Source organism: Diadema setosum, chromosome 8 (genome assembly GCF_964275005.1).
Source record: "Diadema setosum chromosome 8, eeDiaSeto1, whole genome shotgun sequence".
Taxonomy (NCBI): Eukaryota; Metazoa; Echinodermata; class Echinoidea; order Diadematoida; family Diadematidae; genus Diadema; species Diadema setosum.
Genome location: NC_092692.1, coordinates 13,159,285 through 13,284,885, shown reverse-complemented (window position 1 = coordinate 13,284,885; position 125,601 = coordinate 13,159,285). Strand labels below are relative to the sequence as shown.

General features: G+C 38.4%; 4 protein-coding genes and 1 long non-coding RNA gene across 6 annotated transcripts in view; 3 read left to right on the top strand and 2 right to left on the bottom strand.

Moving 5' to 3' along the window:
* The first annotated feature begins 7,212 nt into the window (after positions 1-7,212).
* On the top strand, positions 7,213-79,571 carry LOC140232278 (cytohesin-1-like). The gene is made up of 13 exons (XM_072312409.1): positions 7,213-7,499; positions 19,590-19,663; positions 25,898-25,962; positions 26,680-26,743; positions 38,736-38,854; positions 46,727-46,807; positions 48,684-48,796; positions 49,396-49,544; positions 55,815-55,926; positions 70,426-70,502; positions 71,853-71,924; positions 72,275-72,423; positions 79,451-79,571. Exons 1-13 carry the CDS (start codon positions 7,379-7,381, stop codon positions 79,527-79,529), a joined length of 1,275 nt encoding a protein of 424 aa, XP_072168510.1. The 5' UTR covers positions 7,213-7,378; the 3' UTR covers positions 79,530-79,571.
* Positions 79,572-86,518: 6,947 nt separating this feature from the next.
* Positions 86,519-95,988, bottom strand: LOC140231473 (5-demethoxyubiquinone hydroxylase, mitochondrial-like). The gene is made up of 6 exons (XM_072311603.1): positions 95,955-95,988; positions 94,714-94,973; positions 93,969-94,083; positions 93,165-93,249; positions 92,345-92,468; positions 86,519-89,529 (listed from the first exon to the last, which is right to left on the bottom strand). The coding sequence occupies exons 2-6, from the start codon at positions 94,951-94,953 to the stop codon at positions 89,452-89,454; spliced, it is 642 nt and encodes a 213-aa protein (XP_072167704.1). The 5' UTR covers positions 94,954-94,973; positions 95,955-95,988; the 3' UTR covers positions 86,519-89,451.
* A 4,497-nt stretch (positions 95,989-100,485) lies between these two features.
* On the top strand, positions 100,486-103,156 carry LOC140231474 (uncharacterized). Of its 2 annotated transcripts, none has more exons than XM_072311605.1 (2): positions 100,486-100,877; positions 101,534-103,156. In XM_072311605.1, exons 1-2 carry the CDS (start codon positions 100,801-100,803, stop codon positions 101,928-101,930), a joined length of 474 nt encoding a protein of 157 aa, XP_072167706.1. In that variant the 5' UTR covers positions 100,486-100,800; the 3' UTR covers positions 101,931-103,156. The 2 variants fall into 2 exon arrangements, with proteins under 2 accessions (XP_072167706.1, XP_072167705.1); XM_072311604.1 differs by having other exon boundaries at positions 101,516-103,156.
* A 4,713-nt stretch (positions 103,157-107,869) lies between these two features.
* Positions 107,870-111,855, bottom strand: LOC140232329 (histone H3.3A). Its single transcript, XM_072312459.1, has 3 exons — positions 111,700-111,855; positions 109,691-109,982; positions 107,870-109,168 (listed from the first exon to the last, which is right to left on the bottom strand). Exons 2-3 carry the CDS (start codon positions 109,970-109,972, stop codon positions 109,040-109,042), a joined length of 411 nt encoding a protein of 136 aa, XP_072168560.1. The 5' UTR covers positions 109,973-109,982; positions 111,700-111,855; the 3' UTR covers positions 107,870-109,039.
* A 13,652-nt stretch (positions 111,856-125,507) lies between these two features.
* Positions 125,508-125,601, top strand: part of LOC140232409 (uncharacterized) — a 6,469-nt gene continuing 6,375 nt past the window's right edge. Inside the window, exon 1 of the long non-coding RNA XR_011901485.1 lies at positions 125,508-125,601. This exon is cut by the window's right edge and continues 190 nt beyond it. This is a non-coding gene — a long non-coding RNA (uncharacterized lncRNA).

Genomic DNA, 125,601 nt, shown 5'->3' with positions numbered 1-125,601 from the left:
TTTAATCCCACTTTGTGGGCATCTTGTTTTTTACGTCCGCTTTGTTGTAATGCTCCGGTACGGTCGTCGTCATTTTCAGTCATAGCATTTTTAAAAAGAAAAACAAAATCCACCGCCAGTTTTGCACTAAGAATAAAATCTTTTGGATATGAATGCTACGAGTATTCAAAGTGCAGAGAGCAACTCGATTTGGTTTAGCGATTTCTCCCCCTGAAAAATATCAGTTTGAGATAGTTTGCTTTGCATGATATGATTCGATTGTGCGAAACTGCAAGAATATGACGTTCGCAGCTGCACAGCTGTTGTGGTTGCATGTTCATTTGGGATGCACTTCCGTTTCAAACTATAAACTGATTTCATAGTTTATTGACGTTATGCAAAAGCAGGTGTCACGTTGTATTCCTCACACTCGTCTGATGACCAGGGAGGTGGAACCACCTCCCTGATGTGACAGTGTCTGACGGAGAATTGCTAAATTCTTTTATACTAAACACTGTCATTTAACCTATATTCGGAGACCAATCATTAAAATAAAAAATAAAAAAGAAACGAAATTTAGTTTCTGAACCTTTCCTCTGAGATGATAATAATGGTAAAATTTTCGGGAGGGAAGATTACGCAAATCTTGAATATTCATTTCAACTGTTCAATGATATGAAAAGATTAGTAGCAAAAATTCTTGTTATCTGAGATATTTGCAACTAAAACTGCTAAAAACAAAGAAAATGGTAAGAAAATATGAGACGTTGTTTTTGATAATAACTTCAAGAATATTCCTTGTTATTTTACAAATGAGGTATCACTAGAAAGGTATTATTCTGTCCTATACCTGCTCATGTTTGTTTGTTTGTTTGTTTTTTGGGGGGTTTTTAATGGCGCTTAGCCCATTTTGGAATCAAAAATTTTCGTATGAAATTATCAACGTTGTTTCTGGAGTAGCAAAAACTGTTTTTTATTTCTTTCTAACGCTAGGTTGACCTCAGATGCAAGATGTTTTGTATATTACTATACATGCACCCGATGATGGCAAAGGCGACGTCCGACCAGCGGGGAGCAGATCTGGGAGGGTTTAGATGGTTTCTCCTTTCATCTTTTCATTCTGTTCATTCTTCTATTATTAATTCTTCTTTCTTTTTCTTTTTTTTTCTTTTTTTTTTTTTTGGGGGGGGGGGGGTTCGTTTTGACCGAAAGATGGTGTAGAAACAGTCATTGTCTTGTGTCTACTCCGCTGGATTCTCCGAAATCGTTGGCAACGTCAGGTTAGTGTAACAACAACACCAAAATAAAAACAAAAACAAAATAAAACAACACCGTAGAGAACCTGTTCGCCATTCAGTCAAAAGTATTATAGTACAGTGGCGGATCCAAGGGGAGCTCACCAGGCGTACGCCCCCCCCCCCTTCATTTTTTTTTTTGGTTAAAACAAAAGAAATAAAAAGAAAAGAATGGGGCGCGTGCGCCCCCCCCCCTTAAATTTTGTAAAACCGCCCCTCTTTACGGAATTCCTGGATCCGCCCCTACACGTGGCAGCACTTTATGGCTCTGTTCCCTCGTTTTCATTTGATTGCGACACTAGATTGATATACTACACATTATGCATCATCGCCTCACTCTACCTCCTGGTCATTCCAGATGATCAGTTTTGTGTCTTTTTATTTTTTGATATATCAGAATTAATAATCGAATAATACGATTTATATTCTCTCCTCATTTGTGTATCTTAGATAAATGTTGTTGTTGTTGTTGTTGTTGTTGTTGTTGTTGCATAGTTCGCGCTGCGGGTCGCTGCTATGAGTGCAAAAGACGCATTTTGAGCTAAGGTGGGGATACAATAGAAGAAATTACTTTGAATAAGCCATAGAGGGACACACACACACACACACACACACACATCTCGTTCTTAAAAATTTGACGGATATTCGGGAATAGATTTTTTTACTGTGTTCCAGAAACCTTAATTACATCATGAAGATGATGTATCAAGTTAAGTATAAATTAATGGAATAAAGCTTAATTGAATTGAATTGAATTGAATCAAATTGAATTGAATTGAATTGAACTGAACTGAATTGAAATGAAAGAATACACAAGAAGCAACTTCCCGGTGTCACTCGTCTATATACATAGATGTTTCTTTGAATTGAATTGAATTGAATTGAATTGAATTGAATTGAATTGAATTGAATTGAATTGAATTGAATTGAATTGAATTGAATTGAATTGAATTGAATTGAATTGAATTGAATTGAATTGAATTGAATTGAATTGAAAAAAAAAAAGAATACTGAAGGAGCAACTTCCCGGTGTCACTCGTCTATACATCGTTTCTTTGCTATAATTTATTATTACTCCCGTGTGTTTTCAACTTGTAAACGTAAAGTTTAGTCATGCAATCTGGCGCTTAACTGTATTAAGCACGGCTGTAATCTGACAAAACTGCACGTGTCTCAAAAGCATATTATAGAGATTATGTAGTTTTGCCAGATCATTGTGCTGGTGATTATGCCTGCATTGATTTGGCAAAACTACGCATCTTAAAAAAAAGTAAAACATCTCTAAATATCAGGTGCATGAGTTCGTATTTCGAGTGACATAAGACATTTAAGTTTCCTTTTTGTTATAGTACACAATTCCAATTTCCAAGTTATGTAAATCACTCTATGAAAATCGGGAAGCATTTAAACGTTAGGCCTAAACGTGAATATCTCGACATCGCCACAAACGAGGTTATCAGTTTTGCCAGATCACGGCCAAGCAACTCACTGTCTTGTTAAAGTTGTTAAAGTATATCAGTTCAATTCAATTCAAATTATTTTATTTCCATATAAGGTAATACAAAGCAATATGCATAATGCTTACATGAGTACATAATATTTCAAGGAACTTTGAATCACATAAGTTTCAACAAAACAGGTATACAATATTATGATAATATCAACTTTCGTTTTTTAGATAAATAAACAAGTAAGCAACACAATCTTATTTTGTAATTCTATATGGAAAAGAGGAACTCACAACGTTATCAACGTAACCCCCTACAACATAACATAACATAAAATAACATAATAACATAACATATACAGCAAAGCATAGCATAACAACAAAACATAACATTGTAACAGACCAGAACATGATAATAAAAAGTCATAAACATGGCATTATAACACTCTCAAAACACACAGGCCCACAAAACAATCTCCTGCAGATATCCAGTGATACGTCCGGAGCGCAAAAACAAAAACAGAACAAAATAAAAGACACAAATAGGCAAACACAGCTGGTTTAACTTTTTGTTTCATTTTGAACTGCACTTCACTGATAGACGGCAATGCTTTCGCTTTTTGTCACTGTCGATATAGGTGATTAGCGCCGAAGGTAATGCACAGACGCCCTCTTTCGGTGTAAACAAGAAAGGAAACAGATACTAGTAGAGTACTCGCAGTGCAGGGAAAGACAGCTCTATGTGCAGGGCTCACACCTGTGTAAAATAGATATAAGAAAAAAATTAATTAAAAATCAGAAATGCAGTTTGGTAAAAAAAAAAAAAAAAAAACTGAATAGCTGCAGTTATTGAGTACGAATTCCTCTACAAACTGCAGTTTGTTTGGAAGATTGAAGCTTTTCTCATGGAATTTGAGGGACTATTATTGATTGGGTGCATGTAGCAGAAAATAGGCGATTTTTTTTTTTTTTAGTGAAAAAAAAAACTTGTTGTCTGGCTTTGCAAACCCTTGGACAGGGTTTAAGCTAGAGAACCCCCTTGAAAATTTGATGGATGGAAGGGTATATCTCAATTTTTCAGGTTAGTGAAGATGAAACACCTCATTTCTCCCAGCTATTTTACAGAATTTTTTGAAATTTGAATTTCAACACACGTCTATGAGGAAATATTTACCCGTGTGAGCCCTACTTTGTAGCACATCATCTCTACCAACGTACAGTCATTATTAATTTTGATCCACACATTCTGCTGCTACAATGTATTATCGTTTCAACAGTAACAATGAAACTTTCAATAGTGACTCAGAATTAGTGGCTCATCATCGGCAGTTGAAAAAGAGCTAGGACAATAGTAAAATGTCAGAGTAATTTATGGAGCAGTATTACCTGAATGAAGAAACTTTTGGGGATAAACAAACTTAATAGCAATTGACTAAAAGTTTGCATGAAATTCTACAAATAAACAAACAAACAAACAAACAAACAAAAAGTAAACAATTGCATGTTACCTTTTTTAGTCAGCATAAAATTTGATTAAAAAAAAAACTCAGGTCATTTTAATCTGTCAGAATAATAGAACTTATATTGTTGATAACAATATCAGTTATAACTGTGATTGATGCAGCTGTGCCTCAGAATTAGCAATGATGATTCTCCCTGTGCTTTACATAGTTACCATAATCGTGATACCAAAATCATACCAATTATTATTTTGAATGGACTTTGTAAATGTAAAGAAAAAGGAAATTCAACAAAACTTATTTTTGTAATGAAAAGTAAACATACCCTTAACTTGTAACTGACATACATCTGTACATGAAAAGGCAATATTATCGGGTGCACGTCACGAGACCGACACCCACGAGTCATACAGCCCACAAGTTATACAGCTCACAAGTCATACAGCCCACGAGTCATACAGCTCACAAGTCATACAGCCCACCAGATATACAGCCCACGAGTTCGACACTGAGTAAATACAGCCCACGAGTTCGACATCAAGTAAAATAAGCCCAGGGCCCCGTTGCTAGAAACTTTGCGTTTAAACGCAACTTGCAACTGATTGTCACTGGCCAATCAAAATCATTGTTGCATGCATGTCTTCTTGATAGGGCAGACCCTGAGCCAATCAGAATGGTCAGTGACAATCAGTTGCAAGTTGCGTTTAAACGCAAAGTTTCTAGCAACGGGGCCCAGGAGTTATACGGCTCACGAGACCGACACTACGCACAAAAGGCTCATGAGACCGACAGTAGAAAGCAAACAAAGCCCACGAGACCGACATTACACTTTAGGTCCACGAGACCGACGCTACGCATACAAGGCTCACGAGACCGACGCTACGCATATAAGGCTCACGAGACCGACATTACGCAAAAGAGGTTCACCAGACCGACACTAAGCAAAGAAGGCCCACGAGACTGACAGGATGAACAGCGCCACCTATAGACCAATAAGTTATATAGGGTGTCCTGATAATAGCATAGGAAGATATGAGAGATGGAAAAGAAGAGTTGCCATCTCCGGCAGGGTGTTACCCCATCAGTTGCCCCCCCCCCCCCCCTGAAATGATTAGGATCTTTAATTGTGTTTGCATGGGTGTGTGTTTGTGAAAAAAATAAACAAAGTACAGTAAAAGTGTGTAACAGATCTTTCTACAATAAACCAGCGAGGGTGTTGATTTAGTATTAATAAAAAATAAAAAATAACGTAATCGTCTATTAAGGTAGCGTTAGGGATTCAGAAAAAACCAGATGCATCCATAAAAACAGCTATTGTATTTCACGATAAAATGTAATGTTCGGAGGAGAATAACACAAGCCACAATATTGAGGTGAATCCCTGCGATATAAAACGTTTTAATAAGTAGAATTACATTATTAAAATTTATATCTTGTCCATCTTCTAGCTAAATCAAAACTGGGAAAGCCTGTTAAAAATAACACGATGGCATTATCAAAGCTCTAAAATTAATCCATACATCGTTATTGTCCTCTTTTAAATTCATTTGTGTTTTTTGTCTCTTTTTATTTGGGAGGATGAAGAATACTAATTCTTTTATTTTTTTTTTTGGGGGGGGGGGCGGGGGCATGAAGAATACAATTCAATTTTTCTACTTGATAACAATGTCGCTCCCTGACACACTTGCCCCCCCCCCCCTCCCCAGAAGTATGTAGAAATACATATTTGATGACGTTCATAATTATGTAGATGGTCACCATCTTTCAATTGATAGTGTTACGAAATTACACCCGCCAGTATGTTATTTTTCCGTTCATGGAACACCCTGTACATGTGATTGACATGTAGATGGCGCTGTTTGTCCTGTCGGTCTCGTGGGCCTTCTTTGCCTACTGTCGGTCTCGTGGGCTTTCTTTGCTTAATGTCGGTCTCGTGAGCCTTTTTAGCTTAGTGTCGGTCTCGTGGGCCTATTTTGCCTACTGCCGGTCTCTTGGGCTTTCTTTGCTTAGTGTCGGTCTCATGAGCCTTTATTGCTTAGTGTCGGTCTCGTGGGCTATGTTCGCTTAGTGTCGGTCTCATGAGCCTTTTGTGCGTAGTGTCGAACTCATGGGCTGTATGACTCCTGAGCCGTATAACTCGTGGGCTGTATGACTCATGAACCTATTATTGATGTCGGTCTCGTGGACCGTATGACTCGTGGGTGTCGGTCTCGTGGGATGCCCCCATATTATCTCCCCTGTTTTCTGAAAGAGACAAGTGCTCTTTCTTTATGGTAAAAAGTAAAAATACAATATGTTGAATTTTCATTGTACTTTCTTTATATTGTTCTTCCCTTTATACGTGGTGTCACAATCTGTTTTGTACTCTTCTCATCGGCTGCACAGAAAACATAAACATTCATAACTTCTAAAATCTTCAAACTTTTACTTATGTGTTCTACTATTAAACTTGCTGCATTCACTCAGACTCAGTCCACGCGAATATTTTGCCGTCATTTTCCTTTTATCAAGACGGTGGTCATGACTTGATGTCTGAATAAACCAGCAATATTGTAGTTCATTTTTGACTTGATGACTTCTGAACAAATAATTGTAGTACCTAATTTTATTTTATCAGCTTAAGCTTTGTGCCCAAAGTGTGTATGATGACGAACATTTGATCATTCATACTCATCATGAATCTTATATTATTATCACAATCAACCTCACTATATCAGTCACGAAATATTGATGCTCATTAAATTTTTCGTATCCGGTCATTGATCACTTACAAAATTGTATTTGATAGGGCGCCATCTGGTGATGGCTTCATCATGCCACCGGCATTTTTTCATTTTTCTTCAATCTTCCCACTCGAGTGTGCAGTGTGCGGCGTGGGTATGGGGCAGGTATAACGAGCAGCTCAATATGTTCGGTACGGTACGCGACGGTGTACACAAACCACGCACACGTCCACACGTACGTACGTACGTACGTACGTAACCGATTTCCATTCAGGAACTTCCGTGTTATCGGCTTCGGAGCGAGGTGATGCACTGCATTGTGTGGTGGGGCGATTGAATTGTTGACTTTGCTCATTAAATCAGAGTGATTTCTACTAATTTGCCGGAGCCCTGATATTTCTTACTTCTCGTATGATCAGCACAGGGTAGTGACAGAAACGCTTGTCAACATTCTTTGGATATTTATCGCCGAAAATGATGACGGAAAGCCCGGTCAACTTGCCGGTCGCGATGCCTCCAGTTGCGGTCGGAGTTGGATATCCCGCCGGTATACCCGATCCGGAGTATGCCTCAATAGACGCCCAGCTTCACCCCGGTAGGTTTCATGCTCAATGCCGCTGAGAGTCCCTACTACTCCAACTAGGCTACACCCCTGTAGTGTACTCATGATAATGAACTCGCACGCACGCATGCTGCTGCAAATGGTCAAACATACACAATATGCTTGTCTAAAGGGGCATGCATGGGTAATAATATTTCTCTCTGGTGTTTTCATGTGAATTTTGAATTTGTTATGAATTGTTATCATTATTGACATTATTGTTGTATAAAATCTTCTCTGACTGTTCGTGTTTCGATGATGATACTGATTGATACTGATAGACCTTGGTCCTTGCTTGGTCTCTCTCTGTTCATCATGTGAGTTCACTGTGCCTGTGCAGTGGCTGTGCTGTGGAATATCAACAGTCGATCAATGAGGGCTGGAAGAGCTGTTTCCACAAATACATTGTACTTGACGATACAAAATACACGCACCAATAATGCCCATGCAGAGACTCCAACCCCTTACGAAGCACATTCTGATGTGGAGATTCTCCCGCCTGAAACCCCTAGCAAACAAACGAAACGGGAGACTCCAACTTGATGTGCGCGAAGTGCATATCACGAGCGCGAAGTTGATTGCGGCTGGGGTCCAGGGTCCGCTTGGGCCATGGAAGCTCTAATAATTGGGGTTCTTGATGCTCTCTTGTGCTATCTAAGGCTTATTTTTCAACATACGAAGACACAAAGTAAAACATCATTTCAAGTGGGAGACACAGAGCCAGGGTGGGAGAAATTAAATCTCAAGCGGGAGAACGGGAGATATTGCAAAAGTGGGCTTTCGGCGGGAGATCTCCCGTCGAAAGCGGGAGAGTTGGAGTCTCTGCCCATGTCATTGACAACTGAAGTTGATCCTGACTTGAAAAAGATATGTGACTGTACACGTACAGTACTATACCTGTGATACGTACATGAACGGTAGAAACCCTGTCTGTAATTCATTTCCTCTGATGATCAGACATAATGAGATAAAATCCTCTGTGAAAAGTTTATAGATGTTGGTACTTTGTGAAACAATACTTTCTGACTGCATTAAGAGGTGCAATTATTGGAATGATGGATGCAATGCTCACACTATTATTGAATAAGAATAGACCATCTAGTGAGAAACTAAGTACAATGCATGTAAAAAGTCTCTTTAATACTAAAATAGTCGTGCATGGCCTATCTTCTTTGTAGTCTTGTTATGATCTATAATGTTGTCTGTTCATATAAATTTTGTAATGGTTTTGCGTAATATGTAACTTTGTATACCAAGGTACACTCAAGATATGGACCTCCAAATTCATTAAAAAAAATAGTCATACACATGTACTTGTATGTGCATGTATTACCAGTATCCAAATTTTCAAGTACCAGTACCTGGGACTTCTTTTTTCTTGACTTGTGCTTAAAAACCTGTGGTTTACATTTGAAATACTGTAGAAGTTATTCATATACTTGTATGAGTGTTTTATTTATTTATTTATTTATTTATTTATTTATTTATTCATTACACTTGATGATTTATAAATATGCATGAGTACCTCTGTAGGAGATACTAGTAAACATACAGTTGTATTTGTATTTAATGTGACTGAAAAAAGAAAAACCACACCCAGTCGCCCGTGGCCTTGTCAATATGATACACACTTTTGACGTAAAACATTGTTGGCATTATCGCGAAATAGTCCACCACTCCTGTCACCGCCATTCATTTTGTCATAGCCGGGGACTTCTTTCAACCTCCATAGACTTTGCACATAGTGGAGATGCACATGCAGAACGAGAGAGGACCGATATCACGATTTGGCCACATTGTTTGTGCAGTTTCATTTTATTCAGTGAAGATGAAGTGGCAATATTAACCTCAGCTGGGCGTGTATGCACACTCAGTACAGGTAGATGTAGTACAATGATACACCTGGAAGGACTGTACTGAATAGGTAGAAGACGACGAAGAAGAAAAACCTCCAGACTTTTTCACAAATGTAAACATTTAATCAGAGTGCCAAATTTATACAGTTCATTTCCAGTGTCCTTTAGATGGGATGATTATTTTGGTTTGAGATACAAAATTGTTGTAGGAATGTAGGAATTGTACACGTGTAATTCTGTAGGGCACGCAGTGTTCATGACTCACGCAATAGTAAAAAAAAAATGTGAAATGACTTGCTTTTTATTCAAAACAAACCAAAATATTGATGTAGCATACTGGTAATTGTCACATGTGTAAAGAGCAATACTTACTGTTTTCCTGAAAGTTACTGAAAGATAAAAAGTCAGAGAAAATACAGTGCATTCCATCCAGCAAAACAAGAATAACTTCAAATGACAAATGAATCTAGACATTGAGGCAATACATACAACTGTACATGTAGATGTAATTCCTGTCTAATTGCTAAAGACAATGTATCATGTACATTGTAGCATTATGTCTTGTGTTGTAGCTTCAGCTTGCTTGCCAAACCATTGTGCCCATTAAATGTCAATGTAACACTGCGTATGAGCTGTGATTCGTGATCTGATGGGTTGTAATTCGTGATGAGTAAAATTAGATTTGGAGAGAGGGCTTTGTGAGTCATCTCCGTACTTCCTACTCTTCCCGATGCGGCGTTGAGCTTAGACCGCCTCCCGACTCGATGAGTTTCCTTACGCATACAAAATAAGAGAAGAGATCAAGATATGATAGATGACAACACATACAGAATGTCAGTATCCAGCATAGGAGGTCACAGTCTTCATAATACCATTGATTGTCAGCACAGGGAGGTGTTAAGAGATGGAGTGGCAACTCTTCGTAATTCATGCAAACGCATGTGTGGGTTCAAGGCGTTACAATGGGATGTCTAGCATTCCATTACGCTTTGAAGTCATGCTCGGCACCGCTCTAGTTGCAAGACGAAGTTCGGAGACGAAGAACGCATTTCACCTTTCGTTGAATTACAAGCTTTATTTCACCGCAAAATTTTATATGAAATACTTGAATTGATTTAGAATAGTTTAGGAAAGAATTCAATATTATTAACATGTATTTCTAGTTTCTTCGTAATTCGCGAATCGAAAGGAAATGAAAATTAGGCCCTAAAACCTAATTTTTTCTATAATGCGCACATTTCAGCATGTTAATTTTCTATCTTTTAATAAGGGATATTTTGATCTTTCAAATAAAGTACTCCGTTAAAGCGTGTTCCAGCGTGTTTTGAAACTATTTGCTGTTAAAATTGTGAGTTTTACACTGCATTTTGATTCGCTGCTCCAATTCAAGGTACACAAATTCATTGTTGCCATCACATTGAAGGAGAGAGCGAATTGCAGTAGGAGCAAATATTTCTTGATGTAAAAGCGCTAGTCCCGATTATTGATGCTCTCTTTTGTCAAAGCACATGGGTTAACACCTGTAGTTGAACGCATAACTTCTCGGCGGTGTCGCGCATGACTTCAAAGGAGAGCTTTAGTTGCCTCTCCTTCTCTAGCACCTCCCTGGTCAGCACATAGTATTACTGTGCAAATAAATGTACAGTGTATTGTAAAGTGACCTCCTGATGTTGGTAAATGTTTATGGTGACCAAGAAGATAAAAAAACAGAATGCATGTGTACAAGTATTTCCCAAATCATCGTCATTACAACTTCTGTTTTGAAATATTGTTGATGTTGATATATTTGTGTCTGACATAAACTGATATACTTCAGCGATGTATACCATGCTTTAAAATGCTTGTCAATGACCAAACAACATATGTAAGATGGACAGTACATTGTTTTTTGTTCTTGTTTTTCCTGCTCTGGGAATCAGACAGCTTAGCATCTCAGGACACCAAATTATTATAGTTTTTTTTAAACCATGTATTTTTTGTTTTGTTTTGTTTTGTTTTGTTTTTTAAATCAGGGGCCTGAGCAACTCAAAATTAGCAATGGACAACCGAAATTCACAATCTAACTTCTACTAGGATGAGCTGTCTTTTAGTGTGTGTGGTTGCTTTTTTGTATGGTGGTTGGGCTGCCAGATTTTGTGTAGAGCTCAATTTAGGTGCATGAGAAGGCAACCCAAAATAGGTTCATGGCATGCATCATTACTGTACAACCCTGTGCTGTACCTGGTGTGAACATTCTCCCGCAGTGACTGTTGTCCATAAATACAGATGTTCCAGTTGGCAAGTATATGTTACTGTCGTTCATACATGAAACCATGGCGCACATGAAACTCTGTGTCAGAGAGAGCTAGGAACCAAGTGATCCATGCCTCCTTGTGAAACTAGAAGCTGTCACTCTCATAATGCCATACAATACTTGAACTTTGAAGTTCTTTGGAATTTGCCGCACCGTGTGTGCAATCACACGCAGACATTCAACCCCCCCCCCCTTCTTTATTTTTTTTTTTTCAGTGACGCTAGCTCATTGCAGGCTTTCAGTCTGACTGAGGGTATAATATATTATGACTAGCTGGTTGAAGCAGAATGTGACAATGTTTGCTCTGGCTGTTGTGTTGTATGGAAGCTTGATATTATATGGATGCTAGGAGTCTGTAGGGAGGAGAAAGGGGGGGGGGGGGTAGTGTCATGCAGTGCTTCAAAGCACCCTTGCAGTTAGTAGAATTATGTTGCATGGTAGCATTTCATCTGATACAAAGGACAAGCTTCAGAAGGAGCTACATATTGTATACCCCCTACCATCCTCTTCCCTCCCTCATTACCGGTAATGACATACTTGGGGTACCCCCAAACCCCCTCTAAAGCTGGCTCGCTGGCTTTGATCTCCTCCGACGACTGAGCAGTCATGAGTTGAAATAATGAGGGCATTTGTTTGGGAGGGCCTAACCCCTATCAATGGGTGGCAGGCTGGAACAATAGCCATCCCTGTACTGCTAGCAGAGAGAGGCCCGACCCCATTGCTGAAGTTTTGCTGGTGATCTTTTATAGCCACGGGCTGCCCCAACTTTGACTGAGCCTATTTGTCAGAAGAACTTGGGGAATTGTGTCTTCAAGAGCTGTCAGTGTTGCTATTTGATTCACCTCTGGGGTGATAGCCAGTATTCCTGTGGGGCTTTGAACTTCTGCCAGTCAGGAGTAAGCCTGCAGATCAGAACGGCATTGCACATGGCTTTACTGACCTGGCAAGGAAAAGATTTCGGTATCAAGTGCCTTTGTAGGGAATCTCCACATGGAATATTTCGCATCCTTTTCACATTCAAATCCTGCTTCTGTTGTTGTTGTGCTTGAAAAGATTTAGAAAAGCATCTTAATATGATTCAAGACTCACAGTTTATACTTGAAGTTAAAGCCACAAAAATAAATGATATAAATGGATATGTTTGTAATGTCATGACTAAAATGGATAATTTGACTTTGTTTAGAAATTGATTTCTTCTCTACTAGTGAAACCAGTTCTAAAGTTGTACACTGTGCACATGGGTAAATGTTGTTACTAAATGCAGTGCACTCGATACTCCTGTCATAACGAACACGGTTATAACGAAATGTCGGATACAACCAAGTAGAATTCAGGGTCCGAAATCATCTAGATCTTTTAATATACTTTATTTGTTGGGATATAATAGTAGATTAAATGAATATAAATTTTGATAACGAAAGAAAATTGTCCCGAGGACTTTGTTATATAAATGGGAGTTGCTTGTTTGGCTGGCATACACTGTATAAATGCATTTTGTACATTATATGAGTGTCCATGATTGTCATTTACAAAAGATATGCTTTTTTAAATTCACAGTTATCTTTTGTTTCATAGTATGATTTTGTTGTGACTTTTGCTGGATCTTGAAATGCAAGATTCAGGCATATACATATTTAAACAATATGTTCATGTTGTGCCTTGCCATTTAAAGGTACAATTGAACATAAGTCATGGACATTTTGCACACTGCAGCATGCAATAATTTTCATGAAAAGCTATATTGATTGTTTTTCCAGACTCTTACCAATGTGCACTCCACTGTCATCAGGATTGTCAAAACAGACCTGGTGATTCCTTGCTTTTGAAGCAACGATAAAATTCAACAGGATGAGAATCTAAACTGGAAAAATTGTGAAAGGCTGTGGGGGGGGGGGGGGGAGGATAGGGAGAGAGAGAGCTGGAGAGATTGAGAGAAAGCTGTAGTTTCCCAGTGACAAGTTGGCCATTTTATTTTTTTATTCTCCCGGCAGGTTTCCGCCACTTCCTTCCTGGGTAGAGCCACACATACATTTTTACTGCCCACTCGAAGGCCTGTATTATACGTGGACATAGGCACAAGTGCGTAGGACAGTTACATGTACCAAGCATCTGCAATGTGTAGGACTCATTTCGCTATCACAGCACCTAAACAGTGTATCCCACGGTGTGTATGACAGCGTAGATCGATCGATGCGTGGCACAAGATTAACATCAGCGAGATGATCATTGGGACTGGGCACCAAAAGTGAAAGTCTTCCCTTTGGATGGGGTGATTAATAGTTATGAATCATTCAGAAGAGGGACTTTGGGTTGTGAAGGGACATTCTGATGAGGCCCCCCATGCATGGTAAGCACAACAACAACAACAGCAGCAGCAAACATATAGAGGCTTATTGTATGTTGTGTATGTGTTATTCCTGTTCTGCATTGATGATATCAAGGACTGGAATGTGTCATGTGGTAGTATTAGCATTTGATCGGTGCAGGGCAAGTCCATTTGGCTTGAAGTCAAGAATTCAGTTTGGACATGAATGACACGGTTGTAACATTCTGTCGTTTATTGGACTCATGTTGGAAATGATTTTCCGATTCAGATTCTATTAGCAATTTCAGCTGATGAACAATATCTCAAATAGTCTTTTGTACACTTCTATTGAAAAAAAAAAGAACACAAACTGCTACACAAAAGATATTTTGTGTAGTGGTGGTATAAAAAAATGCATTTAGCTAATTGCGATGCGATACCAGGGAAATTATTCCCACCTAATGAACACGTCAGTTTGCCCTTCTCTTGAGATGCATGCATAATAGATTCTCAGTCACGTGAGCTCTATTGCACATTGCACAGTCATCCCTATCATATATTCAAAAAAGTGTCTTGAATACAGAATGTGCTGACTAAAAAGTGCCTGTATCTGTACATGTACCTGCTCCTACATGTACATTGCACTTGCATTGAAAGGTATGAAAGTATTGCAAGAGAGAGTGAGGTATTGATGAAAAAAAAAAAAAGAGAAAAGAAAAGTGAGGTACTGGTATTGATGATATTGTGCTTGGGAACCAAACACACTAGAGATCATACCGTAGCTGGCTCTATTCCCTTCAAATGTATGATAAGTAGAAAGCTGCAGTTTGCTCAAATTATGAGATTAATGTCTTCAGTGTCCTTCATGCAAGTATACCATTGGACATTTAATTTTGTAAAAAGGATCATCCACTGTCTTGCTATTACAAGTGTTTGTCGGGCTCGTACAATTAGTCTCACAGCTACAGTACATTACAAATTTTGTATCTGCCAGCTTCAGGCTTACATGTTGTATTTTAATATGTACTTGTGTTACAGTAGGCCCTACTGTGTGGGGCATATGATACCACAATTCTCCATCATGCGTGAGGTTGGTTCTCTCATACCTCCTTGGTTTTCCCAAGGGGCTTCAAGCTCCTTGATTTTCCCACCAGGACAAATACTTTTATCATTGAATTTGTATAATTTGAATCACAGACATCAGGCTCTTGTAGATGCTTCAGGTACTTGTATATGACAAAGTACCGGTAGAGCTCATCTGAATGCATCAGGCACAGAAGGCAATCAAATTTCACTTTCTATCATGTGAGTCATGTGAAACTAGGGTCCCCAACTAAACTTGAAATGACCTAAATTAAGGATTCAGTTGCATATTCAAGCATATATTCTGTTACTCTCCCTTTCTTTTTCTTTCATTATGGGGATATACTTTTGCCCTGTAATTATGTCACCCATGCCAACAGTTTATACTGTCTGGACAGGTCTGTGGGAAACTGCAAGTCAGTAATACTGTATAACTACTTAAGTTTCCAGAGGCATTGTTAATTCATTATTTGTTTTCAGTATGAGAGAGGGAAGGAGATGTGGGGGGGGGGGGGGGAGGGGGAGGGGGAGGAATGGGGAGGGGGGTAGAGAAAGAAGGAAACGGTAATGCAGTTCTTCAGAACTGAATTGGGAGGACTAGTATACATGTGTGATGCGAATGTTTTGATGTGATAGATAATAGCCTATCTAAAAATTCAAGCTATTTGTGATGCACAATGTAGATGTCATTCATCAGAGGTCTCCCAGCCAGCTTCATGGATTAGACGGAAACGTGTCACGGCCTATATTATGTCATGTATTCCTCTGCTGCCGATGGAAAACAAAATGCTTGTACCGGACAAACTTCGGCTGATAACGAGTGGTCGCATTAAAATACCACCGAGATTCCAGACGCAGGGAGCCAAAGATGAACTGCTGTGCCCCTGTAATGTCTGGGATTAACCCTCCCGCTGCCGGAGATAGCTATAAGAGCATGCAATACCCATTGTAGGTTCCCATATTCCCTGAGTCCCTGGTGGTATTAATGTCATTTTAAGAATGATCATGAGTTTCTCTCAGGTACTCATGTGTGGCACCAATTGTCCGCTAGTAGTACATTTGCTTGGATCGTGTATGCTCGGTTTCTCTTGTTAAGTGGTGGTGAGTGACAGCTTTCAAAGGTACGTTTTATTTCTGCTAGAAGAGGGGATTGGTCTGTATACAATGTAAACTGTATAACATTCTATGTGCATAGCCATTTGCGTACAATATAGTATTTGCATACAATGTACATATTCACTTGCTCTAGAAACCAGCGAACATGAAGATTAATTGTCCATCTTAATTGATATTGGATTGGCAGGCAGGAGTGAATTGGCATGATTAAAGCATGGTAATGAACACATCATCATCCAGCATAGAATTGGAACACTGTCTTCATGGGTACAGAAGTCTGTTGGATGCTTTAAAAAGTTTTGACTGGTTTTTTGCAATGCTTGTACCACTGATACCATATGAAGTACATACATGTAGTACATCAATTTACAATGCTCATTCTGGCCTTGTTGCATTCTTGGAGACATTTTTCAGTTTTGTGATGTCTATATGGAAATCATGTGGAGATGAGAGTTATATTGTTGGATCATGGACAGGTCTTTGTATTGTATTACCCACGACAGTTTGGGACAATAATTTCAGGCAGTTGATAGGTGAAAGCTTTAAAAGTCAATGAATTTTTTAACCACAGAGAAACAGAAAAGTGAGGAGAAAGTGGTGACCACTTGAAAGTAGGTCCTTCTTCTCAATGCGATTTGTGCAACTAAAAGTAGATCTGTGAGGATATGACTAAAACCAGTCTTGACTATCGCAAGCTACCAAATTGTGTTAAATGACTACAAATGCTTTATTCTTGACACTCAATCGGTTCAGCGTCTGTTGCTGAAGGTCTGAATTTTGTTCAACTCTTTTAATAGAGTGGATCTGTTTCATTCTGTCAAGGAAATTGAACCACCTCCTTGTGGTACATTCACTTTGTATGCCTTCCCGTATGTGTACTTAACTCAATTTCTGTGAGATTCTCAGATTCCCACAACTTTGTACAGGTCTCACTAGGTTTCCACAGTCAGTGAGTTAAATGCAGTATTGTACAATGCATCACAGCAGCTGCATTTACATAGGGCTTATGTAGGAGTTATCGGTTTTTTGCATCATTGAGTAAAAAAATTAATTTTATTTGCACCTGTTCACACACGGGATAAAACAAAACATAACAAAATGAAACAAAAATCACTCAGCTGCAAATTGAGAGTTTTTATCTCTACACTATGCATGATGTGTAGGCCTATTTGACTGCACTGTGACTTCGGGCACCCGAGTGTGCGGACCTACATTGTAGTATGGCGAGTTGCATTATGGGATTTAAGATCATAATTGATGGTTTCTTTGTGTGTCATTCATACACACCACATAGGGCAAATCATCTTTAGAGCCCTTCCCCCCCCCCCCCCCCCCCTTCCCCCCAAAAGAACTAATGCAGGACAGTTATTCTTATTGTAAATGCATGTAGTAAGCGTTACCAAGCTTGTATGTTTTTGTGTTTTTCCACACACAATTAACTGAATGGCTTTGCATTGCACTGCAAAAAATCAGTTGTCAACAAATTATAACTTCAGACCATCCTGTGTGTATGAACGGGACTTCTGTGTTTTATACAAAGGGTTAGGATGACTTGCAGTGGTTTTTGAGCTTGAGAGAAAAGTAGTGGGAAGTGTCAATCAGCAGGTATTGTTTTGCCGGGTGATGACTGTCTCTTTATCTCAGATACAACTGTCAACAAAGTTCCAATCTGTGAGAACGCTCCTCCTAGCAGTGGCGTGCTTTGTTAGGAGGGTATCTAGACAGGTATAGAATACATAATGTAGGCCTACATGTCACAACTCCTTGCTCCAGTACCTATATGGATGGTTGCTCATCCAGGAGAACAAATATTGCACCGTAACCTTGCAAATACACCCCATTCAAGACCCTTTTTTTTCTTCTTCTTCTTCTTTTTGGTCAGGGTCTATCCCTTATTACTGATGGTAAACTTTGGGAAGTGAAAAGTTAGACTGTGTACACAGGAATCAAAAGTGAAGTTCAGCACACAACGCTGTTGCTTTGCAGATTAGTGGTGTTTTTCTTTTTCTACCACACCAGTAACTACACACGCTTAAGAGTGACTGCGCTGCCGAAAGTGAAAGTGAAGGAGTTATTGTTCTACTTCATATTGTTTTAGTTGTTTGCTTCGTGAAATTTTACAGAGTTTCTCACGACCAAGTATAGGGTGTTCTTTGTGTTTTGATGAGGTTTTAGGAGTGCTGCAGGATCCTAGATGGTTGCATTCATTGTGTGTGCATCAGTGAGGTAGCACCATTGTGAATGCCTGTTGGTAGGGTATGGACAGTTTGCGAAGTTAACAATAAACAAGCTGTGATTAATCGACTGCACACCCATGTGTGTGGAGGAGATTCCTGACGTTTAGAGCTCCTGTCAGAAGTTAAGAAAAGAGCGATGACAATGATCGTGAAAAGGCCGTGGCTTTTCTTGGATCGTCTTGAATAGGAACCTATCTGCTTGCATCACCTGCTCCTTGTGTTGGTTGGGGTAGGGCCTCTGAGGTATACAGCAAGCCCAATGGAGCCGAGAGAATTTATTTGGATTGCCTGCCCAAGCATTCCCTTGTAATCACAGGAGCTTCCAAACTGAGGCTGTCAGATGCTGGTAATGATGTCAAACGCATTGTGATGGGGCATCTAGTCCCCGGTTTTTTCTTTTCTATTTTATTCCCTGTTTGGCAACTGCAGTGTGCTTTTTATATACCAGTATACAATTGTATGCTCCGTACATTTTGTAACACATTGTCATTACTACTACTGGTGTGTATTCGCAGCTGCTATTATTGGTACAATTGTATTACATATGTTCGCTGTTTTATGTTGCAGAAACCTTATCAACAGTATATCATTCAATGCATTAAAACAAATTAGCATACAATGTAAATTGCTGAAGTGGTGGAAAACAGAGTTTCCTGTACTTACAAGTACATTATGCACCATACAGATCAATGAAATGTAAGAAAATTTTGTGTAAAGCAAACTGCTCAAAAACATGAACATCTGCAACTGCCGTTTCAGATATGTACACTGTATGACATTGAGTAGAGGGCTTTGTATAATGTGTGAGATGTTTACAGTGTTGGCAGCAATCATAATTTGTAATATTCCCAGGTTGGCTTCCTCACCTTTTATTCCATGGATCTAAGTCAGAACTCCCAAGGTTTATGCTCATGTACACAGTTGTAAATGTATGATAACCATGAATAATACATGTGAGGCATTTTAACCCCTTGAGGACAAGTCCCAAGTATACTTGGGCAGGTGTCTATGGGAAATGCATGTTGTAGCAAAATCGGTACGTCCTCAACGGGTTAACATTTCCTGAATGTGATTGAAATGATTTGCTGTGCTGTGATGTTGATGATGTTGTACATGTATTTACCTCAGTCTCGTCCATGTGATGCGTTCGCACTAATCAAATCACAACCTTTTTGTGAACAATCCATCTTTCAGATCTGACGGAGACGGAGCTGAAACTGCTGCAGGACATTAGCAGAGCCAAGCAGCAACTCCTCAAGGAGATAAGGGTATGTAATGTAGTTCAGATCGAAAACAGCCCTGAATCTTGAATATCAAAATGAATCAGTAATATAATTCACAATACTTGTAAATACAATGTTGAAAATGGGTGTAAAAAGATACTGCAGATTCAGACATCAGTAAGTCATTTGATATGGCATCTGAATTGATTGTTTTTCCTGAAATGTGATGCAGCATGCCTACGTTTATAAATTCCCTATTATTCTAGACCAAAGCATTTCACGGCTTCAGACACTCTTACATACTTGTTTACAAAGTAGTTCCTTGACTTCAGTGTTGCTTTATCAAAATAAAATGGAGAAAGATTTGTGTACAGAACTCATACAAAGCGTACAATGATAGTTTTTACTGATATTCAATTGTGTATATATGGATTTTTTTTAATTTTTTTTTTTTATTTAAGAGCATATTCTTCACTATTACATGGTTCAGTTGTAGCTTTATTAATTATATCAAGTGTACTTGCCCATTCTACTTGACACAGGAGTTTTTTCCTTGCATAAGTTGAGTAAAAGCTCTGCAACATTCTCTTGAAAGTGTAGTGTTGTATGCAGAAGGCATCAGGATCATGTGACCAGGTCAATTACTTTGAGACCTCCCTAGGATGTTTGCATTAGCCCATTTTAATGCTGACAAATAAATCATCCTGTAATTGTATGGACACATGAAGGCAGCTGCATAATCAATGACCAACAATAAAGGCCACATGCCTAATGAAAGAAGCATATAACATGTTAAAGTCTTCTTCTTCGCTCGCTCGCTGTGAAAACTTTCTGCCTGGTTCGTAGTATGAGAGCATGTGCAACCTTTAATGATTACAGTCGCGCTAATTGTAGACACAAGACATACACACTACCATTCAAAGTGACCTATAACTATGTTACGCCATTCTGCCCCTTCCCCCCTCTATGCACCCCTGACACAAAGAAATAAGAAATCATACATCACTAAAATCCTTGCCTTACATACCATTGTTAACATTGTTTTAAAAGGGCAAGGGTCATTAAAATTTTCTATGACAGCTTGCATGTTCGGTATCAAAAGTAGAGAAAGCTTGTGTAAAAAGTCTGTAAAATAGTTCCCAGCTTATGTGTAGAAGCCTTTACCACCAATGATTAGAGGAAATTGGCTCATAAGGCCCAGTCACACACATTCAGATAAAGACCTGATTGAAATAAAGAAAACTTAAAAAAACTCATTTGAATAAAAAAGAAAAGAAACAAAGCACAGACCCAAAGCTAAGCCACCTCATCCCCAAATGAATATTTCTGAATAACCGTCTCCCCTCCCCAGAAAAAAAAAAAAAACACCAGAAAGCAGAAAAATGAAATAGAAAAAAAAAAGTTTAACCTTTGAAACAGCATTGTTTAAAATGCACCACCATTCAGTCAATTTTCTCTTTTTTTTACTACTTAGAATGAAGAAAAAAAACCCACCCATTGATATTGAAAAAAAAAATTAAGAAAACTCCACTCCAGGGAGCAGGCAGTCAAAGATCAATAACTTTACAGTATGAATGTTTGAAGTAAAAAGGGATCACTCTGGGTGTGACTGCCGGAAAACGGAAGCAAGTGTTGAAATAATCATACTCCGAGGGGAGCAATCTTTCTGTGTTGTCAATACAGTATCACCTCTCCCAAATCATCCATCAAAATGGCTGCAATACCTGTGAGAGTGATCATACCAACAATGGCTTTGACATTTACAAACCCTTTTGTCTATTAAAGGCATAATTTGCCATTTACAGATGAAACCAAAACCCAGCATTAGTGCTTTGAAACGGTTCTAAAATGTGATTGAGGGATAGAAACAACCACTGTAATAAATTGTATCGATAAAATCGATGTTAATTATTGTTAAATATACAAAATGTGAACAGTAGTTATAGTTACAATAAGAATGTTTCCAGACTAAAAAAAAAAAAACCCAAACCATCTACAGTTACGGTTTATTGAGAAAAATACAGATATCTCCTTATATTTTAGGCCTTATCGCAAAAAAATTTATATTATAGGATGTTATGTGGTGCAACAGACCTACACAAATGCATTAAATGTCATATCTTGAAAATTTTTTAAATCACTGTTTCCAAAGGTAAACAGGACCTTTAAGATGTGTGCTGTAGAGGGGGTTTGCAGGGGGTCACAATGCTGATTGTAACTCTGCTGTAGGATACTCGCACATATAAACTTGTAGGAAATGTGTGATCTTTTCTGCAAGTTTTTGCAAGATTGGCTGTAAAACCAGGAACATTCGCTGCATGAAACTTTCACTGGTTGGAGCCGACAGCCTTTTTCACGGCATGAAATTTCCGCAAATGGCCAGTGCTGGCATTCGATGCATTGTGCAGGCAAAACTTTCGTGTGCATTTCACTTCCCAAATCTTGGCTCCTCATGGAATCTGCATAATTTTCATGCATGCAAAAACGTCTGGTTTCACTGTATGGATTACTTTTGGAGGAATACCACTTTCTTCTCCTGTAGATATTGCAGAAATTGTCCAAATATTTTCCACTTTTCTTGCATAGGTGCCCAAAGAGAAGATTGGAATGACATTGACAAAGCATTATATTATAAAGAAGATAGAAAAGGGGAGAAAAGTGAAGGGGAAAAAAAAAAAAACATGAAGGGTGGGGAAAAGGAAAAGGACCAAAGGTTGAATAGGGAGGAAGAGGATTACCGGTTGGAGGAGGAGTAGCACATATATATGTAATGTAATAGTCCAACAAATCCTACGTCACTGTCGTTTATTGATGTGATTGAAATGTCAAGTCATCCCTGAGGCTGTGACAGCTACCACTGAAAATATTGCAGTGGATAGGGCGACATGAAAAAGATGAACCAGCAAACTCTCCCTTGATCTTCTAATAGAATCTTCACTCTGATATTTTGTAGGATACTGAGCCTTGGAGAATGTCACAGTCTGCAGCCAATTTCGTGTGTTCCTTACCGATCGAAATTGGAGGTATTCCCAGATCCCAGTACCTCCTCGTTATGTTGGTTGAAAAAAAAAAATGCAGACTGAGGTTAGAGAATAAGAAATTGAGAGAAGGAGGGTTGGAAAGGGATCCATGCAATGGAGTAGAGCATGCGGTAGAATGCAGTTTAGTGTGACGTGAATTCTATGCATAATGTTGTCTGCTAGATTTCCAGTCAGCAGTGAGCAACTTGCACTGTGTGCAGGGTGGGTGGATAGTCAAAAGGCTATTCAGAAAAAACAATAACAGCAACAAAACCTGCAATATTATGTGTAACCTGTACTGCCTTTTCTGGAATACATGTAAATCATTAGCCTCAAATAATTTCACAAGACTTAAATAGAGACATTTACAGCATGGATGTCTTACATGTAAGTGACATCGCATTATTCATGAGTTAGCTCAATCTTCCAGCCCCTGTGATGTCCTTCATATACACCTGTATATTCACCACACACGGAATGTTTAATGAATATTTTTCTTTAATAAATCTCACACACGTCATCGCATTTTACACAAATGTGAATCTGTAAAGAAGATTAGCCTGGCACAATATGATTTAATATCATGGCTGATGTGACACACACAAGGAACTTTACGTGTTGGTGGCTATTCACCAGACACAGCAATAACCCTACTGTTGCACAAACTGCGGATATCAAATGTATAAAAGTCCTGCATATTAATGAGACAGCCCTTGCTCCTGCTTCTCCTCTTTCTCTTCCTCCTCCTTCTCTTCTTCTTCTTCTTCTTCTTCTTCTTCTTCATTTTCGACTCACTCAGGGAGAAATGAAATTTGTAATTGCTCATGCCTCAATGCACCTGGGGAAACCAAAGCACTTTGGCAATGCCGTGACATTCAAGTTGTGCATGTTTCTTGACAGTAAGCAGCTGCTGTATAGAAAATTTGGTGCTTTCCTTTGTTGTTACACAGACTGTATGTATGTATTGAGTTTTAGCTAGGGAGCTGAGCAAAGTAAATACAGTCCATCTCGAGTCTCAGAGCTTTGTTGCTCAAAAGGTGCATATCCTCATGTACAATTTCAAATGAGTGTAGTTATGCTCATGGATTGTTGACTTCCTTATACAGAATTCCTTAGATTTACCGGAAATGGTTATCGGTAATTTTTCTTTAGTGCATTTTCTTCAATACACTATAAAATCTTATGCCAGTGATTACAACTGGCTGTCATTTTACACACCAGGGCACACAATGCTCTTTCCTTGTGCTTTCATTCTTGGAAAAATGAAGGCTGGATATTATCAGTTATCTCTGCTCGGATATTAGCGTGGTCAGTTAATACCCTAAAACAATGGAAACCTTTTGATCGCTCGGGTGAATCGATGTTAGCTTTACGTGTTTGTTTTGCCGAGGTGTCGGTCAAACAGTGTCCATGGCTCACTGTACTGCGTATTATTGTGATTGTATTACATTTACCGTTGGGTCAATGACATTTAATTGCATGTCCTTACCTTACAAGTTCAGTTTTATCATTTATTCTTTTCACACCTTTTTTACAGATAAGCTACACTGTATTCCTATGCATAATGTATACATTTGCAAACAACTTTACAGTCCCATATCCACATTGGCATTGGTTTTGATAAAATTCGTAAGTTGGGCAGAGTTTCACTTCTCCCACAAGCTATTAAAACACATACAAATGTTGCAGCATTCTGCGCATTCATGTGATTATGTTGGCAGGGTGACTCAATTGTTTGCTTTTGTTTCATTCAGAATTTATTTTGTTTTCATTATCATTCAATAAAAAGTTATCAGCGTAACAATGGACTGGGCAGAGCACTGGATGATTTAAAGTGTGTGGTCTTTGCTGCTAGTTATCAGGGCATGTTTGCTTTAACAATACAATTTAAAGCTTTATCTAACAGGAGATAACAGGTACCACATACACGTACAGTATAGACCAGGTTTTAGCTGGGGAGCAGACAAGCTCCATGTTTGTGGAAGAGTAGTTGGAGGCTAAAAAAGGCTGACAGGGTTTTACAAGATATTTTCTGTGTGTGATGGCATCATGGAAGACTGTTCAGTGCTACTGTATGGGAAGTTATGATTCTATGTCAGTGATTTGCAAGTTCTTTGTAAAGAATACTTACGGCACGCCATGTGATGTGTTGCTTCCCTTTCCATTGGATTTTCAAATGTGATTTTAGGATTTAGGATACTTCTACAAGTCCAATTTCTTATCTTTAATCAGATAGGAATAGCTGACAAAACTTTGATGATATAAAAGTTGGTATAGTTAAATTGTCTTGAGTTTGATTTAAATATTTACTGTACAGATGTATTTCAATACCTTTTTTTTTTTGTGGGGGGGGGGGGTGGGGTTGTGTGAAACGAAGCAAGGCTGCATGCATCTGTCCATGGACCTCTGTCCGTTGGACTAGTGTTTCATCAGGAATCGTTAATCTCATCAACAGATGACCATTAAATTAGAGGAAAGTCGCCTCTTCCTGAAATCTTGCTCTTTTTGCCCCTCCCCCCCCCTTTTTTTTTGGGGGGGGGGGGGAGTGGGAGGGGGGAATCTCCTCAATCATCCCCTGACCTCCGGACCAGATGTTAGACTCATCCTGGCCGACGCCCAATCAGGGGTGATAGGAACCAGCCAGGCTTCAATTGCCTCGCCTCATTGAGACCCTGTGATGCTCCACTGGCAAAAATTTGCCATCCGTGCAAAGTTTTCCGTGGGCGAAAATTCGCGATGACGATTTTCGAGATGACGAGAGAAAAATTGCCTGTCCCTGCACATGATGATGGCCTTGTTTGCTCCAACATCTTGTCTTTAATTGGGGCCAGATGAGCATTTTCCAGAGGCATGATGAAAGAATATGTTACATACTATGTATTTTTATTTCCCCAGTGGTTCTGAACAGGAACATCAAATTTCTCCTTCCCCTCCCCCCCCCCCCCATATGAAAAGAAGTACACTGCCCTTGCTAATGTTGTTCCCCATATGTCATTCATGGATAAAAGTTGGAGAGAAAGTTTGAAAATGCCTGCCACTTGCTACAGAAGAATACATCTATTTCCTTTCAATAATGTTGGTAAATAAAAATGCAGAAAACAGTTATTAATTTCAAATGATTTACCATCTTTTCTTGCTTGGCGTACAGTGATTAGACACAACATACTTTGAATAAAAGAAAGAAGTTGTAGATATTCATGATAACTAAAATGGCTACCATTCTTTAAAGCAGTTTTTGTTGGTGTCTGTTTTCACACAGGAATTGGAAGAGGAGATTGCCAATGTCAATGCAGATCTGGAGAGTATGGACTATGATGACAGCAGGTGAGCTGAATTGCTTACAATGTCTCCTATTGTATGTTCCTCTCCATCCAGTACCCCATCCCTGTCTTCAATCCCCAACTGTACCCCTTTCCCAACCCCACCCCTTCCCCAACTCTACCCCTTTCCCAACCCCACCCCTCCCCAACTCTATCCCTTCCCTACCCCACACCTTCCCCAACTCTACCTCCTCATCTCAGCCACTACAGATTTTGGGAAAATGTGTGATTTTAATACGATATGATAGAATACTTTTTGTTTCCAATACAAACAAACAATACTAAGAGAGTAACTTTGCCGTCATGACGATGTGACTGAAATGAACAGTTTTGACATACTCTGGGAGGATGAAAACAAACCCACATGAACACCTGCTTTCATTCTGATAAATGAATGTGAATTTTCCTTCAAAGATGATAATCAGCTGCTGAAGTAATTCATGTTAAAAGTAAACAGTAAATCTCTGATCTCTGATAAGTTTGCACTTTCATCTTATATTTGTAACTTGTGATTCTGGTGCTAAATACAAATTGCTTGTTTTGGTGGTACTAGTGTTCAGTTATAATAACTTGCAGCAAAAACAGCAACACCCCCCCCCCCCCAAAAAAAAAAAAAAAAAAAAAGAAAGAAAGAGAAGAAGAAGAAGAAAGGACACTACCCGCGAAGAACATGTGTATCTCACAAATTGCCTCTGTCATCCACCTCTTGATTTGTCCGCAGAACTGATGCAAAGACCAGACAGATGAACACGGGAAGAACCAGGTTCAATATGGATCCCAAAAAGGTATGGCTGGTACAGCTGTGAATATCATACATTGATTGTCATTGACCCAGTCAGTGGTAGAGGGAACCCCATGTCAAGGTCCAGAACTTGGAGTTGTACCCTCTTGTTTGTGGAGAGTACATTTTAGTTTGGTGGACAAATTTGACCTGTGAATCAACTTGTTATGCCTCAGTGCCCCCCCCCCCCCCCCCGACTGCTGGACGCTTTGGCCCGAATTCACGAAGGTGGTACAAATGAAACCATGGTTTAAACCATGGACAAAATCTATGGAGCGCCAAGTGTCGCATGGAATATTTCGTTACGAAATCTGCCATTTCGTCAATGAAATGATTATTTTGTAACGAAATGACAACGTTTGGTAACTAAATGAACACTTCGTCCACGAAATGGTAATTTCGTTAACGAAATGGTAATTTTGTCGACGAAATGACCAATTTCGTAACAAAATATTCCGTGCGACACTTGGCACTCCACAGTTTTTGTCCATGGTTTAAACCATGGTTTCATTTGTACCACCTTCGTGAATTCGGGCCTTTATGTTTTTGGGTTGTTCATCTCTTTGTCTGTGTTCTCAGAGATACGGGAGTTACTCTGAAGGTTTCCAATACATGCAAGGTTTTTATGTTTATAAACCTTGCAAACGTCACACTTTCTGACAGCAAAGTTTCTGTTTAAATATCAACCAGTAATGAATATCATTGACCAGTGGAAGAAATTTTTCATGTGCTGTTTTTGATTTAGCCAGATGTTATTGTGATTGACATCAAATTCAGTCATTCTTGTTTTTTAAAAGCAAGCAAACAAACACCACAACATACACTACGGAGACAGCAGTCAACTGTATTCTGGTTAGGAAAATCAGATTAACTGGCGATAAACACCTGTAATTTGAAGACTTACAATGTTACAAACTATTTAACTAAAACATTTGCTCTGATTGCAGTTAGGTCTCATTTCATTAAAGCTGTTGGAAATTCCTATGAGTATGGCAACTGCAACAGCCAATCAGAAAGCAGCATTCTTGTTGTTACCATGGCGCTTGCCAATGCAGCAAGAGTTGCTATCATTTTGCAACTTTTTTTTTTTATGGAATGGAACCCCAGAATATTAAATTCAGCAGTATGGAATGCCAAAGAGCCAAAAGTCAACATTTTGAAGTATCAGAGAACATATGGCACAGTCAGTTGCTCTACTATCTATTGTCTTTGGGTTCCTGTGTTTTGACTCATTGAAGGATAAACAATAAACAGAGGTGACTTAGGTTAATTTCGATAGCGCTGGGTGTGTTTTCACAAAGTGGTGGGGAAAAAGTCAGAGTCACAAATGCCCTGCTTTGCATCTGGCATTAACCCTTTCACGATCACAATCTCAAAATGCTATTGAGATAGTGCGCAAACCAGTTGCTGGTGGTACGGAGAGTGAAGTGAAAATATTGGTCTAAGTTGCAATGTGACAGACAGGAGTAGAGCTAGGCCATTCAAAGATTCACAAAATGCAATATTTTGGCTGCCTGCCATTTTTTTTGAAAGTCAAATGTCAAGTTTCTGCAGAAAGCAAAACCATATTTCTAGCCATTACATATCATAAGTGATAAGTATTTTAATATTCACATTTGAAGTTGAGCCTTAGGGTTCCTGCTCTCCAGTTTTTCATTGACACTGTTTGGTTGGTGCTACTTGCCCTGGAACAAGAGACATGTTCCAATTCCAAACACTAATGTTCTATTTAAAACCCACTTACCAGCTTGCATGGGGCAACTGAAAGTCATTATTGGGCAAGTAATATGAAAGGGCTTTTGTCTATGAACAGTTTGCACCCTTGCCTGACCCATGTGGGCAAGTCTTTTGTGTTGCTGTGAAATAAATCCAAAACAGTCTTGAACTGCAACGTTGTCCTGCTGACGTCAATTTTACATCACCAGGCTTACACAGGCCACAGGGCAACACTAACTGTTTGTGTAGCTTTCCTGGACATCTACATAATTATGTAGTGAAAAACAGTCGCCCCACTGGACGGCCGAATGAAAGAAGGTAGCAGTAATGGAGAACTGCGCCAAGGCAAGCCAGGAGATGCGCATACAGTATACATACTGTAAAACGAATATTCGCGTGCAGTTTAATTTCGCGAATTTCGCGAGCGCCAAGATTCGTGAAATTAAAATGCACGCGAAATTTCTTATCTACACTATATGCATTGAACGCCAGTGGCAATTCGCGAAAATTTCGTGCCGCGAATATATCATGTTTTACAGTACATAGTTGACTCTGTATGGGCAGTTGCTTATTACCATCACGGTAAAATTATGAGTTCACTGAAACTGTGTTACGTGTGAGTTTGCGGCTTTGCTTTGCAGGCCACAGTGTATGGAGGACTAAACTGCAGCTACTAAGAGCTGTATCAACAAATAAACATGTGGTCAGGGTTAATGTGGTCTCCAGCTCAGGGCACCACCACAAATGTGGACCCCACCAAGGCAAACACCACCCATTTATCAGTGGATCAACATCTATAAAACAAATAATGCACACTGTAGGGTTAGATCCTTCTGTTGGGATATAGTTTGTGATTCAAGATACCAGGCAATGGAATACCCAGTTCTGCATACATCAGCACGATACCCCTGCTTTTGCAGTATCAAATTTTGTTGTATTCATCTTTAAAAAAAATAAATAAAAAATGAACACAACAAGCCAAAAGAGAAATGGAGAGTATTCTGCTAATTGAAGCCACAAAGAAGGTGATATCATTCCCCAGAAGTATTTCACCAAAATCCTTGAAATGGATTGCAAAAATTATTTGATATCCTGTATTTTTTCAGTATTATACATTTATGCAGGTACATACTGCAGGTAGTCTTCCTTCTACCTTTCGGCAATCTATAGATTTATATGTGCTGCATGACCTTCTTCTGGTCAATATGGGAGTATCTCACTGAGCTGCGAATGTTTGCGAGCGTAGCGAATTCTAGGGAATTCCAGGGTTCGTTAACAGTTGTGTTCAAATTTGCAAACAATTGCAATCAAATTCCCAAACAGTTTTCATCGACGTAAACAGTTTTTCTTGTTGCAAAAAAGAAATTTCAACATGTTCAAAATTTCTTTGCGACAATAAATTGTTTACAAAATTGACTACAACTGTTAACAAACCCTAGTGAAACATAAAATTTCCTGGAATTCGCTATGTTCGCAAACATTCGCCGCTCAGTGAGATACCCCCTTATGGAGGCAAGCACTTGGTCATAAAAATGCTTTGCATGGATGAAGAAGTAATGGCAACATCTGAGCTCACTTCCTCTGTCTGTTGAGTGAGTTGCAGGCTTGTAAACTTGGGGTGTCGAAATGGAACACCCCCCCCCCCAATCAAATCAAAATGATATGATAATTTGAAAGCGGCAAGACGGGCTGGGGATGGACAACGATCAAGCTGCAGGCAATTCATGTGTGGGCAGTGGAGGGCACTGCCCATCTGTTTCCTGTGGCCTTGGGTCAGTAAAGTGGTCACTCATCCACTTTTCAAGGAACCCAGTCCATGTTTGGATAATTACTTGGTCAATATTTTGACAGGGATCCTGCATTTGGCCTGTTCGGGTCCCATCCCAACAGTTGAGGCAAGCTCGCAGGTACCCTCCTAAATAACATAATATTTGGTACATGGGCTTACCTGAAATGCAGGTACAATATATTGTGCACAGCTCATCAGTGTACTTTACTACTGTGGTTTACACATATTTCATCCTTAATGGATACTTTATATTAACATCTAAGTAGTTTCTATGCCTCTGTTTTTCTTTTCTCTTTATTTGTTTTGATAGTTTTTTTTTGGGGGGGGGGGGATTAGGGGGAGAAGAGGCAAGGTTTTAGGAAAGAGCCAGAATATATACTCATTTGTTCAATGTTTCTAATTGTTATGCTTATTGTGTGGATCACAGAGCCAAATGAACTCAGTGATTGCCCAAAATGCTGAATTCTTATCAGTGAATTCATTAGAATTAACCATGTTTATAGTAAGGATGTTATGTTGTCCATAAGCAGTAGCTCTTATGAGAATACTTTCATGCTGTGTCAATACAGAGCCAAATTGCTATGACTACTACTACAACTACAACTACAACTACAACTACTTGTATAGCTGTAACATTGGTACATCTTAAACAGGAAGTACTTTTCGGAAAATATGATAGTTTTGACTCCTATTGTTTGACAATGCAAATTCCATGGCATTCTTCTCTATGTTGACAAGGTGAATTTGAGAAAAAAAAAATCTTTTGCCGCACACTGGCCTGCTATTAAAAGAGGATATTACAGAAATACTGGTTTGTGAAATGAATGCAGTTATGTGTCCATTGCTAAAAATGTGAGAGATTTGATCGTCAAAATATTGCTTTAGGGCAATTTTCTTGTCTGCTAAATGACTCTACTAATAGAGACATGTACGTCTCCACTTACCTACTTGTTAGAACACAAGCAATCTTGCCTGCGGTAAAATTCTCCAGTGTGGTTACAGCCTGCCAAAGAAATATGCGATGGAAAATTTCGACGTTTGACCACAGGAATTCTGTGCACATGTAAGGCTTAGCAACGACCTCACTTAAAAAAAAAAAAAAAAAAAGAAGGAAAGGACTGTGTATATGAAATTAACATTTGTTTGCCCTTCGCTTGTGGCCAGGCCTGTGGGGTAGCACAAATATGGCTCAAAATTTGTGAAATGCAAGATCAATTTTTCGTGTTTCTACTACACTTTGGCACAAAATGTTATGTTGCTGTGACGACTGTAGTCATTTACATGTTTATTTTTCTTACAGTGGTCAAAATATTGTCATATTTGCTGTTGTGTATAAAATAGGAGATAATAGTTTTGTTTTATTTGGATTGTAAACATCCGTCAGCCCTCTCTCGATCTTCAAAAATATGATGTGAGATGAAAGGATTGTCAGGCTATTTTTGTCCAAGGTGTGTTTAATTTTGTTTGCCGATTCTGTGTATTGTATTTACAAAACAAATATGCCACTCCTCTGTGACGTAGAATTTGAAGTGAGTGAAAGCGTGGAGCAATGAATTTACAGTTTGTAAACTTTGAGTATCTGCTCCTTTGACACTTGACATGAGGCAGTTGCTGAGGAAATAAATATTTTGATTCATTCATTCAGTTCTTCCATTTTCTGCACCCAAATGCATGCATGTGATTTTAATGGTGTCCCTCAGAGTGCTGAATATTACATTTAGACCAAAGCTTGTGTTACTTCTGCGTAAAGCTGAAAAAAAAAATGGTAAGTTCAGCAAAAAGAACATGTTATTCTGTCGAAAGAGGATGTTATTTTGTTGGAAGAGGATGGTAGTTTTATCATTTGGTGAGAGATATCTGGGATATATTCATCCTCTTTATCATGGAAGTGTATAGGTTGCAATTCATCCTTTACATTGAATAGTATCAACCTGCTGATGGTATAGTACATGTACTCACAAAGGCCTATTCACACATCATTCATCAGAGATACTAAATATGGCATGGGACAAACTGTTGATGAGGGCGTCGCAAGAAAAACAAAAGGGGGCATTGTATTTCTATTCTGGGTATTCATATGTATCCAAGGCAATGTGTTGTTGATGACACATCAGAGAAATTTGCAGATACACCTGACACATTCCTGTGTGAAAGAGCATTCCTTGACACATCATTGTTATTGTTTTTTCCTCCATTTCTGTTCAATTTGGCCGTGTGAAACAAGAATTCAAATGGAATGCTGGTTATTCAGAGTGAAAAGAAAGGTGCATAATTAGTACCAATTGAGAACCCTCTTTATGTAAACTGCATGCTTGACTTGATTGTTACAGCAAGCTGTATTATTGTGGAGTATAATGATTCTCCCAGCCACACACACACACACACACATATCAGTACATGTATACATACCCACACAATTATTGATACACCTGCTTCCAAGACATTCACTGAGGATATGCATGACTGAAGCATAGCGCTACATGACAGCCCCTTCTTTGCTATCCATTCAGTTGTGATACTCCAGCTCTGTGATTCATCACTAACCTCTTTCGCTATCTCCCTCCGCCTCTCTTGCCTTCTTTTCTTTCAATTTCTATCTCGGTAGTCTGATAATTCAGTCTGTACAGATCGTTACCATTGATGTAGTTTAGACTATATTGTCAAAGACTTGCTTGCTCTTTATCGTATTGATATTGTTATTCAGTATTCCACTGTGACATCCTCTAATAGTGTGCCAAACGTTGAGCTGATCACCAGTAATCGAAATTGTATAAACCAACTTGTAGCACCTTTATAGCACTAATTGCTCTCATGTGTATACGGAGTACTAAGGTGCTTATGTGATCATTTGAATATAAAATTTCAGTATTTTGAACATCTAGTGTTCAAGGGGACTGATGTCTGTTTTTATTTTGTCATATATGCAGGGGTCGCACTTAACTTTTTTTTTAACTAGCCAGGCGGACTACCGCTGAATCAATTTTGACACTGAAGCAATATTTTGGCTAGCCAGACGGACTGGTAACTTCAGAATTTTTCGATCTTGAGCTAGTCCGACGTGATTTCGGGTGGCCAATGGCCAGGGGACCATCGCCAATTTCGAACCCTGTATATGTATTGTAGTGTCTGTTTTCTTCTTCTTCTTTTTTTTTTTGGGGGGGGGGGAGTAGGTGGCGGAAGAAGGCAAGTACAGCAGAAAACTTTCATGCATTTTATTCTTACTTGATTGGATAAAAATGCATCGGATTGCACACAGTCCTGTCTGTAAAGATTATCTGTCGCCCGACTTGACTCACTCAGATATGTACAAAAGTTTTCAAAATTCTGTTGTCAACATGAAGATATATAGGCCTATACCACAGACCAAAATCACCACGCTGATAAACTGTTTACTGAAGTCCAGTCTACTCTACTGAAGCATTGTTGTCTATTGAGAAAAACATTGGTGTATTATGTAGGTCTACAGTCACATATTTTTTAGTGCTTTTTTGCAGCATTTAGCTTATGATATCAACAGTGCTTTTTTATGGTCTAATATTCATACAATATCAGAGACTCAGTAGCCTATAGAACTATCACAGTTTAGAGCAGAACTTGTCTAACTGGAAACAATGTTGAGTAATACCATTAATATCATGATGTCTAGATGACTCAGACTAATGCCACTTATCCATGGGGTCAGTGTGCTGTCCAGACAAATTGACTGAATCTCTTTGCTACACAGGCAGCGTCATAAATTTTTTTTTAGTCAAATTACAGAAGTCAGCAGTGGGTAGCTAATCCTGTAGGAAACAGACCAGTAATCTCCCAGGCCAAGTGTGGGGATTTGGTCCAATAAAGAGCCTGTTTTCTATGAAAAATAAAAACAGCCTGGGTGCTCTTCACACTGTCTTATTAAAGAGCAGAAAGAGTGTAAGTGTGAACTGATGCATGGGTACCACACGCAGCTCTTTCCTTTGCTTGCGATTACGTAGTAGATGCACTCACAGTTTGCATAGAGTAGCTAATCCAGTTTCTTAACGACCTGCAATCTCCTGGTCAAGTGTAGGGGCTTTGTCAAATTAAAGTTGACAGAGATGCTTTCTCAGAAAAATAAAAAGGGGCCATCGACACATTGGCCTTTGAGAGAGCGTATGCCGACCGACAGTGCTCTGTGAAAAACTGGAAATGAAATGAAAGGAGTTTCTTTTTTCCGTGTCAACCGGAAATCCTTCTTGAATTTGTCATATGGGTAGTAGGCTAAAGGTTGTGTTGTAAAAAATGGATAGTTCATGAGTAATTCTCATTTTAGTTCCTGCCAGGAAGTGTGAGCATACAAAGTCTGTGAACGTCCCCATTTCAAAGACAGAGTGAGGTGATAGGCAAAGATTCAAGAAGCGACGTGGATATTCAACAAAAGACGTTCAAAGCCATCACGTAATGTGCGCGTTGTCATTCCATACATTGTTGTCCCAAATTTAAAAATGCTTTTTATTCATCAAAAAACCCGTCTAGCACTCAGAGCAGAGTAATTCGGGGCTAGACAAAGGCGAGGTAGACAAAAGCGGGGAAACATGATCCCCTGCAGTGGGGCAGCATGTCTGCCACTCGGAGTGCAGAGCGGCCCAGCGGAGGAACTCCCCCTACCCAATTCCGCTCTTGTGATTGTGTGCTTAAACTTGGGCTGACGTGAAGACGACTTTTTAGCCTCAGGTGATGTGCTAATGGGGCCTGGCCTCTCTCTCTCCTCTTTTCATATTACCAGCAACCACACGACTCATTTGGATAATGTGAAAATATTGAAGCCTCTTGTAAAGATCCCTGTCAGTTGATTTTAAGGGAGTTGGGTGGTGGGGGTGGGGAGGGGGGGGGGGAGGGGGGAGGGAGGAGGGGGAAGGGATTTTCAAGAAAGGGATCGGAGGATTGACAAAGGGTTTTGTCGCACCGCGCTCTTGAACCTTAAACTGACATGGGAAACATGCTATTGTGCTCTGTAATATCTTGCCTCTAACACCAACACTGACACACACACACACACACAATGGGCATGCATGATTGGCTCCTGATTACAAGCTACTGCATATTCTTCTTTTCCTTTTTCTTTTTGAATAAAAAATGTTGTGTATTCGCTCACCTGCATGGTGCAAAATGTTCAGGAGGGAAAAAGAAGGCATGTTGTGTATGGTTGTCGTGGTTCACAAGTTTCAGACCTCTTGAGCTGGATTAAGTGTGATTACAGTGCTCACAGATATATGCTCAGGTCTGGTACTTGGTTAACAGAAAGAGGACTCATATAATTAAACTTTGAACATAAACAGGTGCATGAAATCACAGGAATTTTACATAATCTTCAAACTGTACTTTCACAATGTCCTGGCTGATGACCCTTGACCTCTTTGTGGGCCATTTTTTTCTTTTTTTTTCGTTCTTTTTTTAAATATGATAGTCAAATATCTGTGGAACTTTTCTTTCCGTTTATGGGAGTGCAGACTGCAATATTCAGATAATGTTGTGTATAGAGTTTTATTATTATATCTTAGTATAGATCTATCTTTTCAAATGATTTTAATAAAATGATTAATAAATCCTGTTTTGTTCCCCAATGATAGGCATGCAAATCCAGAAAAAAAAGTAGAACTATAGATATTTCCTGAAGATTACAAACACGAAGTAGTCTTTTGAATTTCAGTTTTCCCAAGAAAAACATTGACTAAATTTCAAAGAGTACATGTATTTGTTACTAAGAATTATGACAAATAGGATTACATCTAAAACTTGATGCCAATACATATTTTCTATGACTTAATAAGGCCTTGCTGTGCCTTATCATTGCCAGTTACCTGCTTTCGAAAGAGAGTCACACTTTCTAGGATAGAGTTAGCCCTTTTTCAGTGAGTTATTTCATGGTATCCATGTAGGTGATAAAAAGAAAACTGTGACTCTGCAATTTCAAACGTACAGTTGATCCATGTAGAACAGATTCTCCTTAACCATAAAGATTTTAACCGTGCTTGTTTTTCTGTCGAGCCAACGATGATATAGCTTGATTATACAAGTACGCTTTATGAAAAGAGGCAAATACGGTCTATCGAACTTTAAGGCTGTTAACCTGTAGGCTCTGATATTTCTAGAAGTGTGTCCTGTTTCTCAGGAAATTGATGCAAAAAAAGAAGAATAAAAGAAGGGGGGGACTGGCTCTTGTTAGCACATTACCATTCTTTCCTGACACGTTTATCACTAGGTATTGTCTTTTGTGGCTGTGGGAGGAAATTGTACAGCTTCCGAAGTGTCTGATACCAAGTTCTTTCGCAGAGATCGGGAAATGTTTCTTCCTTCCCCGTTTTCTCCTTCTCAGATGCAGTGCATCCGTCTCAGCTCATGTATGTTTGTAAAATAAACAGTAACGTAAGCTCTCTCACAATCTATATGCACCTACATTTGTATAAGGCTCAATATATATGTCCTTGATGTGGTGTAGTTTTGTTTTGAGCAACATCCAAAAATGAGAGCTGAATGTAGAAGAGTGGTACAGTGAGGGAATATTGGTACAAAAAAAAAAAAGACACTCCACCCAACCACTGCTTTTACAGTCTTCCATCTCCAGTCCCGAAACCCGACAATGTGAACCTTTGGTTTTTGACTTTTGTCTAGATGCACGAGCTGGAAGCATTTACTAGGAAGTTGGCTGCTCCGTCTTCGCGTCCAGTCGTGATGGCTTATCGCTTCGGTTGGCGTTAATGCTCGGTGTCCTGTTCCTAGACTTTGTGCAGCTGTTGTTGCACATCACTAGGATTTTCCTGTCAGTAGGAGACAGATGACACAGTGCATGAAAAAAAAGAAAACAAAGTGATCTCTAATTCAACCTGTAGGAACACAAAACATGAAAGCAAATTTTGTAGCATGTGGTAGATAGGGGTGAAGAGATTGAAGAAACCTATGGCTGTTAAATTTCAAGATCATAGCGAAGAGAACCGCTACCTGCTCTTGAATACTCTTTCACCCCTTCCTTGCTTGGACTTTATCGAGAAAGATTCACAGTTGTAGAATGGATGGACTTAAAATTGGTGAGAAGGAATCCTTAGTCTTTGAAAGATTCTGAAACGTCCGTGTGGAGACTTGCTTCAGAAGCAGTTCGGAACAGTGTCGAGTGGAGTGTATTTCAAAACGCGGTTTGAACTGAAAATAGTTCATGTATGACAGAGAATGAAGATGAAGCAACAATCTGTGGTTGCAATGGAGTTAAAGCAAAATACAGTTAAGTTCATGCACTTTGCATGCACACACAAGGGCTGTTTGCATTGTGATAAATATCATAAGATTTGACTCAAACTTTCAGGAGAAAAGAAAAGCAACCCTTGTTCAGCAAACAGAATGAACTCACTGAAGAGACTGGGAGATCACAGCAACGTACAAGATTATTGTTATCAGTCATTCAATAGATTCAAGGCATTTATTATGAAAGATGTTTTTCTCGCTTGCTCAGATTGGCATAGGATAAGCATGGGAATTTTTTGCTTTAGAGTAAGTGGAGGATGCCCCAGGCGAAGCAGAAAAATGAGTTTTGTAGCATCCTGCATTTACGCACAGGTGCACTGCTTTGTTGTAGTTAACTCCCAGGCAACGTAATGTCAGGGGAGGATGGTTACCATGACAACCAAAACATGATCCTCCTTGATTGCTGTCAGGAGCATCATGATTTGCAGCAGGCAACCTATGGTAGTATGAGAGACTCTTCCAAATGCATCCAGACCTGTTCAAACGTGGAACTGCGGCATCCGCTCACCTGCCATTGATGTGTTAAACAGTAGATAAGAGGTGTGAAGAGAACGAAAAGTCTGAGGTTAGGTGAACTAGTGAACATATCTAGCCACTAACACCACAGTCAAGTCCCCATCAAAATTATTCATGAACTACACTTGCGCAATTTCTCCCTGCTGAGAAAAGATCAAGGTACGTGTAGAGAGAGAAAGATAAAACAGAGGTGGTTCCTCAACTTCTTGTCATTATTGTGCAATATGGTATTTGAATCATTGTCTTATGATCTGCATCTAATGATGCAGGGCATGATTTAATAAGTTATGCTTGTGTAGGAGTCTGTACATTAATTACCATTTTTATCTATGTGAAATATGTATGCATTATCTCTTTTTATAAAGTATTATTACCTATGTCATTTAATTTATCAAATTTTCTCCCATTTTTCTCTTTCTTACCTCCCTGCCCATTTCTCACATTTCTCTTCGTGTGACCCGATACTCTTTCTTTTCTTTGATCTCATTCTGATTTCTATTATTCATTGCTTTTTCTGCCCACCTCTCTGAATTCCTTCTTCCCTCCCTTAATCCTCTTTTTCCTTTTCACCTTGCCCTCTTCCCCTCTCCTTTCCCCTCTCCATCCCTTTTGTCTCTACGTATCTCCTCCTCCTGTTCCTTACGGACACCACTCCTACCCTTCCTTCTCTGTCCCCCCCCCCCCCCCCCACCACCACCACCATCCTCTGTCTGTCCCACAGGGCATAGAGTACCTGATTCAGAACAACCTGCTCAAGAACACAGCGGAAGAAGTGGCACAGTTTCTATACAAGGGCGAGGGCCTGAACAAGACGGCTATAGGGGACTACCTTGGGGAAAAGTAAGATTGTGGGTGGATCCTGGCCCAGCTGCATGGGGCAGTTTTAGAGGACTCTATGTAAGATAATGAGAGAATTGATCGAAAAAAAAGCTCAAAGTCATATCAGATAAATGCCTTGAAATGAGGGACACAGATCAATGACATGTAGAGTAAGAGTAGACTGGTATCGAGCAAAACTTATAACCAGCTCAACACCTGTGAAGCACTGTATATACCATATATTTTTCGAGTCAATACTTTTGTGAATTTTGCAAGTACAGTGTTTGTGAATTCAACAACACACAAAAATTTTAGCTGTGATCGAAAAATGGATGTGACATGCAAGCAAACATTTTTCTGTTCATGACTGTACTCCCCAGTCGCGAATTTAACCACTCAAGCTAGTGTTGAGAAGTCCCAATATGAGAAAAATTAGACTCGCTAAATACATGGCCTATACAGTAACATGGCACAACAGTGAACAGTTCAGAATTTGCTACCATGGTTATTTGACTGCTGATGGGATGGTCCTGTCTCGCTTCTGCTCCTGGAAATGCGTTTAAGACATGAAAAGGTCTTTCTGGAAAGACTTATATGATGGACGAAGCATTTGCTCCATACCTACAGCTGTATAGGATGCAAGATGGATCGAGAAAAGTATATCCGTACACATTCTTGTGATATGGAAGATCTTACAGCGTAGTCTTGCCCTCAGCCATTCTGATAACACCTGATTGTCCTATATGCATTCCTTTGCTCTTCTATAAAGCTTGTGAGCAGCGAGATGCAAGAGATAAATTGTGAAGAAATGACACTGCATCCACGATTCTGACAAACAACTAGAGAATAACTTGAGGCCATTTTTGTCAGTCTGTTCTGTTCATGCCAGAATAAAAGCCAATGTTTCTAGAAAAGTTTAAACTTTCAGAAGAACTGGAATGCTTCTGAAGTCATTTTATGTGACAGCAGCATTACCAAAGAAAGTATTCTTGAGTTGTAGATCAGTTTAAAATGTTTCGGCAAAAATTGTTGTAAAGACACAGGGTTCAATATTTGGTCTTTTTCTTCTTTTTGTTTGTTATAGTGTAATGGTAAAGAATAATGTGGCAACTAATATAAAAACGTACAAGAGTATCTCTGGAAATTTGTTAATTGAACTTAGGAAGGAATGAAGCTGATTACTTTCTTCTTTAATAACAAAAATAATCTTTTCCATCTGAAAAAGTTGACGTGCAAATGCCAATGTTGATCTCGTGCCTTGCGACTATTTTGGCTACGGGTGAAGGCAAGCAGGCAGGCAGGCAAATTGTTTTATGCCTTTTCTTTTTTGTTTTCTTTCGTTTCCCTTGTGGAGAGGCAAGATCAGCTGACAAGATTAAATTTGTCATACTCGTGGGTGCTAAATTAAGAGATAGGCTTATAGATAGATGTTCTCCAAGAGGCACATACCCAAGGTGAGGGGGTGCTGCTTGCACATGTATAGTCTTTGATACATTGCCAATTTGACAGTCAGAATTAGTGATGAGTTGGGCAAATGTTTTGGGAGGGCTTGTGGGATAGGAAGTTTGTATGAAGTGTTGCCACTAGGTAAAACCGCAAACAACAAATCTTTGTTTTGACTGCATCAACTGCTTCATGCAAACGCCCACACAAGCACTCACACTTACACTCATGAGAAGCCTAGAATCTACCTCGGCATTGTCTATGAATTTTATCACAATTGTTTAGAATGATTTATAGTGCCATGAAATGCATAATGCAACAGTCCTTTGCTGCAAAAATGTGAATATCAGGCACCAGTGTGATTTGTGATTTATTTACGATCTCATGGGACATTGCTATTCCTGAGGTACACAAATGATTTGATAGAATTGATACCCCAGTCCATGCCTGAAAATTCACAGGTAAGTTTCGCCGAATGATGTGAAAAACTTGTCGCATAATGCACTTCAAATATCACAGTGACATTGCATTGCCAATTCAATGTACTACAATACTTCAAAGAAAAAGCAGTGATATCTTCTTTTCTTTTTAATCGCAAAAAATGGTGAAGATATTGTGTCAGCTGATTCACTTGAAGTCTTTGTAGTCTCAGATGTGCCAAGTGTGAAGTTCAAGTTCCTGTCCGGAGTTGGACAAGGAAAGCAAAAATGGAGGAATTATTGAGCCCTGGGGGCCTCTCCCCTTTTGATTGGTGAAGAGAGTGAGAGAGAGAGAGATCTTATGTCAAGAGAGTGAAGAGGATGAGGAATCAAAGGAGGTGATGGGGACTTTTTTTGCCGCCATATTTTTTCCAAAGAAAAGCTTTTTTACCCTAGGAATCTGTCTGCAGCCAAGGGTGAGGTCTTCTTCTCCTCGCGTGGCTCCCTCATTCCAGAAATAGAACACTCGGTCACACAGCTTGGATGGGGAAAGGCGAAATAAAACCAACTGTTCTGCCAGCGAGGAGAGAGGAAGCGTCGTAGACGGTGCCGAAGTCACATGAACAGAGAGAAATTGCTCGGGGTAGGGGGTTGGATGGGGATGGGGGTCCGCTGAGTAAAACTCGCACACATACATTATATATCCGTGGAAGTAGAAATCTTGTCAAAGCTCCTTTTGATAATGAAAACAGTACTTAAAACGTAATTGTGGCATTCTATTTGAGATGTGCTATTGTTCATAATATGTCGTCACATTGAAAATTACACACACATATATATATATATATATATATATATATATATATATATATATATATTTTTTTTTTTTTTTTTTTTTTTTTTACTGGAACAATGTATGATTTATTAAATGGAATAGACTGTCAAATTGTCATAGAAACCTCATCCCCTCCCCCTACCCCCCCTCCCCACGGAAAATATAAATCAACTTTTTTATGTACATGCAATCAAGAGGACTAATTGTTGAGTTAAAGCACCAAGAACATTTTTAAATTACCCTGACTAAACTGGAAGAATTATACAATGAATCACTTAATGTAAAGACCCTTTATACTCTTTTATATGTTGCTATTATACTTACCCTGCCCCCCCCCCAAAGAACAAAGAAAAAATGACAACAGCATGGTTGAATTTATACAGGAGTATTCCAGAATGTTGCATTGACTTTAATATATCACATCAGTATGGTTAGGGGCAAAGAATGAAATTTCATTGGAGATGTCCAGACTCTGAATTTGATCTTTGGAGTTATTTTTCAGTCTAAGCCATGCTTACGTACATTCCACGATGTCCTCTTTCACGTTACTTGAAAGGGAAAGTGCGGAGGCATGTTTTGCTTCGTTTTGTGTTGTGTATTGTGTGCTTGTTTCTTTTCTATTACCTTTTCTTTCAGTGGAAGATTTCGATATGTTTTTGCTTTTTGATCAGTGATGGTAAAGACTGCCTGCAGATGTAATGTAAGCTCAGTGGTCATCCTTCCGAGAATTACCTCTTCCTCCTTGAACCTAATTGCTTCTTTCGGGCTAAGGCAGCTTGAACTCGCCGACGAATCGAGCACATGGTACCCTGAGAACATGAATAGAAAAACAACAGAATTTTCCCCCGCAAGGAGGAATTGAAACAATGAAATGAGCAACGATGTCGCGAGATTGTTTGGCTAGACGTAACTTGATACGAAGAACGTTCTGTTTTTCATGTCAACCTGACATGTTGACAGTGTGCAGAATGGAAATGCATGATTGTGTATTAAATTCATAGTGTAAAGCAGTGACCAAAGATAATATTATGCAATGCTGTAAAGGTGGAATTTTTTTTTATGCTTGGCTGGGTAAGATGAATTTCATGTATGTTTTTAATTCTGCAGAATCAAAATATAGAATACGATTAGATCTACATTCGACTATAATAACCCAAAAATTTTGCCTGCCTTTATTTTGGCACCAGTTTTATGTTGCATGAAATGTGCAAAAATACCCCACTGCAAAAATTTCCACTGTTATAGTACATCAGTGTTTACAATGATTCAGGTGTGAAAATTCTCACCACTGCGTTCTCTTGGAATAAAAGCCCAAAATATTCTTCAAACAAATTAACTTCTTTGTGAACCTGCGTTGTTTTTTTTTATCCACTCCTTACAATTTGCCATTATTTACAGTGCAAAATTTTGTAGTAGATAAACAATTATCATCAAAAACTGCTTTCTATACCTAAAGGCAAATTTTTTCAACAGACATGGGGAAAGGTGTATCTCAACAGTTGTGATCGTACAGTTTGTGCCATCTCTGATAAATGTCTTACATGGTAATTCATTTATCTTTATAGTGGGAGTTTATGATGCCAGAGTGGCACAGTTAGCAGACTGCGGTTGTTTTGGCCGAAAGTCAGAATTATGCATCATTTGATCCAAAATAGCAACAGACAGAGTTTGCGGGAAGTTTTGCCTGAGATGAAGAGTTTTCTGTCTATTTTTTGGTCGTTGTTTTTTAAAGTCATTTTTCATTGATGTCATAGAATTGTTTGAAAGGCTGGAAATGAAAATCTTGCCAAGAAATTATTCACAGTATGACTGGTTTAGAAGAGATGTTTGCATAGATGATGATCCGGGAAATTGGGATGAAAGAGCGTGACAAGAAATTCAGCCGCGTTTGCACGAGTGGCGTGTATGCTTGTTAGTCGGGTAAGGGCATAACAGGCCTGGCCTGATACTTGTGCCCAGACTGCACTACATGCAGCTGTTGTTCTCGAGGTAAAAATAATCTATTTTGGCAAAGCGGGTGGGCTAAAATAGATTTCCACGACCAAGAACAAGAGTAAGACTCTATTTTTGATTCTGTCCTTTGTTTATCATAATTTTCTTTATAACCGTTTGAACAAAGACTTTACTCATGAGGGCATAGTTCACTCATACAGGAGGTGATGGGATTGTTTTGTTATTGGTTGTGCTTTCTTCTGCTACAGGGCAACCCCCCCCCCCCCCCCCCAGTGGACACTTGAGTGTCAGATTTTAAGGCATTTTCGGGCAATAGATGAATGCAACCGTATTTTCAAACATGTTTGGAAACACCAATTTGAAACACCATGCAAATAGCCATTTGAAATGCGTTTTAGATCATGATTGCCTTTCTGCGAGTAGATAAAAGCAATGACATTGTGAAATGCGTTTATATCTCCAAATTGCCTAGTGCGTGCCATTTGTGTTTTCTACCCATTGTTTGTGCGTTAATGATGAAGACATGTTTAGTAGTACGCAGTTGACCTGTTCTTCCCGGATTGAACGCTGCAAAGCTACTGCGCAGTGACAACACTCAAATCACGATTATATTTTTTGTTAGAAAAATGCAACACCCCGACAATCGCATTTCAAACCACATCCATAAACGCAGTTCACAACGCATTTGGAAACGTGATTCTCTCTCTTGAGTTAGATGAACACAGCCTTAAACAAGTTGCTAATGCACTATGATCTTTCATGCTTCTCTCGTGTGTTGTGAATAGAGCATCATCAATTTGTCAAGTTTTTCTGCTGTGTTTGTAAAGACGAAATTTATTTTGATGGTTTTGTTCATGGTGTGCCAGGGATGTCATATCCTTGTGTATTATCCAGGACTGAGGAAAAATCAATTATTTGAATGCATGTATAAGAAGTAGATCATATTTTTTTAGTTATTTTATATGGCTCAAGTCTGGAGTGGTTACACGAGATGTGACTGTCACATGACCAGTATGGCTATCTTTGGGTGGCTCACATGATGCCAGATTAGATTAAAAAGAATTGCTAGGGTTCAAGAGGTCATACTGTCCGTGAGAGTTAACTAACTTCGCGCAGACCTTCACCCATATACTGCTTTATTATTACAGCTACTCTAGTATTGACACCCAACCTTTTCCTCAGGATGAATCCTTCTCATGACTTTTTGTCTGTAAGGAGGTGGGGGGGGGGGTGTGATGGGGTGCCAAAATTAATTTCGCAATCAAAGTTAGAGTTTCAAAACCTCACATGATCAATGTCATTAGGTAGGTGGATGCAAATATGCTGTCCTGGGAACCTGTCTTTTGCTGCCATATCTTTTGTGTCCTCTGCGACTTTGCGTGCAAAGCTTTACTGAATACAGTTTTAGGCCTGCACAGTTTTAACTCCTGGCTGTTGCCCCCACCCCCCCCCCCACCCCCTTCTTCAAGCATGGATGACGTTCGGGAAAAACATTGCCAACTCCTTCCTTGTAAGATATGTTTTTGGTCATTTGATACCAGGCACGCTTGCCCCCTTTTCCCCCTGCAAAATATTTGTGGCTTCCATGACAATAAAGCAAGCGATCTGCTGTGGTCATGTTACATAGCTATGTGAGGGAAAGTTCATTGTATTAAGGATAGCATCAAATTACCCACTTTCAATGCAAGAGCTTCTTCTTCGTTTTCTTTTTTTTTCTTCTTCTTCTTCTTCTTCTTCTTCTTCTTCTTCTCTTTATTTTTCTCCTTTGAAACAATTTGTAGAACTTGCCAGGTTAGGTGAAGTAAATGTTTGGTCAATTTAGTAGTGTCCAACCTGTTATCTGACCATGTCGGAGCTGATGGTTGTGCGATAAGTGATATTGCCAGATAAGTGAGAAATATGCTCAGCATATATGCTTTTAAGCAAGTTGTATTGGAGTACATGTAAAGGCATTGTTGATTTACTATTCACAAATTGTATCTTAGTGTTCAACCTGTCCAGACTTTCTTGATTTCTTAGTATTTGCAAGAGAATCACTGCTTTGTACTTATAGCAAAGTTCTTGCTCTCAAAACGCAAAGACAGTTGTGGGCCAGTCCATATCGGGATAATAGAGATCAGTGGTGATGGATGAATAACTGAAGTTGAGACGATTGGTGTGAAGGGTATTTTGACCCACTTATATGAGTGAAACAGTGAAGTACTTGAGAATTCAACAACAAGCATGGGAGTGGCCCATGATCTGTCTGACCAGACTTGGACATTAAGAATGGCTCTGTGAAAGTAGAACGCAGACAAAAGATAAATTAGTGTTGAATAGGCCATATGACGCAAGTTGGTATTTATTGTGGCGAGTGTCCAGTGGTTGATAAGATAAGAGAAAGAAAAAGAAGAAAATAGCATCAATTAGACTGAATGAGGTAATATGAGATGTTTCTGTTTCGTTCTACACAAAGCCAAGGATACCGCGAAGATTGCACATCAAGACTGTAAATGTCCCCATATTGATCTTGAAAGTGTTTCAATACATAGGAACTTTCTTTGTACCACATAATTATTAGGTTACACATGCAAATGATTCTTTGCAACCATTTGCTATTACAAAGCATTGGTATTGATAATGACCCGAGTCGAGTGTAAGGTTCCATTGTCTCTTCATATGAAATGATATTCAATCTACCATCATGGTTTTGCGGTGAAATGTCATACCAGGTTTCGTTGAATTCAGACTAAAAAAATAAAGACTAGATGACAGCTTCACAGAAGTTCAGTGAAGTTTTGTTTTTCATCGATTGTTAAAAAATAAGACTATCTGGGTGTTATTTAGCTTTTGAAAGATGTTTTGTGAAGAAAGAAATATTTCTACATGATAGATTGACTTATGATCAATTACAGATGTAGCCTGTTCACCGGCAAGCCACAATGAGTATTCATATAGAGTATGATGACTGCTTTAGTTTGCATCTGACAACTCTGATATGAAAAGAAAATATGTGTTGTATTTTTCTTTTATCTTCTAGCTGCTATTGTTAAGCACTTAGCACTTTGTGAATCCATGAAACATGGTTTCTGCATGCTCAGTTAACCATGCAAACCTCATGCATTTACACTGATTTATACTTTTTGATTTACACTAATGACAATTATGTTATTTTGAATGGCCTTCCAACTGTTTTCTGTACTGTTTGCTTAATAAATCCACTCTACCTCTTTCTTTCTTTCTTTCTTTTTTGTTAATTTACAGAAAAGACTTCAATGTGGATGTTTTAGAAGCCTTCGTAGCTCTCCATGAGTTCAAAGATATGATCTTGGTACAGGCTCTCAGGTAAGTACTGGTGTTCAACTTGTGAAGCTCAGATGCACTCAATACTTTGCATACTGTATTTCAATTTAATATTTTTTCCATATTAATGCACTTAGAAACGTCAATGTTAAGTGCTATATAAGTGTTCTTTATTTATTATTATTATTATTATTATTATTATTATTATTATTATCATCATTTACAGAAATCCGTAATATAACTTCCTACATTCAAACATTCTAAATGTAATGAAATGAATCATAATCTGAGGGGGTTTGTTTGTATGTATGTGTGTGTGTGTGTGTGTGTGTGTGTGTGTGCAATATTTGGTATTTCATTAACTTGATCAAGCAGTTAGCCCTGTCTCCATGACCGTATGACTTTTGTCCAATACATTTGCAAAAGGCATTCAATTATCCAAGTGCATTCGATTTTTGGTTATCACAGCGTTTCAGTATGGAGAAACTGAGTTATCCCTTAAAGTTTCTGAGCTTTTTTAATTAGCATGTCGGGCATCCTGTGATTATATTGGAGCCAGAGAGGTCTTCTGTATCAAGTAAAATCTGCATGAAAAATGTCATTGACACAGTGAGTTATTTATCACCAAATCATTTGAATCATGCATTGGCCCCCTTCAGTGAGTAGACATAAATTATAGGCTTACATTATATTCTCTTCATGTAAGAGGTCCTAGTGTGTTTAAGCAAGTTGTCAGCTCATACAGAGAGTTTACTTTGTGTATGGTACATATTAATATACAAGCACACACACACACACACATATGATATATTGAAAAAAAAAAGAATCTTTTGTCTGGTTTGCAGTGTGGGTTGTTGTAGAGATAGTTATTGAAGGAGGGGAGAAAAAAAAAAACACAGATCAAAAATTGCCACAGGCAAAAACAACAGGTCGGACTGATGAAACGTGTCAGTGGGAGGAGGTGAAGATTATGGAAAAGTCGGTAAAGGAAGTAGGTTTGTTGCCTGAAAGCCTGCAAATCATCTTGGGAAATACTCCCGTGATCTCCCCGACTTTCCCTTTCTCGTCTCAAACGAATCTCCAAGTAATTGTCAGAAAAAGGTCATGGAAATGCTACATTGTATGTTTCTAAAGACAAAACTGCTTTTAAGAAATAAGGTTTCAGAAGTTTGACAGTGAAGAAAAAAATTGTCAGCAATAAAGGCAGGTCATGACAAGGTGCAAAAAAAAAAATGAAATACAATACCACGAAACAAACATTGGGGGTTATGTGATACTGTTGTAGCTCATCAATAATAATATGAAAATAACCATATCATATCATGATGCTTGTTTGATATCATGTCACTGTTTCCCTTAATGTTGCATTGATATGAGAAATATGATGATTTCTTTTTTATCATCACGACGCCCAATGGTAGACGACTGAAATAAATAATCAAACAATCATTCCATGCTCTCATTCCCTAGTGTTGAAATATGGAGCGAGAAACCTGACAAATGCTGAGATACCAAGTGGTTTCTGCTAATTAACTTTAAATTGGTGAGATTTTTTATTCTTTTTTAAAATCATGTCTGGGAAAATGAGGTTAGAACCTTTGAGGTTGAAGAGGAAAGAACTATTTATGATGTGCGGCAAATTCTTGCCTTAGGGTCACACTAGCTATTCATTACTCATTTCCACCTCTCACCCCAACCTGATTTGAATATATTTATGTATTCAGACATGACACAAACAAGCTAGGAGCCATTGTTTCAAGCTGTTTTGCATGGCCTGGGGTGGGTTACACTCAAATCTCATTTCCTAAACCCATCACTTTATAAACCCCCCATTCTCTTTCTTTCTCCGATCCTACCCCCACCCCCCTCTCTCTACCCCCCTCTTCCCCGCCCTTTTCCCCCGTCCCTCCTGATGCAGGCAATTCCTATGGAGTTTCCGTCTGCCGGGCGAGGCGCAAAAGATCGACCGCATGATGGAGTGCTTTGCCAAGCGCTACTGCGAGACCAACCCCGGCGTCTTTGAATCAACAGGTGAAGAAGGTTTTTTTCTTGTCTTCTTCTTTGGCGCAAACATCGTGGAACTTTGCCTAGATACCAAATTATACTTGGAAAAACATATGAAGAGCACATACATGTACACATACAATGAAAATGACATATTATGAATTTATGTGCATACGTATCATTTAGACAGGGAACCATGCATTGAAATGCTTGATAATTGTGATGATGGCAAGTGATGATATTGATTATAATGATAAAGCCAATTGCAATACTGTAAAGGTGGGAATGGTTGCATGAGTAATTTTTCATGATCAACTGGGTAAAATAATTTTGTGAGTGATATCAAATCCACAGAATCAAATAGATAACAGCAAATATTTGCACGCTTTTATATTTGCGCTAGTTTCATGCTGAGTGAAATGCGAGAAGATTTCTACTTTTACAGCAATAGAATTCATAATAGTTTGTGGAAGAAGTTGAAGATAATCCATCTGGTCATGGGACATGGGTTGTCATGGCATATATTCCTCGAAGCATGCAAGAAGAGCTGTTGCCATGGAGAAAAATAATGATCGTAATGGCAGAGGATAATGACCAATCGACTCTCCCCGCCGTGTTCCCCCCAGATACCTGCTATGTGCTCTCCTTTGCCATCATCATGCTGAACACCAGTCTCCACAACCCCAACGTCAAGGACAAGCCCAACCTGGAGCGCTTCATCCACATGAATCGGGGCATCAACGAGGGCGGGGACCTTCCAGAGGAGCTCCTCAAGGTAAACCTCTAACCCCCCCATCCATCATTAAAGGTGCTCCTTGGAGAGAGAGGAGATGGGAAGATGGGGAGAAGGAGGGAGGGACAGAGGCACTGAAAGATGGAAAGAGATTTAAAAAAAAGTGTTTGAGAGAGAGATAGAAAGATAGATTAAAAAAGAAGAATATGAAAGAAATGAAAAGGAGATAGAGAAAAGAAGGTAGACTGATAGAAGAAAGAAGAGGAATAGAAAGAGAAAGAGAAAGAGAGAGATGGAATCCATGAATTATGTCAGCTTAGTACTATCAGAGACTTTAAAGGACAAGTTCACCTTCATAAACATAAGGATTGAGAGAATGCAGCAATATTAGTAGAACACATCAGTGAAAGTTTGACGAAAATTGGACAATCGATGCAAAAGTTATGAATTTTAAAAATTTTTGTGTTGGAACCGCTGGATGAGGAGACTACTAAGGCTCGTGATGTCATATGAGTACAACAGTATAAAGAAAATGTAAAGAAAATTCAACATATTTTCACTTTTTCCGCATAATAAAAGAGCACTTGACTTGCCTCTTTCTAAAGGCAATGGGAATAATATTACCCATAACATATGTCAGTAACGAGTCACGGGAATGTGTACTTTTTGAAAAGATGAAATTTTGTGAAATTCTCTTTATATTTTCCTTATATTGTTGTACGCATGTGGCATCATACACTGCAGTAGTCTTCTCATCCAGCGGTGACTGCACAAAAACTTCAAAAATTCATAACTTTTGAACGGATTGCCCAATTTTCCTCAAACTTTCAATGATGTGTTCTACTAATATTGCTACATTCTATCAATCCTTATGTTTATGAAGGTGAACTTGTCCTTTAAGCTAGACTCTTATAAAGTCTTGCACACTGATGCTTGTGTAAACTTAATGGCAAACTGACAGATTTTGCCTATTTTCAACACATATAATTGCTTGCCCGTCCAATATTAGTATGTACGCAACTCATTGTGAACATTTACAACTTTAAAAGGAAAATAGTTTCAAGTATCCCAAAATATCACATGTGAGAGTAACAATGTCGAAACAAGAAGGTGTAAACGTATTTTTGGCATTATGTGTGTACGTCAGTCAGCTTATGTCCTTTTTTGGTCACGCATTCTTTTGAAGGGATGAAAAAATAATCTAATTTTATTTGCAATGGCCAATTGAAACATGTCAAGAGGATGAAGTATTCAAGTTGTGAGAGCTTAAAGTTGTGAGAGCAAGGCTCTCAAATATTTGCTCGAACCAAGTACTCAAATATTTGCTTTCATCTGGAATTAATGAATTTGAACGGGGAAATCTGCACCCAGTGATGGAAAGAATGCAGCGAAGAAAGGAATCAAAGCACAACATCACAATGGTCACAAGCTTGAATTCAATATTGCGTGGTTTCTTTCCCTGGATACGAATAAATCAGAGATGACAGTTTCCACTTTCCACATAACACCCCCAATCTTTATCATCTGGTCTACATGTGAAAAAGAAACTCAATAACACAATGTAAACACAGCAGTGATATTTTGATCCATATTTTACCAAATTGCAATAAAAAATTAATTCACTATGTGTTGAGTTTATTACTCATGGTGTTTCTTCCTAATCTGTGTTGACAATGTGGACCAAGGGATAATTGAAAAAAGAAAATAAGTTGTTTTTATTGCAATTAGAGGATTAGACTAGTACAAATTTGTTCAAAATTGATTGAATAAATAGCTACAGTAATATGAAAGTTGCAAATGACTGTCTTGTTGGACCATGAAATCATAGTGTGACAATGACTAACCAAAATATGTCGTACTCAAGATTTTATTTTTTATTGTTACATATTTCTATTTTTTTTTTCACTTGAGAAGAAATCAACTTGCTTCGTCATAGAGGAAGTATAGTATGATGTCTTTGATCTAGTTTGGAGCAGAGTTTTGCAGAAATCTTGTATTTTGATGAAAATTGAACTCGATGACATCGCAAGCCATAATTGCACACCAGCAATTACATATAGGTGGCTTTGGTCACAAGACTTATGTGGCTGTTTCATGGTGCCGATGGTCGGCCATAATTGATTAAATACTGTCCTTTGGATTGCAGCAAATTTTTATTTCATTCATTTATTTCTTTGTTTTTTTACATCCTTGCCAACCCCCTTGGATTTGGTTCTTCATCCATGCTCTGAGAAATCTCCTGGGCAATCTACTTTCATAAAGTAGATCAATTTTTCAAACTGTAGAAAATTCTGAATAATTGAAATGTGATCGTGCTTGCCTTGAAATTGGCTTGTTTCCGTTTGTTGTTGTTGTTGACTTTTTTTTCCAAAATTGATGGATCTAGTCGGGGATCACTATGATTTGTTATGCTGGTAGGAGAAAGTATCTATTATAAATGTCTTGTAATAACAGTGGCAATTGTCCAGTATACATATAAAGTCTTGTTAAGTGCATGGTCAGCTGTAACCCATTTTTTTCTGCAGTGATTATCATTTGGCGACCTTGGCACGATAACAGTTTTTTTTTTACTGTTCTCTTTGGATTAAAATAGTAGCCCGTTTTATTGTACAGAAGTTTGTGTGATTGAGAACAGAACTTTTGTTGAGTACATCATGAGTAGTGGAAGGGAAATATTTTGAATCATGTAGTTTGGTCATTGGGAAGATCGTTGTCAATATTTTCGTAATAAACTCAGAGGCATGTAAATATTGAGTATAGTTTGGGGGGGGGAGGGGGATATTATAAGTAATCCAAACAAAACATTCCAACCCTCGGTCATCTTGATTGTATCAATACACAATATTTGCCACAAAAACAAAACAAAATATGAAAGAGTGTGCATAGCTCAAGTGGAAGAAAGTACAAAGGTCGTACTTTTTTGTTGGCATGCGATGTAGAAGTGCACCGTGTTGATGTCATACCAGTGGCTCTGTTTACACTCCTTGGAGCTCAGGATGGTTAGAATACCGTGCATATCTTGGTCAATCAATTAGCCATCAGGGATGATCATGTTTGTCCGAGACGAAAACCCCAACTCCCTCCAGCCCCCTTGCTGGACGTTGTTGACACCAAACACCAGAGTGGGAGGGAAGGCAGGTATGCGCTACATCTGTCGTCGTGCTTTTTTTTTTTTTTTTAAATTAAATCTGTATTTAAATCTTCTGATGATAGATGTCCTCATGTAGCTTGGGGTTGTTTTTGCACATGTGTAGTCAGTTGTTGCCTCGTCAGGCAAGGCACAGCCATGTCAGAAGTTGCTACAAGGAACCTTAAAAAGTACAATGAAGACCAAAAAAATAAAAGAAAAAAGGAAATGAAAAAGATCACTGAATATTGCTGTAGTCTTATCTAGTCCATCGCAAATCAGAATATTTCCAGCAAAATTTCAGATAAAATCCTTCTCTCTTCTCCAGATTCGGCAATTAGAAAGGAGCGTGGATGAGTGTGAGTCATTGTGTTATCAGGGAGAGAAGATCACGTTGCATTAGATTTCGAGGGACAGAAAACTCTGTCTCGATATGTTTTTTCCCCTCCTCCTCACTCTGTGAGTAATATGCTTTTCCCAGGGGCACCCGGAGTTCAGGCTAGGATCATGCTAATTACTCAACTGTAGATCGACACTCAGATTAATGAATTTTCCCTGGGTTTGTTTAAAATGTGTATGTTGTTGTTGTGTGTTGGCTGTGCATATATTTTCTTTCCCTGTCAGAATGCATAATTAGGAGCAGCAAATCAAAGTCAAGATGTTAGAGACCGGAACGTATGCATTTCTTTTTTTTCTCTCATCTGTAATTCATGCTAAGCATGTGCTGCTTAATCTATTTAGGAACTTCTCAGAAGCACATGAAATTGTCAGTCCCACTTTGTACAATTACAGCAGAATTGAGAGGAAAAAAAAAAGAAAGAAGACATCATGTGCGCTTGTACTGCTTTACCGACAGCACCAAACCCCTCTCCCAAAATGCATGTTGACTTGTATTGATCCATTGTTGTACCCTGATCGTCACGCACATGACCAGAAGAATATTTGAATATGTGCAATTTACCGTATGCTGTATTTCTTTTCTATTTTTCCTTCAGATTACCTTATACGGAGTATAACTTCCATGTTTCCCTGCAATGTCCTGTGTGTTAAATAATGTCAAGTGATGTGGAAACTTGCAAGTTATGCCCAGTCGAGAGGAATATGCATTCCAATGTCTTTTGTTAATCACATTAGCAATGATTGACAAATGATGTCACTGGCAGAATCTGGGTTAGGATTTTTTTTTTTTTTTTTTGGGGGGGGGGGGGAGGGGCATATCCAAGTAATCTGAGGAAAAATAGTTGGAATATTATCATGAAATATATAGCATTTTTTCAGGCATATCCAAGTAACCTGAAGAGAAATAGTAGGAATATTAATATGAAATATATAGAACATATTTAGATATTCATTTGGCTACATAATATCATGAATCAACACAAATCTACATGCATGTGCATTATATATGAGTAGTTCCTTTAATTTGCCGTGTTGTCATGAAAGTTGGTGAAAAACAATAGGTACGGTCTCAATATGCAGGCATCATTATCAGATTTATATGAGCGTGAGCTATCTTTATTTGTTTGTGCAGTCCTTTTTTTGTGTGTGGTACCGGCATCTATACGATGTGGGGATCCGCAACAAGGACTGCCAGCACATAATCTCTCTCTGTGGGGGGAGAGGATTAATGAGTGGGTTTCATGTGAATGTCTGGAGTGCATGAACCCCTCCTGTCAGCGGAGTCTCAAGAATAGTACGCCGTATTTGGAGATCGTCGTCCTCCTATTCTTGTTAAATCTTTGCTCAGGGGGCCTCACAACATCCCTTCCGCCCATAAGTCTGTTGAAGTCCCAACGTTTTCCACTCCCGACCCCACCCCCTTTTGTGTATTACATAAGGCTCAATCTATGAACAATGTATAATTCATGTTCAGACATGACTTGTTCGTGCAGTCACATTGATAACAAAATTGAGGAATTTTCCAGTCTGCTGAGTAAATGTTGGAATCATCTGTGCATGTGGTTGCAGGGTTGTTGTGAAAGGTCTCCTCTTCAGTAGCTCATTCTTGGTATAGTTGGAAGGTCTGTGTGTTCTATTTGCAGCTAGGTACATGTATGCTGTAGCAGAAAAGGAATATCATCTCACGTACACACACCAGGATCTTGGGTCACTGACCTTATTTGAGTTCAGAATTTGTTTGAGTGCCATGCTCTTGTGTGAGCTGTTTGACAAATTCTTTCCAAAAAATGTTTTATTCTCTAGTATGAGAAAGAAGTACATAGCACATGGTTCATACTAAGCATAGCTCTGTTCTGTAATTTTTTTCCCCTTCTATATACCCTCTTAGTTTTGTACGTTTCAAGTTTCAAAATGGTTGGAAAGTTTATGGACGCGTTTTTTGTGGCATGACATAACCGACATGAACAGTCAGTCATGAACTTACAAATTCATAAGTATAGTGATGGGCTGTTTGTGCATGCCCTTGTGAAATGCGATACTAAGTTAGTGTGACAGTGAGCAGTATTCTACTTTTAAGAGTTTTAGAGTTAGAGAGAGAGAAAGGATAAAAGTTGAGAGAGTCAAGGATAACAATTTCCTTGTTCCTATGTAGACATGAGGTTTTGCACGTGTCTGTTAACGACTTGCTTTATGCTTGAAAAGAGAAATTTCACTGGTAGTCCTTTTGTAGTGTAGTTGAACGATTGGATGGGAACTCACCTGCGTAACCACCTGATCTCTCTCATATCATTCCCCCTCTTTTTGTCATTGGCATGCATTTTTGTTAAGTAAGCTTCTATGAAAATATGCTGTTTTGAATTTGAGCACGCATTTTCCCCAAGCAAGTTTATCTAAAAATTTGTTTGGCTTGGCCACATAGTTGGGGAAGATGCATTGAAACAATCATGAGAAGTCATAAAATATATATGCCATGCAAAGTCTGTTGTGCAATTAATCCTGATTTAGGGCTTAAAGTTAGAAAAATCTAAGATTGTCTCTCTCAGACCCTGAGATGGGTTATATTTTTGTAGAATGAATCAAGAGGACAAAAAAAAAAAATGCTTGAAATACATGCCAGACATAGTTAGAAAGAATTTTGGACTTCATATTCTTTGTCTTTATGTTTGTTAACTGTTTCATTTTTCTCCCCTTTGTTTCTCTCTTTCTCTCTCACTGTTTCTTTCTCCATATCAATCTGTATTTGTCTTTTTTTCGCGATGTCCCGGAACCGCCTTCGCGCATCGCAGAGTCTGTACGAGAGCATCAAGAACGAGCCGTTCAAGATCCCGGAGGATGACGGGAACGACCTCACGCACACCTTCTTCAACCCCGACAAAGAGGGATGGCTGATGAAGCAAGGTAGGCAAGCCGTCCGCTCGTCAGGGCGTCGGCGTCATGTTTAAAAAACAAAAACTTTCGTCAGCCGCAAGACTCTCTGACATGGAATTCAAACTGTATAATGAAATGTTTCCCTTGTTGTGACATTAGTGAGTGATGATATCCCATTTAGATGTATTATTTATTGTTTCGATTAAGTCTTCATATGTGCATATATATATTTATATCATATATATATGTATATGTGCATAAAAATGTAATTCATTTTGTATTGTCCTTTTGTTGTCGCCATATGGAGGATTTGGGATTAGGTTTAGGTGTATTGGAATGGGGTGCTAAAATACTAGATAATCGTGATGACAGAGTACAAATACCGTTTGATAGCTATGATCAGAAATGCATTTTCTTAATTGAAATTGTGAATGTGAGTAAATATGCATTTCACGCATAAGGATCTAGACAGACAGACAATAACACACACTTACATACAGTAAAAGGGGGGGGGGGAGGTTACACGATGAAATGCCTTGTAGTGAATTGGAATCTTCCTTATGTCGTTGTGCAACATAGGCACAGATTAAAAGGCTGTCTGAAAGGGGGTTGCTAAGGATAACCATTTAGGGACCAAAATCTTGAAGCCAAAGCAAAGCTGTTGCTACATCAGAGACTAAGCAGCAGGCATCCTGAAAAATCTTTGTGATTTTATGGAGGTGGGGCCAAACTTGTTCTCATGGTGATTTAAATCCCCTTTTAGACTCCCCGATCCTGCTAAAAAATCCAGGAAATTCTCAGCGGTCACTGAATGTAACTAAAGCAAAATAAAAGAAAAGGTAGACCTAAAAGGAAAGTGATATTGGAGTTACGGAAATTTATTTTCATTTTACTGTCAGGGTCATTTTTTTGTTTTTGTTTAAGTTGTTGTTGTTTTTTTTTATAAATGAGACACTGTCTCATGAAAGATTATGAAGAGATAAAAAGGAAACCATCATACTCCATAATTTGACAAAGAATCCATTAGCCTTTGTGGTTTTTGTTGAGGAGTCCTATTTTCGTATTTGATAATTTGTGCATGATTGGACACTTCTCTTTATAGGCCTTTACCGTCATTCACATTCTCAACTTTCACCTTCATGTGGGCAACGTATTTCCTCTTTTTGTTTTATTTCCAAAGAGATGATCAAGGAGGGTTACAAAAACATGCTACGTGTGCCATGACTAGGGCAATGTATATTTTTATGAAAGCCTTGGATAAACATGTGACCATCAATATTTACATGCTCTCATCGATCCCCCTTCCCCTTTTAAAAATAAACTCAAGTAGAATTAGTCCATGTAATGTAGGGAAAAGGATATTATCACCAGTTGCTGACATTCTAATTTTATTAGGTTATACACTTGCTCATAAAGTTGCCTGTGAGTGCTCTAGATTATCTTCAACTTAACAGACGGCCTAAAGGAACATGGCAGGTCTGCACAAAGTGTATAGATATTATAGAGCCTGAATGGGTTATAATAACAAGACAAAACAAAGCACATTGATATAGTTCTTTGGCAGTAAACAGACAACAGCAAGTCTTAGCAGTGATTTTGGGGAGCAGACACATAGATCAGACAGTAAGGTTCAGATTCAAGGATTTAAGGATTTTTATCGCGTGATAATTCTGTTTCTTTTTCCTCTCATGGTTGAGTTAATGTCATTTGGTATTTATGCATGCCATCATAGAGAACATTCCACAATCATGATTGCCATATACTATGGGACTTAATTTTTACTTTTGTGAGTGGTGTACATGAATTCAGATTTTCTCTCTATTTTATTTTGTTTACATCATATATGTCACAATTTCTACTCCTTTGATTGTATTTGTTGATTATGCGTTCGTTTCAGCACTGATTCCATTTTGATATATAGCATGCAGGTCACTCGATCTATAGTTACTGTATACGCCATATATTTAGCGAGTCCAATTTTTTTTTTTTTTTTTTTTTTTTTTTTTTTTTTTGCGAATCGATACTTCCCAACAATTTTGCAAGTTTCCAAAATTCCCAGTCATGGAATACATTAATAAACGGAAAAGTGTACGTGTGCACGTTGCATTCATAACAACATCATATTTTGTATGTTCGTGTGTGGTTAAATTTGCAAATAGCACCTGACTTGCCAATATTTGGAAAATTAAAAACCCCGCGAAATACATGGTGTATGCAGCTATCATGTAGACTTCATAGTGTGAGAGAAAGAGAAAACTACCAGATATGTCCCTAGATCAAACAATTTTTTTTTTTTTATAGCTTTGCTGTGCCGAATAAAACTAACCCAGATACTTACTCACAGTGTGTGCTTTCCGCTTTAATAACTTTCTGTAAAACTTTGAATGGCTGCCTGTCCCAGACAAAAGTCAAAAACATTTGTTTCTCTGCCTGCGGGGTCAAAAAAAAAAAAAAAATTCACCCTCTGCTAACAATAACAACAACAAGAGCCACAAGGTTCAGTCTGTCAATGTTATGTAATGTTGAAACAAATTCTCATGTCCTCCTGTAGAGTTAAGGAATAGTACATCGACTCTACTTATTTTACATTCAAAGGCTACTTCACACTGATCAAAAACCCTGTGAGGAAATGTTCTGATACTATATGAGAGAGGAAAAAAAAAAAGAAGAAAAAGATTGTCAATTCCTGTTCAGGTAGAAGGGGCCAAAGCGGGAATGTTGTGTGTATGTGTGTGTGTGTGTTTGTGTGTGTGTGTGTGTGGGTGTATGTGTGTTCTTGGCCCAAAATAAGCCCCCTCTTCAAAATGAGCCCAGAGATAGAGATCTGGCCATCCTTGTTACTGCTGGACGTATTCTTTTTGAAGCTCAAACATCCTTCCCTTGCCTATTTCCTCCAATTTCCTGCCATTTTTTTAAAGCTTTAAACAAAAAGAGAGAAAAAAAAATTCTCCCCTCATCGACTGCGTCACATATATGAGGTTGGATAAGGTCACTTGCTGACACTTGGCACAAAGATAAAGTGAGAGTACTATAAGAAAACAGCTGTACTAATTCACTTTCACTACTAACAATGATGCCAGAGAAAGTGTGACCCCTGGGCCCCCGTTTCCATTTCATTTCACTTCAGTATTAATTTCGTTTTACGAGGGTCACCGAGTCACGATATTCTTGGGAGAAATCTGAATCCCGCTAAAGATTCGATTACTGCAGTCAGATGGTGCCTCAAATTGTATGAAATATCAAATGAGACATGATTAATTCAATTGTTGGAAAATTGGTTTAAGTGATGTACTGTAATATTTAATGTTGTAAATTTAGAAAGTCACAGCCAGCTTCAAACATTTCACCTAAAGACACAAAGAGCGGTATAGTCAAACTGCATATTTTCATGATTTTTAATACACCGCACATAACCTCACTGAAGTAATGTAGAAGCTGTAGTTTGAATTATTAGCATATTTTCTAACAATCCAATAAAAAATTCATAAATAGATATTGAATAGTTTTGAAATATACCCATTAATATCTCATCAGACTTTTTCCCTGATAAAGTAGTAAACCCTCACCCTTAACCCTGTAACCAAACTATGGGGGCAAAAAAAAAAACCCATCCAAACTTCACAATCAGATGATTGTACAATGTTCACATTATTCTCTGATAATTCTTGAGTCTCATATGTCCATATTACATCATTGTTCACATTTTTCCCCCTGTCACTGAGTCTGCAAGTAACAGACAGTAAGTTTGAAGCAAATCAAAATTAGTGTGCAGTCTAGCCTTGTCTTGAGTGTATCATCTTTGGCTCACTGAGTGATGAAGAACTTTCACCATTAAAAACAAGAAGAACAAGAGAGAGTGAAAGAGAGAGGAGGCAAAAGAGACACTATTTGTAAATGCCTGAATTTTTTTCATCCTTAACTGATCGATTATATTTTGTCTTCTTTCCCCTCCCTCTTCCCCCCCCCCCCCGTGTGTTTCATTCCCCTCCCCCCCCCTTCTCTCTTCTCTCTCTCTCTCTCTCCGCCCATTCAATCTTGTTGCCTGCATACACTTATCCTTCACACACTGCATGTGTGCTGGGTACCTTGTTCCGATTCAAATCCTAACCTATTCGGTGACGTGACGCACTCTCGCGCGTAGGAGGTCAGTGCTTATAACTCTCTATATCTGAATATATGCATATATGCCACGATTCTTTTCTTCCCTCTCCTCTGTCAAAAAAAAAAAAAAAAAAGGATTGCGGTCATTTTCTTTCTACTTCTGTTTTACTTTCTATTTGTGTGTTGTGTTTGTTTTCATCATTTTCCTTTTTCCTCTCGAGGTTTGGCGCAATCTTGATTTGCAACATGGTCTGTTTGAATTGTGCGGTGCAAGGTAGCATGTGTTATGTCGCAATTCTAATTGGTTTTTTATTTTCAAGTTATTAATTCACTCATAATCTCTGTCTCTTTCTGCATTCAATTTTTGCCCCACCCCCTGTCGCTGCCCTCACCAAAATTGATGAGCATCTCTTCCCCTTTAGTCACAGGGCACCGTAACCATAGTGAATTTCGTGTTCTCTCTTCCGCATCATTCTCCTCCACAATGTCCGTTGACACGTCGACGCCACACCTTCTCCACGAATCTATTCTTCCGCCACTTGTTACATTACAGTCAACCTTTCCTTTTTTATTTTTGTTTTTATTTTAATTTTCCTGCTCATGTCGTTCACGTTCCATTTGGTGCATGATGTGACTGTGGTGATGGGCTTTCTTCTCGTCTCGTTAATTTTCTGAAAGAACATTCCTTCATCATTGTTCTCTGTGTTCATCAACAGACATTTGTGCCAATCACGGGAATTCATAAAAGTACCCCTCTATAAATGTACCCCTCAAATCTACTTGTGCCATGAGCTTCGCAGAAAAGTATTTGATGAGTAAGGTCTAGATTAGAATTCTGATTATTCGTCAATGAGCGCTTAGAGTGAGGGTGCAGGTCTGTCCAAGCTACGTATGATGTTATGTGTCATGAGTGTAAACAAAACTTTCAGTTTCATTTTTCAGATTTTCATTTCGCTTTTAGAGGGAAAAAAAACAGAGATGCACATCTTCATTTTGGCTGAGAATTTCTTGATAGAATTGCTGAGTTTAATTGTTGCTTGGTTGCCTACCTCTGACACGTTGTCATCCCTGCTGCTTGGTGGAGAGAAGTCCAGTGGCTTTTTACTTTTTTCGTTCCAACTTATTAAAGTGTTTCATCAGTGTGTCTTGTCCATGATTTTACATCAGGCATGCCATAGTGTTTAGTCAGAGTTGTTATGTAACAAATGCAGAGTACTGTGCCCAAATAGTATCTAGAATAGAATGCCTCGTCAGTTCACCCACTGGCTTTGTAGGGGCAGTAGACTGGTCGTTGGGGACTCTGATACTCCCCGCGTGCCATGGCACGCGCCACAACGGGTTGTCTGGTGGTGGGTTGGCTGCCCATGACGGGGAGAATTCGCTGTGACGCAGCCATGTTGAAAAAGTCCGTCAGTGCATGGCCCAGCAAATTGGAAAGCTCCATTTCCTATGATGTCAATACTAATTGGGGCAAGGGATAAGAAGTTGTGTCAATCTACAGATGAGTATTCTGCCCGATTGGAGTGGGGAAGAAAAAAAAAGAGGGACTTTTATCTGTTTGTACGTACTCAAATAATAACTTGTGTCTTTTGTTTGTAGATTGAAAAGTCTACTTTAAAAAAAGTGGTTTCATTATATCATTTTTTGAGCGGTAGCTTTCATTCAAAATTGGAGGAAATTGCAAGAACTGTCTGAAGATCATCTAAGCTAAAGTCACGCAGAGTTACAAATAGGCTTTTTTTTTGTTTTGTAGTTCCCAAAGATAAACTCAGTTTGAACAGAATTGAAGCAAAGATAAGTAAGAATTTTCCCAATGAGTGAATAACTTACTAATGTGTGATATGGGCCATCCACTGCAACCCACACAGAGAGTAGTAATAGTGATTTGGGGAAAGTCCTGTCCAGAACAATGGCCACTTCTTTTCAATCAGAGAGGACTCCAGCCAATCAAGAGGCGTACGGAGTGACGAGCAGACGGCGGGCCGCGCTGTGACATCACTCATCGCGACTCTCCTTTAACTGTCAGGTGACGTCAGCCCCCCCACCGCCTTTTCCTGCGATTAATCCACAGCCAAGAACGCCAAGTAACAGATGTGGCGGTGACACAAGCTTATTGATAGGCTGTGGGTAATCATCATTCAGTGGACTCCAATATATGAGCACTGATATAACCCATCTCCTCGCACAGTCATTAAAAACAGTATGTTTTTGTTTTTTAATGACTGAAGGTGGTTCAGTGAAAGGGGACCTTGTATTGTGTAATGCAGCGGTTTAAAGGCCGATATCAAGCGGAAGAATTGGAGGGAGAGAGAGGGGGCAAAGCTGACTCTTGAGTTGGCTTGGCAGTTATGGAACATGATATTGGTATATCTATCTTCCATTTCAACTCATTTGCAAATAGCCTGTGCTCTCAGGGCCAAAGTTTTTTGAAAACTAAACAGAATGAAATAAGTGAAGCAAAGAAAGAGAAGAAAATGGACAAATCCCTCAAAATTTTATGCACCAAATTTTAAGTTTTGTGTGAAAAAAAACCCCCTAAAAACATGACAATGTCTGAGATTACTGGTGAGAATAATGTACACACATCACTCCGGACATGAAAAAATGCATTTCTTAAGAAGAAGACAAAGAAGAAGAAGTTCAGAAGAAGAAGTAGATGAAGGAGAAAGAAAAGAAGGAGAAAATAAAGAAAAAGAAGAAGAAGACAAAGAAGGAGAAGAAGAAGAAAATGAAGACAAGAAGAAGAGAAAGAAGAAAAAAGAAAAAGAACAAGATGAACAAAAAGAAGGAAGAAGGAGAAGAATAAAAAGAAAGAAGAAAAGAAAAAGGAAGAGAAAAAGAAGAATAAGAGGAGGAGCAAGAATGCATGGTACTTCCACAAGTACAATGTGCAGTACCGCAGTATCACACGTAAAGCTAAAATTGATAGTAACTTCCTGGTTAGCAGTCTGAAATATATCAGCTGTCCTTGTTTAGTAGAGAACTAAACATATTTTATATACTTATATACACAAATATATATTGAACTGTGTGTATGTGTATTCACACCACACACACATAGTGCCACTTTTTATCCTTGTGCAGTATAACATTGGAAAGATTTGCCAAAATACCATACTAGTACAATGGGACTGTTTGCAAGAAGTGCCCTAATTAATAGATCACCTTGGGAATTCGTGAGACTAAAATTAGCACGGCGTGGAGATAAGATGAGAAGTCATGTGATGTGGATTCGTGACATGAAATTTGTGGTGCCAAGGTGAAACTTTTCAGATAGAAAACACAATTTTTACACTACGTGTCGTGGAGATGCATTTAGCGCATACAGAATAATATAGGACAATGCAGGAAGATTCTTAATGCTCTGCTGTTGATTGCTGGGACAATTAGAGCAGAAATAACATGAAATGAAATTACACTAAATGCCATAATTTTCAGACTAAATTTTATTGATTTTCAGAGATATTGCAGTTGGTAGACTATGCATTTGACGCACAAACAGGTATGGTGTAAGGCATAGGAGTGTATGAATTGAAGAACGTGACAGTCAGACCGAGCGTTAATACAGTCATGTCGTGGACAGGCGTGGATTTGCGGGATGAATCGATCCTACCAGCATGTCAGAACAACAAGGAACCTCTTGAGGGTGATCTTGCTTTTGCTTCGCGGCTCTCTTCCTGTTGAAACATCCTGAAACAGAATTTTGACATAGCATAATTTGAGAACCAGACCGACAAGGGAGGGGTTGTTAACATTGTACAGAGTTTCAGGGAAGGAACAATAGGTTGATTTAAAGGACGCTTATCATCGTGTCCGGTGAAGTCTCTTTTATGGGTTGGTGCAAATTTGGGTTTTTTTTTTTCTGTTGATTTATCTTAAATGGACCCATTACCAGAGTGCACTGTCATAAGTCAGAGAAAAATCAAGTTATTCTGCATGCCAAATGATCCATTTGAGTTTGCTTTCGACTTCTATAAAGCCAGTTATGTAATATTCGCTGAAGAATAACTCCTATTGTGCTGGCCCATTAGTCGGTGCTACAGATACACTTGCAACGTCATGACAAAATTTGAAATTCAGCTGAACTAGATTTGATGAATGTGTTTTTCTACTGCATAATGGAAACCACAACATGGTATTACCAAGACTCACACTGGCAGACACGCTTTAATTGCCCCCTCATTAATGTTCTAAAAATAAAGGAGAGAAGCAATGATTGGGATTTCACTTCCTTACGAGAACGATTAGTATCTAATCAATGCCAGACAGATCACGCTGACTGCAAGCCAAAGCATTTTCTGACACACAATGGGACTTGGTATGTGGGACTACACACCAGAGTGACATTGTGCTGGTAGTGATCATCACCACTTTGTGTGTGTGGATTAGTCAACAGGATATGTTTCTGCTTTTCATCAAGATATTTTCTTTCTCCTGGTTAGGAATGAAATGAATGTGGCATGTTTACATCCCAGTTTTATGTTCCTCTCACTTGATCAAATTTTGTTGTTTTTTGAGTTTTGTTTCTGTTCCCAATTTTTTTTTTTTTTTTTTACCCGATGTTGCAGGCGGTCGCATTGAGCTTTTGTTTTTTTTTCTGGTCTGCGATATAGTTTCAGAGCATATGTGCATCGTGGAAGTTTTGTTTTGGTATGACATACGGCATCATGCAAGCTTGGACTCGTGACCTTTTAATTTGTAGTTGTAAAGAGATGTGCATGAAAAAACAGATCATCATTCAAACAGAAGGGAATGCAATCTTTTCTTTAATCTTTTTTTTTTTCTTTAAACCAAGACAGATGTTGCTGTGATCCATAGAGTTAATTTTTACGTATGTTTTCTTTCTTGAATGGTTATTTACAGAGATTTTGATGGACAGTGAACTTGTTGCATAATTATAGAATTGGTTACTTTATTTTTGTAAAAGAAGACAAAGAAGCGGAAATCATTCAAGGTAAAGTTGAAAGGCATATATGTGATGCATCATGTGATTGATAAGATGACCTGTCTGACAACAAAAGATGAGCAATATGCATAAGTATGCCTTTAGCATCAGGCTGAGTAATGTTTGAATATATTTATGTTAATCCTATAAGGGGGCGTTCAATGTGAAATTTAATGTTTAGTTACTTTTTTCACTGAAATCACAGTGAGTGTTGGTTTCCAGATTCCCACATTGTGCTCATATCTTTCAACACTTCAACACTCTTCACTAACCTGTGTGTGCACAGTTTGTACTGAAAAAACAAACAACAACAACTACAAAATAATTATGCACCTACTGAAAACTCACCCTCTGCAGCTCTGCAGAGGAAAAGAAAAAAAAAGAGTGAAGATTCTCAGACAAAATTTCAACCATTCTCCTTGTTATTCATAGCTCAGGTAATGGGTCATGACACAGTCTCTCCTGTAGATCTGTTCTCTTCATGGTTGTTGTCAATGAATTATGGCAGGACTTTCATTAGCCTGGATTTAGAAAGGGAACCCAATTTTCCAACCCATGCCAGTCACTTCATCAGGCATAGTTTATTCAATTTTCCTGCATATACTGTACACATAGGGTGCATGCTGTAGTTGTGAAATGTTTGATGACATCATTCAAACCTCATTCAGTAAGAAAAGTATGAATTAAATAGTTAGTTATGGTTTCATATTGTGGGGGGGGGGGGAGTTGGAAAAAAGTGGGATGATCTCATACATGTTTATGTTTATTTTTTTCCCACTTTTCTCATGGTGAAAATGATGCTACATTTGGTGAAATATTCCCTTTCAGTCGCAAATTAAGACATTCCAAAGTGAAACCCCAGATCGTACAAATTTGGAACTGATACTCAGTGAGAATAACATTCAAGAACAGGGAAAAATCTTCCATTCTTTGAAACAGAATTTAAAACAAAAGCCCCGAACAAAAGAAGACAGAGCAAAACAGAAAGTGAAAAATTAGGAACAAGAAAATTGTATCTTTGTTTTTGTTTCTATAAGTGTGATTTAAAAAAAAAAAGAAGGGCATCCTTACATGCAGCGTTCACTTTAGGCAAGAAGGCATTACATAGTCATTTCATAAAGTAGTGAAAGCCTTTGTGTACTTAGAGTCCCGAATGGCACAGAAACCCACATAGCCTTTGTACACGCTGTTCAAAGGCCCTGGCACTATAAGGGTTAATGGAGAAGTTCACTGTATCAATCTTTATATTACAGAAGGTCACTTTACTTGTTTTTTTTTTTAATGATAGCAATAGCTTCTTTCAATTAGAAATCTTTCAGTCCAAGTTCATTCCTGTTTAGGAGTGGTATTGTGTTTTTTTAATTCCCCCGCCCCCGCCACAGTTAGGCCTACCTGTCCCCTTATGGTATCCTTTTGTACGCAGTATGGCTGTGTAATGGTTTTCCCCTAAAAGCTTTAATTTCATTTTATTTATTGCTGTCGGCTTCCATATATTTGCCTCAAGCCTAATCATTCAAGTGAGATACTCGCTTATTTTTTTATTTTTTAAATAAATTGTCGTTGAATGTTAATACAGCTTCGAAATCCCCAAATGTTGTTCAGTGAATTTCATTTTGCATTGAGTTCGATTTGCATTGAACACAAAAACGTTATCCCATTCCTCATTAAGATCTTTAAATTATATTTTTCCTGGCTGCTCTGTCTGTTTACTTCTTCATCTGCTGAGATTTGCAAATTGGCAACTTCTTTCTCCCCCTCTTTGTTCTGTCTCTAGCATAATCTCTATGAAATGATAATCTTTCTCTCTTTATCAGCTGGCGCCATGTTCCTTTCTGTCCCTGACAGTCTCCTTCATGATAATCATATTTCAATATAATTATGACGAGTGGAGTATATTCTGCATTGACTTTGATCGATATGTCATAATTGATATGTTCTCTGCCTCCCTCTCACCCCCTTGAATCCCCTAATACCAGTCACAGCAAAAAATGACTTGAAAGAGGTTTAAGGGAACCAATCCTATGTCTTCACCCTTGATAAGCTATAATACATTGTTGGGATGGTATAGTTTTGGTTGAAAATTGTTGGGATGGTATAGTTTTGGTTGAAATGAGGGATTCAGATTATTTTGCTGTTGTTCATATAACTAGAAACCACTTATAAAATACTAAAGAGCATACAATTCTAAGTTATTTAAAGTGTATTTGATGAAAATCGGTTTTGAAATGACTGAGATAGTTAAAAACAAAGTAAAACAAAGAGGAACTCTTTGTTTCTGGATATCTCGGTCTCTTCAAAACCAATTTTCATCAAATGAAGTTTGAATCCCTCTTTGAATTGTATGCTCTTTCATATTTCATAAGATGTTTCTCATTATCTCACAAGAAAAAATGTTGGAAACCTATCTCAACAAAAATTATACCATCCTTTATGATGACGGCTCCCATTAACTTCTTGGGCCCCTCCCACATTAAGTGGTACTCCAGAATCTCAAGAGTTTATGATCTTTTTAAGTTTTAAGCATCCTGTTGAAATTGATCATGGAAAAAGAGTGGGCTGCAATCATGTTCCTGAAACAAGTGTACATCAGTTTAATAAGTAATTCAGAAAAAAGGGGGTGTAGCTGTGATTTTATTATTCATTCCCATTTTATCGACAGACATGAGCACTGAATTCAAAATGAAGCATAACTTTCCTCTTACATTTAAAATATGCACCTGAGAGGAGTAGGTTAGTGGTTGAGTATAGTCATGTTTACAGACTAGGATCTTTTAGCGTACTTCACCGATACATCTCAGGCTATAAATTGTGTGGTTTTGAGGCATGTCAATTTGTGTTACCATCACTGATCCTAGCCTGGCTGTTTCAAGCACACACACACACACACACACAAAAGTGAACCAATAGTCCCATCAATGTTATTGCCCCCTTTAATTTTTGAATGACCCTTTCAATGACAAGACCACATCATTGGAAAGATGCCATGAGCTGTCCTGTACAAGGATGTACCGTGATTAAATTGCATGGGCACTTCATCCATTGGGGGAAAACATTAGAAAACTCTCACATGCATTGCGTCCAATCATCGTCATCTAGCACTAGCCCAGAGATGAGAAAAAAAAAAAAAAAAAGAATAGAAAAGAAACGGAAGAACCCCCCCCCCCACACACACACACACACCTACACACACACAATGCACTCATTCAGTGTTGCAATAATGGTACCTCAACAAGATCGGGGAAACATGCTTTTGCTGCGTAGTATCAGATCTATTGTTCTACATGATGACCAACAACACCACTCTCATTCCCCTTTTCTTTCTGTTTTGTGGTCGTTAAGTGTATCGTCTATGTAGATGCTGCGGGTTATAGATTGTAGAGCCTTCTCTTTTGCAAACCTGTCCCAAGATCCACCACATATAATTTTCTGCATGTGTCATTACACAGTCTGCCTTTGAAACTGCTTTTCGTTGCAATGTAAAATGATCGATACATTCCCAAAACTTCCAATCCATTTTCACGGAAAGCTCTAAGGGCATTCTTTTCAGTCTCTTTATGGCATTAAAGAGAACAAAACTTTTTAATTTGCCAGATGCAGTGTTCTTCCCGAATTGGTGTGTGATGTATTCATTCACTGCCTGTCAATTTTAGGACAAGAGTGGACTCATTTCTCTGTGAGATTCCCAGAATGTCAGTGCAAAAGAGAACCTCTACAAAAGGGTACTTTTTCTCTCCACCATGATATTGAAGGATATGAACCGGTACTTAATCAGGGAATATCTTCGGGAGTATGTTCAGACTACATTAACTACCATATCTGTCAACTATTATGTAATACATAATTGAATACTCGGGTAATTTTATGAAATCAAATGTATTTATTTATTCATTTATTTATTAACATTGTGGAAGATTGGGTAATGTTATAATTTTTATGTTCATCAGTCATGGGATATGGTGTTCACAAGTATTGATGGTAAAGTGGATATAAAGGGAAAGCTCTAACATTTGCCAACTAAACCCCAATTAGCAAGTATTGACGTAACAGAGGAAGTGGATATTGCTCAATCAATTACAGTTTCTGTCCCACGCCCCCCCCCCCCAAAAAAAAAATCCCATATTTAAAGATGATTAGATGTGAGGCAGTGTCCTACAGGCCTCAATGAACTTAATATGCATTTTCTAAATGAAAACCATTCATGTTTTAATAGTGTGCATTTGAGTGATATTGCATCTAGATTTCATACGCAGACAAAATACACGAGAGCTGAATTCCATCTCAAAAGTAATGTAAATCCCAATCTATTCCTCATGTGTTCACGATTCTGTATGCCCTCATAAATATTAGGGTATTTTATGAGAGAATGACATAAGAACTACATGCTTGCATGAAAGATGTATCTTAGAAATAGACACTTCAAACATATATGGTTGGGAGTCTATTCCGTGGGTTTCGATTTCTACTGTGGATGTGTGATGAAGTAGAATATGTAGAGAGGCCAAGGCGGATTGCTTTATTGGTTCAAGGAGCAGAGGATTATCATGGTGCTGGGGTGCACTTGTTTCTGTCCATAATGAATGAGGAAGTTCAAAATATAGTGTGTGTTTGCCATCTTTACACTCTTATTCCTTGAAGTTCAAATGCCCCATCCTTCACCCTTCCTGCCACTTGTCGCAGCGATACGTAGAAAAAACAGAAAAGTAAAACAGAATAGCCCAAACTTTCCCTTCCAAAACTCACTTGCCTTCACTTGTGGGGTCTGCAGAGCTTCAAGTTGTCCTTTGTAAAGCACCCAGTCCGGTCTGTGTGGTATGGTGTAGATTTAGAAAACGGCCTAAACACTGAATGTTTGAGCTTGCCTTGCGCAGTAGAAAAAAAAGTCTTCAGTAGCAAATGAAATTCACTAGATAGAAGAGCCATGATAAATATGTGTGTGTAAAATGAGCTGACATTTTTTTTGTATTGTAATGAAACAAGATTATGATTATACACATTCTCCTGTCCAATGGTCAATCAGCTGCTACATATATATAATTGCTTATGGCATAGTTATCATATCAAAGGTCCCAAATTCTCAAAAACACTGTCTTGTAGTAGAAACCCGTGATAGAAATTCTCAAGAAACTTTGTTCTGTATGAGAGACTCATCATAGAAACATCCAAATTTGGATTACTGTGCTTTATAGGGGCATGTCTGTATTCAATACTTCTTATTCCTTGCCTGTTGTGAAATGCTAGCCTTTCTCACTGAATTTCCAGAAGGAAAAAGAGCAAACAACAACCAACAATTCTCCTCTGTTGAAATGATTGTTTCTAACCTTATTTCTACTAACCCTAACACACAAGTGTATTAATCTTTTCACTTGTTCTGTTAATAGCAGATTTTTATGCATACATTTTTTTTTTTTTAAACAAGTCCCTTTTTTTGTTGTTATTGCAAGTATATCTGTTAATTGAGCTATGTTGTCTTATCTGTTTGACAGGAGGAAGGTACAAGACCTGGAAGCGAAGGTGGTTCATCCTCACGGACAACTGCCTCTACTACTTTGAGTTCACGACAGTAAGTTATGATTGAAGTGGCTTTAATGAGAATGCTGAATTGTAGATCATGCCTGGTTGCCTCAGTGGAGAGTAAATTCTGTTTTATCAAATTTATATGTTTCATGCAGTAATGATAATCATGAAAATGATGATGAAAATAATTGTAGTGCTATCACATTTTAGAAATAGACAGAAACAAAGAGTTTGTATAACTGTGTCTTTACACATTTTTTTTTCTACCAGCTTTCTTATATGATATGTACAGATGTATTTATATGTATATATACAAGTGGACATATATACATCTATCTCTCTCTCTCTCTCTATATATATATATATATATATTACAACTAACAATGCTGCTATTTTTGGCTTTGACGCAACACCAAGCAGACGATGTCTGCGCAGCGATTAGGATCGGCCTGACCTTTACGCAATACGTATTTGTCGTACGCAGTGCTCGTTAGCGCGGGGAAAGAGGGGACTAGCCCGAAAGACGTCAGAGAGGGGGTCTGCGGCCGACGGGGCTGCACCTGAGTCGCGGGTCAGGTACCAGCGCGTCGCTGTTTATGATTTCCTGTTTGCCACGAGTCTGGCCGTGACTCACGTTGTGCAGACACTGCATTATGCTTCCTATGGTCCTGGGATATGCTTGCCATCGCAGAATAGAAAAAAGAGGGGGGTGGGGGAGGGGGGGGGGGAAGGGGCTGTTGGAGCCAGCAGGAATAGATCTGGAGAGGATACAGGGTGGAGCCAGAGATGAAAATAGAAGGATGACAGTATACAATTGAGGCAAACCAAGAGAGCATTGGTTAATGAAAAACCAGAATGAAGCCAAGGATAACATATTCTCATTTCAAACATATTAATTATCTCATATCAGATTTTTAAAGAAGTAAATACAATGCCTGGTGCTAACTGTAGTTGTATAGTTTTCTTTGGTGCAACGTTTTCCTAGATGCGAGAGGTCGTTTCTACTTCAAAGTCTTGCCATTGGATGTGGAGTAGAAGTCAAATTTGATAGAAAATGAAAGATATGCTTGCCAACCTTTGAACATGTGCGTTGAGTTAGCAGACCATAGGTGACGGAAATATTGAGGAGATGGGTGGGTTGGAAGCGTAATGCGAACATGATGTGAGTGAAATCTTTTTTTCTGTATGGCTGACGCAAAACCGTGAGAACGTTATAGTACCGTAGTGAGAATCTCCTAAATATAGCAGATGGGTGGGATTGGATGCATTAATGCAAACATGATGTGGATGAAATTTGGCTGCGTGGGTGATGCAGCAGAGCCGTGAAAATGTGCAGGAGTCAATGCGAGAATGTGCGCTTTGAGATGACCCTGCCTCTCTTTTTCTCTGCCCCCAGGACCGCGAACCGAAGGGGATCATCCCGCTAGAAAACCTGACCGTGCAAGAGGTGGAGGACAAAGGAAAGGCGGTAAGTCGACGTCTGTCTCTTCTCAGTAAGGATGGTCCAAGGATTTCCAGTATATTCAGAAATATTGGCTCAAAATTCTGATTCCACATAGCATAAGTAGATGCGGTTGTGTGGTAGCAGTGAACGTGTCATCCTTGTCAATCTGTGGTAAGTCATCAAAGAATTTAATATATGATAAGAAACTTTGATACATTTTCCATAAATGAGCGATATGAAAAGTTACAGGTGTATCACCTTGATGAGAGTGCAGTGTATAAACTACCTACCATGTAAGCGAAAGTGAAAATTACTGTGTGTCTCCAAACTCCAAACACTCTCAACGTCACAACTGTGCCAATCATTTGTTGCAGCACTGCTTTGAGCTGAACACGACGACCAAGAGCGTGATCAAGGCGGCGAAGACCCACGGGGACGGACGGGTGGTCGAGGGGCGTCACACGTCGTACAGGATGTCGGCGACCAGTGAAGAGGAGAAGAAGGAGTGGATCCATGCACTGCAGTAAGTTGGCAGGATTAGAATGATGATGATGATGATGATGATGATGACGATGATGCTGAAAAATAAGAATGATAACAATGATAATCAAAATAATAGTCATAAAGATGACAAAGACAATGACAGTTGTGGTAGTAGGAATTAAAATAATATTTATATTGATAATAATAATAATAATTAAAATGATAATGATATTAATAACAATCGCAATAATGGTTATAATGATAATGACAATTACGATTATGATTATGATTTTGTGATTAATATAATTTTGATAATGATGATGCTACAAAGTATCAAATTACCAAGAGGAATGCACATGGTAATAGTATATAAATAGTCAGTATGTATTCTGTCAAGTAGTCCCTAAAATTCACTGCATTCCCAATTCAGAACTGATCATTGTACTTCATTTGAGTACAGAATACAAACAGATACAGTGAAAGTGAGAACATGGTTTGGTTTGCTTTAAAGTGACGAGTTTGGAAGTGCTAGACTGTACGTAAACTAGGTCACAGCACATGCGTGATGGCGTTTTTTCCTGCATAAAAGATTAGAGTGGTTTTGTGTGCAGGATGTCAAGTGTATTACATTTTGTGTACTCTTGTGGTACTCTCCCTCCTAGCTGAAGGCTGCTTGCATACCAGGTGTTTGATTCTTGTGTGAAACCGAAATGCTCAAAGCCATTACGGCCCTTGAGATTTTACCATCGCAACTTTAGATAAAGGAGTTGAATGCTTCGAGAGAGATTGACCTTTACGTGACGACCTCGCTCTGCCAACAAAGCAGTGCGCTGTTTTGATTGTCTAGCTTTCAAGTGCTCATTCTACATCATTCAGACGAGTCGATATTATCTAGAGCGTTCCTTCGTTTGCCATCTTCCCAGGTTCTTGCTTTTGTGGAGTGCTTTCACATCTCGGTTATTTCAGCCATTCTGATTCTGCCATTGGAGCAAGTTTTTTATACATGAAAGTCAAAAGGTGTTTGGAAATGCTTAAATTGTGCTGTGTATGGTGGAGAAAGCACACACATCAACTCACACACCTACACACACTCACATTCCCATACTCACACCGTTGCATGAAATTGCTCACCCTCTATTGTCAGCTATATATCTCTGGCTTCCTCATGTGAAAGACAGTTTACTCATCCACTTCCGTTGAGATGCCAGAGATAAGCGAGTTGAAAGTGGTTTCTTGCAATACATTTTAGCCTGTTGTCATTAGCGTAAAAAAAAGTAGCCCACAATTGGCACGTGATGGTGCTGTAATGTTTCCTGGCCGTGGTCTGTATTTTCGTTTCCTGGACTAAAAGGCCTCCAATTGGCAAATTGTCCTTCCCAAACCCAAACAAAAGGATATGACGGTTGTGGAGGGTGACAGAACGGGGAAATTCTTGGTGGTTTTTTGTTTTGTTTCGTTTTTTATTTGATGTCATATGCTGCATAGATTCTTTTTTTTTCTTTAAGTTTTTTGTTTTTGCACTTTGTTCAAAAGAAAGAAAAAAAGACTGAAGGAAACCAAAACCTAATAGTGGGGCAGATATGTGAAAAAGATGCTCACATCCGGCGGAAAGTATGAAATTTTGCATATAGGGGTATTTTGAGGCGCTGATTTCAAAAATTGCCGGATCCAAGAGATCTGACCACGGGGTCGGCCGCCATTTTGAATTCTAATATGGCCGCCGTCAAAGATCCCTATCTTCAGTTCTGAATGACATTAGCCATTGGAATTTGATATATAAAAGCATGGTGATATGATGACTTCAATAACAGACTTATTTGATTTGTCTGACAAGCTGCATGGCAGCCAATTTGAATTTTTATACATATTTGCTCTTTTGGAGTGTTGAAAATCTCTATCTCGGGTTTGTAAATTAGGCTACCTGATTGAGCGCGCATTTGTAACTGATAGAGTGCGCGCTGATGTATTTACATTGTGACGTCAGTGAAAGGTGCATTATGCTTCCATTTTGCTGCACTTTTTGACATGCCCGTGAATGTTAGTCGTGATGTTAGTCTTCGTAGCCACATTGGAATTCAAAATAGCAGGCATTGCGTTTGTCAGACACATCACATCAGTTAATATTTTAACTCAGTATGTTAAAATACTTGTTTACACCTAATTTCAGGGTCACTCACCACTTAGAAATCGAGATAGGAATTTTGAATATTTCGTCGAGGCGGCCATATTGGAATTCAAAATGGCGGCCATTCGATGTTTGTCAGACACTCCGAATCAATCTGTCATCAAATTCAATGTGTCAAAACGCTCATGTGTACCAAATTTTGGTGCCACAGGTCATTCAGAACTGAAGATAGGGGTCTTTGAATTTGTTTTGTGATGGCGGCCATATTGGAATTCAAAATGGCGGCCAACCCCGTGGTCAGATCTCTTGGATCCGGCAATATTTGAAATCAGTGCCCCAAAATACCCCTATATGCAAAATTTCATACTTTCCGCCGGATGTGAGCATTTCGACCAATTTTTGTTACATATCTGCCCTACTATAAATGTGGATTGAGTGAAAGCAGCAATATTAGTAGAACACATCAGCAAAAATTCGAGGAAAATCGGACAATTGATTCAAAAGTTGTGAATTTTTACAGTTTCACTGCAGTCATGGCTGGATTAGGAGACTACAACAGTTCATGACATCATTATTGGCAACAATATAATTATAGAAAATATAAAGAAGATTCAGCATATTTTCACTTTTTTAGCATAATGACTTGAGCATTTGACTTATCTCTTTAAGAAAGCAGGAAGAATAATACCCTTAAAGGTGCATAGTCCCGGTAATGTAGACAGCGCTGTTGATGATACTGCCGATCGCCGTTAGCATTGATACAAAGATTACCGAAGTTGAGCTGTCATCAAGAGTAAAGTGCGTAGGTGTTTCTAAGTAACGTTGCCTTCGTTGTCTTCTCTGCGCATCGCGCAGTCTGTAGTAATGCCAGGGTGCGTGCGTATGTGCTTGTTATTATGACATTACAAAAGAAGTTTGCTAAAGCTGTCATCCCCCTCAGCCGAATCAAGAGCGGAACTGTGATCAGACCACTGACTACAGTGAATCGGACTTCTTCGGACTCGGGGAAGTGGGCCACAGTGTAAGCGCTAAAGAGGAGTCGATAGCGTAGGTCTCTATAGGAAACTTGCGCCGTGCGCCCGCATACGCATTTGACTAAACCACCGGGACCATGTACCTTTAACATATGTCAGTAACAAGTTAATGGAATACATAATTTTGATAAAAAAGGGAAATTTGTGGAATTTATTTTCATTTTCTTTATATCATCCATATGGACATCATGAACTGTAGTAGTCTCCTTCTCCAGTAATGACGTCACCAAAACTTAACAAATTCATAGATTTTGAGTCGATTGTCCAGTTTCCTCAAACTTTCACTTTTAATGTTCTACTAATTTTGGTGCTTTCACTCAATCCACATTTATTATTTGAGTTTTAGTTTTCTGTCATGTCAGAACGTTGAACTAAAGGAATTTAAAATGGTGCAAGTAATATTGATTTGTGTTCTCAGGATTGCTGTTAGACATTGCATGTAGAAACACTGAAACATACACAGTACCTGTAGGAGATGTATTCACATTATTTCATGATGATATAGTATATTATAATATAATATGAAATGTATATATCATATTATGATATATTATATTATACACAGTACGTGCAGGAGTTGTATACATATTGATGATCGACATGAACAGACCAAAAATGTCCATAAACACGCACATCCCACTGCCGTATGCCCAAATAAAGCATATTGTGCGTGGGTACCCTACTAGGTTTCGTGGGAAAACATGAGATCTATATCCGTGAAAAGTGCTGGTGATATTTTTTTTTTTAATGCGAAAGGATATTCTTCTAGTGAAATTAGTATTGATGTTGTTGTTGTGAGGGAGAAGAGGAAACAACTAATGTTGGTATGATGTTGGATAAGAGCTTATAACATGCTAAGAGCATTTTTCCTGAAACGGGCCTCTAATTAACAACATCCGTATGATTTACATCAATTTTGTGAATAACCATAAAAAAAGTAAGAATTAAAGCTACAGCTGTTGTTCTACAAGCCAATTAAGGCGTAATATGTATACATAAAATGTAAATTTTGCATTTCAATGGGTCACATATTATTCATCAAATTTCATAAGGTACTTCTTGTACAATTTGTAAAGTTTGATTTGCTATCAAGGTCCCGGAATGACTCAGTCCCACATGTGTTGAAATACATGACTGGTTTGCTCTCCGTTTTACATCAGGAAGTAGTACAGTGCACTGTGTACGTCGCAGTGATTTCAGAGAATGTGATGATGGCAATTATTATTGTACATTTGAGAATTGTATCACAGTTTAATGTAGTAAAGCACTGATATGTGTTTCTGGGGTGGTATTCTGAAATCCTTCCTAGGAAGAAATTTCTTCCTAAGTCAGGATTTTTTCCTAAGTGGTATTCTGAAAATTCTGAAGTTTTTTCCTAAGTAGACTTAGGAAGAAACTTAGGAAGGGGGCGGGAATATGCAAATTTCTGACTTAGGAAGAAGTTGGTATTCTATAATGCACTTAGGAAAGAATTTTAGGAAAATATTTAGGAAAGCTCCACCCCTGTCCTAAGTACGTTGTTAAGAATAGCAAACTGCGAGCATCATGATTGGCGCGCTTGTCAGTCATTGCACGCACTTGTTTGTGTTATGAGGGCAAATATCAAACAGACCTGCATGCCAACAGAATTGCATAAATGAATCATAGCTGTTCATTGTGGAAGGTGAAAAATATGTTAATCATATGTAAGTGGCTGTATGAATGATCATTTATTCAGCAAAGTCTTTCTGAAACTGCTTTTCTTATCAACACTAACAGTGTGTAAGATTCTCTGGCATCAAAAGTAGGACTGAAGTGAAATTTGCTGAGTTTTACAGTTGCTTGTGCTTTAAAGGGAGTAGAAAAGGACCCCCCCCCCCAAAAAAAAAAAAAAAAAAAGGTGAGCAGCATTTACAATGTTACTAGTCTGGTTCAGAAATTGGGGCACAAGAATTCCAAGTCGACATGACCAAAGTGCTCAGATGAAAGAAAATTTGTTCCTTTACCCAGACAAATGAAGCCATAGCAACATATTGTAGAAATCATAATGAAAAAGGTATAGTACTGAACCCCAGAAATATGGTTTCATAGACTTGGCGTGTCATTGCCTGTCCTTCTCTATGAATGACCATTCTTCAGAGAAACCGTAACTGTGCATACCAGCACGTCTGAGGAAGGACAATGTACTTGAGTGGAGGGAGATATATGTACCATGTGCGAGGCAGGACTGTTTGTGTGTGCATGTATGTGTGTGTTTTCCGCTTGTGTTGCCCAAAGCATGAATTATTGGAGTTCAGTTGAGGCTGTGCTTTTAGTGCAGGCAAAGTGCAGTGAAGCTCTGTTGGAAACTGTATCCTTCTGCCATGCACGTACTATAAAGTGTTTATTTTATTTCCGTCATACTCCTCGAGGTCGTTTTCGTGTTAATTATCCTTTTAATTGTTTCTTCTTGGAAAACAAGCCAAGAAGTGAAAGAGAAGAGAGAGAGAGAAAAAAAAATGCATTGTCACAGGTAGTAAAATTGAAACGAAAGGGATGTTTGGAAAATTCGCCCATAAAAGAAAAATGTTAATTCCCCTTTGTGGTGGGACTGTGCAGAATGTTTTCTAATTAGCTAGTAATAGATTTGAAAAGTATTTTTTTTTTTCTAGTGGGCTTTAACTCAGTTGTGAAGGGTACCATGCATAGTTTATTATACAGTGAATGATATTGCAACAAATACACCACATTGGAAGTGTTCCTTGTGCATGTGTGTCTACATGTATGTGTGGCTGGCCCTTTGTTATACTTGTGATAGAGCAAAATATGCATTCAATACCACACAATATGATAACAGGTAAGCTAATAGGAAAAGCTGGGCGGGACAATGACAGGCTTGATAGTCCATAGATGTGCCAGCTATTTTTTTGTGAGTGTGTCCTTTTTTTTTCCCTTGTCTCTCTTTTGTCTGACTGCTTGCGGAGAACTTGGCATCCCGCGATTGAATTTCCTGTTATGTTAATAAAGCAATTTCCTATTGCCAGTTTGGGTTGGGTGTTACTGTCTCCCCTAACCAACAGGTGGAATACTCCAACAAAGGTGCAGGGAAGGAAAAAAAAAAACAAGAAGAAGAAGAAACCAAGCCAGCGAGTATTATATACTCACGCAGTCACATATATGCGGGGACATCATCCCAGTTAGCTCAAGTTCTACTCCCATTCGTTTTGGGTTTTTTTGGACAGTCATCTGTTTTGGCGTATAGATGCCAAAGAGTGTGTGGGGTAATCACTGCATTGCTGCATGTCGCGTGGCTCGGATGACGCGATCTATTATTAAACTGTGACGCCACTGCGCAAATACCATAGCATAATTAACGACCGCATTCCCCTTTAAACAAAGGTGGACGAAAGTGGTGAGATTGATTGGGTGTAACAACCCCATTGTTGAGCTGTCAGTCTTGGCATACTGGTGTCTGAACATATGATGAAGAAGACAAAGCCCCATTCCGTTGAATGAATATTACACAAGAATGGAAGAAGAAAAACAACAATGCTCAAAATCGTCTGGCATTGATTTTGTTTTCAGTTCTTCCACTGGATCTTACTTCATCTGCAGTACTTAATATTACGTCCCGCTACTATGATTCTATTCAAATATCACAAGATCTTGAACAGAATGTTGATCTTTGATCAACACTGATCTTACCCTGAACACAAGCAGTTGTGACAGAAAAACATAACAAGCAGACTATATGTTCCTTACTGGTAATATTTTCCTGTGAAATACATTTCCCCCACCCTGTTTGTGTTCTCTGTTTTTGTTGGCTTTGTCCATGGAATGCTTTTGTAGTTTCTCCAGCAGAATATTTTTGGTAGGAACTGATGATCTATTGGCAAACATGACCACACCCTTAATTTCTTTTCTGTCGTGTGGTTCCTCCCCATCTGCAGGGCCAGCATCAGTCGAGATCCATTCTACGAGATGCTGGAGGCGAGGAAGAAGAAGGCATCCCACAAGGCGGAGGCGTGAGAGACGGGGCCCACCGGAGGAGGAGGATGAGGAGGAGGAGGAGGAAGAAGAGGAGGAGAAGGAGGAGGGGGGCAGAAAGGCCCCCCAGGGGAGAAGAGATGAGGCGGACCCCGACCCACCCACCTTTCCATCATGCCGTGCTGCCTCACAATGTCCCCCGCCCTTCTCTCAAGATGAACTGGCTCCACTGCTGGAAGTGTTGTCTGGAAGGGCAAACCCCCACCCACCTATTCTCATCCCCCTTTAAATTCCTCTTTTGATCTTGCCCAGATGCGATCAATGGCATGACTGTATCTACATCAGTTGATCTTTTTCCAAATAAGGCGTGCAGGCAACTCTCTGCACATATCTGGCTCTCCCCAAATCATCAGTGTTGTTGGAAACCCATCAAGAAACAAGAAAAGCACTCGGGAGAGTGCAGACCTCTGCCAAACAGCCCATGTCCTCTCGTATTGTTATTTTCACCCTATATTACAGCCCTATGTTCCCACTGCATATGAAAATAAATTAACAGTCATTATCATAATATAGTGTACAAAAGAGTGATGGTGATACCGAGTAATGTGGCTATTTATTGTGGAGTTATATACACGTATGATGAAAATGGCACTCTTTCCAAAACAAAACAGAAAAAAAGAAAAAAAAAGAATCCTTCAAAAAATTCCTGAATCCAGACAGCGATCTGGATCACTACCAAAATGCAACCATCCTATTCCTTGTGTCACTATCAACTTTTCCTGAAAATTTCATCCAAATCACAGTTCATAATGTTTTGAGTTATTTTGCAAACAGACAGACGAGTAGACAAACAAATCAATCCTGCCAAAAACATAACCTCCTTGGCAGAGGTAAAAAGCAGCAAATATGTGCTTTGATATCATGAACATATGAAACAAAGATTATAAGATAAAAAGTGTGTGCAAGTATGGTGTAAATGTAGTAGTAAAACTGCAACCCAAATTTTAATGATGTTTACAGGAAAAAAAAAAAAAAAATCATGTACAAAGGAGGATCAAAATCTGTGGACAAATTTGTGGTGTATGCCTAAAGCTTACTGTCCATAAAGCAGTGAAGTTGGACATCATTAAACTAACCCTTCCAGAATCATCAGTTTGAAATGCCATTGAATTTGTACACAGACAAGTTATCTTTGGCATCGAAAGAGCTGATACAGATGTGACACTTCTGGTTCCAACTCTCCACGCAGGCAGGAGATACTCTTTTCAGAGTGGCTGAATTTTTTGTTGGACTTCTTATTTAGAAAGAGGCCGTTTGTGGAGAAGGGCTTTGATACAGCAGGTCATGTTATGTAGTCGTGAGGAGAGTAGTTTATACCTGAAATTACTACAAGTTGACAAGACAAGGAAAAATCATGAGAATGAAACCAAAAGCTGTTTATGTATTTGGAGCATTGTCAGGGAAAGCAATACTTCTGAAGGCTTCTAGGGAATTGTACCAAGTATCACCCAATTTTGCCTGCTTGAAATATATTTGGATCTGTAAAGGGCAATGGGTTGTGTTCTTGATGCTGATGTCGTATCCATGTTATATGCCTGAAACGATGGACTTTTCACAAGAAATGTAAACCGCAAATCATTACGTAAAATCGATTTCTTTATATTTCTTTTCCCCCTTCTCTTGTGTAATTTACAGAGATGAATCGTGATGTAGATTACGGAAGAAATGTTCAAGTCGTATTTCATGTCATGCAGCTCTGGAATTGATGTTCATGTCTTATATAAGATGCAATGTGTAAAGTAGTTGGTTTATTATTATTGTTAATTAATTATTATTATTATTTTTTTTTTTTTTCGTGCTGGCTCTGCACAGATAGGACGCACCTGTCGCATTGTGTAATGCAGAACTGCTCAAATACTTGCCAGGTCTAGTTTGTCGTTATGTAACATACTTTGTGAAATTGTATCTGTCTTTTGTTTGTTTTTTCTTCTTTTTTTTTTGTCAGTGCGTCCGAATGATGTCGCGCCTTTGACATAAATGTGTATGGATTCACTGTTGTGTGTCAATTTTGACTACATCACATACATGCTTGATGTTGTACATTCCACTAAGAAAATGTAGTAGTGTAGATTACTGAATCAATTGTGTATTTATAGTGTAGCACAGTGTGACAGTGGTCATGTATGCCCCAAGATAAATTGTGAAAGCTCTCAGCATATAGGAGAGCCACTGGATGTTTCAAATGGGGATGGTTGGGGGGGGGGGGGGATGGGGTGATAATTAAAGGAGAAGAATTGATATATGCCTTGATGTGCCCTTGTACAGAATTATATGGACAAGCAAAAAACTACTTGTAATCTATTCTTACCAAATGGCAGCAACAGTTTTATTTAGGAAGCAACCAAATCAAACAAAACAAAACAAAAATGAACCAAAAAAAAAAAATGGTCAACATGAGAGTGCAATGTTCTATTGCTGCATAGTGTTACACTTGTAGAATTGACACTAGAAAATTTGCTGCGGTGTTTATATCAAAACCGACGTTCCAGGGTTCATGTCATCAAGTGGTTAGTTTACAGACTCTATGATGTCTAATTTTCATTCCTCTTTCCAGAGGGTATTGTTATTATTCCTCTCTTCGTCATATGTGGTTTTTTTGTCCTTGGAAATTATCTATCAGAGCAGGCACGCTCTGAAAATGTTTCGAGCAGTTAGTGTGTGCAAGTGTGTGTATCCTGAGTGACGGGGACACCGAAATAATGTTGACAAAGACACTAGTATTGTCTTCCAATTTTGCATTTGAATTCTTATTTCTTTCCCCTTTTAAAAACAAATGATGATAATGTATTGATTGGTTGCACATTGTGTGGCACAGATTAAAAAATGTAGAATCAATGTTGATATTTGTTGTCGGAGCACAAAAGGAGCGAAGCCCTTTTTTCCGTTTTCCAGCTTTGCTTTGCCCAGTTCGTGTTTTTGTAGCTTCCACATTAATGTTACAAATGGACGTCTGTGATCAGATCAGAGCACTCACCTTCACATGTGTCTTGCATCTGTTTTATCTGCAAAACATTGTGCAGGTGGCATGTAAATGCGGTTTTTTAAGCATGTCTGTAGATTAAACCATAGACATTGAGCACAGAAGACAAACGGAATTTAAGAATTCATTGGAATACACATACTCTAATAACCGCACTTTCATTCATGGTATCAGCAACTCAATGAGCATACTTCTTCCGTCTGATTTCACACTATTGTATTTATACATGCACACTTGATATGGAAGCACCGCTTACTCTCATATTGATGTAATAGAATGGAGCTAATCGATCACACTTTAGTTTTTGTGCATTGTTTAGTGGAATACACATGTATTGATGAAGGCGTTGGTCCAATGAACTTGAGCTGAGAAACAGTTTCGGAAGGGGTGGGGTCGAGACAAATGCATTCCTTTGTTATACCTACTCTTTTGGCACAGCAATTTCAAACAGGGAGCTAATTTGGATGCATTACTTCATAGGAAGTGATGCAAGCAGTATCTCTTTGAATCTTTTTGCCTTTGATCACCAATAATATATTCAGTCGAGTAGTGGTAGCGCGGGAGATTCTGAAAGTCTTAAATGCTCCCCGTGATCAGTGGAGGAAAGCTGGTCAATATTCATATTTCTATCCAATGCTGAAAGGTTGCATCTGTGACCCAATGCAGGCAGCTATGTACAGATGCATATAATATACAATGGACAGACATTTTTATTCGACGATAAAAAGTATATGACAGATCGGAGTCTATTGCAACAACTAAATTGAATGTAATGTATTCTCTCCTTATGGGGGGCTGTTGTTATTTGTCAGTTCATGTATGTCATTCTGAGAGCAGCGAGTACATTTTGAGCAGTGTTTAAAAAGTTTCAGAAACAAATGAATAAAGAATGCTGGCACAATCTAGATATGATTTATCATTGGTGCAGTATTTAGCTGAAGCAATGATACCAAGATGTCTGGGCATGAAGTGAAAAGTGCTTGCACAACCCTCCATGCCCAAATTCAGCAATATATCACAAGTTTTGTAAAGTATTTTGCTGACCACAAAACTGAACTGTCTTGCAAAAGAATATGTACTGCCAAAGCATGGCCTACAAGGCTTTATCCCCATAGAAGGAGGGGAAAATAAGATTTGATGTCTTGAGATTTTTAGAGCAACCGCGAAGCCAGACCGATTTGAAGCTGGTAGTACTACGCGAAGCAGTTTGAATTTATACCTGGCTTTAAATTCAGCCACTCGCTTATGGAAGCCAATCTGTTTATACTCTGAAATTTGGCGTGAAAGGTGGCGTGAGACAATTGGAGTAGCATTTGCCATTTCTCAATTGAGACTGCCTTCAGGTTTGGTAAATAGACATCAGCAAGTGAAAGTATTTGCTGTATTTCTCCTAGTCTGCTCTCAGTGTGTGAGAGATCATGAACTTGTGCAAGATATGACGGCCTGAGCTGTCAAGTACTGTTGTAAATGTGTATATTAATGTCGGCGAATTGAATGTTGCACTCGTGTCATGGCCACTTGATAAGTTATCGTATACAGTAAGCCTCAAGGAACAATGGGCCTCGTGACAATGCCTTGCAAAAGATGGCCGCTGCTTTTACATTGCAGCAGAACAAATCTGCTCGAGAGGCTTTGTTTTGGAAATTATCACTGTCAAATAAAAAGCAAAGAAATTAAAATCACTACTCCATCCGCTTCAAAATACCAAGGAGTATGCAAACTCTGTACGTAGCAAGTGGCAATGCCTAGGGCCTTCCACATACATTAGATAATATCTGAAAAAAAACCCCACACAAATCAATATTATTATGAAATCATGATCATTTGCAGAATACAACATGATCAGTGATGATGTGTTAACGTGTGCCAAGGGGACGTTTGACTGGGACAATGCCCGTTGACAACCAGCTCCCCAAGACTGTGGATTTACATGTTGTGGTGAATAGAGCAAAGGGGGAGTTCCTTTGACATGGTCAGGAATAAAGCGACGGGGAAAAAAAAGTCTAATACGCCTCACGCTTTTCACCCTGGAATTGTGCTCTGACCAGTTGAGACTAATACAGGCATCATTTCTGAATTGAAACGATTGAATTTTGCGCCCGAGATTACAAAAACAGGCAGAATTCATGTTTTCTTGTACGTAAGGTAAATGTCATTGCAGTGGAGAAAGAAGAACAACAGAAAACAGAGTATTTACAAAGAGAGTTTTAGTGTCTGTGATCTGTTTTGTTTTGGTTTTTTTTTCCCCAGTTTAAGTGAAGTGTTGGACAGTGATGGTGACAGGAAGTCGTAGAGGATAAGTGATTTGGCAGACACCTTGACCGGTCAGATTAGCACCTTCTGCCTCTTATTATTGGTCTTTTTGTTCCCTTGTAAGCTTAGCCTTCAATACTTCGGGATCCTTCAATAACTGCTCACATGAGGCCAAAGTTGTTGGACTTGTGCAAGGAATTCTTGTGATGTGAAGGTCTGTTTCCGGAAGCATTACACTTTTGTTTGGAGAAACTTCATTGTAATAGATACAACAGTGTGGGTGATCCAGAAGAGGCCAGTCAGTAAATTAGTCCGACGTGTCCTCTCCAATGTACTTTCTTTATCTTCAGATGAAAAAGATTGTTGCTCATTTTGTAGGTTCTTCATATTGGCTTTCTTCTAAAATGAATTATGAAGGCAGCATTTGCAAGTGGTAGTAATGTATAGCTCTTGATATAACTAAGTCAGGAATGTTACAGTTGAACAAACAACCAACCAAACAAACAAACAAAACCAATTCTACATCATTACGTTAAACTCTTTTTGTCTTCCAGTTAAGTAAAGAAAAAAAAAGCTAAAACAAAATGAAAAAAAAATCTGCCATTATAAAAAGCCTTGCAAAATGTCATAGGCTGTATTAATGTGTGTTTGTTTTTTTTTCTTAAATAACTGTAAACTCATTCTTATATAGATATTAAAGTGAAACCATTTTTTTCTTTGGTAAGAATTATTTCTAAGCTACCGTGAAATGCCTGTAACAAGAAGGGGGAAAACAACAATGGAAGAAAGAGAAATTATTCCCAGACTGTGGGCATGGACTTCGCCCATGCTAGTGCCTTTGGTGGATCATGAGTTGCTGAGTGTTAGCATCCGCAGAGCCTTGTGTACATCACAGGTCTTGTTTTTTAATTACACATAATCTTGTGGATGCTTCAAATTCCTGGACTATCTCATAGGGGAGAACCAAAAATACCTTGTAAGGAATTGTGAAGTATTAAGGAAGTAAGGAAATACGAAATGAATTCCCCTGCAGATGTATGTGGCACAACCCAAATGTTTTATTGCAACTTGGCGATGGTGAAAGTGAAACTTGGAATATTTCTCTCCCGCAAACGTGTCTAATGATGTTGGTTACAGCTTTTGTAGTGGAAGCAGCCCACCATTGAGTAGTGTGATGTAGTGACAAATATAGGAGAAAATGATTTATGAGTTATCAGAGTACAGCCTTTCTGTTTTGGGGCAACAAGAATAAGACTTGGAGTGTATGAAATGAAAAAAAAAAACAACAACTTTAGTCCAAAGCTGTGCCATTACAAAAATGTATTATAGCCCTGTATATTATGCAGATGGTCGCATAGAGTGTGACAGACAAGAAACAAATATATTTATATTTTCTTTGTGTGGAAGTGACTGTATTCTGTGTAGAAAATGCATCGGAAGCTGTCCATCTCTATGTGTTGCTCTCGACTGTAAAGTGTATATATGCATAAAGATATGTTGTGTTTTTTTGTTTTTGTTTATAATTTTGTGAGTTTTACGTACCAAAATTCACTCGTATCATGTGCAACTCTTTGTAAACAGGGATTTTGAGTTTGTAATAAAATACTTGTAACCACATCTACGTAATATAAATCATGCGTTCCGACTTCTCATGATTTGTTTGGACTACTGTTTGAAGTGACAAACTTGAGACACGTACACTCACACCAAATTTACATCTCTTGCACACCTCCCCGAGATCACTAATGACACAGACACAAACTTTATGCAACTCATATGAAGGAGATTCATGTAAAGTTTAAATGTACACATGCATTTATTTTACTGACAGGGTTTACTCTCGTAGAATTTAAAGGGGAACATTCGACAAAAGTCGCCAGAAGGAAATGGCGTACTGCCGATTCATCTACTCTGCTTGACATATAAAAGGAAACAAAAGCTGGACATGGTATTTACCATCATGTATCACAACACACTCCTCCACAGTGGAAAGCTGTCTTCTAAGCACAGACAAGGTGCCATACAAGATGGCTATAGAAACTAAGATGCATGGGTTGTGTTGTATCAATGACTATTGAGAGATAGTGTGAGCGAGCTTTCAAGGTTTTATTGGTCTAAAGGACTTTAAACCAGCCTGTATTGTTATCCAGTGGTATAATAATCATTTCGTAATTCCTGTACATTGTATTTTTTCTGGTTACAAATTGCACCGTGATTTGGAATATCTACATGACTATTATTTGCATGTGGCTTTTCATAATGACATAAATATTCATAATTATACTTACATGGCCATTTTATGAGTTAATTTCACAGCCCCAAGATTACAAATAGAATGTTGATAAACATAACACCTTAACCTGTTGAGGATGAGTCCCGAGTATACTTGGGCAAGTGTCTATGGGAAGTGATGTTGTAGCAAGATCAAACCATCCTCAACTGGTTTAAAAGACTCGAGTACAAGATACTGCATGTAACTTGCGCAAATATGTGTTTACTACATTGGTCACTTTTCCCTAAAATAAAATTATTCACCATAGATGATGCAGAGCATCAAACTCATCACAGAAAACAAAGGGATAGCATACAATTTACCTTGGTTCCAAATTAGGATGGTAGATATCATTGTCAGTTGAACACCTAGAGAAACATTCTTAAAGAAAAAGAAACCTCTATTGTGCAGTCCTTCCATGCATACTAAGCAGTTATACTGTATGATTATGCAGTCTCGTCAAACTGATAAACAACAACCCTGGCCCAGTTACCACAATGACTTAACAAGGACCAAACAATTATGACAATTACCTCATAATATTAGGTTTCTCACAACACGAGGTTAAAAGAACAACAACAAAGAAATGTGAAGAGTTAAGGACCGGCAAAATCACTTTGCTGTAAGAGGATTTTGATAGGCCCAGCCTCTTGATAAAGAGGTCCCACTGTACAACGTTCAAATTCCCACGTATGCATGGTAAAATTTGGCATAAAACTGGCAACTTTCCATCACAGCTTGAACAAAAAGAGGAAGTAACCACACACTCAACTCCTTGATTACCAGGAACAACCTCCATGTATTTAATAGCACTGGTATTAAAGACTGCAGCTTCCAGAGGGTTCAGTGCAGCAGTCATACTTCGTCTGTGAGCCTTCACCACACACCACCTCTAGGTGACGCTATTTCAGTTTTGCTGTCACACACTGGGGGTATGTTGCATCACATTGTGTGACAGCACAAAGGCCATGGCGTAACAAACTCAGCATCTGGTCACATTCGCCAAATAATCCTCACTGATTATTCTATGCTGACCCATCAGCACTGATATAAGGTGACTGAGATGGACTGTGATCAAGAGCAATAATTACCATTTGTTACATTCATTTCCCACTTGACTTGATTTGGCTTGGACGTTACCAAGTGCCATGTATGGTACTGCAAGAAGAAAACTACTGTATACGCCATATATTTCACGAGTCTAAATTTTCGCGAATTGGGACTTCCCGACAATTCTGCGAGTGGTTACATTCGCGATCATGGAGTCCTGTACTGCACAGATGCGTACATCACATTCATATTGGAATTAGAGTCAATATTTTCGCGTGTTTTAAATTTCGCGAATAGCAGCTGACTCGCAAAATTCGTGAAAATAAAAACCTCGTGTAATATTCGGCGTATACAGTATCACATGGATAGGTTGATATAATCTAAACACTTGTACATGAATAACAATACCTGGCTGATCATTACGAAAGAGAAATTCACCATTTAGAGATTTAAAAAATGTAAGCATCTGCCAGATATTTATGAATGAGCAATAGAAAATGGACACTTCCCTCTTCCATTCCAAAAATTCCCAAGCAGGAAGCTGGTAAGAAAAGATCTAGTCATGTGTAATTATCTCAAACAGCTAAAAATGGACTATCCTGAACTCTGAATATGTCATCAGCCTATTCTGAGAGAGAGTGGTAAACAGATTTTTCATGCAATTAGTGAAGATACGATTCCATTTCCCCCTCTGCTTTGCCAAGACTTTCTTACAAAATAAACAATTTAAATCCAAATACCGTCAACCTTGCCTAAGTCAACCTCGCACAAGACGAATAATCGCCTAAATCAATGGTCTTTTCAAGTCCTCTTCTCCTTATATTCTATTGATTTTAATTCCTCATTAGTCAAATTTTCTCAAATTCGAAGCTATTTCTTCAGTCCAAATAGATTTGACTTAGGCAAGGTTGCCTCTATTCTACCGCGTGACATTTTCCACTAGCGCATACTGCTCCCAGCAAGCACTGTTTTCATCCATGTACCAAATAAATACAAAATCAGCTAAAAAAAACAACACACAAAACAAAACAAAAACAGTGATGTCAGATCTGAGCCCTGTCCTTGAGAAACAGAATATCAGCAGAAGTTCTAGCCATCCTAAGTGGCTGAGAGGCAGTTTCTCAAGTAGACATGCAGATGTCCAATCACACAAGGAAGGCACATCACATCATATTGCAAAGACGCCAGGAGAGAACACGCTAGCATCCAAGAGAAGCACGGCTCCAGCACAGAGCCCAAATTCTTGTATGAGACACTATCTTCCTCTCCCTTGGATCACGTGAGTCTATCACTATAACGACATCCTTTGCTAAGACTCGGTGGCAAGATGGTAGATGGGATGTGGGGCATCATATTCGCTCCGACAGCCAGATGGCAGCCTTGCATCCGCCTTTGATGACTGCATCCAAGACAGGGTACATGGGTGCCTGGTTGGTAGAGAAGGACACATGGACATTTGAGGACAGAGCAATGGATGGGTCACACCTTTCATTACCAGTCCATGAGCACATACATAACACACACATCTGTCGGTCGACATCTCTCATATTTATTACTCTGCATCAATTCTACAGAAATCTCAAGAGGTAATACCCTCTCCACAAACAAACACACAGAATACTTACTAGTCAACTCCTGAAACTGGGTACATCAAATCTTTGTGCATAAAGTGAAGCCCTCCCCATTGAGGCATATCCCAAGTTCACGGTAAGGCTTGCCTGACCATGCAACAAGAATGCTTTTTTTTTTTTTTTAAAATCCATATACCAAGCTTCATTGTAGGAATACAAATGAAAAAAAAAAAAATAAATGACTTGAACAGCTTGTGACTGAGCATTCGGAACACAACCATCCATATATGGATTATAAAACTGGTTCATTCATTTTCTTAAGTTGGTGGCCCGGGTGTTTGGTTTTTGTTCTTGTGTGTGTGTGTGTGTTGTTGTTGTTGTTGTTGTTTTTTTTTTTTGAAGGCGTCGTATAGTTTTGGTTGAGACCTAACTTCAGGTTTCTAACATTTTTTTGTGAGATAATGGAAAACCTCTTATAAAATGTGAAAGAGAATGTAATTCCAAGAGGAATTAAAAGTTTATTTGATGAAAACTGGTTTTGAAATGGCATAGAGATCCTAATATTATAAGGTGGGACCCATCTTTTATCATGATTGCTTTGTTTCACTTTGTTTTTGGATGTCTCAGCCATTTGAAAACCGATTTCATCTAATAAACTTTGAATTCCCCTCAGAATGGTATGCTCTGTACTATTTCATAAGTGATCTCTTTGTATCTCGCAAACAGTTTAAAGCCAAATCCTCATCTCCACCAATACTATACCATCCCTTCAACAGGATGACCTCTTATGTGGTGGATGACCTCTCATGTGGTAGATGTGCCACAAAACTCACTCTGCACTGCAGTAAAATGTGTACTGCATTTGCTTAGGATATTCAACCCACACCATCAGGAAGATGGCTTTACTCACAGAAAATACAAAAGGAGAGAGAGAGAAAAAAAAAAGAAGCTTTCATTTCTCAGTGAAATTCAACACAATATTCAGATACCAAATGTAATCTCAATGTCACACTATGTGTGATCTACGAGGGGTTTTGAAAGATGATCACTCCTTTTACCACTCTTAGCATCATCATTATGCTGTAATTCATGTAGGTTCATCACTTCATCTTTTAGCATTTCATTTACAAATTCTCAATAAACAAGAGACCCGCGGGTCTAGCGCTCACCTGAGTATAGCAAGTTCACCTTTCACGCAGTCACTAATCTAAATTATTCACAGCTCTACTAAAATTTGACCAGGCATTCTCAAGTAGAAGATGAAAATGTACAATAAGGGCCCAAATTTTTTAAGATTCCTTAATTTGGGGGGATTGGGGGCCCCCTGGGGCCCTCTGGGTGGGGCATGGTGCCCATTTTGATAAATTGAGATCCTGACCCCCTAGGGATGCTACCTGCCAAGTTTGACGAAAATCCATCATGAGGTTTTCAGGAAGAAGATGAAAATGTACAATTCAGGCCCCCATTTGGACCTTCCCACCCCCCCCCCCCCCCTGCCCCCAAGAGGGGCACCCCTGGATTTGCTATGAACAAACTTGAAACTACAGTCATTAATGTACTCACTCATAGTATTATCTTAGCTCTATAACTTCTGATTCTAGAGAAGATTTTTAAAGATTCCTTCATTTTGGGGGGTTTGGCCCCCTGGGGCCCCTGGGTGGGGCATGGTGCCCATTTTAACAAATTGAGATCCTAACCCCCTAGGGATGCTACCTGCCAGGTTTGGTGAAAATTGGTCATGGGGTTCTCAAGAAGAAGATGAAAATGTATAATTTAGGCCCCATTAGGACCCCTCCCCACCCCCCTCCCCTGGGTCCCAAGGGGGGCACCCCTGATTCTGCCATGAACAAACTTGAAATTACAGTCATCAATGTACTAACTCATAGTATTAACTTAGCTCTATCACTTCTGGTTCTAGAGAAGAAGATTTTTACAGATTCCTCAATTTTGGGGGGTTTGGGCCCCCTGGGGACCCTGGGTGGGGCATGGTGCCCATTTTAACAAATTGAGATCCTAACCCCCTAGGGATGCTACCTGCCAAGTTTGGTGAAAATTGGTCATGGGGTTCTCAAGAAGAAGATGAAAATGTGTAATTTAGGCCCCATTAGGACCCCTCCCCACCCCCCTCCCCTGGGTCCCAAGGGGGGCACCCCTGATTCTGCCATGAACAAACTTGAAACTACAGTCATCAATGTACTAACTCATAGTATTAACTTAGCTCTATCACTTCTGGTTCTAGAGAAGAAGATTTTTACAGAGTCCTTAATTTTTGGGGGTTTGGGCCCCCCTGGGGGTCCCCCTGGGTGGGGCATGGTGCCCATTTTAAGAAATTGAGTTCCTAACCCCCTAGGGATGCTTATGGAAAGTTTGATGAAAATCGGTCTTGGGGTTTTCAAGAAGAAGATGAAAATGTAAAAAGTTTACGCACGACGGACGACGGACGACGCACGACGCACGACGGACGCTGGACAAAGGGCGATCGCAATAGCTCACTTGAGCCTTTGGCTCAGGTGAGCTAAAAACTCAATTAAACAAATGATGTACAGTTAAACAAATGATGTACAGCAAATGTGTGCAACTCAACAGACTATCTTCTCAAGTTGTGTGAGATTATTCTTGTTCAGTTAAGAACTTACAACAGAAAGTTCCTAAAAACATCTTTCAGTTTTACCTTCTTGGCATCATGCTCCAATCCTGTGTTGAGATGTTCCAGTTCATCGTCCCTGAATTCCTTGATGATTTCCAGGAGCTCTTTGTGGACCTCTGGGTCATCATCAATCAGTGCTCGTATCTGACTGTTGGCAAACACAGAAGGAAGGACGGCAGAACACATCAATCAGACTACATTTTGTTTATATTGACTGCAGAAGTGAACACTGCAGTTACACACACTTGGGATAAAGCAGCTTTGAACAAAAAGGTGACAGTATATAAAATATTGACTGATGGCAGAGGGGAATAATCACAAAATGTTTCAAGCGAGGAATCTGAAGTGCTATTGAGGGGTCTGTAAAATTTCAAGGAATGTTTATTCACAGTGATAACATTGCAAATTATTGCACTATCAATCTTTTTCTTGTTGTCTCTCTGTACGCAACACAGTATAAAAACTATTTTCTCCCTTGAAGTTTCATTTCAGCAAATTCAGAAAAACAAAATGCTCTGCGTTATTCAGAACTGCACCATACTGGTGGGGTTCTCAAATCATATCAAAATCACTCTGAGAAACTTTTTCTACTTGACCTCTGTATGCTTGTAATCGTGTTCTTTACATGGGTAGAATATATTTCACTGGAGATATTTCTTGCCACATCAAGGACAAATCTCCCTTCTGACCATCTCACTGGGAGAACACACTTTCAAATTCATTGAACACGCCGTTACTTTCAGATGGAAAACTTGCAAATGAGGCTGTCATCCTGACAATTTTGGGCTGCTATCCCTTTTGTCATTAACGCCAAAATGAGGTTGCATTCATGCGAATCTCTTACTCGTTGTAATGTTCACCGATGGACTCTTCCACTGCTACCGTGCACGCCATGGCGGCCTCCTTTCCCATCAAGGCTGTGCCTGCCCCTGGACAACGGACGCAAAAAAAAAAACATTCCATCAAAACTTTTGATCACATTCTTTACTAGAGAAGAGAAAAAAAAAAATCAACAGAAATCTTGCCACGCTTTTGCTCGCACTAACTGATACGATATGTGTTTGCTACAATTGTAGTCTCAATCTTAGAGCAAGTTCTTAAATAAAGCAAGTATTCTGAGGGACACCGACTGAACACTCTTCAACTCCTGACTTCCACTGTACCTCAAGGGTCTTCAGTTCCCCCTTTTCTCTTTTTTCTTTCTTTTTTGGTGACATTTGCCTTTCAACAACATTTGTAGCAAATTAGGATAGCTGAGATGAGAAACTTCTACAGAGCATGATAGCTGCCTGAAGAAATGAGGAGTAAATAAGAATAAATTCCTCTTTTTTCCCCTCTTTCTCTATCATTTTTGTCTGTCTGTCTGTCCATCTCTCCCTATGTAAATACTTTTCTTTTATTACTTTTCTTTCTTATTCTGACTTAACAACTGAAATCATTCATTGCCCCCTGGACAATGGACACAAAAAACAATACTTTCCTTTTATTACTTTTCTTTCTTATTCTGACTTAACAACTGAAATCATTTGTTCAAATTCATGAAATTCTTCCATCGATATGATTTCATTGCAACTGATTGACAACTGATTGCAGCGGATTGTCAATCAGCTGCAATGAAATCATTTATCCACATCAGAATATCTCTTACCTAGAACAAACCCTGCCACATTCCAGATGGGCAGCAATGCAGTGGGTCGGACTCGGTGCTGAGGAATCAACCTCTCAAATGTCTCCTTGTGATGTTTTTCCTGATCCCACATTTCCTGTTTGTGAAAGTGGGAAAGCGAGCGAGAGAGAGAGGCATTCTAACAATGAAACAATAAGCCACATTGATGAGAAATGATGTAGGAATATGTGAATGGATGGTATGATTTATCTAAGAAAAAAAAAAGGGGAAATATGACAAAGCACTAAGACAAGGAAAGGACATTCAAGAAATTAACGTAGGTGATTAGCCCAAGTATCTTGGGAAAGGTACATGTATTTGCAAAAGATATACTGTATGTGGAAATTGGGAAGCAATTCAGTTCATATTATACATAAATATACTTTCATTTCATCATCATAATAATAGGGCACTCAATCTTACTTTTGGACATATAAAACAAGGATCTTATCATTCACACAAAATAGAAATAAGGAAAAACATCTTCCTGGCATGAAACCCAGAAGTACTTATGTATTGGAAATAATGCCTATTATATTTTGAAACTAAATAAAATCGAAAAAGTTCAGCTGGAAGTGGGAAAAGTGGGGAAGTGTTTTTACAGAAGAAATACCCATAGAACTAATATGACCCATGTTTGAAAATCACATAATTCCTTAATAGCTAAATGGAGCTATCACTCTTTCAAAGGGAAAGTTATCTTCCAAGAAGGAATTCTTCTGTCTACCTGGATAAGGGGTCCCACTGAGGTGTTCTTCAGGACCGCCATCTGGCCGGCATAGATTCTGTCAGCTCCCAATTCACCAGCGTGATCGACACGGATGATGCGGTCGATCATCTGCTTCCTGCTCAGGCCCGTCATGGAACTTGCGGCCCTCTCTCCCACTCGATGCAGGACTAGCTGATTCTTGGCCAGAAGCATGCACTGCCTGAAGGCCGCACAACGCAGCTGGGGAACGGTCAGCATCTTGCTTTCTGTACTTTCTACTGGTAACGTGTTTTTTAACAAATGAGCAAACAAACAAAAATGTAATTCAGGATGTGAGATATGAGATATATGTGGTATAATAAGGGGTGAAAACACAGCTGTAGTCATCTACAATTGTAGTTCATTTACAAACATGGATGGGGGCCATGGATCCAACTTTATGAAGAGCGTCTATTGCATCATTCCATCAAAGAAGTCTGTAATACTACCTGAAAGTTCGGGGGGGGGGGGGGGGTGGGGGATCTCTGGTACTGAGATGAGACTGAATTTTATCTATAAGTCTATCATCACCAGTGCAGCTGCAGTATACTATAAATACAGATGAACTTTACGACAATCCTCAGCTCTGCAACAATGCAAGTGATAATGCAATTGTCCGTCATGTCTGCCTGCTTGAAGAGATACAAAAAGTAAATTTATGTTAAATCACAGCCACTGCATGTATAAATTCAGATCTAGATCTAGTAAATTTAAATTCATACATAGATCTAGACCCTGGATAGGGCTGGGTCCCCCCCCCCCCCCCCGGCCCCGGTTTTTAATAGCTGTTGTAATCACGGTAACTAATAACGTAATCATTGCTGCCTAAAAACACTTCACAAAGCATTCTTTTAGTGGTCTACTCCCCCCTCCCGCCTTTTTTTTTTTTTTTTTTTTTTGCGGCACCTGTTCGAACACGACAACAGATCAAGTATTACTGTACGTGTAAATTTAGATCTAGTATCACAGTGGGTGGGAGGATTGTGTTCATGTGGTGCGAAGTCATAGTACCCAACCAAGTCACTGACATTAATTGCAACATATGGGGCTATTACTAGTGCAACTGGGGGGTGCAAAACTGCACAGAAAGTATTTCGTTTGTCACGCTCACGCTCGTCACAGTCGAAGAATTAAAAAAAAAGAAAAAACATTGTGGGCACTCTAGGTCTCTACAACTAGATGAAATAACGAAATGTTAATAACTGCAATTTAACACTTACTTCTCTCGATGCTATGTATTTGTACGATGGCTCTTCACGTCTCAGTCCCAGCCAGCGATCTCATTACATCAGCTCGATTCAGCACGTAGGTCTACCCACCGTCGCGTACTGTGTATTTTCGTAACAGTGTTGTACAACACATGTGCATACATTACGCAACACGATGGTCTGAGCTGAGCAAACTGAATTTTCATCGATGAAAAACATTCTGGATTGCCAATTTGAATCAAGTTGGCTAATCAGTACGGTTTACAATGTACAATTTACCAGTGCGCTCTCGGCCCCGAAAGGTCATCTGGGACATCCTGTCCTATCCCATCCACGGGAAACTAGTACATGTATCTCTTTTGAGGGGGAAAGGGGAGGGGCTGCAAAATGTTCTTGTAATCGGAGAAATCCCAAATTACCGGTACAGCTGTAGGCCCATACCATTAAAAGTGAATCAATGGAAACATAAATTCAGTTATGAATTTATGAAATGAAATGGAAGCAATATTTTAATTTTGTTACGAGAGATATAGGAGGAGAATTTATATTTTTGTGTGATTATTTACCAGCGCTGTTGAAAGTGAGAGCTCCATTATTTTATAGGGATTTATTAGAAGTGTGGGTACAAACGAAACAAATGAGAAGTAATGTTAGTAGTAGTTTGTATAGTGGTAATGTTATAATATTTAATAATAAATATATACAATTGAATAGAAGTTGTATATATGATGAAAGTTTGTATAAAAATGGAGTTTATAGATTAAAACATATTTTAGGAAATAATGGGGAATTGAAATGTGATAGATATTTTAGAGATTTAGGTTTAGGAGTTAAAGATATTTTTTTGTTAAGATGTATTTATGAAAATATACCGATGGGTTGGAGGAGAAATATGAAAGAAAAAGAAAAAGATATTTTGGAAACTGATTATATTATAGGAGGGAAAACAATCGCCATTAGCAATTTGAGATCAAAACAAATGTATTTGCAATTTCTTAAGGAAAAAGAAAGTGCAGTATTGATTTTTGATAGAATTAATCAAAATTATGGGTTTTCTGTCAAGGAGATACAAAATATATTTTTAAGGCCAAGACAATGTACATTAAATAGCCGATTAAGAGAGTTTCAGTTTAAACTGATGCATGGTACTGTTTATGCAAATCACCATCTTTTCAGGTTTGGTTTTACTGCAAGTAATTTATGCTCTTTTTGTGAAAAAGAAGAAGAAACATACAAACACTTATTTTATATTTGTGAGCATGTGAAATTACTCTGGGAATCATGTGAAGAAATGATAGAGAATGTTGAATTTAAAGATTGTACTTGGGAAGAAATTTTGTTTGGGTGGAAGGAGGATAATAGGGGAAAACATCAGTTGTTAAATCACATTTTAATTTTGGTTAAATATTTGATTTTTAAAAGTAGAGAATATGGAAAGCCGCCTACATATCGTGAAATAAAAAATAATATTTTAGAGGATAGATTTGAGGAAAAGAAATTAGCATCAATGAAGGGAACTTTAACCATTCATTTTAGTAAATGGGAATATTTGAAAATAAGTATGGAAGGACCCGGAGCCAGATGTCCACGGGGAAGGGGGGAAGGGAGGGGAAGGGTAGAGGGGAGAGGGAGGGGGGAGGGGGAGGGGGAGGGGGAGGGGGAGGGGGAGGGGGGTGATTAACGGGAATATCGATTCCATTTGGTTGTATATCGATTTTATTTGGGTGCATATTGATGTTTAAATATTTCTGAAGCACCGTTACGCTGAAAGTACAGCTCCATTTAATATAATTCTTTTTTTTTTTAATGAATGCGCTGTCATGTTAAAAGGACAGATTCATTTTATTTTAATGAAAGCAAGTAAGCAGTGTATGTTTTTTTTTTTCTCGGTGAATTGTATTTCCTTTGCTAATGCACTGTTCCTGCTGAAAGTACAGCTTGGTTTTGATTTCAGTATAATTGTGTTTTGTTAAATCGTGAATTCTGTAATACATATGATTCGATTTATCATGAAATTGTATTGAATATGGAATCAATAAAAGATTATGGAAAAAAAAAGTTATCTCACTCTTACATAAAACCCATTAGAAACGGAGATAAGTTTGTCGGCTTGTCAGAAATCCAGAGGGCCTCCAAGACGTGCGTTGTCCATTGTGTTACCACCCTAATACCAAAAAACAACAACAAACAAAAAAAAAAACACAAAAAACAATAATAATAGAAAAATATAACATAAAATAAAAAGAAATTATAGGGGAGAGTGGGGGGAGAAGTGGGCAAAAATTGTGAGTTGATGAATTTTCTAATATTTAGAATGGGATGATTGTTGCTCCTTCATATTCCTAAAAGTCTCATTTGTGTTATTGATTTAAAAAAGGCTTCTGAACGGGGTGAAGTGGGACAACAGTGTTATAGGCCTAACTATAGGCTAGAAAATATTACAAGCATATAATATATAATGTGTGTGTGTGTGTGTGTGTGTGTGTGTGTGTGCGTAGGCCCTAGGTGTGTGTTTGAATAAAGGGCCTATGCATAAAGAGTTTCCTTGCAAAACGTGATGGATGGTCAAAATACTGAATAAGAAAATCTTTTATATTTTTATAACTTTAAATACAGGGAGAAGTGGAACAGTGATGCTGTCCTAGTTCACCCAGCACCCCCCCCCAAAAAAAAAAAATCTAATGGCGGCCCATCACAATTAAGCTAATTTTTGCAAAATCTTTTATTGCAAATTATTGGAACTCATAAGGCCTACATGGCATGCTAAGTAAAGCCGTGTGATGAATTCAGAAAGCACTTCACACTGAATGCAAAGAAAAAAAAAAAAAACTACAGTAAAGTGTCTGAAAAAAATAAGTCAAAATTAAACTTTCCCGCAGAGTTTTTGCAGAGGTGCGGCAGTTACCATGTGCTTGTGCTGATGGCAAATGCTTAAAGGACAAGTTCACCTTCATAAACATAAGGATTGAGAGAATGTAGCAACACATCATTGAAAGTTTGAGGAAAATCAGACAATCCGTTCAAAAAGTATGAATTTTTGAATTTTTGTGCAATCACTGCTGGATGAGAAGACTACTGCAGCGTATGATGTCACATGAGTACAACAATATAAGGAAAATACAAAGAGAATTTCACAAAATTTCATCTTTTGAAAAAAGTACACATTTCCTTGACTTGTTAAATGTTATACTGAAGTTATGTTATGGGTAATATTATTCCCCCTGCCTTTAGGAAGAGGCAAGTCAAGTGCTCTTTTATTATGCGAAAAAAGTGAAAATATGTTGAATTTTCTTTACATTTTCTTTATACTGTTGTACACATATGACATCACAAGCTGTAGTAGTCTCCCCATCCAGCAGTTCCAACACAAAAATTTTGAAAATTCATAACTTTTGCATCGATTGTCTAACTTTCCTCAAACTTTCACTGATGTGTTCTACTATTATTGCTGCATTCTCTCAATCCTTATGTTTATGAAGGTGAACTTGTCCTTTAATAGGTGATAAGATATGAGAGGTGTCCCACTTCTCCCGCGTTCCAGTTCACCCCACTCTCCCCAGGGGTGGATTCAGGAATTCCGTAAAGGCGAGGGGCCTTTACAAATTTAAAGGGGGTGCACGGCCCCTCCCCCATTTTTTCTTTTTAATTCTTTTGTTTTAACCCCCCCCCCAAAAAAAAAAAACAAAAAAAAAACAAAAAAAAAAAAAAAACAATAAAATAAAATAGGGGGCGTGTGCCCGGTGCACCCCTTCTGGATCCACCACTGCTCCCTTACCAGGTACACCGTAATACAAAGTACATGTAGTTGTCTCGCACATAAACAGTAATCTCTTTTCTAAAATTACCACTTGTTTCTTTCATGTTCAACTAACGAAATGAATAGGCCCTAATGAATTACATCAATGGAGGAATGCAGCTGTGCTTATTTCTTTTGCAAACTATTATGGTCTTGAAGATGTAAATATTAGATTCATGAAAGACTGGATTAAGCTCCTCCTTCTTTTAGCCTTTCTATAGTTTTTTTTTTATATCAATTGAAATGGATTTTTTAAAAATCGAAAGGAGCCTACTTGTGGCCAAAAAAAAAAAAAAAAAAAAAAAGTGTCGAATTTGTCTACTTTAAATTGGCAATGACAACAGCGCGGTTGAGTCCGCTATGGCCAGATTCAATGGTAGATAATGTCAGATTTTTGCCCTGTCAATGAGAAGTAACTTAATTGGCGTCAATTTAGTCTGACTGTATAGTCTGTTTTTACTCTTTTTATGTATATGTTTGTTTATATTTTGTATTTTTACCATTGAATAAGTAACATAAACTGTAAAATATTTCTAAGAGTATCATAAACTAAACAAAGCCTAAGTATAGTTGGAATTATCATAGACGAATCGTCATAATCAGTTGAAAATGCATAGTATCAGGACAAATAGCGCCTGAAAATAGACATCTACTTCTTAGGCTTCGGGTTCGATCGACGCCAATTTTAGTCAGTTACGTGATACCACGCAGTCTGCAGTGTTCCGTAATGACTGCACTGCACTTGCACTGTGACTGCGTCCGTGTGGAACTCGTTTTAGTGTAGTCCCAGATGCAGGAAATGCGAGTGCTGTTGGACGGACATCAGTTCTGCTGTCGTGAAATAAGTACAAATGTATCTTTGTGCATAACTGGTCGCATCAAAGACATTGATCGGTCTGGATAGATCTATCTTCTCCAAGTACTGGTTATCATCATCTTTTTGGTGGGCAATTTAGATTTCGTCCGCCGTGAATTTCGCCGACTTCTCTTTCAATCAGAGTTCACGTTAAACTTTAAATTTATTTGCATCAAGCAAAGCGGAGGCCTGACAAATCCAAGGAAATGTCTTCGACAATTGTGCGTTGTAGAACGTGTCTGAGACTCCTCGATGTAAACCGTCTTACGATCAGTCAACACATGTAAGTATGGTCTACAACTCGGGGACAGGGTGGTAAAACTACTGGCTTAGTTATACTGTAATGTATAAAGAGCTTCAAGTGTAAATTAATAACATGTTATGCGATTATGCGTAGGCCTAGTGCTAAATAAAGCAATGCCAAACGTCGTCCGTAATCTGTAGTCTGGAGACATGTTAAGTTGTAGTCGTAGAGTTAGAGGGCTTAGATTAGATCTGGTAATTGTAACCTTCGATCACTAGAATCTATGTTTATAGTCACATAATGTTAAACATCATTGGTTAATGTTTCAGTATTTCCTATTGAGAGACCAACAGTTGGTCACAACTTCTGTAACAATGTCTAGTTTTAGTCAATTCTAGACTCTTTAATATTTCCAGAAAAAGACGTTGCTGAATGTTTATTTCAAGTAGAAGGTGTCCTTTTTGCTTTATACAAGTCCTGAGCATTTGCATATATATTTGAAAGGATTCTAGTGAATATTAAAGATACTGTACTTTATAGCTTGACAACTTTGATTCTGAACTAAGTAAGTAATTAAGTGTACTGGAGAGTCTGTTAAAAGACAACTTGGATATATACAAATTGTACTAATTCTGTTAATTTTCCTCTGTAATATATTTCTTTCTGCTCACTCTCAGGTCACCATGTCCTCAAAGACTTCTGGCATCACACTCACAGAGGGCAATGTACTCAAATGAACCCAAAGGTTCCAAGGTTGAGGATGTTAAGAAGGTGGAGGATAGTGGACAAGAAGATGAACCAGATGTACCTTTTAAGTTCTCAAGCAGCAAAGCAGCAACTTGGACCGCCGATGAGAGCTTTGGGGCCCAATACTCTCGTCCCTGGTGGAAGGTTGCGCCCCTCAGCATAAGCCTCTGCATCTTCATGGCCTGGGTCTTCTTAAGGTCGGAGAGCGATATAGACAGGGAGCTTGAAAAGACTCTGCATGACCGCCTTCCCGATCTGTTCCCACAAGCTGAGCAGGAGTCTCCGACCACTGCCACTCAGCAGTCTCAAGAAGGAGAAGAGAGTCCCAATGTCTCACCTTCATGATTCTCAGCGAAATATTTCTTTTTATTTATTGGAAGAATGGGATATGAACATTTCGTAGAGAGTTCTAAAATTTGTTTTATTGCCTCCCGGTATTTCCGTGCAGCTTTGAAGAGACTTAAATATACCAGGTATTTTGCATGATTAAGAATTACATTGCAGCAGTGAAACACAATTTAGTGGATCTCCTCAATGATGTCATCACAAGTTGCAGGGAAAATGTTTGAGATGTCATTATTGTAGGCAGTAAAGACTTCCAAGAGAAAATCAACGGTGGTATTTTTTTTTTTCCCAACAGTAATGTGGAGCCCAGTCAGGAATCTTCACAATGATCAGCAAGTGATATGTGAATGTAGAGTCCACCTTGCCAAAATCAACCTTCCACAGGTCAAAAAATTGGGGAAGAAGTCAAAGAAAACTTCTACCTGGAATGGTTGCAAGCATGTGCTACTTCTATTTTGTAAGTTGAAATTCAAATTTTTAAGTCTGAAGGTATAACTAGTCCCTTTGGATTTGACTTGGGGATTGTCATGACTGTACCAGAATTGACGAGTATGGCTTCTTACCCTCCAAAGTGCAGTAACCTCTGCCCTTTTATTTTTCTTTCTGAAAGGTGACATTTTTTTGAGGATAGCCATTTCAAAATTCAACCCAACTAGCCAATGTTATTTTTTTTTTGCTTTTTTTAATATGAAAGCAATAAGTATTCAACTTTCTTTTGTTCTTATTCAAATCTGACAGGTGTTTTCCATTTATCATGTTAAGCAAAAGTCTGTTATAAGCTGAAGTGTTATAAATGTATTGCCCCCATCTATTTCTTTAAACATGCACAAGAACTGAAGAGAGTGATTGACTATTTTTTTCTTATTTTAATGCAGTTTTGTCAAAATTTTCAAAATTGTGGTGCATGATGTGCTATTTGTGAACCCTGAATTTGTTGATTTCATGGCTGAGAGTGTAAATCTCCACCGATTGATCTTGAGCCATTTCAAGACATCCTTAAAGATTGATCTTGAGCCATAAATATTTCAAGACATCCTTATAGATCGTGATAAACCAGGTAGAGTTTGGGAATAGCTAGTGCACATTGCACAGTATTTCATAATATACTTGCGCATATTGCATTGTGTTTGTACACTGTATTACATACTTGTACTTACATGAAGTTTGAATTATGTAACAGCTGCTGTCATGTCAAGCTGTATGAAATTAAATGTCATGACAAATAACATTGGCTTTTGTTGGATATTAGTTTAAGATGAAATGATTGATGATTTACATTCACTGAACGTGTAAATGCCAGGTACTGCTTTTGTTTCAAGATGCAATTGTTTGCAACTTTAAAAAAAAAAACGGCATGTGCATGCATTAAAAAGGGCAATATATCAAATGTTAAGAGCATGAATTGAAAAAAAAAAAAATACATTACCTAGATTGCAATACAGAAATACAATACAGCAAAATAAGAATATAAAGTATGCTGCATGTGAGATTTATGACAGAAATGTGTCCTGGAGATATGAGATGCTTCTCTTGTTGTTGATTCAATTTAAAGACAAAGTAGAATTTAGTACATGTACATGTATTCAAAGGGATGATATAGTTTTGGTTGAGATGGGGCTTCAGGTTTCCAACTTTTTTGTGAGATGAGAGAAACATCTAATGTATAACATTCTTATGAATTAATATTATTAATATTACAATTCTAAGAGGAATTCAGAGTTTACTTGGTGAAAATTGGTTTTGGAATGGCTGAGATGTCCAGAAACAAAGAGGTTCTAATAAAAGGTGGGACCCACCTTTTATGAGGACCACTTTGTTGTCCCCGCCGAACGAGTTCGAGCAGGGGACTATGAAACGGGCTCCGTACGTGTGTGTGTCCGTGCGTCCGTGCGTCCGTGCGTCCGTCCGTGCGTCCGTCCGTGCGTCCGTGTGTGATCAAAATGTTCAATTTGCTACTTCACTGTCATTTATGAGCCAATTTTGATTCTGTTTGCTTTATATGATAGCACTACATGGGAGCTTTAAAACTTCTACACAGAATTTCAGTTGTGACCTTTGACCTTGACCTTTGACCTATATTGTACATTTTGCTACAAAATGCTACTCCTTCGCCATTTCTAACCCGATTTCGATTCTGTTTGCTTTATGTGATAGCACTAGGTGAGGGCTTCAAAACTTCTACACAGAATTTTGACCTTTGTCTTCTTTGACCTTTGACCTTGATTTTTGACCTATATTGTACATTGGCTACAAAATGCTACTCCGCCATTTCTAACCCAATTTCGATTCCATTTGCTTTATGTGATGGCACTAGGTGAGGGCTTCAAAACTTCTACACAGAATTTTGACCTTTGACTTCTTTGACCTTTGACCTTGATTTTTTACCTATATTGCACATTTTGTTACAAAATGCTACTTCCGGCGGGGACATATATTACGCACCGCGTAATTTCTACTTTTCCTTGTTTTACATTGTACATGTACTTTGTTTTTGGATATCTTGGCCATTTCAAAACCAATTTTGTTAAAATAAGCTTTGAATTCCTCTTAGAATTGAATGCACTTTATTACATGTACAGTATTTCACAGTTGGTTTCTACTTATCTCATAAAAATTAAAATCTGAATCCCACATCTCCACCAAAACTGTACCATCTCTTTAAAATTAAACTTCACACTTTGTCGACGAGGACAGTTTGATTTTGCTACAACACGCATTTCCCATAGACGCTTGCCTGAGTATACAGTACTCAAGACTCATCCTCAACGGGTTAATAAATAGCGTAAAATCTGACAGAATAAAAAAGCTGTTGCCAAAATTTTACCCAAAAATAAAGTTTTGGAATGATTAGCAATTTCATGTTTTCATGAAAGTGTGACACTGTTTTACCATCAACAACTTATCACAGAATAGGTGCTATGTCGTGGCCTTACAGGTCCTCCATTGACCCACACGCGAATCTTCACTAGATGTGATTTTGATATGAAATTTAAAAAGAAAAAAGAAAAAGAAAAAATGTGCATCCTTAACATATGTGGAAGCTATTTTTTCAGTCCAAGTACTTTCAACTTTGGCAAGGTTGACTGTATACAAGATACACTGTAGATATTATATAGATAAGGGGGGGGGGGGGCGGAGAGTAAGGTACACCATAATAACCAAAACCAGGCTCATCATCAACATATCCTGATGAAGACCAGGGCTGAAATCTCCTAAAGTCACGAAGATAGAAGAAACTACATCTGGACTGGTGAAATATTTTTTTTTTTTTCTTATGCCTGCACGGTGCGATGCCTTCAACACCTACGAGTTACCTAGTTGATATTTCTTGAATAATTAACTGTATGTATAATTTTGTAAATAAAATGTATATGCAGTGTATATATGCCTGTATATATATATATATATATATATATATATATATATATATACACACACACACACACACACATATATATATATATATATATATATATATATATATATATATATATATATATATATATATATATATATATATATATATATATATATATATATGTACACATACATATACATGGTGTATACATACATCTAAATGGGTAGTGAAGTTGCCACATGATCCGACAGCTTTTTTTTTGTTTTTGTAATTAATATGATGCATGTACATGTATTTTTGTGCATGAACCAATGAGCATGCCACGAGTTCATGACGCCATTGATTTACATGTGTAGATATAACAATCAGCCGTCTGTGAAAACCTTCTGCATCTGTTTTTTGTTCATGTGATTTCACTCATTTCAAAGTAAACATGGTGTGGAACTACACTGAATGCCTAAAAGAAAGCAAGGGATAGAGAATGGCAAATGCACTGCGCAAGACAAAGCCAAACGCAAGAGAGCATTTCTGTGTAGATGTGTGGAAAATGTCGACAAATGAGGTGAAATTTGCACAGTAAACTACCAATGCACCTTATTTACGTACTATACACCACACAGTTATCCAGTCCTGTGTCCAGAGTAGAATACATGTATGTACAGTGTAGTATTGATGGACAGTGTACTGTGGGTAGTGCAGGAGGGTTTACAAACACACAAGACACACGTAGTGTACTTAGCACATGCCTGAATAACATGATCATTACTATGGTAATGGATTGGTTCCTGTACATTCTATGACTGTACAGTGCACTCCCGTTATAACGAACACGGTTATAACGAAATTCCGGTTACAACGAAATGAAATTTAGGGCCGCAACATCATCAACTCTATGTATTTTTATTGTTTATTCATTCGGTTATAACGAAATTTCGTTATAACCAAAGAAAACTGCCGGTCCCGAGGACTTCGTTATAACGGGAGTCCACTGTATCTCAAGTCTGCATAGTACACTGTACATGTATTCACCTTGTCAGACCTTCCAGCCTTTCTGACTGAAAAATATGAATGATTTGGCCCAAAAGTAGGAACGAAAGAGCAGTTGCCATAGGAATGTGTAGTAAAATGATCAAGAGAAATAGGAAACTCATATTGACACAAGAACCATGAATGGTCAAAATTAAGATTCTTTCCTCTAAATTCAGAATGGTTGGGAGGTCAATGTATTCTTTTGTTTTCCGCCACAGAAAACACTAGCAAAACAGGGGGAACAACACTGTACATGTACTACATCACACTGACAGTTAGTCTACATGTACTTTTACAGTACTTGAGACATGGCTTATTTGCATACAGAGAGAATGTTTGGCAGTTACAGGAAAAATGCTTATTGATCAGAAGCCAGTTTTGACTTGTGTCCTGTGAATAGCTCAGATGAAAACTTTCACAGGTTTATGCTCAAGTATTCTCCAGGTCATCTTGTGAAATACATTGTACAGTCTGTACACTGTACTGTACACATGAACATGAACGGTTGTAGTCTAAAATTTGAGGAAATGTGTTGTGGCGACTGTGTGCAATTTCCAAGTCGAAACATGCAATGTATGCACAAACTGTACTGTATCTTGTGATTGATTTGAAAACCAGTTAGATGAATCAATCTACATTGTACTTCACCCACATAGAAGCATCATCCAGAAGCAAAACATCTCGCTCTCATCACATATGCTTTGACACTCACAACTTCTGCAATCGTACACGGGAGACACATTGTACAGTGTATACGAATTTGTACATGTTTGTACATGTACAACGTATACACCTAAATCTAGCAACATGCATTTAGGTTCACTTTCCTGGCACTTGCATACGTGTACATGTACATTGGTGTGAAGTGAAAACAGACACCAAAACATACAAACACCAAAAAGGACCATTTTCTAAAATGTTGATGTCTCTTACAGTCATAGCTGGGGGGCTCTAGTGTGTCCAACAAGTTGATTTATGCACCGACATAGCAATGCACCAGATTCATTTCATTGCCAATAGAATCTTTTCTTCTTATTTTGGAAGTCCCCCAGTTATGACCGACATACACTAAGTTGGTGTTTTAAAACTGAATACAGCTGTACATCTATTGTACAAAGACATCTTGGACCAGCATCCTTTATGTTGAAAGTAAAAGATGGAACACGGTGTAGCAATACAGTGTAAATGCATGGTGTAATGTCTTTGGATATGAGCTTTAAACCTGTGTGGTTACCCTGGTGTACACCTAATGTATTTGAGCTGTACAGTGTACAATGTACTTGTGTTAGTTTAGATCAACCCACATCACATCGACAGCAGCAATTCTGAATTGAATTAATCCTCTGTGTGCTTGGGTCAACTGGTACAGAAAAAACAAACAAAAACAAAAACGCAGCATGGTACACATTGTCTGAAGTCCCATGCACAGAAAGGATTAAGCAACACATGTAAAACTCTGTACCTGCAGAGCACACTTCACACACTCACACTCGGGCCATCATTTTTTAGTGCAACGTCATGACATAAGCTTAGGGCACATGCACACACAACCTTTTCGGTTTCTATACCCCAAGTTTATTACACATAAAACACGAATCAAGGACATAGGTTACATGTATTTGTTCCATTATTCCACCTCCCCCCATAGGCATTGATAACTGGGTATGACAAGAATCTTAACTTGTGACATTCCTGTTTTGTTTGCTCTTGTATGTAAATTATCTGGTCCACCCCCCTCCCAAACTGTTGCATGTATGACTCAAAATGTTCTGTGTATAACTTAGCTTTCATTCACCATTACATAGCTTCTAAAAATATCAGAGGTAGTTTAGGTCTTCACTCTTTTACATCCCCCCTGAAACAAAAACAAGTCTTCCCAATTAGGTGTTTAAATGAACTATTTCTGCAGTATTTATACATGGACTTGTGACAGTACATTTTTAAAGTTTACTTGGGGTTAACCTAAAATCCTGCAGTAAAAATATTTACATGATCAAACTTTCACTAATAAAAACGTGGGAGTTGATTTGCAGGTTTTATAAAGACATGAATATATAGACAAAGTAACACAAGTTATTTACTAGTTTGTAATATAACCAATCACTGACACTCCACCATACAAGTCTGAATATAAGTTATGTGCTACGAAGAAGAAAACAAACAAAACATACAAAATTTTCTGAGGCTACAACTCCCACCCCCCTTCCTGATTGGGTAAAATGTACAGATTTGCAATCACTGCACACACTGAAGTTGAACATTACAGTTCTTGAAGGGTGTTCAGTCACAAAATAACGGTGGAAAAGACAGGCCTGGTGTTTCTGAAAGTTTTGTGGACTTGCGCATATTGCATTTGAAAAGCATGCTGCACGAAAAAAAAAAAAATTGAAGAAAAGGTATTGTATAAAAAAACTTTACTGGCATGGAAGCGTGCCAAATCTTTGACTTGTGACTGAACATCCTCCATAAGAATGCACACCCAATGTATGAAGATCGTAAAAATAGTTCAGATGCAGCTCAAAGTGTGAAGTTACTCTAAGGTCCTGAAAACGTCTTTCTCCGGAATTGTTGCCAGCATGTTTCCATCTCCGCCTGCTGTAGCTTTTTCACATATTCGTTAAAAAACTTGGAGGTAGGGACCCAGCCCACAGCCCATTCTAGTGCCAGCTACTAATTTTTTGTTTTGTACAGGTTCACATAAAATGACACCACAAAATCCGGTTTATGCTCGTTCTCCGCGGATTCTCCTGGCCAGTTGAATGTCTTTCGGCATGATGGTCACTCTCTTAGCATGGATGGCGCAAAGGTTGGTGTCCTCGAACAGACCAACAAGGTATGCTTCGCTGGCCTCCTGCATATCATTGCAATGAAAGAAGAGAAAAAGTATTACTCACGACTGTAAAAATTGGCCAATCATGTTCTAAGTTTGGCATGTTCCTCAGGATTACATGGACCAAGGCATTAAAAACTAAAAGTGAATGTTTGTTCAAATGACATATCTACGTACAGCTGTGGGGGATACTGGATTTAAAAAAAGAAAAAAGAAAAAAAAAAAGCATGTTCTAACATCAGAGCAAAGATTGGTCAACACCTCAGCAAAGAAGCACAAATGATTACGTTATGACCAACCAGAAGATCAAATACAATGCGTTTGCAAACAATGCTAGTTAGTTGCAGCATAGAGGTGTCAACAAGAATTCAGAGTGCAATTACCCTCACCACTAATTCATATTAATAAAATCTTTTATTGACATTTTTTTCCCTGCCATGTCAGTCATTAAAGATAGCCTTATATATATAGTTGAAAAAAAAAAAAGAAAAAAAAAGAGAGGTTGATGATTCCCAGGAGGACTCCCTGCAAACATTAAATTACCTGAAGAGCACCAATGGCAGCACTCTGGAATCTCAACTCAGTCTTGAAGTCCTGGGCAATCTCGCGCACCAGGCGCTGGAATGGCAGTTTTCGGATCAGCAGCTCTGTGCTCTTTTGGTAGCGCCTGATCTCTCGGAGGGCGACGGTTCCAGGCCTGTAACGATGGGGCTTCTTGACACCTCCGGTGGATGGGGCGCTCTTCCTGGCTGCCTTGGTGGCCAGCTGCTTACGGGGAGCCTTCCCTCCAGTTGACTTTCGGGCTGTCTGCTTTGTACGGGCCATTGCTTACTCTCTGAAAAATAGCAATAACAATGCAAGTTTAATCTAAGGTGAACAATCATTTCCTTGCAAGACCCAAATGCGGGCCAAAAACTCAATCTTACTGTAGAGATTGCGGGAGGGAGAGTGAGAAAAAAATTCATGTATGAAGAGCGCACCTATGACATACAGAAGAACATGAGAAAGGAAAAGTTCATTTGCCGGGTGTGGCTTGACAAGGCAGTGTAAAGGGACGAAAATGCACAGCCGAGTCACTGTAACAGAGGTCATACATCTTATCATAGAACTCCAAGGCTTTACACGTAGGCACTGCCTAACTAGCACATGAAGTGGGCAGTCAAATTCGGGATGGCTATATGGCCAAAATATGTTTAAAACATCAGGCACATATTTGGAGAGACTTTATAAAAAAAAAAAATAAAAAAAAAAATCTGTTTTTGGGGTTCAGCACAAAGATTTGTTTTCATCATGCCGACAGTTTAAATTGGGTCAATTGTGTGTGAGTTGGCAATTCTGTGTGAGGACATCACATGGCCGTGAGCAAGTCGTGTAACACAAGGGATATGGTACTAGTATTGGTAGGTGTCCAACACATTAACACCAGCACCCCTCACTTCTAAAGCATTCAATTGCACGTTAAGAACGAACATTCACACGAGACGACACGCAGTGGTTTTGCATTCTTCACTGCACTGGGGATTTGAAGATGTCCAAATATTACTAAAAAGGCGTCTACTGAAAAACCCGATAAAAAAAAAGAACAGCAAAACAATGAATGATGTATTTTATAAATGTAATGACACTCACTCGGGTCAAACTACACTGAACCAGGTCGTGAGTGATAGAAATTTTATATCAACACAGGCAACAAATTATAACTTATAAGGGTCTAACAAACATTTTGTTAGTGTTTGTTGAATCACACATGCAGGAAGTCCCTCACCACAATGAAAAAAAAAAAATCCAATTTCACAAGGTCGGCATTTTACAATGGAAAATCTTTTCCTACGACTCTTCAAGCATTTAGAATCCTGTTTCTACATTTTAGATTCTATCCAGTCTTAACTTTTGTAGTTGGCATTGTATTTTTGTAGTTTGCTGTAGAAATATAGGCAGCCTTCAGTCAGTACCACACTGCCGCACCGCGCGCAGCATGTTCTTTTCGACAGGCGCGCTAGAAACGGACGGTGCCGTGTAATCGTAACGGCATGATCTACTAGCGCGCTCTTCAGTTGCTCTTGGGGAGTCTTAAAAGCGAGATCTAACGGCGAGTAACGCTAGATTTTACAAGACAAAAGAAAATCTTAGTTCCTCACAAAACATTATCTACATCAAACAGCTAGATAGGATCTTAAATTACACAAGCAGGGGGACGTCCCTGGCCTGACCATCGTCAAATAACATCTATTTGAATTAATTGTCAGATTGTGGACTCGACTTCGAAGCCTTCCACACATGTACCGCGCCGCCGCACGTTCTGTTCGATAGGCGCGCCAGTGTACGGACGGAGCTTGTTTCAACTGTTTCTAACGTTAGCGCGCTTTTCGGCATTTCATTGTTGTGTCCCACTTCGGCGATATTCACGACAAAAGGAGTTAATTACAAACGAATACTTATTCGAAATTAGTAAAATTTACGTAAACAGCAGTTATGTATATCTACCTTAATTGATAACGGCTCAAAAATTAGTCTACAACTTAAAGTAGCCGTGAAAATACAATTTTACTCACTTTCCACCGGTCTCACAATGTTCACTTCGCGAGTGGCACACACTGGGTAACTTGCAAGCGCGGAATAAACACGGTCAACGTGCATAGATCGGCAATCCCCTCTACTAAAAATAGTTTGGCAGCCAGCGGATGATGAGTTGGGGGTTACCATTGGTTTGTCCGGGATGTTGCAATAACGAAATGTTTGATAGGTTACTGTTTTCACGCATACTTGGATTTGATTGGTCAAAAATACTGCAGTTTGATTGGATGTTATGGTACAATCTCTTCACCTCAATTGGACAATTTTCTCGGCTACTCATTGGCTATTACAATGTGCGCTGGATCCACCGAAATGCCCAAGATTTGCCTATGGGACTTACGTGTATTAGGCGATCGGGCTCTTGAACGAGCGATTCGCGAGGATATCGTCTGCTAGAGAATTCTTAGGTGTCAAGAATTAGGATTTTGCTATATGTTATGCAGGAAACAGGCACGTATGATACGATCAAGAGTAAAAGACGTTTGTGAGGATATTTAGAAACAAGCAAAGGCTTAGACCTATACCGAAGTCACCCTCTACAGTGTGCTGATATACATGTAGTCCTTTGCCGCTAGTCCACCTTCAAAGCGTGTTGCCTCAATGAGTGCGGCAATAGAAAACATCCAAGATTTTGGAGTGATCCCTGAGGTCACTCCAAAATGAGTGAAAATGAACATTTTCACTCAAAATTCACTCCAATCACTCTAAATTCACTCTTTTTTTGCTGTTATTCATTCCTTCAAGAGTGAACATTTTCACTCGATTTTTTTAGAGAGTGTATTATAACGAAAATATAAGGAGAATTTCACAAAATGTTGCACGTTTCCTCGACTTGTTATACTGACGTGTGTTCGAATAAAATGATTTCCCCATGCCTTCTGAAAGAGGGAGGTCAAGAGTTCTTTTATTGTGCGAGAATAAGATATGTTGAAATTTCTTTATATTTTCTTCATTGTTGTACACAAAATGACATCACAAGCTGTAGTATAGTCTTCTCATCAAGCAGTGACTGAGCAAAACAGTGCAAAAAATTCATAACTTTTGAATGCCAGTGTCCGATTTTCCTCAAATTCTTACGAGAGTGGTAACTAAGTTGATATTGCTGCATTCAGTCAATCCACATGAAGGTGAACTTGTCCAACTACTAGGAAACAATGAAAAGGGGGAGAAACAAAAGAAAAAAATTCCCTCAAATTCGAGTTCCAGAAAGATTTACCGTCCTTTTTTACCCCATAAGATTTCAAAAAAAAAAAAAAATGAAAGTGGCATTCTTATACAGGCTGTATACAACATGAAAACTTAAATTGAAAAGGCAACTGAAATAGACCTTAATTAATCAATTATTGTTATTATATTATTTATTTATTTATTTATCTATCTATTCATTTATTTATCTATTTATTTATTCATATATTTATTAATTTCTTTATTTTTTTAATGTATTATTTTTGTTTATTTTTTGTTTATTTTTTTTCTTATTTATTTATTTATTCATTTTTTTTATTTACTTATTTATTTATTTGGTTTTTTTTTATTTATTTATTTATTTATTTATTTTTTTTTTTGGGGGGGGGGGGGGGGGGACTCTATAGGGTGGCAGCCATAAACTGCATGCATGCAGATGTTATCCTGGTCCGTTTGTTCGGGGCATTCTTGAGAGCCATGCTTTCCGTGCATGATAACTATAAACCTATTCGGTTTTATAGGCCTAAACCAGGGAGGTGCTTCTGAAGGATCAGGAGAAGACACAAGAATCTCTCCTTGTAGGTCTATATTGTTTCGTGCCGCAGAGAAGTTATGCGCTCAATGGCAGGTGTCAATTGCTTTGACAATACTATTAAATCTATGCTTGTTCAATTAATGTAAAAGTCTGAAAATCATCTGGAGGTTTCCTTTAAAATGCGATCCCTCGCCAACAGCGATTCGCTGTTTCCTTCAATATTTTCGCCAGGCAATTTTTTAGTGTGCAAAGAATATAGGACACGTGAAGAATTTTGTGCAAATTGTATATTGATTTAACCAGGGGCGGATCCAGGAATTCCGTAAAGACTAGGGATGCCTTTGCAAAATAAAGGGGGGGGGGGGGGGACGCACTCCTCCCCAATTTTTTCTTTGTATTTCTTTTGTTTTAACAAAAAATAAAGGGAGGAGCGCTCCCCCTGGATCCGCCACTAAACACGCAAAGCCATTACTCTATATGTCAGTATGTGATTTAATTCGAAAGATTTAACATTCAAGCACTAAACATAGCAAACATTTAATAATGTACAAAATAATGTGCGTGAGATTATATATATATATATATATGTATATTATATATACTTTTTTTTTTAATGAGATACGATCCAAACAAATACCCCCTTTTCAGCCAGGGTGCGTATAATTAAGGGGACTATTGGATGAAAACTTTAAGCAGTTGTTCCATATCCCAAGCTTACCAAAATGTTGTACATACAAGAAACTTTCTGCATTTCCTCTGAAAAAAAAAAAAAAAGCTTAAAAAAATCAAGAACCTCTTCTTTGGTCTTCATGCATCCAAATTGGAAGAGCGACCGGAGCATGGAACATGACCATGCATGGTAAAAGCCTTATAGTATACACATTCGTCATGCGATATAAAATGGTATGGATAGGCATAAGAACTTACGCATAAATTTGCATACATTACGAAGAGATTCCACTCCTCAACACCTTAGAGCCCTGTTATAACACTGTACATAACTTGATGTTAATCAAATGGGGGCTTCAATGGGTTATGAAATTAGTCAGGCAGTATATATAGACTGCTATGTCAGTCAGGGAGGTGATACAGAGGGAGGAGAAACCGGCATCTCTTTGATACCCATTATAATGCTTCGTACCTTAGAGAAATATGTGCTCTATTATATCCATATCGCATGCAGCATTGCAGGTGAATTGCTTAGATTATTGACAAACGACAGCATTGTGTAAACGATCATGGACCTACAGGTCCATGAAACGATCGAGCGAGCAGTAGCTCCCTGTCCCTATATACATCAACATTTTTTGAGGCAGCAATACGATTTATTATTGGGTGTGAAGAGAACGAAACAGTAATACGTATTCTTAAAAAATTGTACTTCTTTAACCGTAAAATGGCCACGGAGAACATGCATTAGCCAATATTTACTTAATTCAAAAGATTTTACATTCAAGAACTAAATTATTGGCGAAAATTCTATGCACAAACTTTAATGTGAGCAAAGATGGTCATAAAGTAAGTGTTGATTTATGCAGTACTAGAATATTCCTTTTGTCAATCTCAGGTATAACAAGAAGATTTGCAGAAAAACTAAAAGCATTGATTTTTTGTTCAGTTCAACTATTACACAAAGTCCAACAAAATTTAAGGATCTGTATATAAATAATACGTGTTCAACATTTCCTCTGAAATATACAACTCAAAGTTGTTAAAATAATAGTTAAAAAAATAATTTAATGTCCAGTGTTCTTGGGCCCCGTTGCTAGACACTTTGCGTTTAAACGCAACTTGCAACTGATTGTCACTGGCCAATCAAAATCATTGTTGCATGCATGTCTTCTTAATAGGGCAGACCCTGAGCCAATCAGAATGGTTGTTTCAAAATTAGCAATTATTTGCAATTGATTGCAACTTTCTTGCAACGGGGCCCTGGTCTTTATCCATTAGGCAACTATAGATTTTCTTAATAATATAATTATGGAAGAGTGGTAATTGGAACATGAACTGATGCATCACTATACAGCCAATAAAGGAATGATAAGTATTTAGGCCTTTTATTTAATCGTGCTGTGTATAGCTATACGCATAAATTTGCAGAAATAGACCGGTTCTGGAATGTATTCAGATTTAATGCATGCTTTAAACCACAAAGCTTGTCGGAGGCTTGCCCGACTAAAGGCCCCGTCACATTACAGCGAATGCCCAACGAATGCCCAACGAATGTCCAACAAAATTTTAGAATTTGAATTATGTTCACATCCGTTGGTAATACTAGAATAGTTCGTAACATGCTTGGCGTTCTTTGTATTCATTAGCTATTCGTAGGGATTCGCAGAGATACGCTGGAGCCGATTTTTTTTTTTTTTTAAACATGTCCAAAATCTCCAGCGTATCTCTGCGAATCCCTACGAATAGCTATAAATGCAAAGAACGTCAAACATTTTACGAAGCATTCTAGTATTAGCAAGGGATGCAAACTGCCTTCACATTTTCGAATTCGTTGGGCATTCGCTTGGCATTCGTTGGGCTTTCGCTGTCCCGATGTGACGGGGCCTTTACAACGATTATTCCTGCAATGGAACAGGTGAATTAAATGCTTCGCTGGAAAAGAAACATTCATTTTATTGTAATAAATTACAGAAACGGTCTACTGGAAAGAGATACTCAACCCTTATTCTCTCACATCCTCCCTGCAATGAATTAAACAAATTACTGCATGTCGTTCGCAGTTCCACTTTACGTATGAGCAGAAACCAACAGGCGCGTTGGTTTTTAAGCATTAAATTGTGTTGGAATGATTATTCATGCAATCCTCATAAATGATGCTTAGCATGCACATCCACCTGACAGAAAAAAAAATGGTATTTGGCAATATCAATAGAAAGAGATTGTTAATACATTCAGTGTGCAAAGTAATGAAATGGATGCTTTTCCATGTGTTATTTTGACGGATCATTCTGGCCATCTGGTCTATACACATCCAGGTTCATTCTTTGTTTGAACAGGATTGAAGAATCCCATACTGTTACGTAAAGCTTAAGTGCTGAAAACGAGGGCAGTGCCCCTAACCGACTGAGAAAAAAGAAAGGTCATTCGTATACCAATGTGCCCATTATGAGCTAACTCCGAACTGGCTTATTAAGATGGATGAGGGAACATGAACCAAAATCAACGTATAACAGGGCCCAATAATTATTATTGTAATTGAATGACATTGCTACATTTCTGATAAATTTGAGCCTCCCTTAAATTCTCGTGTATTATGGTGAGCCCGATGATGAAGCTGCTATGTCATCATCCTTGTTCAGTGTAATTTGCTTTTGTTTTTTTCAGAGTATTGGTTTTTATTCTGCTCAAGGACCACAATATTAACATTAAAAAAATCTAAATATGGCGCTGTCGATTGGTCATGACGTGAAATTTTGAAAATCGCCTGGACTTCCCCTTTAAAGATTTAAGAGTTAGAAACAGTGTGGAAAGTGATTGAGCGTCATAATGACGTGTGCTGAAAGTGAGCAATATACTCTCTAAAATATGTTCTATAAAGAATAATCCAATCTCAATCTCTTATTCATTTAAGCGTAAACTTTTTTTTTTCTGAATTATTTCCTCTATCTTCCTGGGCTTTCTATGTGCATAATAACAAGTGTATAATACTTTGTATTTTACAATGTTAATATTGTCTTAATTGCTGTATTCTGTAACAATTCACCCATTCATTATAGGCCTATTATGCTTATGGTTTATATAAGGTTGAAACGTGGAATATGGAACAATAAAAACAAACAAACAAACAAACAAAATAATGGGTTCATAATGATGGTGCCATACACTGATTCTGATGCATAATAGATACAATATCGATAACTTAATATTGAGATAGTTTCTGGACCCGGCATTGACATTGATTACACCCATCTAATTTATATCCATTATGATAATATTATGTTTATTCGATGTTCAGTCATCAGGTATATAGTACGGATAGGGCATAAGGAGTTACAAAGATACACTGGCCCCGGTGGTCCCCACTCCTTACATAATTTTGTGGAGGGGCACGTCATGACGTGTATCGCATTGAATAGAGTAATCACTATAAAAAAATCCAGGTCAGAACTGACCCGGAACCGGGTCCGTTGGGGTCACACCCCGTTCCAGGTCAAAAATGACTTGGAATTTGGTCATGAAGACCCGGAATGGGGTCACCCTGACCCATGACTCTGAATAGGCCGGGTCATCAGCTGACCCCATTCCTTGCCATTTCTGACCCGGAATGGAATGTGACCCCAACGGACCCTTTCCGGGTCAGTTCTGACCTGGATGTTTTAAGAGTGAAAATGCTGTGCATAATTGTTTAACAGAAGTTAGGTCTCGGGTTCGAATCCTGCCCTGGATGTAAGCTCATCTTTGGAACAGATCATTTGCCTACAATTTCTCTCTTGACCCAAGTAGGGCCTATTAGTAGGCTTACTTGGTTGGGCAACGCATGGCAGTAGGCCTATGCCCTCTGGAAGAGGATCAACATCCGTGTCAGAACTGACCCGGAATGGGTCCGTTGGGGTCACACTCTATTCCGGGTCAAGCAAGGAATGGGGTCAGAAATGCCACCATTCAGAGTCATGAATTGGGTCAGGGTGACCCCATTCCGGGTCTTCATGACCAAATTCCAAGTCATTTTTGACCCGGAACAGGGTGTGACCCCAACAGACCCTTTCCGGGTCAGTTATGACCCGGATGTTTTTAGAGTGGAGTATCATCAAACACTATATTTATGTATGAGCAAATAACAGCATACATTTTTTTGCGGCACCAGTTATGGACAGAAAAATACACATGGAACTGCATGATAATAATAATATGAAAACGACAGGAACAACGCTCGATCACAGTAATCCCTGTAATGCGGCAACCAGCTGTGTTTGTGCAATGTCAGTGACCAACTGAGATGTGGACCAGTGATCCTGAAAGTTAAAGGACAAGTTCACCTTCATAAACATAAGGATTGAGAGAATGCAGCAATATTAGTAGAACACATCAGTTAAAGTTTGAGGAAAATTGGACAATCGATGCAAAAGTTATGAATTGTTAAAATTTTTGTGTTGGAACCGCTGGATGAGGAGACTACTAAGGCTCGTGATGTCATATGAGTACAACAGTATAAAGAAAATGTTTTAAAAAATTCAACATATTTTCACTTTTTTCACATAATAAAAGAGCACTTGACTTGCCTCTTTCCAAAGGCAATGGGAATAATATTACACATAACGGATTTGTCAGTAACGAGTCAAGAAAATGTGTACTTTTTTCAAAAGATGAAATTATGTGAAATTTTCTTTATATTTTCCTTATATTGTTGTACGCATGTGACTTCATACTCTGCAGTAGTCTTCTCATCCAGCGGTGACTGCACAAAAACTTCAAAAATTCATAACTTTTGAACGCTGTCCGATTTTCCTCAAACTTTCAATGAAGTGTTCTACTAATATTGCTACATTCTCTCAATCCTTATATGTTAATGAAGGTGAACTTGTCCTTTAAATGCTTGACTATAATCGTTTGTACAGTAATAGACTCTGCATGGTTTGATTCTGTGTGTAGTGTAAATAAAGAAATCATGACATAAATGAGATTAACCATAAATTAAAATAGGAAGAGGACAAGTCTTAACAGGTCAAGAAAAAGAACGAGACTAGTCTCAACATGAACGTGGTAACGGGAGATACGACAGTAATGTGTGTAACAAACGTAAACATAGAGTAAACTTTATACTTTGTAAACCACTCCACGAGAGAACACTGTATGTGCGGACGAGTTTACCTGTTGGCAGTTGTGCTATAAGAACCGTGAGGTCCGAACATTACGCCATGCACTCCAAAGTGTATGAATTTACGTAAGTATACTATATGATTTTGTGAATAATGATCTTATTTCATGTTTAAGGACATAAAGTAGTTTGTGCTAAAGATATCATTTTAGAGATTGATCTAATGATGACGCAGGGCCAGTCCAGAACATGCAAAGATGTTCATCGCAGAAGCTGTAAAAGAGGGAATGACGTATGTTATGATGATCAATCGCTGAACCAGCACAGGTCTTTCGCCCCACCCCTAATTGGATAGGGTATTGTATATAGTTATTACAAACCACCATAAATATTATTATAGACCTATACAGTATGTCAATTCGTCGCCACTTTTGTATCTTAACTTTTTCATAAGTCCGGAAGTGAAAATTCCCCAAGATGCATGTGAAAGCGTTTTTAAGATGAGAAGGATCAAAAAAGATGAAAAATACGCAACATGAAAAGCACATCTATTATACTCAAATACGGTTCTGTGTATCCCTATACCATAGGCATAACAGCTACGAGAAATTCACATGGTATCCAAATTGAATCCGAATTGAACCCGGACCAGTTAAAAGTTGACGTGATAATAGGAAATAGTTTTATATAAGCACAATTAAAAAGCGAAATCTGATAAAACTTAAGTTATGCAATCATGAAGTTTGCTAATTTTCACATTGCAGCTCTTAAACAAAATTGAGTTGATGTCATTCCCTCACAGCATGCATGCCAAAACGTTTGCTCAAAATAAATAAATTTCCAATTTTATTATTTAAACGCAATTATTTTCTGTCTCAAATCCTTAAAGTTGCTGTGAATCTGACTAATTAATATTGTCAAATCAGCCAGCAATAACATTGTTTTACACTTTTATAGCAGAAAATTTGATTTTTGTCAGTTTCCTGTACACAATCAATCGAAAATTGTAAAGTAATGACATCATCAGCTCACTCATTCATATTAGCCGTTTCAGATCTGTTTTGCAAAAATTAGCGAAACCACACTAACGCAAATATTCCCCCGTCATAACTTCCCCTGTATTCTATAATAATGTGATTTTGATCAAATTTTCGTTGTTTTGCTTATGAAGTTTTATTTTCTTTTTTAAATTCAGACTAACTTAGGCCTATCTTTCAAAATGGTCCGGAATTTCCCTTTAAAGTGATCGTACAGTTTTGGTTGAGACCTAATTTCAGGTTTCTAACATTTTTTGGCGAGATAATGAGAAACCTCTTATGAATGATGAAAGAGCATTATTATGAGGAATTCAACGTTTATTTGATGGAAATTGGTTTTGAAATGGCTGAGATATCCAAAAAAGAGCGATTCTAATAAAGTGTGGGACCCACACTTTATTACGATCGCTTTGTTTTACTTTGATTATCTCGATGTTTCAGTCATTTCAAACCCGATTTTCATCAAATTTAATAAACTTTGAATTCCTCTTAAAATGGTATGCTCTATACTATATCATAAGTGTTTTCTTGGTATCTCGCAAAAAGTTAAAAGCCCAATAAACAGTACTCATCTCCACCAATACTGCACCATCCCTTTAAAAAATTATAGTGCATGGATTTGATTTATTTCAGAATTATCCGAATTAAATAATGGACAGGGTAAAGCCTCATTCATGATGTTACTATAAATACGATAACCCTTTTGCATGATAAAGTCTGAGAAACTTCTGCAATATAACGATAAAATGATTTGAGGAGCCACACAGACTGCCAATCATAAGTAAGGAAGGACCCTGGTTCGAGTGAATAGGCCTACTCTACCTGATGGAAGCATAGTGTGCCCCTGTATGGGCGGAACTGTATGATTGTCCTCATAAACTATTACTAAAAACCTTCGAAGTGGAGCCGTTATGGGTCAAGACGCATTAGTGGTTGCTCATTCATCGCTTCAGTTGCAAAACGGCCAAGTTACAGGGGCATTCCAGACGATTGTCATAATTTCAAATGTAATAAATCGATAGCTCCATGGCTTGCGAAGATTTGTGGCCGGAATTTACTGTGGTCCTTGAGCAAAGAAACCAATGCTCTTAAAAATCTTTAACAAATTACACCGAATAATGTTTGATGACAATAGGAGGCACACTATTTCAGAAATGTAGCAGTGTAATTCCATTATACCGCTAGTTGCTTAACAATATTAAGTTCACCTGTGAAGAATCTTCTTCCTTTGTTATGGTTCCTTGAGCCCCAACTCATGCATTCTTCTGGTGAGGTTGCATGTCATTATCCTTAGGCGTTTTCACATCAGCCCGATAAAAATCCAAGCTCGAGATATTTTTCGCGATCGCAAATTAGCACGCTATTATTATTCCCTATTCACATCAGCCCGAACGTTATCAAATAGCGCGCTATTTCGAAACATCGGGCTGAACGCCTATTGTTCATAGCAATGTGCTATAAATTTTGAAAACATTCTTATTCCTCATCCCAGTCACTATAAATTCTGAAACTCTGTACCCATTTTAGTCATTCAAATGTTAAAGTCTGAAAATCATCTCGTCCGGAGATCTCCTTTAAAGAAATCATGACTCAAACTTAAAAAAAAAAAAAAAAAATCCAGTTGCTTGGTCCCTATATTGTGTAATTTACTATCATCAATTCTGAAAACATGCGAACGGCTCGATCATGCAAGTTGGTAAATTTCATGTGTTTACATAAAAATACACATACAAATTGAAAATGAAACTTTCAACTCGCTTTGTGTACTTGGTTTCAGGAAAGTAAGAAAATGAAAGTTTGTCCGCCCTTGGAAATGGTCATTGGAACCGAGGATTGCATGAATTTTTTCTGAGCCAAATTTGATGACTTCATTCAGTCATGAAGGGGAAGCAAGGGAGAGAGCTGGCAAGTCCATCAAGAAGTATTATGATAAAGTCAGTTCACAATAGACCGTCCGTGTATATTTTATATGAATGCGAATTCACTTAATTGTTGATAGGTATAGGGCAAGCCTCCGACAAGCTTTGTGGTTGTTAAGGGCAAATTAAGGACAGCTTGTTGAGGGCAACTTTTGTGAACAAAGCATGCATAAAAATAGAAGACATTATACAGAACCGGTCTATTAGCTCATGTGCACATTGGTGCAAATGACGTTTTACTTTCTCCTTCTTTTATTTTTTTTCCTCATTTGGTTAGGCACTTCACTCGAAGTTCACTTCACTTCACTCACTTTTTCAAAGCGGCATGCATAAGCTTCCCCGACATAATATGAAATTATTTATGTTCAAACAAAGAATGAACTTGCGCATAGACCGTGCAAGTGACGAGAATGGTGCATTGATGAAATTGACGCTTCGGCAGGCATCCATTATACATTCATTGTTTTATAGGTATTGAATCTATTAACAAACTTTTTTTTTTATCTCTCTCTCTCTCTCTCTCTCTCTCTCATTGCTAAATACCAGGCTTGCTGTCAGGAGGATGAGCTGCAAGCACTACTTAAAAAGATACAAAGCGAATAATCATTATATCGTGGATACTAATCTTAGTGAATTTAAAAACCTATTAAATCGTCATGCCTGATTGTACAAAATTAAATGACCTTTTCTGCTCATGCGCAAAGTGGACACCACTGTGAACTTGCCTTTTCCTCGTGCATAATATATTATACCTTCAAATGCTGCGCCCGTATAATGGCAAGCTGTTTCATTGTCATATACACTTAGCAGTATTCAAATTTCTGTTTTGATATCACGAATTCCCATTAGATTATCATTCTTATTTTAATCAAAATTCAATTTTTGATGATAACAAATGCGATTTTGTGACATCAAGAATTTTACTTGTGTTACTACAAATTCGTTTTCTTTATATTGGATAGATGAGAAAACCCAACGGAAATTTGTGATTTAATAGGCCTATTCATGATATCACGAATTCGATTTCTTGATATCACAAAGTAAAATTATTCTGATATCAGTAAAATCACATAATATCACAAAATCTAATCATTGTGATTTTTATCACAAATTTGATTTTTTTTTTTCAATATCGCAAATTAGAATTCGTGATACCACAAATAAGAATCTTTATTAGCGTGTAATTAATTCCCTGGATATTTGAGCACTATAGCTAGCTTTGCGCAGAAAAAAATACGCATGGCTTCCAAACGATATTGTTTTGTGCGGAAATGCAACTATGAATTTCATGATTTTCTTCCCCGAGAATATGATTTGTCGCAATTCGCTTATCAAGGTCACATGCAGCCTTTGAAAGGAAGAGAAAAAGCTCGTCAAGGCGCTCTGTCCAAGATAAAAACGTGAAAAGCGGAACTGTTCAAGCTCACAATCCCCGTAGGGCCCCTTCTCTCTTTCTCGTCTTGATCAATGAAAGCGCCAGTACTAATACTGTAGGGCTGAGTTTCAACTGGCCTCCGTCCGATTATGGACCTACCATGGTCCGATTGCCATTCCTACATGCGCTGGTAGTCAACGAAGAGGGCGCCTTATAATAGTGCCGTAAGTGTCGTACAGAAGGCTCTGGTGCCGTAATACAGACAGTGTACTATTAATTAATATCCTGTTTATAATGCAGTTCATACGGCATTGTTTCCCTTCAGTGTCAGATACATAGTATATTACTAGCAGTGGCGGATCCAGAGGGGGCGAAACCGGCGCACGCCCCCCTTTATTTTTCGTTAAAAGCAAAAGAAATAAAAAGAAAAAAAAAATGAAATGAAACCCGGAAGTGGCACCAGAAATATTAGTCACGCCCCCCCCCCCCTTTACAGAATTCTTGGATTCGCCCCTGACTAGTATTGTTTATGTGTCTCTTTTTCCATTATACTCTCAACAGAAAGGCAGAGATATTATGTTTAAGTAATGGGATATTCCTGTTCTAGTTGTGGAGATTCATGGCTTATTATCTATTCTAACATCCCTACTTCAAAAACTATAGAACAAGCTGATTTCGTTCTTGGCTAAAAACAGTGTATTAACTTACATCCATCTGGAGTCACTGCTGTCAAATCCCTTAAGCTGCTTCTTACCATATACGGTTGCCATAACAATAACTTAAGAAGTAAATTGAAGAATTAATGTTCGGACTAAAAGTCACTGAATTGAATTCTAATGTTTCATCTCTTTCTTCAAATCTCGCAATGTTGGCTGACTTTGTTAAGACATGGTCATTATACCAATAATACTTAATGTAATTTTGCGGTATAGTTTTGATAGAAAATTGATATGCTATTAAATTCTTACTGCAGAGGTTGTGAAAGCTTAATGTTGATAATAAGTTTTTCTGCAAAGCGTTCAGCGACAAATTAGATTTGCTGATGATGTCATCACCTCACAACTATCTTGTCGTATTGTTTATTACAACTTTTACAAAACGGATTTTTTTTTTTTTGGTTTTATCATGGCCGGCGGAACCGTGGGGGGCCACACGTTTTTTGCACCATACAAAGGAATACATAATGTGTCATCACTTTGGGCCCCCACACTTTTTTTTTTTACCCTGAAGTACGTTAGTGGCACTAAATAGAAATAGATAGAGATCTTGAGGTGTGCGGTATAAGGTTATGTTTTTCCACTGGAGACCTCTTATTTTTTTTGTCAGCTTGTCAGCTGAAAAAAAAAAAAAATACCGGAAATGGAAGTGGAGAGATGAGCTGAGGACCATTTCTTTTTTTTTTTTTTTTTTTTTTTTTTTTTGCTTGTTAGCTCATGAAACCCGGAAGTGGGCCCCCACACACTTTTGAAAACGCACCGCCGGCCCTGTTAATTTTTTTTTTTTTTTTTTTCAGGAACCATAACCGTTTCTTCGCAAAGGCCGTTATCGCTTGTGGGTTATCTGAAAACAAACAAAGATAACAAAGCAACATTCACTAATGATAACTCTGCAGAAGTTTAACATTTTTCTCTGTTTCGTTCCAAATTAGAAATTTTGTGAAGATTGAAGTGGAAATCAACTGGAGACCATGCAAGACGATGACATCACCACCTGGTCTAAATTTGTTATGACTGGAATCACTATTTCCTTAAAATATGCGAAATTTTTAAATCCACAATATTATGAAACTCCTAACATTCAATCTTATTCCTTGATTCATTCTAAATACTGGTACGACATGGAACATTGCTGTTTATAAACTTTTCATGGGGTAGTTCTTCTTTGATAATGTAATAACGAATAGTTGTTTAATGTTCTCTTTCCCTTCAACAATTATATTGCATGAAGTTTACCTCACATATTGGATAATGTTAATGTTAATATAAAAAAAAAAACAAGACCGGTGATTCCATTGCTGTTGTTGTTGTCATTGTTGCTTTGAATGGCGCTGTCATGCAATCTG

Bases quoted from the DNA above. Each gene is read 5' to 3' on its own strand.
- LOC140232278 (XM_072312409.1), top strand. From the start codon at position 7,379: ATGATGACGGAAAGCCCGGTCAACTTGCCGGTCGCGATGCCTCCAGTT. The intron at 55,927-70,425 runs GTAGGCAAGCCG...TCTGTTTGACAG, and splicing joins GGGATGGCTGATGAAGCAAG to GAGGAAGGTACAAGACCTGG. The intron at 70,503-71,852 runs GTAAGTTATGAT...CTCTGCCCCCAG, and splicing joins ACTACTTTGAGTTCACGACA to GACCGCGAACCGAAGGGGAT.
- LOC140231473 (XM_072311603.1), bottom strand. From the start codon at position 94,953: ATGCTGACCGTTCCCCAGCTGCGTTGTGCGGCCTTCAGGCAGTGCATG. The intron at 94,084-94,713 runs GTAGACAGAAGA...TTTCACAAACAG, and splicing joins CAGTGGGACCCCTTATCCAG to GAAATGTGGGATCAGGAAAA. The intron at 92,469-93,164 runs GTAAGAGATTCG...GTTTGCCAACAG, and splicing joins ATCGGTGAACATTACAACGA to TCAGATACGAGCACTGATTG.
- LOC140231474 (XM_072311604.1), top strand. From the start codon at position 100,801: ATGTCTTCGACAATTGTGCGTTGTAGAACGTGTCTGAGACTCCTCGAT. The intron at 100,878-101,515 runs GTAAGTATGGTC...GCTCACTCTCAG, and splicing joins CTTACGATCAGTCAACACAT to GTCACCATGTCCTCAAAGAC.
- LOC140232329 (XM_072312459.1), bottom strand. From the start codon at position 109,972: ATGGCCCGTACAAAGCAGACAGCCCGAAAGTCAACTGGAGGGAAGGCT. The intron at 109,169-109,690 runs GTAATTTAATGT...AATGATATGCAG, and splicing joins CTGCCATTGGTGCTCTTCAG to GAGGCCAGCGAAGCATACCT.